This window comes from Carcharhinus amblyrhynchos, chromosome 5 (assembly GCF_965287045.1).
Source record: "Carcharhinus amblyrhynchos chromosome 5, sCarAmb.v2.hapA, whole genome shotgun sequence".
NCBI lineage: Eukaryota > Metazoa > Chordata > Chondrichthyes > Carcharhiniformes > Carcharhinidae > Carcharhinus > Carcharhinus amblyrhynchos.
Genome location: NC_137328.1, coordinates 57,879,618 through 58,023,796, shown reverse-complemented (window position 1 = coordinate 58,023,796; position 144,179 = coordinate 57,879,618).

Here is a 144,179-nt window from a genome sequence, read left to right as displayed (position 1 = left end):
ACTTTAACTCTGCCCACATGCCAGGAACACTGCGGGGGTGGGGAGGGAGGGTTTTTTGGGGTGGGGGGTTAAAATGGCAGCTGGCAACTACCCATCAATTTTCCCACAGTGTTTACATTCTCCTGTCATCTTAGCCCCCAGCTACTTTGGACCCTCAGCCTTATGCATCAATATTTAAATGTCATGTTATGATGATATAATTTGGAACCAATGTCAATTTAAATCTGAGATGTATTAATCTTGAACAGTCCCCCAAAGCTTGATTGAGATGGAAAAGGACCAGGTAAGTCTCATCGCTATTAATCATATTTAAAAGGGAACATTAGAGTAGAACTTTGACATCATATTAAAATAAAAAATGAATATTTTCCAAATCTCATACAAATGGCTCAGACATGCATATCCAATTTCCCCCTTTCCTTATTTTTTCTTGCATAAATTCATTGCACCAGTTAGATCTAATTTACCGTGTGTCTGCCCTTTGGTAAAATATGGCTGTATCCTTGGTCCATTATGAGTAAATTGTGAATGTTTAGAAGTTGCCAAAGTGTATCATGACTCATAGTTCTTCACATATTGCTATGAGGTTATCCTCATGTTATTTACTTCTGCATTTTGTTTCCTGTTTCTGTGTTGATACTTTTGATTATGTATAGAACTAAACATGAAATTCCACATGTAATTAAACTTTAATATATAAAACAGATATTTGTCTCCAATTGTAATCAGATTTCACATGGACCATAAATGGGAGCTGCGGTAACATGAGTAACTCAAACCAAATGTGCAGAGATGCATCCAAATTAGATTTACAAGGCCTGGACCTCATTAGTCTAGTAACTTCATTCAAATTAATAGAGAAGGTCAGTTCTTTTGAGAATGTGATGTAACTCATCTGTAAAAGTTTAAATTAATAATACTTAATGCATTGGAAATGTTTACCGCATACTGTATTTAAATATAACATGAAGCAGCAGATTATAAGATTAGGCTAAAAGGTTGCCCATAATTGTTCTTGTTTTGCAATAGTGTGAAGCGAACATTTTGCTTTTACCATTACACTTAGCCTTCCTTAATACTCCCCATTATTTCAGAATGTTGGCTTCTTCTTCTCTTTAAAAACAATAGCTACCATAGTGAAAAAGCTTTGACAAGGGCGAAACATTGGGCAGAAATTTCTCATCCCACCTGCCACAGGAATTGGTCCATTGATCTTGGGTGGGAATTTCCAGCCTTTGGGCAAGCGCGACCGGAAAAGTTCAATGTTGTTGATTCAGTCTTAAATTCCAATTTTTCTGTGGGCATCCCGGAGCATTTGTTGATAATCCCTGATTGCCTTTGAACAAGAGGACAGTTAAGAATCAATCACATTGCTGTGCATCTGGAGTCACCCGTCGATCTGACCAATTAAAGGTGGCAGATTTCTTCTCCTAAAGGACATTAGTGAACCAGATGGGTTTTTAAATAACAATGACTGATTGTTTCATGGTCATCATTATGAAGGCAAGCTTTATATTCACATTTATTAATGCATTTAAATCCCACCACTGTAATGGTGGGATTTGAACCCCCCCACCCCCCCGCCGAGGATTAAGCTGGGCTTCAGGATCACTAGTGCAGTGATATTACCTCTTTGCCACCATATCCTCATTAAAAGAGTAAAAGAACTAGTATAAATATTGAAAATTGTGATAAGAAAACAAAAAAATTGTGAATATACTGTTAAATGTGTTATCAACCTTTTATAGAAACATTGGCAGCAGTTCAGTACTGTAGATTGAACTCAGTGATGCACAATATTAGACAGAGATATTCTACCCATTCCAGTTAAAATGAATGCTGTGGTACTGGAGTGTGATCACAACTTTTCACTGAACAGAAAAAAAACATCTGTTTAAACAAATACAACAATACAAAAGTCAAGCTCAGTTTCATCTGTTGATTGAAGAATGTGGAAGGGGAAGGAAAGAGAGATGGTTCAGTAAAATCTGGAAATGCAATTATGAGCAAATGGGGAGAGAGAAAGAGAGAGAGGAAGAAAGAGACAACCACTTGCACCTGACTAAATCCAAGCTCTCTTCTGGAGTAAGTGCATTTGTGAAAACCTAAACAGTGTTGCACTATGTAATGTATTGTGGGGAAAAGAAGAGATGTGTTATGGACTCATTTACCCGTAAAAATAAGTTGGGTGCTGTTTGTGAATGCAATAAATTGAACAATTTCAGAACATGAATGGGGGAAAAAGAGTTTCATTCTCAAGTCATCCATTCTCAAATTCCATTGAGTCCCATAGGCAAAGGAACTGTATGTATGAAAGGCAGCTGGAATGATCATGTTCTATATAAAATCATGAAGAGGAAAATGACCGGCCCTACTCTTGACCTAACAAGTGAACTTCTGGCTACATTGCTTTATGTTCCACTATTTGTTGATATTCATTCCTCTGTACAGAATGTTCTTACAATATTTCCAAAGGATTGCTCCAAATTGTGGCTAATGGCAAATTTATCACTGATGCATTTATTGTTCTGTGCAGGTAACACAACTAGTCCACATATCCACTTTTGTCTAATTCCAACTCGCTTTATGTTAACTAACTCAACACAGGTTGAGAATCAAAACTGGGACCATTCTACTTTGCATGGGTCAGCTGGTCATTGTGTATAATCTCATGGGAGCGCATCACGAAGCTTTTTGACCAAAATAGCCAGAACGAATCAAGTAAAAGGTACTTTTCAAAACCTGTCTGATATTTCCTAACCTATATACCAATGCTGTTATTTCTTTAATGGAAGTAACATAGAATAAGCCAATGTTACACAATATCTTGGCCAATATATCTCCTGACCAACATCATTTAAACAGATTATCTGATCATGATCACATTGTTGTCTGTGGGACACTGTTGTGCATAAATTGGCTGTGCATGCCCTCTGCTACAACAGTACTTGGAGAGTGCTTCTTTCATTGTAAACTACCTTAGGATGCCCTTGTTACGAAAGGTGCTATATAAGTGCAAATTCTTCCTTTTTTAGCTACTTTCAGATAGGCTTGTGAGTGAGATTTAGGGTCTTTGTCTTCCATGAGGAGGTTGATATATTCAGTGTCTGACTGTATAAAAAACCGTTCTGTGATATAGGGTATTTACTTTTGAAGTAGGAGAAAATCTTTTAAGAATATGCATACAGCAATGATTTTAAATGACACATATGCATTTAACATGTATTGAGGTAGATGAAAGACAGGTGAAGATACAAATGATACTTCCATTGGGTGGTTAGCTACACCTCTGACGCTAATTACGACAAATTTTGTTTTAAAAACTTCAAAGGAGTTTGATTAAGAAATCTTGATTTTCAATTGATTGAGATACAATTTTCTTTTGGCTTCCTTTTCTCTTGATCCATAGGAGAAACGAAAGGAATTTTCCATGGATTTTGTGGTTTTTGTATGAAAAAAAAGCTGTTTTGGGTGTGTTTAATCATTTGCCAGGGCAGCAGCTGGTGCAGTAGCGATCTGCAACAAATTACAGGGCAGTTAAACCTAGATTTTCCACAATCAAGAACAAAGCAGAACCAGTTAGCAACAGAACAGCTTGTTCTGGTTGCTAATGTGCTTAAAAAGTTGCTGCATATAATCTAAAACAGCTTTGGAGTGGGGATATTGAGCCTGGCTTCCGAGGTCTTTAAACTAAATTATAACCACATGTAAGGATTAAACAAGAGAATGACAAATTGCACATCAGCTTGCTCATGCTCTGGCTGCACAAGCAGGGAGTTTTTTGCGTTTCTTCTATTACTAAATATCAATAAATATTAATTGTCTAAAACAGTGCCTTGTACAACTGTCATTAATCAATATAATAAAAACAATGGTTATTATGATAGAACTGTGCTTTTACATATCAATGTTCATTAACAGGCCATCCCATCCGTTCTGAAGTTTTTGCTGATCTAGGTGGACATTTTTTTAAAGTAGCAATAGGCACAGAGGAATACAGTGGGGTTAGTGGGTTATAATCGAGGAGGTTTGAAGAACCAGACCACAGCTGAAGTGGTTTAATCGTACAACTGCTGTCCTCAATTACAGCTCACTGCTATCCCCAAAACACGGTATTTTAATCCAATTTAAATATGCAACAAGTATTTCCTAGCCTTTTGCTTTTATGTTCCCTTGATGCCTGTGGGCTTTGATGGAATTTGAGTGTACTCAGTGGAGGCCAATGCTGTAGGAAGAATATTGGCTGGTACCTTTATTAATGCAACTCTCATATTATTATTGGATATTTGGGCTATGGTAAAAAAATGACATATTTTGCCATCAGTGTAGATCATATTGCAGTTAGGTATACTATACCTTTTAATCTGCAAAGTGGAAATCAGAGACATTTACGTTCTCTTGGAGTTATGAAAGCGGTTGAGAATTGGAAATACTTTATTTGTTTCACAACAACTTCCCGCATAAAAACGGGTCCAAGCAATCTTCCCATCGGTACAAAGATATTTGGGTTAGGGTCAGGTCATGATGTCTAGTTTGCAATTAAAAATCCTACAGGAAATTTGTATTTCTTGTACCCCATTATTTTTATCAGGTTGGAAGGGTTTTGGAAAGCAAAAATTAATTTTCTCCTGAGTTTGGGAACTTTGGGAAACGGCTGCTGAAGATCCCAGCACATTTTGATAGATTAAATGATCTGACAATCTCATTGTTAAATGTTACGACTTAAGGTAAATGTGTTTTGTACTGCAGTGATTCTTCATGGGGCTCTGTCCCGCAAAGTTAAGTTGACCATTGCATTGACCAGCGTTGTTTAAATGTTGAAATGTATTGGAGTACTTTTCCAAATGTAAACTGCTATAATGCATTCAAAATTGTAGAATAACATGCTTGGGAAACCTTTTGTCATGATCTAGACAAGAATTTAAATGTCCAAACTTTTTTAACTTAGAAAAATTATCCTACAGCTGAAATTTAGAAAGAAAATAGAACTTCTTGAATTCCTTTCATTGATAGGGCAGCACTCACCTGATGAAGGAGCAGCACTCTGAAAGCTTGTGACTTGTGTTACCAAATTAGCCTGTTGGACTTTAACCAGATGTTGTGAGACTTCTTACAGTGCTTACCCCAGTTTGCCGCTGGCACCTCCACATCATTTTTCTGGGCTGACAGGGGTCTAGCCTTATAGGTTTTAAGTGGCTACCATTGGGCCTTCTCTGTGATTGACGTCCCTGGTGGCAAAAGTTCCACTCGCCAAGAGCTGCCGATCAGAGTCTGGCAACTCCTCATTCCACCAGCATCAATGGGATTGGCGGCAGCTATTGACCTGAGGCCACAGGTGGGTGAGGGTGGGATGGGGATCACTGGTGGAAGGTCATGGGAGAGTTGACCAGGGTGCTTGGAGGCAAGGAGAGGGATGGGTGACTTTTAAAGGTCGTCCCTTGCACAATGCAAGGTCCCTTAAATAGACATAGAGTGCCAGATAGCAAGGAACGCCCCCAACCACCGCCCCCCCCACCAACCGCCGCCCCCCCCCCCCCCCCCCCCCGCTCCCCTCACCCACCCTCCATCTACTAGACAGGCTATTGGAAATCTCAATGGGGTTTTTTGGGTAGCCTTTCAAGGGCATTGCAGTGGGCTCAGGCATGTATCATTAATGACCCCAATTGACATCCTGCAGGCAGTCGCTGGGAATTCCACATCAGCCCCTTCTGCTCACCAGTTTAATCTGGGAAAGTTTTGCCATTACTGGGAGACTGATGAGGGGCCTCTTCCCACAATTATGTGGGTCCAGCTGCCATGTTTACCACCATAACTCACCATCTCATCTCTCAGTTTTAATTGGCTCCATTGTCTGAAATTGCAAGGGTTTGTTTTAACAAACTGAATTCGTTATGGATGCTTGGCTGAGTTTCAAAAGGATAGAATCACTTAGCTCAGCAGAAAGTTAGGTACACAGTCTTCTAACAGTTTTAAGAAGTTATTAAAGGATTTTTTTTGATGTGGTTACTGACTAGAGATTTTTTTGGTTTTGCAATTGAAATACCACTTCAGGGGAGTGAAATCCTTTTATACGAAATATTTTTCAATGGGACTGACATTTTTTCTGTGAGTTTAGATAGTTTGTCCTTGATTGGTACATTTATTCGATTGTTAGAGGTTTATTTTTTAAGTCCATTTCGAAGGGCTCTCATTCTGAATGCATGGCTCCTGAGGATCGTACATAGTGTAAACTGTGTCAGTGGCTGTAGAAGATACATGACTGCATGAAGGGTATGGAAATATGAGGAGACGTTGAGGATTCATAGTGTTATGAGGGTCATGAAGAGAGCATGGAATGAGAATGGGGATATGAGGAGCATGGAAAGAGTATGAGGATTATGAACTAGCACGGAGGGAGCATGAGGTTAAGGCGGCATAGACAGGGCATGGGTATGATGGGACATGGAGGGAGAATGGGGTGGGTAGTGCTCTGTGGAGAGAGGGTTAGGGGACATAAGAGTGATGTGTAGAGTTGAGTTATGGTCCAGTGAATTGACATGGGCCCTCTAACCAGTCCACCTTATGAACCCACACGCCGCCCATGCTGCCTGGAGTATTGAAAAACCTGAACACTGATCACTCAGAGATGAAAATACTCAAGGGGTGGGTATGAGCAAAGGTGATGGGCAAGATTTTCCAAAGTTGGAAAATATTGGATTTGACTTAGGTTTTCCAAGCCCAATTCAAAAATCCAGCCCTTTGAACAACAGTCATCCAGAGAAAATTAAGAACTTTTTTCATTAAGTACCAAACATATTCAAATAAGCGAACTTGTGTACTGTTATTTATGTGCCTACAATTAATTTATGCATTGGTATGTTTCCCACATACACAAATCAAGGAGTTTTGATCATGGACATGCTTCCTCCCCCGTACTTTGCAATCAGTTGTAATAACTCATTATTCCATCAAAGATATAAATGAAATGCACTCAAAATGTAAAGTGTTAAACCTCTGAATGAGAAGCATAAAGATAAAATGCACCCTATTTTCATTATTCCTCAGTATATAAAGCTCCAAAAAAGTCTTGAAGATTGCATAAGTACCAGGAGTGATTTAAAATTGTAAAATGCTTCTAAAAATCAAGATAGTGAGACAGGGTTCAAATTAATGTCTGCAATTTGGAAATTTGCAAAGGGCGCTTGGTACAATTTATACTTCAGACTTTGTGTGAACACTGGTATTTATTGATACATTGGTACAACTTTAAGATAAATTTGCATAATTTTGCACTTCAATTGTAGTGTAAAGGTTCCAAGGCAAATTAGTAAATAGTTTTTTGAAATTTACATTGACAGTTCTGTCATAAGTCATAAAAGAGATGGGCTTCAGTCAACTTCAAGTGAATTTATGATCAAAGTCATTCAAGGAAGAGTGTGTCGCTGAATACAGAGTTTCCTGGACTTGACATTTAGGTTTCACGGATTTTAGTACTCTGCTGCTCTTTTGCCATCTATTTGAGGTTCTGGTAACATTTGCGACAATAGGGATGATTCTCCCAGCCTTCCCGCTGGGTGCCACGGCCTCCACAAGTCTCCCAAATTATGATTTCCAGAGCAGTCGATTCAGTGCCAGAAGTCGGCACAAAGCTGATTACAATATGGAAATCAGTATTTCCATTTTATTAGCGAGCCTGGGACAGGAATCTCTGGGCTCACTAGTGTCTCCACCCTCACCCACACACCAGGAGTGGTTCACTCCAACAGGGTTTACTCTTTCCCCACGAATGGGGAACATTACCTGCTAGAGAGAAGAGAGGCTATTGAGAGCCCCCCTACAGAAAGTCAGGGTTAAGGGGCGTACCTCTTGGGCAGTGCCAGCCCGGTAGTGCCAGCCTGGCATTGCCCACGGAGCAAGATTGTACTGCCCACCGAGCATTGGGCAGTGCCAAGGGTGAGAGGGGGCATGGCCTACTGGGGAGTGAGCAGTGGGCATGGTTGTCCCACTGCCACTCTGCACTGGGATCACTGGAAGGGAGGGAAGAGGTGATCAGGGCTGGCCATCTGATTGATGGGGGTGAGGAGGAGGCAGCGGGCTGCTCGGGGGTGGGAGTGTTGGGAGGGGTTTGGGAGATTGGGGCTGCCTGGGACGGCCGGGATCAAGTGATCAGGGTTAGCTGGGTGGGGGTTCGGGGGGAGGGCGGTATCAGGGCTTGCCTGGAGATGTCTGGGAGACTAGTGATCAGGGAGTTGGGGGGCTCAGAAGGCTGGTGATGGGGGGTTGCAAGTGATCTGGAGGCAAGCCATGCAGAATCACTGTGCATGCATTGATCTGCATGCTGACAGATTGACGTACGTGCAGTGACCTGCTCAGCACTATGCTGCTGGCCTCTTGGGTGGAATAGGCCCTGGCCACTGTGAACCCCGCTAGGATACTCTGTGTTACACAGAAGCCCTGATTTTACCAGCACGACCGCTCCAGGCTTGTAAGATCGCTCCCTAGGCCAATGGGGAATACCATTCTGCAAGCCTCACACACTACAAATTTAGGGCGGCCATGCTGGTAAAATCAGGATGTGGAGATGCTGGTGTTGGACTGCGGTAAACACAGTAAGAAGTCTTACAATATTAGGTTTAAAGTCCAACAGATTTATTTGGTAGCAAAAGTCACTAGCTTTTGGAGCGCTGCTCCTTTATCAGGTGAGTGGGAGACACAAACTTAATTTACAAAATAATGGTTGGAATGGAAGACTTTACAGGTAGTCAGTTCTTAAAGGTACAGACAATATGAATGGAGAGAAGATTAAGCAAAGGTTAAAGAGATGTGTGTTGTCTCCAACCAGGACAGTTAGTGAGATTTTGCAAGCCAAGGCAAGTCATGGGGGTTATAGATAGTGTGACATGAAGCCAAGATCCCGGTTGACACTGTCCTCACGTGTATGGAATTTGGCTATCAGTCTCTGCTCAGCGACTCTGTGTCGTGAAGGCCGCCTTGGAGAATGCTTACCCGAAGGTCAGAGGCCGGGTGTCCATGATCAACAGTTCCGATGTGCCACACCAAAAAACCGCACCAACCTCCTCAGAAGACAAACACAGGACACGGTGGACAGAGTACCCTTCATCATCCAATACTTCCCCGGGGCAGAGAAACTACAGCATCTTCTCCAGAGCCTTCAACATGATGAAGACGAACATCTCGCCAGGGCCATCCCCACTTCTTGCCTTCAAACAGCCGCACAACCTCAAACAGACCATTGTCCGTGGCAAACTATCCAGCCTTCAGGAAAATAGACCGCAACACCACACAACTCTGCCACAGCAACCTCTGCAAGACGTGCCGGATCATCAACACGGATGCCATCATCTCAAGTGAGAACACCATCCATCAGGTACACGGTACATACACTTGCGACTCGGCCAACGTTGTCTACCTGATACACTGCAGGAAAGGATGTCCTGAGGCCTGGTACACTGGGGAGACCATGCAGATGTTACGACAATGGATGACTGAACATCGCACAACAATCACCAGGCAAGAGTGTTCTCTTCCTGTTGGCGAACACTTCAGCGGTCACGGGCATTCAGCCTCTGATCTTTGTGTAAGTATTCTCCAAGGTGGCCTTCACGACACATGACAGCGCAGAGTCACCACGCAGAAACTGATAGCCAAGTTCCGCACACATGAGGATGGCCTGAACTGGGATCTTGGGTTCATGTCACACTATTTGTAACCTCCACGACCTGCCTGGGCTTGCAAAATCTCACTAACTGTCCTGGCTAGAGACAATACATATCTCTTTAATTTGTGTTTAACCCTCTCTCCACTCACATTGTCTGTACCTTTAAGTCTTGATTACCTGTAAAGATGTGCATTCCAACCATTATTTTGTAAATTGTGTTTGTATCTTTATATGCTCTGCTTGTGAGCTGAAATCACAGTCACCTGACAAAGGGGCAGCAAGTGTTCTGAAAGCTACTGGCTTTTGCTACCAAATAAATCTATTGGATTTTAACCTGGTGTTGTGAGACTTCTTACAGGTTAAAATCAGGGCCAGAGGGCCCGATTTTACCATATTGATTCTAAGTGCTGGGCGGATTTGAATCTGTGAGTGTTTCAGATTTGACTTTCAGACATGTCCTCCTGCACCCCCATATGCACTCTGCCTGAAAAAAAAAATCAGCAATTCTGAATCGTGCTGCACAAGCCCGTGGGCTGGGCTTATTGTGCCCAAAACACTGCAGCTCCGATCAGAGCCTTCAACCCTGCGTGCGCAGGAAAAAAAAGAAAAATGCTCCCCTGCCACATTGGTCCCGGGCTGGATAAGCCTCCCCCTGGCTTCCACAGACATTGCCCCAACCCCATAACATAACTGATCCCCTTATTCCTCCACCCCACTTCTACCTCGACCAATTACGGCCTCCTGCCCCCTTTCCTCTACTGATTGCACGTAGAGGGCAGTGGATCCCCCCTTGCTCCTCACTGATCGCACACAGAATGGCAGCAGACCTCCCCTGTCCCCCACTAGGGAGCCATCTGACCTGCTTCCCTTCCCCCAGCAGAGAGCCATCTGACTCGCCTCTTTCCCCTCCAACCAGAGCACCAACTGTCCCCGCCTCCCTCCCCTCACCAGAGAGCCATCTGTTCCGCCTCTCTCCCCCCACCAAAGAGCCATCTGATCTGCAACCCCCTCCCCCTCACCCCCCACCCTCACCATCAATCTGAGTCAGGAAGCTCTGAACTTACCTTCTCAGAAGCTGAAATGCCCGAATTGGACCTTTGCGGGCCATGTCTGTTGCACACCAAATCTGGACAGGCAAACACGGTGGTAAAGGGGGAAGTGCCAGTAAGTTTGGGTGTGCAGCACATTAAATCAATTTAAATGCACGCAAATGCATTAAATTGACTTTGCTCCCATTTTGGGCATGGTCCAGACCGTGGCCATTTTTGGCGATTGGTAAAGGAGGAACGGGCACAGAGGTGGGCGCGGATCATGCTACTCGCCTCACACCCAAAAATGGGTGCCACGTGATGGTAGAATCAGGCTCAGAGTGTCTGGAAATGACATTACAAAACTAATGAGAATTATTCCCATTTTCCTAGAAACTGGTGGACTTAGAATTTTTTTGGAAGAATCCCAGCCTATAGAATTATCGTTAAATGTGACTGCACAGCCTTTCCTAGATATCAGATGGTAACGGCTACAGAATTGTACGGCTCTCAGCTGTGATCTTTCTCACCATTAGAAGCAGAACTGCTTAACTTAGGCCATGCTGTATATTTGTATTGCCACAGTGATAACCTTACTACAATCTACAGTGCTTTCCTAAATATAGTTATTTGAAATGTTGTATAATTATACAACGTGGAAGAGGCCACTCAGCCCACCGTGGCTGTTCGAGGTCAATGAAAGAGCGACTCAATTCCTTCCACAACCCTGCTCTTTCCCCATAGTTCTGAATGTTTATCCAGGTCCTTTTTGAGGGCAGAATTTTCAGAAAAAATAACAAAGTGTCAGGTGCAGTGAGAAAACCAGTGTGTTTCTCTTCAGAGAAACAGGTTTTTCAATGAGATCTTCTCGCACTTAGCCAGTTTTTTTGAAGGCCGGGGGTGCGTGATTTATGCCGAAATTGAGAGGGTCAGGGCCTAAAATGCAGACAAGCCCAACTCCAAAGAGATTGGAGTCAGGATTGCCGACTCTCAACATCGAATTCAACAACTTCAGATGATATGCTCTACCCCACCTTGACCCCTTTGTTTTTATTCTATTTTACTGAATTTTTTACTGTTCTCTACCTTTTATTTCTTTATCGCTTTTCTTCATTTCTCTTCCACCCCACTCTTTCCCCCTACTGTATCCCCCTTCCCTTACCCTTTCTCCCCCTTTGCTTCTCCTTTTTTAAATCTTATCTCTGTCCCATCCGTTTTCCTGCCCCACCCCCGCAACATCTTCATTTTCACTTCTCTGCCGTTTGACCATTCAGACCCTTTATTCTCCCTGCGGACAGCTGTTAACAGCCTTTTCCCTTGATTTCTGTGGCTATGACTCATCTTCTATTCCCTCACCTTGCAGTATAAATATCTCTCAATTTCTATGCCTTTCTGCTTTGATAAAGGGTCATCTGGACTCGAAGTGTCAGCTCTTTTCTCTCCTTACAAATGCTGTCAGGCCTGCTGAGATTTTCCAGCATTTTGTCTTTTGGTTCCAAAGAGATTGGGCTGCCATGTTTAAAGTATGCCTTGAATTCAAATTGAGATTAAAGAACCTCTCACCCTCCACCCATGGACTTCAGGAGCCTCCCCCCACTCCCCACCCCTCACCATCACTGATGGCATGGTCACCGACCCTCCAAACATGGATCGTTCGCAGGAACCCACTACACTCCCCCACCACCATCAAACGTAGCATGCTGGCATTGCAACCCTCCCAATGGGTTGCTCTTCAGGCCCCTGCTCCCTTCAGGCCTCGACCCCTTCAGGACTCACCTCTTGGCAGTGCCAATCTGGTTCTGCCAGGGGTAGTGTCGGGGCACTGTCCTGCCATATACCCGACCATCCAGGGACCTCCAAGTCCCCTGGCATGGTTATCTTGTCTGGTCTCCACTTATGGAAACCAGCAATGATTCCTGCTGGTGCTACATCACGCCAAGGGGTGAGAACGTTTGACACTCATGGACGATCCAAATGTAAGTCAATTTTGAATAGGTACATTTAAATGTCTGGTAATCAGGGTCATGTTCTTGCTGAGCATGAACCTGATTACATCTGCTGGGAACATTGCAAACTGTTCTGTGCCAGGCACAAGTCTGTTTCAGAAATCTCCCGTGATTTCCTCGACATATTGGGATTTGTGCCGGGCGCAATGCAGTTTGAAAACCAACCCCTGAAAGTTATTATCAAATCTGCTTCTATCACCATTTCAGAAATCATTTACTAGATCTAACGGCTCACTACATCAAAAAACATTCTACCCCTCTATCCTCTGTGTTTTTTGTCAATTGCCTTAAATCTGTGATCTTTGATCACTGATCTTACTGCGAGTGGAAACAGGTTCTCCCTATGTATTCTTTCAAAACCCCTCACAATTTTTAAAATCTTCCCCTCAAAAAGAACAAAGAAAAGTGCAGCATAGGAACAGGCTCTTCAGCCCTCCAAGCCTACGCCAATCATGATACCTGTCTAAACTAAAACTGCATGCACCTACGGAATCCATATCCTTTCATTCCCATCCTATTCATTTACTTATCTAAATGCCCCTTAAGTGCTACTATCGTATCTGCACCCACAACCTCCCCAGGCATCATGTTCCAGACATTCATCATCCTGTGTGTAAAAAAACTTGTCTCGCACATTTCCTCTAAACTTTTCCTCATGCACTTTAAACCTATGTCATCTCTTAACCTTCTCTGCCCTATAGGGAACAACTGCAGCTTCCCTACTCTCTCTACATAACAGATGTCCTTCACCCTTGTACCACTCCTGTCCAGTTTTGTTAAGGGCTCGGCATTCTTCAGAAAAATGGTGCTCGGAATATTCTGACTGGGGTCAGTGATCCATCAAAGTTTGGCATACATGACTAATGTCAGATTTTCTTTTACTGGTTTAGTCCTGTTCTTAATTTCTTTCCCATAATAAATATCTTTTCCCCGAATGGTTGTTCCAACAGCTCCCGGTTTTTCTAGGTATCATTCAGAGGTGAAAGTAGGTTTTTGGAGTTAATGGTGCTACCTGTGGAGCTGTAACAGAAAACTATACAAGTGCTCTGTGAAGCATTGAGCAAGCTGTTGCGTAGGTCGTACTCTCCTGCAGAGTTTAAGATCTGCAAACTTGTTCATCTGATTTACACACGTGTGATTAATGAGATTTTACTGGGAAAGGGAGACTTGTTTCACTGCTAAACAGTGGTTTGTCAGAGAATTAATTAGTACATACCTAGATGGGATTTCAGCCATTGTTTGAATTTGCTCCGTTGTGTTAGATTTGTGAATTGTAGAATTATTGCTGTCAAATACAAAAACTAGTGAAATCAGCATTGGTACTTTTTGTTAAGTCAAACCAGATTTGATCTTATTTTCAGCCTATTTGTTACTAGCAAGGAAGTCAGTAGGTTGAATGAAGAATATAGCAAAACCCCCTTGTGATGGTGAGCAGCACCTGGTGATCAAGAGCTACTGTGCTACTACACTGATAGTCAATGTTTCTGTAGTGTCACTCCTGCCTCAGCTCATCTACTGCTGAAACTCTGTTTCCAAGATAAGGCCTGATTTAATTTTGCCCCAACAGACTTAGGGATCCAACCTTTAAAAGACAAATGCTTCCTATGAATCATTAATTGCAGACCACATTTACCTGCTTCCCTGCAAGCAACTACAATGCATCAAAGAGTGCAGTGGAGTCCACTGTCAATGTCGGTGTGTATTGACACATTCACTCTGCTGTGAAGCATGATGTATAGTCACTTCAATGAAAGATGTAGCCAGGCCATGCAGGGGTCTTGGTAATCATTGGTAGCATTGTCCAGGGATGATCAACCTGAGGACATGTAGGGTTTGGGTGATACCATCTCTTCTATTTTCAATGAGCAGGAAGATTAAATGAAGCAGAGTTTCAATCGCTTGTGTCACTGATCAAGAAGAGCCACAGAGCCATTTTCCAGATATTAATGCAATAGAAATGGAACATGTCTCAGGAGAGTAACATGATTGGATCATCACTAACTCCTCAACCAATGTCTACCTTGGTGTCAGTAATCCAACTGATCCTAACCAGCCCTGTAGATGATGCAGCTTGCATTCGGGTCCTCCTAGGCCTGTGTTACTCCAGAAACATCTAAAGAGCACTTGACTGAGTTACCTGAATCTTTCACCTTTCTTGCTGAAACCACTGGGGGAAGCACCTATTAGAAGTAGCACACTAGTTAAAATAGGACTTAAACAGCCACCACAAATGTTAATTCAGGCACTTGTATATGTCAGTGCATTGATAAATAGAATGCAAAGAGAGCCTTTTTAGTAGCTGGTGATCCTAGAAGAGTAAGTGAGATGAAAATAAATGTTGGTCTATGGTAGATGCAGCTTATTCGAAGATGGACTGATTGGATTAGATGTTGGTCATGATTATTAGTGGAGGAGTAGCGGAAAGACTTGTTAATAAGTTGCTGCTGAAGAGCCCTGGCTGCAGACACGTGTTGAAGTCCTTTTACTCTTCTCCCACTTACTGTGCCATCAGTTTGCTTATCATGCTGAGAGCCTCCGTCCAGTTGTGGCTCCACAAGTTATTCGCATTGTAGAGACAAGTTATGCAGTTTAGGGCCAGCCATAATCATATGGGTCACTTTGTGTAGGCTGCATTGCATGAAGAAATGATGGGAAGGTGGTGGTAGAGGTATTGTCACTCGACTAGTAATCCAAAGACTGAGAGTAATGCTTTAGGAACCTGGGTTCAAATCCCACCACAGCTGATGAATTGAATTCTATAAAAATTTGGAATGAAAAATCTAATGCTGACTATGAAATCATTGTTAAATGTCATAAAATCCATCTGGTTCACCAATGTCAATTTGGGGAGGAAATCTGCCATCCTTACCTGGTCTGGCCCTCATGTGACATAAATGCTGACTGAGTCAGCAGTGCCCTCATCCAATAAATGAAAAAAATGAAGGAAAAAGCCCACCAACCTGACCAGGGATCAGAATTATTTCTGAGCCTGGACACTTCCAGAAATCTATTGAAAGAGGATTTTAGTTGGCTTATGAATCTGATTGTAAAATAACTGGAGGAAGCCATTAAAACTCAGAGCCCTTTCCTGATGCTTCTGCATGTGGAAGTATTTGCTTTAGCAAACATGGCATCTGACACCTCGTAAACACAAACATCTGCCAGGCTGATTGATGTTGCTGATATTTCAGCAGCAGCCTGAAAGGGCAAGGAAGTTGAAGTCTATCGTGACCTTGGCTGTAAAGGCTATGTAATATGTGGCAGTTGCTTGCAGAGTTGACATAATTCTATAACATGTTCCCTAGATAACCCAGCCTCCTTAGGCACTGCTCACCAGTGAACTGCTGCTATTGTAATCCCAAGTTTATAAACTTCAGTGAAAGGATAATAATATCTCAGCTGTTATTTGATCTTGCCGTAACAGCAGTTATGTTTGTTCCTTCCTTCTCTCTCAATCCTAGCCACAGTGGAATAGCCAGAAAGGAACAAGGGCATTAACAGAAGCTCTTAAGAATTCAAGATGTTGTACAGCCATGCAAATCATTTTGAACAATCTGAGGCCTGAATTTCTTCCTGACCCCCACCTTTGTTTTCAGCAAAGGAGCAGGTAAACTATGAGACATGCTCAGCCCACCATCTTAAAAGGTTGGGTGGCTGGGCGTGGAGATCAGCAGCATGCATCCGTTTTAAAATAAATAAAGGTCAATTGAGCTTCTAACCAAGCTAACCGACTGGGCTATAATGCTGCCTGCCTGTGCTGTAGAGCGGTTGGTGTGGGTAGGTGGACAGGACTGGGCAGGCCACTTTTGAACCCGAATTGACTAACGGCAGGGACGAATGGGAGGCACATCATTCTGTGCATGTTTGGGACAATCTCCCCCCCGACCCCTCAATCCTCATGGCCTGCCCTCCAAAATGTAGCCACTCACCCTTCCTGTTTTCTTGGATCCTTTCCCACTCTTAAAGGCTGGAGCTTACTTTACCCAGCAGACATCGTTCTTCTTCCTGCTCCTCCTTGCAGTTCTGGCGATGCCCACTATTGAGCCCTGGCTTTGGCCCACTGCTCAAGCAGTTCTGGCAATCAGATTGGGATTTTCCTCCCACTGAGTGCCAAGTCTCAGTCTGACCAATCTTAGCCCACTGGCTGAGGGGCAAAGTCCTTTCAAATGTGTCAGCTGCCAGCCTGCTCATCTTCCGGGGATTTGAGGAGGAGTGGGGGCTAAGTGAGGGAGGGGAATGAGCAATCTCTCCCAGCCTAAAGAGCCAAATAAACCCGCTATGGCATAAAGCAATAAGTCATGCAAAACGTTTCAATGTTTCATAAAGTGTAGCTAAAACATTTGTTCTGATTAAAGCCGATTGATCTGAAGCATTCTGTGGGACCTTGACTGCATGTAGAAACTACACCCATTCTTTTAGCCTATGAAACTCATAACCTGGAGAGAAAACTAGCCTGTGGAGCTGGAGAGCTTCACATCATTGTTCTGTCAAAGCTGACACTTTGAAGAATTTGGTAAGATTCCATCCATTAACTCTAATTCTCTCTCTATAGAACAATTCTCTTAACTGCCAGAGCTACTGAGTATCTCCAGTATTTTCTGTTTTTATTCTTGATCTTTAAATGATGGGAGCAACAAAGAACAAAGGGAAGTAGAGTACAGGAACAGGTTCCTGAAGCCTGTGCTGATCATGACACCCGAACTAAAAAAAAGCCTTCTGCCCTCACTCAATCCATATCTTTCTTTTTCCTCCCTATTCATGTGCCTATCCAGATGCCTCTTAAATGTTGCTAATGTGTCTGTTTCCACCACATCCTCTGGCAGCGTGTTCAAGGCACCCATCACTCTCTCCGTGAAAATGTTCCCCCACACATCTCCATTAATTTTTCCCCCACACATCTCCATTAATTTTTCCCCCTCTCATCTTGAATCTGTGCTCCTTTGTAATTGACATTTCCACTCTGGGATAAAGCCTCTGACTATCCACCCTGTCTGTGCCTCTCATAATTTTGTAGACCTCTTGTCATTTCTCCCCTCAGCCTCTGTTTTTCCAGTGAAAATAATCCTAGTTTATTCAATCTCTCCTCATTGTTAACACCTTCAAGACCAGGCAACATCCTGGTGAACTTCTTTGCACTCTCTCCAAAGCTTCCATGTTCTTTTGATAATGTGGTGACCAGATCTGTGTACAATACTCCAAATGCGGCCTAACTAAGCTTTTATATAGCTGCAACATGATTTCCCAATTCAATGCCCAACTGATGAAGGTAAGCATGTCATATGCCTTCTTAATCACCTTGGCCATCTATGTTGCCACTTTTAGCAAACTGTGGACCTGTGTGCCCAGTTCTCTCTGTAAGTTAATGTCCCTAAGGGTTCTGCCATTTACAGTATAATTCACACCTAGATTTGATCCTCCAAAATGCATCACCTCATATTTTTCCAGATAAAACTCCATCTGCTATTTCTGTATCCAAGTCTCCAATCTTGGTAGCTGTTTCCTTAGTTGTGACATCCATGGTTTGTAAGTATATTGTGGAACTAGTGGTAGCAACACAGCTAGAGATGACAATAGTACTGGAATGGTAACTGCTTCAGTTGATCTTGAGTTGCTTATATAAAATGAGTCTCCCACCAATTTTTGGTTGGGATTCCCATTGCCTAAGTCTGCCAAAAAAATCAGAATGGACAGTAAACTGGCGGTTCTATCCTCCATGCAACATTGCTCTTGCTTATACTAACCTGTAAATAGTGAGATGTATTTCTTCCCCTCGTTGTTCCTCAGAGACACATAACCATATTTACAAAAATTAGTACTCAGGGTAGTTATAGAAACATACAAGATAAAAGCCGGAGTAGGCCATTCGGCCCTTCGAGCTTTATCTGCTATTCATTATAATCATGGCTGATCATTAAGTTCAATACCACACCTTCCTTCTATATCCTTTCATCCTTTTAGTCCCAAGGGCTTTGAAAAATAAAAGAACTTTGGTGCTCAGAGTTGACTAACTGTCTTATCATCTTCATTCTTAAGTCAACCTTGCATGTGATTGGGCCACCCGGATATAATGTATTTAGCCATTTTAACCTTCAAAGCTGTCTCCAATGTTTCTGAAATTTCTGTTTATTTATTAAAGCACTAATGGAATGCTGACTTGGTCTTATTGAGGCCTTGAGGAGTCCAGAAATTGCATATGCTTTCAGATTCATTACTTTGTCACTAGCAGCCATTCAATAGTGCTTATCCTCTGTGTAGTGATAGCTGGGTAGATGTGTTGTGTCCTATGTCACATTAAATACATAAAGCAACAAATAAATCAGCTCAGTCATGGAGATGTATCTTCTTCTGCACCATAAAAGCTGACAAAATCAACTCAGCAGAGAAAAAGAGAATAGACTTGCATCTCCTTGGGGATATCATAAGTGGTTGGACTCCTTGGTGAGTCAAGCCTGTCATAAGCACTGCATTTTTCTGAAAATGCTCAAATGATTTGTCGAACAAGTCATTTGTGTTTACACTTGTATCAGTGTAAAAGAATATTTAAATGCTTTAAGTATGTTCCCACAGGTCCTTAGATTCTAAATGCAGAACTAAATTACGAAAACAACTTTATTAGAAAGTAAAATCTAACATTAGCTTAATTTAATCCACGTGAGCATGTACTTTCTTTCAGTTAATGGGACCTTTCCTCGTAGTGAAGGAATGCAACAAGCTCCTTCATAAAAAATGTAACATTCTGCCAAGCCTTTTATCCCACAAGGCTAATTTAATTTATGTTATGATGGATGATTTAATGGATTCTACAGAAACAAGTTAAAGACTCAACATCACTCTGGTAACAACCTGACTCATTTTACTTACATGAATAATTAGAAGCACCTTTGGAAAAAAAGCTTTAAGGAGGAGACAATTGCATTCTAAATCTGAACTATTTATAATATGGCATTCTGTGTATAAAATGTTAATCCATTAAGAGTCTTAGAACCTGGGAATAATATCACCAAATGTTAATAGCTTGTCAAAAGAAGAAGAAAAGCAGAAACCAAAAAAACTGATTGTTAAACAGTATGGTCTACATGCTTACAAAACTGCTTTTGGGCTGGAGGATTAATGCATTGCGTTAGTGCGAATATACTGATAAAAAGATCCAAGGTTTATTTATGGATGATCAATCCTAACAATCCCACCCTCTCCCCTAAAATGGCCCCATGATTCTCCACAAAAATTAATAGCCTTCCATTCTAATTTAAAGGATTAAGGTGTTCAGTCTAAAACTATTCAAATTTAAAAAGATATGTTGATAATAAGATTGGAAATAAGGAAGGTTAATTCATGGCTGGAGAAATGGTGCAAAAGGGAATGTTTCAGATTCCTGTGGTATTGGGGTTAGCTGTGCAATAGGAGGAACTGGAGCCAGTCGCACCCAACATGATTGAGACTAATCCACAAGGGAGGTTCACCACTGCTGTGGGGAAGGGTTGAAAGTAATTTTGCAAGGAGAGAGAAACCAAAGTGAGACGTTAAAGAGCAGCTACAACTTGACTGGAAGAGACAACCAGCATCAGAACAAAAAGAAAGAGCAATTTAGAAACAGGAAAGATCAGCGTATATGCCCAATGTGCAGTAAATGAGATTGGTGAGCTGCAGATACAAGTAGCTCCTTGAGATTTTGACATAATGGGATAAATGGAAACCTGTTTCTAAAAAGGGAATGAATGGGCACTCAATATTCTGAGCTTTAATGCATTCCAGATAGATAGGGAAAGAAGGCAAGTAGTTGGAGAAAGGTGGGGTGGTGGCAATGTTGACCAAACAAACAGTTACAGCATGAGAAAATAATGGTATAACCTTCCTTAAACATTCTCAGTTGAGCAGGCATTCAGCTGCACAATGGACCCCAAACAAATGTTACTTACAGACATTACCAAGGGACTTCAACATTGTTGTTTTTGACTTCCTTTTGCTTCTGTATAGTGAGTGTAAGTTCTGTGTATTGTGTTGTTAAAGGATTTCTGAAAGATTGTTGGAGTTGAAAGGGAGTAGTATGAACGCAATGAGTTTGAAGACCAATCAGGTGAAGTCTGTGGTCACTCAGGGAGCTATTGGTCCTGTTGGGTTGGAGCAGAATTGGGATATGGAGCAGAGATAGTAGAGAGGGAAAGGAGGATTCCCAATAGAAGGCCCTAACCACCAGGGGTCTTCAGCAGGATTTCTCAGGTCTTCCCCTCAGCTAGAAGCAGTGTCTGAGGCAGCTGCGACTGTCCAAGAATTTGGTGCCTGAACTGTGCCTTTTTCTCCAACCAGACTTTCAGTTGCAGCTGAGGACAAGGACAGCATTGCCAGTGACCATGAAGACATCTTTCCTTTATGTCTCCATGCCAACAAATCCTTCTAGGCTGGAGTCAGTGACATCGACAATATCTAAGAGTGCACCATGCTTCAGGGAGCTCAGAGAGATATCCTATACCCAAGATGAGGAGATTTGAGATGTTGCAGGGAGTTACCACACATGGCTCTATAAGCACTACATATTAAAGGGGAAATGTATGTGAATTGTAAGGGTGACCACTTCATGAATGCACAGGCAGATGTGCAACAATGCAATGTGTATTACATAGGTGAATGCCTGGTATCCTAGCTGCAGCCACAATGCCTGTCAGATGTGTTCACAATCTACAAACCACCATGTCAAAATAGAAACTGGATCCTTAGTGATAAAGCTTAGATGCTCTTCTTGTTTCTAAGCCACTGACCACATGTGAATATCATATGTACAATGAGAGCCATGCTGTAATATTGTGGAGCAAACTGTCAGCATTCTGAAGTAACAGTTCCACTGCCTGGGTCATTCAGTGAGATTATGTCCTTCAACAATTGCCGGAGCACATTCCTAAACTCATAGTAGTCTCCTGTGTGCTGCACAGCCTGGCTTTCATGGGGGTGCAATCTGCCTTAAGTGAGCACCACAGGATGAGAAGGACAAAGGGAGAAGGCATCCAGGACCCCATTACCCTGGACAGACTAGCTGTAGGCATTTATTAGTCTGATTCCCCTAAAATCATCTCCATTTCACCACTACTCCAAAATTCCTTGCCCTTCGATCCCTCTACTGTGGACCATTAGCATTCTCCAGATAAAAATCCTAAAATAAAAGTCACCCACAAAAAGACATTCTGTAACAACTTTACCCAACTTCCATTGATGTGTAAAAAACCGTTGAACTACTCACCCTTTGTGCCTCTCTTACTGGTACCTCTGCCTAACCTAGTATTGGGGCGACCATGCAGATGCTACAACAACGGATGAATGAACACCGCTCGACAATCACCAGGCAAAACTGTTCCCTTCCTGCTGGCGAATACTTCAGCCGTCACGGGCATTTGGTCTCTGATCTTCAGGTAAGCGTTCTCCAAGGCGGCCTTCGCGACACACAACAGCGCAGAGAGTAAAGGTTAAACAATTGCTTTTCAGACTGGAGTAAAGTGTAGAGTGATATCCCCCGGGGTCAATGTTCAGTCCACTGCACTATTTAATATACATTAACCTCCTGACTTGTATATACAAGACATAAGCTGAAAAGGGGAATTTTAACTCCAAAATTGTCGAGTATGGTGGAAAGTTAAAGTCATGAAAACCTTCATCCAAACCCCAACCTGCCTACTTCCAGTTTGAACAGAGGGACGGGCAGCCAAAACACTTCTAAGAGGCAAATTGATATTTAATTATTGAATTAGATTATTATTCACGATTTGAAATTTGACTGCAGACGTCGGACCCAGAAGATTGGTGCCATTCCATTTATCTTCAAGATTTAGCGTGCCTGTTTGGATAACATTCCGATGATTAAACAGCATTCCCTGACCCTTCTAATCTCCAACAACCTTCCCTATGAGGCCTCCATTTCCCATGCCAGATTTCCAACCTCCCTAGAGTCAAGCTTCCTGAGCTTTCTAATTCCCCTCAGGCCACTGATGCCCCATGCCAAAGCCTCCAACCCAAGCCCAGATCTCCAATTCTCTGAACTACAATGATCATGGCCCTCAATGGGCCTCCGACAATTATCTCCCAAACTGACTCCCAGGATCCTGCGACCTGGAATTTCACTCTTACCCACTCCCTTTCGCCCAGGACTTCCTCCATCAATCCTGAGATTGGTCCTCCTTCTAGATCTCAAATCCTCTCCCAGAACCATGCCCTAATCCTTTCTTTGGGATTGTTGTACATTCCCCTCCCATCCCCACCTTCAAATGGGATCGGCCCACTTCTGTGATCGTCCTCCTGCCTCAGATTACTCCCTCATGAACACTCACTCCCATACCCCTGAATCAACAACATGGAAGGAGAAATTAATTAAAGTGGCAGGAGGGCTAGTGAGCAGATGGCTCAGATTTCAGATAATTGCAAAAGTAAAAGAGGTGCTATCAGGAGGTGCTAGCTCCTTTATGGAGCTAGTTTTCATAATGTTGAATGCATGCCTTGACAATCTGGTGGAAGCACATTCAGTAATAACTTTGAGAAGGGAATTGGATCAATAATTTAAAACAAATACTCTTACTAGACTAAGGGGGAAAGAGTAAGGAAATGGGACTAATTGAACAGCTCCATCACAAAGTTAGTATAATTGCAATTGGCCAAATAGCCTCTTTTTGGATTCCCGGTATTTAAACTGCAAGCAATAGTGGAATGAAAATATGTACCCATATTTTTAACCAACAAGATCTATGAGATTGATTTACATATAGTGCATGTCTATTCTAAACTGATGCAAATCACATTGAAACATAGTTTTCTAATTGCAGTCAATTTTCATTGATTATTTTATGTAACTATTCATTCCTCATTTGGACACTGACTTCTGCTAATGCTGGGAAATGTTAATGGTGAGGAATGGAAAGATACATGTAAATAAATTCTGGGGAATGGGGACAATTAAAGGAGTACGTATCAATCAATATTTGAGTGGCAATGAACCCTGGGTGTCCTTGTATACCGGTCACTGAAGATAAGTATACAGGTGCAAAAAGGCAGTAAAAATGGAAAATGGTATATTGGCCCTCATAGTGAGAGGATTCAAGTAGAGGAGGATATCTTGTTACAGTTATGCAGGGTCTTGGTGAGGCCACACCTAGAATATTGTGTGCAGTTTTTGTACCCTTATCTGAGGAAGGATGTTCTTACTCTGGAGAAAGTGCAGAATAGGTTTACCAGACTGATTCCTGGGATGGCGAGACTGACATGTAGAGACAGATTGAGTCAGTTAGGATTATATTCACTGGAATTCAGACGAATTCATAGAAACCTAAAAAATTCTAACAGGACTAGACAGGGTAGATGCAGGAGCAATGTTCCTGGGAGTCCAGAACCAGGGGTCACAGTCTAAGGATACAAACTTTTAAGGACTGAGATGAGGAGAAATTTCTTCACCCAAAGAGTGGTAAGACCATGAAATTCAATACACAAAGTAGTTAAGGCCAAAACGTTGTCATAGCTATAGCTCTTGGGGTGAAAAGGATCAAAAAATATGGGAAGGGGAGAGATTTTAGAAGCAGCAAATGGGGATGACCTGGAGTCCATTGCATTAAGGAGTAGTGGAAACTGAAACAATTAATGATTTCAAAAGGAAGTTAAAGAATACTGGAGGGGTATAAACTTCCAGGGCAACTGGAAGCGTGCAGGACAAAAGGACTGATTGAATTGCTCTACAGAGAACTAGCATGGATTCGATGGGCTGAATTATCTTCTGTGCCATTATGACTGGATGACTCTTCTGTAGTTTGTAGGAGAAATATAGTCTCAGTGTAACCTTGATTAGTGGTATGCTTTGTACGTGTAACAATTCATTTAAACATTGGTATTTTGAGGTTTGAATTTCCCATGAGGAGCAATGTACAGCTGTGCCATGCATTGGATTTTTCAACAGTCTTATCTGTTTAAAATGCCCTGGAGTCCTTCTTGCTCAGCTGCTTAATGTGCGCTGCAGTAGGCTGTTTGAAAACCCAATCGTAATTCATGGACTGGAGGCTTTGTCTCCAATGGAACTCCTGCTCCCTGTCAGTCGCCTCCCTCCAATGCCAACACTGAACCAGTTAATGTAACAATTGTGAAAAATCCATGCTGAGCAGATGCTCCGCCAAACAGTTTAGCTGCTCCATAATTGAATTAACTCAGTTCGGCAGGTCAGCTTATTCCTACCTGGTTATGTTAATTTTCCCCAGTGGAAAACTGCTACACATTTCTACAGAAACTCATTAACAACACTGGAACAAGAAGCAGTGGCTTTTGGAAAATAAATGTCACCACTTCCACTTTCTTTTTGGGACGCAAAATAGGAATTAGTGGAAAAAACCTGACAATTTTAGTTTATTACTGAATTCTTCACCAGTTTTAGATTCACCACTGCTATTTTTGCCATGATGCAACAGTGAAAATGTCCTTATGTATGTCCTTTCCTGTTTGATTCATTTTGTGTCTGTCCAATTTGCTCCATCTTCCCAATATTTTGAAACTCAGCTGACATACTTCATCAGTAGGACGACATTTGTGCACAAAATGTTTGACAGTAACAAAATAACTTTAATCCCTATTCTGGGTCCTACATTAGCTGGCATTGTATTCCCAGTGAGTGGCAGAAGGAGGCCATCCAGTCAGACAAACTAGTCTTGACTGGAGGAAGTAGAGGCTTTGAATGGACATATGGGGTGGGGAGGCCCTGGATTCAGTGCTGCAATGTTTTATTAATCTTCTGCAGACTGGCAGGGTGAGTGCAGCACTACACACAGACAGCAGGCTACCATACCTGTGCTCACAAACATACTTCGCAAAGACTTTGAGAGGGAATTCCAGGGCTTACCTTGTCATCTCTACAAGGATGCTCAAGAGGCCAGAATTAGATGAGCACAGATATCTCAAGGGCTCGTGGGGCTGGATGAAAGTACAGAGATCAGAACGGATGAGATCATGGAGGGATTTGAATACAAGGTGAGCATTTTAAATTTGAGGTATTGCTTAACAGTCAATGTGGCATTCAGGACAGACTTGATGAGTGATCGTGTCTTGATGCAAGTGAGAAAGTGGGCAGCAAGCTTACAGGAGGAGGCCACCTAGGAGGGTGTTGGAATCATCATCCTTAAAAGTAACAAAGGCATGAATAAGGATTTCAGAAGTGGATGAGCTGAGACGGGGTGAAGTTAGGTGATAATATGGCGGTGGAAAGAAGTGGTCTTTGTGATGATGTAGATATGTGGGTGGAATCTAACCTCAAGATCAAATATAACATCCAGGCTGTGGACAGACCTGGTTTGGCCTCAGATAATTGCCAGAGAGAGAGAAACGTAGTCAGTAGTTAGGGGACGGATTCAGTCACAGGGACTGAAAACAATGGCTTCAGTCTTCCCAATATTTAATTGGAGGAAGTATTCATGCTCACTGTTGACCTTTAAGAATGCTACCCAGAAAGATCTAACAATCTCTGTGGTGTAGATTTCCTCTCAGTTTAAATCTGATGCCAAGTGCAGGATGTGGTCCAATGGTATGCAGCAGCAGTGATGCCAAAAAACTAGTTAACTCTCAGCCGGGGCTGCTGAAAGCCTAAGTGACAAGTTACATTCATGCCACAAAGAGGCAGGCTATAACCAACGCCGGCCAAAGAGAATTTAACTCATTCGCCTTGATATTTAAAATATCATCACTGAATCCCCTACAATCAACATTGTGGGGGTAACCATTGACCAGAAATTTAACTGGACTAGCCATTTAAATACTGTGGCTACAACAGCTGATCAGAGATTGGGAATTCTGTGGTGAATAACTCACCTCCTGACTCCCCAAAACTTGTTCACTGTCTACAAGGCACAAGTCAGGAGTCTGTTAGAACTCTCCATTTGCCTTCGATAGTGCAACTCCCAACAAACTCAAGAAGCTCAACATTATCTAAGACAAATCAGCCCACTTGAATCATTTCACCATTCTGGGTAGGTTTCCTCCAGGTGCTCCCTTTTCCTCCCACAGTCTAAAGATGTGCAGGTTAGGTTGATTGGCTATGCTAAGTTGACCTTTAGTGTCAAAAGGACTAACTAGAGTAAATGCAAGGGGTTATGGGGATAGGGCCTGGGTTGGATTGTGGTCAGTGCAACTTCGATGGGCTGAATGGCCTCCATGTGCGCTGTAGGATTCTATGATCTATGAATCAGACACAGAACAAATGACGATGGTTATGATTGTTGGAGGTCAGGCATCTCAGTCCCAGAATACATTGCAGGCGTTACTCAGGTGAGTGTTCAAGGCTCAACCATCTTCAAGATTTCATCAAGAACCTTCCATAATAAAGGTCCAAAGTGAGATTGTTTACAGTTGATTGCATAACTTTCAGCAGCATTCATTATTCCTCAGATACTGAGGCGATCCAATTCCAAATGTAACAATACCTGATAAGCATTCAGGCTTGGGCTGAGAGGTAGCAATGACATTTATACTGTTACAAATGCCAGGCCATGGCCATTTCCAGTAAGAGAGAATCCATCTCCCCTTGACATTCAATGGCATTACCGTCACTGAAGCCTCCACCATCAACATTTTGAGGTATTACTATTGACCAGAATCTGAGCTGAACCAGCCATATAAATCCTATGGTTATAAGAGTTGGTCAGAGGCTGGGAATTCTATGGGGAATAACTCACCTCTTGACTCCACAAAGCCTGTCCACTAATGGGCGGCACAGTGGTTAGTACTGTTGCCTCACAGCACCAGCGACCTGGGTTCGATTCCAGTCTTGGTGACTGGTGTGGAGTTTGTACATCCTTCCCTTATTTGCATGGATTTTCTCTGAGCGCACTGGTTTCCTCCCACAGTCCAAAAATGTGTAGGTTAGTTCGATTAGCCATGATGAATGCTCAGTGTTATGGAGAGAGGGTGGGATGGTGGGCCTGGATAAGGAGCTTTTTTGGAGATCAGTGCAGATTCAATGAGCTGAATGACCTCCTTCTGCACTGCAGGTATTGTATCTACAAAGCACAACTCAAGAGTGTGTTAGAATACTTATCTGGAATAGTGAAACTCCAACAACACTCAAGAAGCTTGACACTATCCAAAGTAAAGCAGCTTTCTTGACCCCAAACAACCACTTAACATTCACTGCCACCGTCATAGCTGCCATGTGTACCATCTTCCAGACGCACTGCAACACTCAACAAGATCCTTCAACAGTATCTTCAAACTGCAATCCCTACCAGCTTAAAGGACAATGGTGGCAGATACCACCTTCCACAAGTTTCCCCTTCAAGTCACATACCATCCTGACTTGACATTATATCACCATTCCTTTATGTCACTGGGTCAAAATCCTGGATTTTGGGATCCTGGGATTCCCCCACCTGCAGCATTGTTGACGGATCTACACTGCAAGGACTGCCACAATTCAAGAAGGTGGCTCACCATCACTTTTTCAAGGGCAATTAGGGGTGGTCACTAATTACTAGCATTATATATGGCACTGACAATCCCTGACACCAAATAAAAATAAAGTAAACAGCCAATCACAGTTAAGTATTAACAGATATCAAACTAGGAAGATAAAAGCACTTATCAGTAATATTCTATTCCAAAGAAAAGTCATATTGGCTTGAAACATCTGTTTCCCTCTCCACAGATGCGAGCAGCCTTTTGCGTTTCTCTAGCATTTTCTGTTATTCTTTCTAATTTCCAGCATCCGCAAGATTTTTCCTTTGATTATCCTATTATATTCTTCACTTGTAATTTAAATGGATTAGTGAAATAAATGACAATGTTTGGATTATGTCAGAAGCTAAAATAAAAGAAACAAGCTTATCTTAAAAACGTTTTAGAAAAGTTATGTGAAACCATCGTTACATAGAAATTTGATACTCGACAATTACAAAATTATCCTCTCAGGGCCACGGAGGGTGTTGAGTCAGGGTTAGGAAGTCAATTTCCTGTTAAAAACTCAGTTACATGTCATTCAACAAGTTCTAACATTTTCAAAGCTTTCTACAGTGAGACTAACAATGTCATAGAGGATGTTCTCCACAATCCAACTGATTTCCTGAGAGTGCTCAAATCCAGATACTCCACCTTACCCTTATACACCCAACAATGGTGCCAGCTCACACTCAATAATCACTGTCTCCACAAATTAGTCAAACAAAGTCAAACACAATTACTAACATTCTGCCTTATTCTTAAGAGCGTACAAAATTGATGCAGGAGTAGACTATATGGTTCATCAATCTTGGTCCACCATTCAACATGATCATGAGATCAAAGTTGTCCTAGGGCATCCTCTTGGCTCCATAAGAAGATTAGTGAGGCAAAGATGGACATGACACTTTCAGGTGGCAAAGGGAGTAGATATTCAGCATCACGGGGTCAGGAGAGCATGAGGTAGGGTTACCAACCATAACAGGACAGCCACCTGTTGAAAAGGAACTGGCATTTTTGGTCCAATGACAATGAGGTGCTGCACCCTCCACAGAAAGGATGGAATCTTGAGCAGCAGAAGGGCTTGGGAAAAGAAAGAGGCCAAAACTATATATTCTTAATGCAGGACCATTCTTCAGGCAAAGAACAAGAACAGGTGGTAAGAGAGCGAGAGAGGAAGAGTTGAGATCACATATCACTCGACTCAAGAACATCTTCTTCTCTGCTGCCATCAGACTTTTGAATGAACCCATTTCGCACTAAGTTGATCTTTCTCTACACCCTAGCTATGACTGTAACACTACATTCTGCACTCTCTCCTTTCCTTTTCTATGAATAGTATGCATTGTCTGTATAGCATGTTAGAAACAATACATTTCACTATATACCCATACATGTGACAATAGTAAATCAAATCAAAGTCAATCAGGTGAAGGGAAATCAGACTGAACAGAAGACTTCCACCCCCTACAGGGAAGAAGTCCTTGTTCCCTCCTCTTCCTATACAGCCTCTAACATTGGGTGTTCGAAGGGAAAGATCTGTTGATTGCACAGTTATGATGAATATTTATAAGGCACTAGTTCAATTTCAGCTGGAGCAGTGTGTTCAATTCTGGCCAACACACTTTAGGAAGGATGTGAAGGTATGGGAAAGAGTGCAGAAAAGATTTATGAGAATGGTTCCTGGGTTGAAAGAATTTGTGAATAGATTAGACAACCATACAGCTTAAGCATGAATATGTGCTCAGGGCAAGAGACTGACAATTCTGTTCAAAAATATCACCATATATCTGTCATAATACTTCGTATAATTATGATTTTGTTTGTCAATGTGTCAAAGTTTAGTGTACACGCCAAAGAAGTGATTTTATGATTCTTGGCTTTCATTTATTGATAGGTAAAAGTGGCAGAATCAAGAATCTGGAAAATAAAAAAAGAATGTCAAAGGGATTTGAATCATGGTGAGACTGTCAGTCTGCATGGCACACCACAGCACAGGCTATCTTGTGAGTCATAGGAAGCACAATTTATGGCAGAAAAAACTGTAGTTTGATACCATTAGGGTCAACCAAATTGGAGTCAATTTTATGAAAGAGCCATCTTGTTTGCTTTTTATTTCTGTTTGTATTTAATGCAATTTGCCACCTTAGATATATGGATCTATTTTCCAAATTACTATCAGGCACAAACACGCTTTGTGCATTTCTTTTGTGCAAAAGACATTTGAACCATGTTGTATATTCTGATTTGAAAAGTTCAGTGATGCCTCTGTGCCAGATTTGAGTGGAGGACAGCAGGGGAGCTGACTTGCACAAGAGGAGCTGATTGAACTATTTTTGAACAGCTTGGTAACATTTGGACTTTCTATTTTTTCATCATTCACATTCTGTTACTTGGCACAAAAGTGGCAGCAGAAAGAACATTATTATGATGGGAAAAACAATAATGTTCTAGTTGCAGATGGGGCATTGATGAACCTTCCACATTATTTGTGTACAGACACTTAGAGCCTCAGGCAATCCAAGCCTGGGCCACCCAATGCGCATTCCGTTCCTTTCCACCTCACTGAGGATCCTTGGCTGAGGAATAAAGAACAAAGAACAAGACAGCACAGGAACAGGTTCTTCGGCCCTCCAAGCCTGCACTGACCATAAGAACATAAGAACATAAGAAATAGGAGCAGGAGTAGGCCATCTAGCCCCTCGAGCCTGCCCCGCCATTCAATAAGATCATGGCTGATCTGTCGTGGCTCAGTTCCACATTCCCGCCCTCTCCCCATAACCCTTAATCCCCTCTCCTATCAAAAACCCATCAACCCGCGTCTTAAAAATATTTAGCGAGGCAGCCTCCACCACTTCAACGGGCAGAGAATTCCAGAGATTCACCACCCTTTGAGTGAAGAAGTTCCTCCTCAACTCCGTTCTAAACCGCCCCCCCTTTATCTTGAGGCTGTGCCCTCTAGTCCTACTGTCCTTTCTGAGCATGAAGAGTCTCTCCACCTCTATCCTATCCATCCCATTCATCATCTTATACGTCTCAATGAGATCTCCCCTCATTCTTCTAAACTCTAACGAGTACAAGCCTAGTTTATTCAGCCTCTCCTCATAGCTCAACCCCCTCAACTCCGGCATCAGCCTAGTAAACCTCCTCTGCACTCCCTCCAAGGCCAAAATATCCTTGCGTAAGTACGGCGCCCAAAACTGCACACAGTACTCCAGCTGCGGCCTCACCAATGCCCTATACAGCTGCAGCAAGACCTCCCTACTTTTATATTCAATCCCCCTCGCTATGAAGGCCAGCATCCCATTCGCCTTCCTGACCACCTGCTGCACCTGCAGGCTGGGTTTTTGCAACTCATGCACAAGGACCCCGAGGTCCCTCTGCACCGTCGCCTGCTGCAGTTTTTCGCCCCGTAAGTAATAATCCTTCCTACCATTATTCCTATCAAAGTGGACCACTTCGCACTTGCCAACATTAAATTCCATTTGCCAGTTCCTGGCCCATTCACCCAGCCTATCTAGATCCTTCTGCAGACTCTCCATACCCTCCGCGCAACTTGCCGTTCCACCAATCTTGGTGTCATCAGCAAATTTCAACACCATACACTCGGTTCCCTCCTCCAGATCATCTATATAAATGGTAAATAGCTGAGGCCCCAGCACCGACCCCTGGGGCACTCCACTAGTCACCAACCGCCAATCCGAATAGCACCCATTGACCCCCACTCTCTGCCTCCTATTTGACAACCAACCCTCTACCCACGTTAACACCCTACCCCCAACTCCATGTCCCCTGACCTTCTGCAATAACCTCTTGTGAGGTACCTTGTCAAACGCCTTCTGAAAATCCAGAAAGACCACATCCACCGGCTCTCCTTTATCCACCGCCCTAGACACATCCTCATAGAACTCCAGTAAATTTGTCAGACACGACTTCCCTTTAACGAAACCGTGCTGCGTCTGCTCTATCAAGCAATTCCCCTCAAGATGCCTCGCTATTTCCTCCTTGATGACGGATTCTAACATTTTACCTATAACAGACATTAAACTAACCGGCCTATAATTCCCTGCCTTTTGCCTGGCACCCTTCTTAAACAACGGCGTAACATTAGCCGTTTTCCAATCTTCCGACACTTCCCCGGAATCCAGCGATGTCTGGAAAATAACCACCAAGGCATCCACTATCACCTCCGCCAATTCTTTCAGAACCCTCGGATGCATTCCATCCGGTCCTGGGGACTTGTCCACAGTCAGCCCCTCCAGTCTGTCGAGCACCGCCTCTCTAGTAACAGTAACGTCATTGAGACCCTCCAGTCCTACCACCTTTCCATCGCTAACACCCGGCAAATTATTCACGTCCTCCTCCGTGAAGACCGAAACAAAAAAGTTATTCAAGACCTCAGCCATATCCCCATCCCCTACCACTAAGTCCCCCTTCTCATCCTCTAAGGGTCCAACGTTCACCCTAGCCAGCCTCTTCCTTTTTATATATTTATAAAAACTCTTGCTATCCTTTTTTATATTAAGCGCTAGCCCAGCTTCATAGTTTCTCCTACCCTTCTTTATCAACTTCTTTGTCAATCTTTGTTGACATTTAAACCTCTCCCAATCCTCTTCTCGCTCACTACTCTTAGCTACTCTAAACGCCTCCGCTTTTAATTTCACACTTTCCTTCACCTCCTTCGTTATCCACGGCTTATTACCTCTCCTCGTACGGTCCTTTTTAACCATCGGAATAAATTTCTGCTGAGCACCAAGAAAGATCTCCTTAAAGATCCTCCACTGCTCCTCAGCAGACCTACCTTCCAACGCGCTCCCCCAGTCCACTACCATGCTGCCTGACTTAACTAAAACACCCTACCCTTCCAAGGACCATATCTCTTCATTCTACTCACGTATTTGTCAAGATGCCCCTTAAAAGTCACTATCTTATCTGCTTCCACTACTACCCCCGGCAGTGATTTCCAGGCACCCACCACCCTCCATGTAAAAACCTACCTCATAAATCTCCTTTGAACTTTGCCCCTTGCACTTAAAGCTATGCCCCCTTGTAATTGATTCTTCCACCCTGGGAAAAATCTTCTGACTATCCGCTCTGTCCATGCCTCTCATGATCTTGTAGACTTTTATCAAGTTACCCCTCAATCTCCATCGTTCCAGTGAGAATAAACCAAGTTTCTCCAACCTCTCCTCATAGCTAATGCCCTCCATACCAGGCAACATCCCAGTAAATCTTTTCTGTACCCTCTCCAAAGCCTCCACTTCTTTCTGGTAGTGTGGTGACCAGAATTGAACACCATATTCCAAGTGCAGCCTAACTAAGGTTCTGTAAAGTTGCAACATGACTTGCCAAATTTTAAACTTAATTTCCCCGGTTGATGAAGGCAAGCATGCCATATGCTTTCTTGACTACCTTCTTCACCTGTGTTGCCACTTTCAGTGACCTGCATATGTGTACATCCAGGTCTCTCTGCCTATCAATACTTTTAAGGGTTCTGCCATTTACTGTATATTTCCTATCAGTATTAGACCTTCCAAAATGCATTACCTCACATTTGTCCGAATTAAATTCCATCTGTCATCTCTCCGCCCAAGTCTCCAACTGATCTATATCCTGCTGTATCCTCTGACGGTCCTCATCACTATCCACAAATCCACCAAACTTTGTCTTGTCCGCAAACTTACTGATCAAACCAGCTACATTTTCCTCCAAATCATTTATATATATTATAAACAGCAAAGGTCCTAGCAATGATCTCGGAGGAACGCCACTTATCCCAGCCCTCCATTCAGAAATGTACCCTTCCACTGCTACCTTCTGTCTTCTATGACCCAGCGAGTTTTTGTATCCATTTTGCCAGCTCATCTTTGATCCTATGCGACTTCACCTTCTGGACCAGCCTGTCATGAGGGACCTTGTCAAAGGCCTTACTGAAGTCCATGTAGACAATATCCATTGTCCCACTCTCATCAATCATAAACTAGGCTTGTACTCGTTAGAGTTTAGAAGAATGAGGGGAGATCTCATTGAGACGTATAAGATGATGAATGGGATGGATAGGATAGAGGTGGAGAGACTCTTCCCGCTCAAAAAAGACAGTAGGACTAGGGGGCACAGCCTCAAGATAAAGGGGGGTCGGTTTAGAACGGAGTTGAGGAGGAACTTCTTCACTCAAAGGGTGGTGAATCTCTGGAATTCTCTGCCCGTCGAAGTGGTGGAGGCTGCCTCGCTAAATATTTTTAAGACGCGGGTTGATGGGTTTTTGATAGGAGAGGGGATTAAGGGTTATGGGGAGAGGGCGGGAAGGTGGAACTGAGTCACGACAGATCAGCCATGATCTTATTGAATGGCGGGGCATGCTCGAAGGGCTAGATGGCCTACTCCTGCTTCTATTTCTTATGTTCTTATCTCCGTCACTTCTTCAAAAAACTCAATCAAGTTAGTGACACATGACATCCCCTTCACAAAACCATGCTGCTTCTTGCTAATACATCCAAGTGGCAATTTCCTCCCTTGTCTCTCTCAGTATTCTGGGGAATATCCCATCAGGCCCTGGGGACTTTCCACCTTAATGTTTCTCAAGAACCCAAATATCTCCTACTTTTTGATTTCAACATGACTCAAACTTTCCTCGACGCATCATCCACCAAGTCCTTCTCTTTGGCAAATACTGATGCAACATAATCATTTAACACCTCACCCATTTCCTGTGCCTCCACGCATAGATTCCCTCCCATGTGCTTAAGTGGGCCAACTCTCTCCCTGGCTGCTGGCCAATACTTTCTCGTGACCCCTTATATCCCTCCTATCCTTGCTTAAGCTTCTTTCTACTTTCAAAGAACATAGAAAAACTACAGCACAAACAGGCCCTTCGGCCCTCAGGTTGTGCTGATGATATCCATACCTACTAGGCTTACCTGTAACCCTCAATTCTATTAAGTCCCATGTACTCATTCAGAAGTCTCTTGAAAGACCCTATCAAATTTGCCTCCACCACCACCGACAGCAGCCGATTCCACTCACCCACCACCCCCTGAGTGAAAAACTTACCCTTGATATCTCCTCTGTACCTATGCCCCAGCACCTTAAACCTGTGTCTTCTCATAGCGACCATTTCAGCCCTTGGAAAAAGCCTCTGAGAATCCACCCGATCTATACCTCTCCACATCTTAAACACTTCTATCAGGTCACCACTCATCCTTCGTCTCTGTAAGGAGAAAAGACCGAGCTCCCTCAACCTATCCTCATAAGGCATGCCACCCAATCCAGGCAACATCCTTGTAAATCTCCTCTGCACCCTTTCAATAGCGTCCACATCCTTCCTGTAATGAGGTGACCAGAATTGAGCACAGTATTCCAAGAGAGGTCTGACTAGGGTCTTATAAAGCTGCAACATTATCTCCCGACTCCTAAACTCAACCCCTTGATTGATGAAGGCTAGTACACCATACGCCTTCTTAACCACATACTCTACCTGTGAGGCCAATTTAAGAGTCCTATGGACCCAGGCCCTTCTGATCCTCTACACTGCTAAGAGTCTTACCCTTGATATTATACTCCTTCGTCCCATTTGACCTGCCAAAATGGACCACTACATATTTAGCTGGGTTGGAGTCCGTCTGCTACTTCTCTGCCCTGCCTTGCATCCTATCTATTTCACACTGCAACTTATGATATCCCTCCAAACTATCCACAACACCACCAACCTTCATTGGTTCAAACTTACCAACCCATCCCTCCACTTCCTCATCCAGGTCATTTATGAAAATTATAAACAGCAAGGGTCCCAGAACAGATCTCCACTGATGATCGGCCTCCATGCAGAAAAAGACCCATCTACAACCACTCTCTGCCTTCTGTGGGCAAGCCAGTTCTGGATCCACAAGGCAACAGCTCCTTGGATCCCGTGCGCTCTCACTTTCTCAAGAAGTCTTGCATGGGGGACCTTATCGAACGCCTTGCTGAAGTCCATATAAATCACATCTACTGCTCTTCCTTCGTCAATGTATTTAGTCACATTTTTAAAGAACTCAACCAGGCTCGAAAGGCACCACCCGCCCTTGACAAAGCCATGCTGCCTACTATTGAGCATACTAAGCTTCTCTAAATGTTCATAAATCCTGTCCCTCAGAATCCTCTCCATCAACCTACCAACCACTGAGGTTAGACTCACCGGTCGGTAATTTCCTGGGCTATCCCTGTTCCCTTTCTTGAATATAGGAACCACATTCGCAATCCTCCAATCCTCTGGAACCTCTCCCATCTCCATCGACAACGCAAAGATCATCGCCAGGGGCTCTGCAATCTCTTCCCTGGCCTCCCACAGTAACCTGGGGTACCTCCCATCCGGTCCTGGTGATTTATCTATCTTGATGCTATTCAAAACTTCCAACACATCCTCTTTCTTAATGTCCACGTACTCAATCTTTTTAGTCTGCCGCAAACCTGCAGTACAACCACCCAAATTTTTTCAACTGTGAATACCAAGGTTAAGTATTCATTAAACACCTCTGCTATTTCTACTGGTTCTGTACAAACTTTCCCACCTTCACATTTTATAGTTCCTATTCCTTCACATCTCATCCTTTTACTCTTCACATATTTGTAGAACACCTTAGGGTTCTCCTTAACCTTACCTGCCAAGGCCTTCTCATGACACCTTCTGGCTCTCCTAATTTCCTTCTTAAGTTCTTTCCTACAAGCCATATACTTCTCTAGATCCCTAACATCTCCCAGCTCTCTGAACCTTTTGTACACTTTAGAGGTGAGCCCAAGGGGAGGAGCAGAGCCTGAAGGGGAGGCAGGACATGGGGGCTGAATAGACTGCAATTGGGAATCTCCAGGGTGGTGATCCACTATGGGAATAATGGGGGTGGCTATTGACCAGGGTGGATGAATGGGGGTATGAACGGGGGTGATGCCCTGATTGGAAGAGTCTGCAATTGGGGAGTATAATCAGGTAGTGGGGGCAATGTCCAGGGGTGTAGTGGGGGAATGACAATTTCCCAGTGCACCGTGTACTTTTGGCACAGTGAAGTAGGTGATCAGGGCACAAGTCAGCAGCCGGCTTCCTGGAGTGAATAGACTTTGTTCACTCCCCCTACTGGCTAGAATCACATTTTGCTTCATTCTTGTCTCTAAATATCAGGAGATTTAACTTTTTTTTCACACCAAAGAAACAGACCTGAAACATTCCCATTTTCATGCACATTCAGCACGTCAAATATTTTTGGTAAGATCGCCCCCATGGTCTATGAAGGTGGAGTTGATGAAGCAGGTCAGTCATAGTCTCATCATCAGGGTACACTCAAAGGACTGACTAATTAACTCTAGCTTCTGCTTTTTAGATTTGTTGAAGTTGAGTAGTCTGCTGCTCAGTGCATTTTTTGAACCATCTTGATGGTAGAATGCCTTTTAGCGATTTACTTTACCATTGACCTGTGAAAGACATGATTTTACGTCATACGATTAGTATTAAGACAGAGTCCTCATGATGGCTCAGTACAGATTGAGGAAGTCCTCAATTCAATACCCAACTGTGCTAAGTTAGCTGATCACAGCTGGACTAGATGTCTTGCTGTCTTTGGTCTCCGTACCTCTGAGTTATAAGCAAGGCAAAGATAACCCTTTCTTGATCATTAGCTAACAACTCTGATAGGGATATCAGATTTCAAAGAATCAGGTTCTTCTTAATCAATCAATGAATAATCACTGGGATCTGTGCCTTAAAAGTGCATTAATACATTCTCTATACAATTCCAAAAAATATAACAGCAAAGAGGGAGCCTAAGATTCTGAGATTTATTGGCAACACAACCGCAAAATGTACTTGCACCTTAAAAGGAACATCATATGTAGTACTCCCATTTACTGTAGATTGAACACAATTCAGCTCCTAACACGCAATTACAACACCTTTGAAGTAAGGTGATTCATTTCCCCCAAGGAAAGACCATTAACCTGCTGAGTATTTCCAGCATTTTTGGTTTTTATTTTAGATCCCTCACACTTTATCCATCCATCATTTCCTTTTCAAAATTTGTTACACAATTCTTTTAAAATTATTTCACATTTTAAGGGGTAATTGCTGATTTTGTGGTCTCAGCAGGAAATTTGTCGACTGACAGTACATACCAGAAATTCAGGCTTATATGGTGCATGATTTTCCAACTATTAACTTAAAGTGGCTGGAAACCATGGGGTGCACGCTACTGAATTTTTGACATGTTCTCAACAGGTTAGATTCCTCGCCAGATGTAGGAAGTTAGAAAATAATATAAAGTTCCCAACATGAATACATTTGTGTATTTGGTTTCAAATTGATTAAGGTCAAAATTGAAAACTAACAAATGGTTTACAATTCTCTTCCATTATGAAAACAAATTAAAATGACTTGAGAACCTTTATAAGTGTATTGATTTCCTAACTTTTCCTCCAGCAGAACCATTGGGCAGGATTACGCTTGCCCCCAAGTGGTGAGTTGAGAGGGGCTTTAAAATCAGGGAGGGGCGGGTGGGGGGGGAGGTGGGTCACATTGTGATGGCTTCCAGAAATAGGCCAACTACTGGGCATTTTTACTGTGGCAGGATGATGTACAATAGCTATACATTTAAAAGGAGATGGCAGCTAACCTGCATATTTACAGATTCCACTAAGGACCATTTGCAGGTTCATTGGCATTTTGTGGATTTTAAAAAATTAATTTATGAGCTGTGGGCCCAGCATTTATTCCCCATCCCTAACTGCCGTCCATATCAGAGGGCATTTAAGAATCAACCACATTGCTGTGGGTCTGGAGTCACATATAGACTCGACCGAGTAAGGATGACAGATATCCTTCTGTAAATTTCATTAGTGAATTAGATAGATTTTTACGACAATTGACAATGGATTCAAGGTTAGCATTATACTTGCAATTCCAGATTTTTACTGAATTCAAATTTCACCATCTGCCGTGGTGGGATTCAAATCTGGAACCCCAGGCCATTACCCTGGGTCTCTGGATTACTTGTCCAGCGACAGTGCCTCTACATTCCTGCCTCCTGGGGCATACCATTGTCACAGGGGGAGTCAGCCAGCCTGATGGAGGCAGCCTCCTTACAGCAGCCCAGGCAAGTTCAGAGCCTAATGCTCCATGGACCAAAGACTGGACTGTAAACAGGGAAGGTAATTCTTGTAGCCCCAGCTATCCCTCCATGAAGGGGGAAAAGGTTCCCCTCCAACTCTTGACCCCCTGATTTTTTGATTCTGTTTTACTTACCAGTTGAGACTCCAGACAACCTCTCTGCCTCAGCAGTGCTCACTTTTCCTGTTCGGGCTGCCGAGGCTTCAGAGCTGACAGTTCACTAATTAGACCAGAAGCATCAGGATCCTTCCTGCCATCTTTATTTGGACTAGGGGCCTGCAGGCTGCCTATTAGGAGGTCACCTACAGTAAAATTTCCGAGCCTGTCCCCCTGCTGCAAATGTGAGCTCAGTGTTTGCTTTTCACTCCAAAGTCAGACTGCTGAAAGCTGTAGTGAAATTCAATGAAATGAATTCACATTTCCTTGAGGTCATCTGGCTATCCACCATTTGCCTGATATCTGGAGTGATTTTTGGTTTATACAGTACAGTCCAACACATGGACATTTGGACAGGTACATGAGAAGGAAAGATTCAGAGGGATTTGGGTCAAACACAGTCAAATAGGACTAGTTCAACTTATGAAATATGGTCAGCATGGAAGATTTGGGCTGAATGGCCTGTTTCTCTGCTGTAAATTTCTATGAGTTTATGACATGGCATCGACCCACTTGATGGCCATCTCACAGGGGCAAATTAAATATTCAAAACCTACAAGTTCCTGCAATAGCTTAATTAAATGTTGTTGTAATACAATCTATGCCAGTACTAAATGCTATTAATGTTTTGAGACTGGCATGGAGACATGGAACTGGCAAAGGTTCAAGAAGGCATATAGGGATGGTGTAAAGGCATATCAAACTATTCATCATTGTTAAACTAGGCAAAATGTTAAATTTTTCCAAACTGATTTTACTTTTAAAATGGACAACATGTGCTGCAAAAGATGGTCACCAAATGTCATCTGACCTGTGAATTCAAGAACTTCCTGCCTCTATGACAAGGACAAAAAGATACATTCCAGACTAAGAGGTGTCAACCACCCATAACCTGAGACCATCCTGAAGACATTCCTGATTTGAATGGGTCTTAGTGATTGTTTCAACTCCATCCCACCCCCCACCCCCCCCACACCACCACACCCCCCTGACCTCAGGATGAACGTCTTTAACAAAAAACAAGTTTTGGCTCACCAACAAGTGACCAAAATCATGGCTGCGATTCAGCAGCCACTCTAACCATGGATGCAAATTCTGTAATGGCCGCCAAATCTCATGGAGAGGAGATTTGGCCAGTGAGATTTCAGTTCAGGATGCTTCCCCACCACACTCCGGTGATGCAGTCAGCTTTACACCCAGAAGAACATGAGCCTGATTAACATAGATTATAATATTATTAATGGGCTTGATGCCACTACTTATGAATAATGGGGTAGAGTGAGGGGATTGTCATCTTAATAACCAGAGACTGTAACAGCAATAGGTCTCCAAGTCTGTTCCTTTTTGCCTTCACCAATACCTCTATTGCCCTTCAGTTAACAAGACTACAAGCAACCAACATGATGATCTGCAGAAAGTCCGTTCTTCAAGAAAATCCTGAAAACCACTTTGCAATTTATTTTGTCAGTTGAACAGTACTTGAGGAGTGAAGATGTTTCCCACCAGGCTTGCAATGCCAGTTCCAGAACAAGACAATTACAGGAATTATAGAAACATAGAAAATAGGAGTAGGAATAGGCCTTTTGGCCCTTTGAGCCTGCTCCTGTATTCAGTATGAATATCCTGATCTTGCCTTCGCTATATCCTTTGACCCCTTTCACCTCAACAGCTATATCTAACTCTTTCATGAAAACATATAATGTTTTGGCCTCAACTGTTTTCTATGGTAGTAAATCCAGAGGCCCACCATTCTCAGTGTGATGAAATCTTTCCTCATCGCAGTTCTAGAAGGTTTACCTCTTATCCTCAAACTATGACCCCTGATTCTGGACCATTCTCCCACCATTGGGAACATCTTCCTTGCATCTACTCTGTCTAGCCCTTTAGAATTGTTTAGATTTCTATGAGATGAACTATTCATTTTGTTTACAACTTGTAAAAGTGCACTATTCTCTTTAATGTGTTTTTCGTGTGTGCGCGTGTGCGCGCGTGTGCATGAGATGGTTTAAGTGAGTGATATAATGTTAAATTTCAGGGTGAGCAAATGAATAAACAATCCTCTTTATTTAAGCACACACACAAACATATTGCTTCTGGCAATTAAATTTATCCACACACTCAGGGGGAAACACAACAGCTTCCCTAGAAAGGCCTACCGATAACAGACAGCAAGAAGGAAACAGGAACTTCAGCAGTTCTCTTTCACCCTGTGCATAACACATGGGCAATAAATGCTGGCCTTGCCAGCAAGGTCCTCATGCTTTGAATAAATAATGAATATCTTTTACAAAGGGTTGAAGAGAAATCACAGGTGTTAGCTGCCCGCCAGTTTTATTTTTAGTTAACAGTTGGTCTTGTGTGGCATCCCAAGAGGTGCGGGGGCTGGTTTAAGGTTTAGATGCACTAAGGATGGTAGAAGGACAGAGCCCTCCTTCTGCCTACTCACCACCCATGATCACAAATGATTGTGAGGCCAAGCTTTCATTTTCATGTGAGCTGCAGATACCAAACTGACAGATTATTATTTCGGGAAGGTAGGAAATTGGAGCAAAATGACCATTAAAACCTGGATCAGGTGGTTCTGGGCAAACCCTCCACAGATCAGAATACTTTTAGGGACTCAAGTAAAATGTGCCAAATAATTTAAATGTCAGATTATTCCTGCAAATCAGTAATTACTCAGAGCTTCTCAGGTTAACCATATTTTTATTGGTCAACTGTTATTTGCCAGTCACAGTTCTATGTGGTAAATTGTGTCAGGTTCTGAAATCTCTTCCTGTGGAGGAGGATTTTAAAATTAATGTTTATGCATTAGTGTCACAAGTAGGCTTACATTCACAATGCATTGAAGCTGACAATACTCAACACGTCAGCAAAGCTTGGCTGCAATAATATCTGGTCGCCATATTTAAAGAGCACCTCAATCAGAATAAACAATGACCTCTCCCTCTTCCCCAGCCCACCATGGAGGTCTCAAGGGCTCCCCTCCATCCACCACCCACCCCTGACTGGAACCGGCATTCCCCCTGCCCCCGATAAGAGCCAGCATTCACCCTATCCACCTGCTGATCAAAACTGGCATTTACCTCACCCACCAATGACTGTGTCCAGCATTCACTAGCCCACTTCTCCTCCTCCAGCACTCCATGCTGGCAACTCCCACTTCCCTCTAGAATATCAGAACTCTTCTACAACCATCCTAAACAGCCATAGCCCAGTATCCCCAGCTGCCACATCTGCTTCCCCCACCACCATGAATCTTCCCCCTCCCAATAAGGCCCCCATTAGCGTTGCCCCGGCACTGTCGCTTGGCTTAGGTTGGCTTTGCCAGGCTGGTATTACCATGTTTGCACTGCCAGGTTAGCACAGTTAGCATGTACCTCTCCCCCGGGGGCTATTCTTACCTTTACACCCCTGGGGAGGGGGATCCCCTTGATTAAGTTCACCCAGATGTGACTCTTTGTAAACTGCGCTGAAGCAGTTTGAATATACAATGGGGGATCAATATAGAGAGAAGGGAGGTGTTAATGAAATGTTAATATATTAAATTGTGTTTAAACCAGGTTCACACCCATTCAGGGCATGAGACTGATGATGTTGCCAGCGAGACATGGAGAAAATCAGAAGCCATGATGTCACCAGCAAGAACCATGACTTCCGGGATTTCACTGAACATTGAGTCCCTGCCACCATTGCCCCCATCGTCTCTACATTGAAACTAATTAAACTTCCAGAGTCAGCTCAATTATGCGGATTGGTCATGTGACATACTGACCACCTTGGGATTGGATGGTCATTCAAGATCAAGGAGGAAGCTGAGCAGATCTTAGTGGCTTCTGATTAGGATCAGCAGCCAGATGATCTCCAACATTGCAAAACCTTCCCAATCCTAATGGCCAACTATTGCCTATGGAGTAAAAACATGATAAAAAACAGTTCCTCATCTTTATTCTGGTCTCATTTTCAGACCAGGTGATACACATATAAATATCCTAAAAGTCATTAGATGCAAAATTGGGTTCTGCAGTGCCGTTGGTGTTACAAGAGCTTGGAGGGGTTAACAATGGTGGCCAAGTTATTTCTAGAAATTTCTGCTGTGATCTATGTGGATTACTCTACTTGGCAGGGTGACAGCGTGGATGTGCTCTTGCAGGTCCTGTTGAACCCCTCTCCTAAAATTCAAATGGATAGTTGCATGAGGCATGCCTCCCCGCCACCCCACCCTCCCCTGTCCCCGTCACTCTGTCACTCGTGTTATTTAAAGGCAGCAGGAGGCACTTTCAAGTGAGATATTCCTGACTTTCCTTTGATGTTACAGTTAGTGGAAGTACTGCATTAAAAAATTGTTGGAGTCAGAAGGGAATGCTAAAATGTTGCAAGGGGTTTGAGTGACATGTGAATGCCTCTGAGCAGAAAGCTTGCTTTCACTTGTAGGGCTCCAGTTATAGTCCCCTTTGGGCTGCAGCACAACAGGTTCCCTGGTACTACCTGTAAAATGATCGCTTGTTTTAATGCTGGAATTAGACAAGTATGTAACGAAGGTAGAATGGTTGAATTTGGGGATTTTAACTCTCACATGGTTTGAAAGAAGTAGTCTAAGATATTAGATAAACATAGAAACATCGGGCCTGATTTTACCATCAAGTTGCGCCCATTTTCAGGCGCAAAAGCTTGGTAAAGTCGGGCGTGAGGCGAGTAGCGTGATCCGCGGCTGCCTCCTCCTCAGCTCCAGCAGCAACACTGGTTCCTCCTTTATCAAGCGCCTAAAATGGCCGTGATCGGGACAATGCCCGAATCAGGTGCGGTGGCAATTTAAATGCATTTGACTGCACTTAAATTGAATTAATGGGCTGCATACCCAACTTTACCCACACTTCCCCCTTTATCACCGCGTTCGCCAATGGGAAATCAGTGCGAACCAGACATGCTCAATAAAAATCCGATTCGTGTACTCCATCAGTGAAGTTAGTGAGGAGTTAAGTGCATGGCATCCAATGGCTCTCAGCTACACACGGGTATCCTTTCGTTGCAGCCATTTTCTGTCGTGTCAGTGGTGGCTCTGCGAGTGTGGGGGGGCGGGGAGAGTGGGGCAACTATTACTCTGTAGGATCTCCGATGTCCGATTTGCAGCACAGAGCTGGGTCCCAGCACTGATCTTGGGTCTTGTGGAGCTGCTGGGTCCTAATGCACTCAGCTCACTTCCAGCTGAAGGATGTGCACAAAGGGCTTGCAAATAGCACTGTTGCAGTGTCTCAACTTTGCAAACAGCTGTGACTGTGGGAAGCATGTGGCTGGGGGGATTGGGGGGCTGTCACTGGGTGAATGTGGGGGCTGTGATTGTGGGGAGCATGTGGCTGGGGGAATTGGGGGGTATAGACAGTGACTGTTGATGTGCTGGGGCAAGCAGTGTTCCTTAACTTCTATGTGTATTCCTCTCCATCTGCCACCCCCCTGTCTTCAGAATGATGAAAATGGCTTTTGCTGTGCAGCCAATCAATCAATCTTGCTGTTCTTTTGGTTGCTGCTGGAGCTGAGGAGGAGGAGCAGGATAAAGACTGCGGGCACAGGGGCCCAGACCTTATCATTTACAGGACCAGAGGGAGATGACCACTAGAGGCAGGAGGTGGCCCCCATTCACTCAGAGTGGGGGTGCAGGAGAAGGAGGGAGCAGAGACACTGACAGTTCCACGCACCAGTGTCCTTCAACCAGATGTCGGACACCATGCGCTGCCGACGTCTCCGACACCAAAGAGAAACAGTGCGACACCTGTTGCAGGACCTGGCACCTAGGCATGGGATGGGGTGGGGCAGAGGAGGCAGGAGGGTGGGGGTGGCAGAAGGGGGTTGCACCCACTCTAAGCGGCTGTCAAATTGACAGCCATTCTAAACTTCTATGCGACTGGTACTTTCCAGACCCCGATGGGAAATGTCTGTGGCACCTCCCAATCTGCCGTGCACACCTGTGTCAAACAGGTCACAGAAGCCCTGTATATCCGGGCTGGGCAGTACATCAAATTTAACCCAGACCAGGCCCATCAGGAAGCCCAGGCTGCAGCCATTGCGGGGATGCCTAATATGCAGGGGGCAGTTGACTACATCCACGTTTCCCTCAAGGCCCCGCTACAGAATCCATGCAGATTTGTAAATAGGTAGGTGTTCCACTCCGAATGTTCAGCTAGCGCACAGCCATAACATAACCATCGTGCATATCTGCGCCAGATATCCAGGTATTGTGCATGACAGCTTCATGGTCAGGAGCTCAGACATCCCGGAGGCATTGGAGGAGGGGCCCAGGCTGCGGGAGTGGCTCCCAAGTGATCTGGGTTACCCGTTTTGGACATGGCTGATGACGCCTGTGCGGAGGCCTGTGTCCGAGGCAGAGACCTGCTATAATGAGGGCCATTTAGCTACCTGCACGAGAATGGAGAGGTGAATTGGGGCCCTCAAAGATGCGATTCGTGTGTTTAGACCTATCTGGCGGGGCTCTTAAATACAAGACAGCGATCTCTTCCCGCATAATGGTCGTGTGCTGTGCCTTGCACAACCTGGCTCTGCAGAAAGGTGACCTATTGAAGGAGGGAGACGTGGAGGCTGACCAGCTGGGGAGGATGAACAACAGGAGGAGGGGGAAGAGCATGCTGAGGAACACATGGAAGAGGATTCACAATCGAGACAAATTAGTCACAGGTGGGTGGTGAAAAAACCTATTCATTCACTTCTGGCAACTTATAGCATAAAAAAATTGACTTGATGGGTAAAAAAGTCAATGGGGCATATTATTACAATATTTAATAAGACGTTCTAACATAAAAACCTGCAAACAGAAAATGTTAAGGTGCTTACATTTCTTTCTAACTAGTGCACCCTTCACCCATGCCATCTCAATGCAATTACAACTTCCTAATCTTACATGGCCTACGCTATTTCTCACTGTCTCCCGAGGATGTGCATTGAAAGTGGAGGGGACCTACCTTGCCCAGTTGCCTGTGATGCGCCTGGCAGATGTCCTCTGGAGGCCCTGGACCTTGAAGGCACTCGCCGGCTTCCAGGTGTCCGGATGTTTCCATGACACCCTCTTCATGCTGTTGCCCCTGAGATGTCCTGGTGTCAGGAAGGGGGGAGTCAGTAGGTGTAACCACAGTCAGTCTCCTACTGGAAAGCCCTGGCATGGGCTCTAAGCCTTCCTCCTCCCCGAGTGTTCCTTAGGCCCCTGGGTCACTTCAGACGCAGTTCTTCTGCAGTGAAGTCCAGAAGCTCCTGTGTCACCTGGCACTGCCAGTCTTGGAGGACCACCTGTGTCTTACCCATAGCGGTCGAGCCCTATGTGATAGCTTCTTGAGTTAGGGGCCATCTCTCAGTGGCCACAGCAAGTACCCTCTGAGACTGGGGCACGTCCTCAATGGCTGCTGCTAAAGCCCACTGTTTCAGCGCTGTCCCACTGGGTCACTTTCAAACTGTCGAGCTTCTCAGCCACAGATCTCCAAATCTCAAGAAGCCTGTTCAGTCTCTCAGCCGCAGTCCTCTGGGGCTCTGCTGTGGCCTGCTGTGACTTGACCATCGCTTGGAGCCTGCCACTCATGGTGAGGATGCCCTGCCCCAGGCTTTCCAACGCACACGCCACCCTTGCAGTGTTGGCCTGGGAAGCAACACAAGACAGGCAATAGCTGGCCAACCTAAAGCTTTGAGACTCCTCCCAACAGCCTCGCAGTTGGTCCAGTGCGGTCGTCAGCCCCTCTTGCATTCCCTAGCATCTCCGGCAGCTGAGAGAGAAGTGATCTCAGAGGCCCAGCATGTAGCCAGGGGCCAGCTGAGTCCTTGCCTCCTACAGGCCCCCACATACCAAAGACCTTTACATTATCAGATGTGTCTTGCTCATCAGAGAGTGACCCAGAAGCCTCACCACTAACTGGACCCATTGACATATCAGTATCTGGGATGGTGAGTTGTGAGATGCCAAAATTGTGCCACCCTCAGAGGTCCCTTCACCCACATCTTCCAGGGATTCATCCAACTGTCTGGACTGGGAGGGGGCGGGACTTGTACCCAGGGCCTATAGTCCAGAAGGCCCCAGGATGTCCGGATCTATCCCTGCAACACAGAACACAAGGTTAAGTGCATGGGAGGGAAAGGAATCCGGGATGTCAAACACATCATTCACATATCTCCGGTGAACATAGAACAAAGAACCAGGAAAATTACATCACAGGATGAAGTCCTTTGGCCCTCCAATCCTATAGCGACCAGGCTGCCCATCTGATTTGTAACCCCTTACTCTTCCGGAGACCAAATGCCTCTATTCCCATCCCGCTCCCATAGCTGTAAAGATGCACCTTAGATGTTACTATCGTATCTGCACCATAATCTCCTCCAGCAGCGAGTTCCAGGCACCCACTACCCTCTCTGTGCAAATAAACATGCCTCATACATCCCCTTTAAACCTCACCCCTTACACCCGAAACTCGTGCCCTTGAGAAATTGCCTCAAAGTGATTGAAGGAATGACAGGTGCTCACGTCTCGACGGCAGCCCAAAAATACTGTCGCTGACAGTCCTCTTCTCTGGAGAGCTCCAGCACCCACTCCTCAAAGGGGGTGAGGACCTGAGGTCTGACTCACCACCCCCTGTCTTCGCTCCCTCACAGGTGTGGGTCGGTCTTCCCCTGTGGCGACAGGAGGAGCCATGAAAGAAATGATGGCGTGGCTCCTGCAGAGTATCGGATGGTGGCCCAAAGAGGGCACGCGCTGTGGGGCTCACTGGGAGGATCGGGAGGAGGAGCTTAGGGGTCAGGAGCTGGAAGCCTGCAAACTGCTGGGGATGGGCAGATCTGGGGAAGACAAGGGGGAAGGTGCAAGATGGGTTCAGCACTTGCCCTTGCTGCATGGATAAGGTCATTGACTTTTCCCTGGCACTGCTTCCTGGTTCAGGCAAGCCAGTGCCCTGGCACTGACCAAGGCAGCATCTTCCTCCCAGGCCACATTTCTATCATTCCCCTGGGTCTGCATCCTCCTGGGGGGGAAGAGGGTTTCCTGGCTCATCTTTGCTGCATCCAGCAACCTCCCCAGGTCACTCTCAAAGAATCAGGAGGCTGGCCGAGTGCACATTTAGTGCAGGAATGCCTGTCTGCCTGTCCATTCTTGAGTTTTTAATGGAGCTGTCCCGCGTTAGGGTAGATCAGCTACAGGCAGTTTGGAACAGCATTCCAGCAAGTTCCATGCAGTTTGCTTGTTAGCATTGAGGGGAAGGCAAGTGAGCACTTGCAGGATTGCTGATTGGGGGGGGGGGGTGGTTTGGTGGTAGATCAGTACCTCAATGACTGGGGATAGGGGAGAGAGGGGGAGGTGTCACACAGCCACTGGAAACCGGAGGAGATGAGGGCCTTGTACAGGAGGGTCTGGGATGGGGGTGAGATGGATCACCCTGCCTGATACCTGTAGGGTGGAGGGTGGATGTCTGTGCCTGAGATCAGTGGGGGCCGAGATCAGTGGGGTGGGGGGAGGGGGCCGTGATCAGTTGGGGTGGCGGACGGGTGGGGGGATAAGGGGATCAATAATGTTGTGAGGTTGGGGCATTGTCTGTGGGTGCCAGGGGGAGGCATTATCCAGCCCAGACGCGATGTGGTAGGGGAGCAGCATTTTATCATTTTTTTTTGTGAGCATGTGCAGTTGGAGGCGCCAATCAGAGCTACACTGTTTCGGGTGCGATAAGCCCTGCCCCAGGCTTCTGCAGCATGATTCAGAATCTCTGCTACTTTTTCAGGCAGAGTGCGTATGGGACACTGGAGCACAGGTCAAAAAGTCGGGTCTGAAACACTCCCTGCCCAGCATTAGGATCAAAATGGAAAATCAGACCTGTACGGTAGCAAATATAAGTATTTTGCAAATGTCTAGAGTGTGTCTGGGATAGTCCTCTGAAACACTGGCTGGAGTTTCCTGGGCTCTTTGCAGCGGGGAGTCTGATGTGTTCCTGTGCCAAGCCTCATTGCCAGTTGTGGGAAAGATAACAGTTCAGATGCCTTTTGAGAGAGCAATTGTTCATCAGGTGACTAAGAAAAGGTCACTTCCTTTCTCGCTGGGCATTGTGCCCTCATTGGGAGGGCTCGCAACCAAGTGGGTCAACCTCCCACTGAAACTCGACAGCTTTCCAGTGGGATCCAGGGGAGGAGAGCAGTGGAGAACTCCTGCATGTTCACTTCATTCCCAATGGTGAACCGTCCCAGTGCCAATGGTTGACTTCACAGTAACAGTGTTGTTGGCACCTGCTGAATACCTCCCCCACAGATTGCCAGGGCCTGGCTACCTTGCCTCCCTTCTGCCAATTTACTCAATGCTCCTTGTGGAAAAAATCCAGCCTCTGGATCACCCTCTCTCTGAAGCTGAAACCTCAGCATTAGAGTGATGCGGCTGAGGTGCTGGGCCTCAGATGGCAGCCCTTGTGGCAACCGTTGAGTTGGCTGCCAGCAGCAAACAGCTTTTCTAGATCCCACCACCCATCTAAGTGGGGTTGTCTTTCTGCTTTTGGCCAAGGCAGTAGAATTTGCCAGCAATCAGCAAAACCTATAACCAATAAGGGAACATGCCACAATAGATTTAGCAATGACTAATGAGACATATATAACTAACAGCCTAATGGTGTATTTTCAGTCGTATGTCTGTTCTCCAGAAGATTTGGCCCTTAGTTAAGGCTGACATCAGGAGATGAAACAGAGACTGTCCACAGTGCACAGCATGAACATGTTAATGGGTGGAAGCCTGGAAGATCATGGGGGGATGTTCAAGTCAGAGTTTAATGTTATATTGAAGCAAATTATACCCAGAAAGGACAAGAGTTCTACCTGCCAAAAATTAAACAGGAATAGAGAACTAAAAAGATAAGAGAGAACTTAAATTTAAAAGAAAAAGCATAAATAATGCAAAAGAGAGCGCAGATTTTGTTGATTGGGAATGATATAAAGAGCAGCAAAGGGAGAAAAAGCAAACACTAAGAGCTACAAAAAGGAAGTATGAAAAGAAACTTGCAAAGATAAAATCAACTCAAAATATGTTTATAATTTCCCAACATTCAAGGGAAGCCGAAATGACCAGCTGCAATGTAAGCCCCTTGAGAAATGCTAATGCTCATGTTGTCAGTGAAAATAAAGTAATGGTGGACTTCTGAATAATTACTTTGCTCGGTATTTACAGTAGAGGAAGAGATCAGTGTGCCAGACATCCCAAGGAAACTATTATTGAATCAGGGACAGCACTCCACATAATTAATGTCAATGTAATAATAGCAATGGCGAAATTAACGGCACTAAGGAACAACTTAAGTTTCTTAAGGAAGTAGATGAGAACATTACAGGTGCCTCATAGAATCACAAAATTGTTAGGGCACAGAAGGAAGTAATTTGACCCTTTATGTCTTCACTGGCTCTCCAAATGAACATTGTGACTTAGTGCAATTCCCCTGTCTTCTCCCCACATTGTTTCTATTCAAATAATCATCTGATGCCCTCTTGATTGCTTTGCTTGATCCTGCCTCCAGCATACTTCTGTTCAGTGCATGCCTGAACCACTCAATGTGTGAAAGAGCTTTTTCTCACATCACATTTCCTTCTTTTGCAAATTACTTTAAGTCTGTATGCTCTTGTTTTTGATTCCTTTATGAACGAGGACAGTTTTTCCCTATCTAATATGATAGTCAGCCCCATCATGATTTTGAACATCTCTATCAAATATCCTCTTAGCCTTCTACTGAAGAGAACAGTACCAACCTCTCCAATCTATCCTCATAACTGAGGTTTTGCATCCCTGGAACTATTCTTATAGACATTGTCTACATTCTCTCCGATGCGCTCACACCCTACAGGGTTGTATACAGTACTCCAGATGAGTTCTAACTAATGACCTACATAAGTTCAGCATAACCCCAACTATAGCCTTGCAAAGTTCTGTTGATTCAGGAACTGTTCCTTTCAGTTGGAAAGTTGTGCATGCTAGTCTGCTGTTTAAGAAGGGTAAGAAGTCTCACAACACCAGGATAAAGTCCAACCGGTTTATTTGGTAGCACAAGTCGCAAGCTTTTGGAGCACTGCTCCTTTATCGGGTGAGTGGGAGTTCTGTTCACAAACTGGGCATAGAAAGACACAAACTCAATTTACAAAATAATGCTTGGAATGCGAGTTTCTATAGGTAATCAAGTCTTAAGGGACAATGTCTATACCTTTAAGACTTGATTCATTGTAAAAACTCACATTCCAACCATTATTTTGTAAACTGAATTTGTGTCTTTATATGCCCTGTTTGTGAACAGAACTCCCATTCATCTGATGAAGGAACAATGCTCTGAAACCTTGTGGCTTGTGCTAGCAAATAAACCTGTTGGATTTTAACCTGGTGTAATGAGACTTCTTGTTGTGCTTACTTCAGCCTAATGCCAGCATCTCCGTATCTTGTTTAAGAAGGGTGACAGAGGGAAGCATAGATCAGTTTGTCTAACACCTGGTATGTGGAAATCACTAAGGCCTATAATTAAGTATAATGCTAATCAAAGAGAACCAGCATGAATTTGAAAAGGATAGATCATGCCTGGTGATTTTTATTGAATATTTTGAAGAGCTGACTGATGTGTTTGATCGAGGGCTGTCAACGGACATTGTTTGAATGGGCTTCCAGAAGACACTTGGTTAAGTCCCTTATTAGAAATCATTAATCAATGTTGGAGCTTATGGAGTTGGAAGCAAATTATTGACCTAAATAGAAATTGGCCAGACAACAGGAGATAGAGAATGGATAATGGACAGTTGGTCTAATTGGCAGGATGTGACTGGCAGTGTCTGGCAAGGATTCATGTTGAAACCTCAATTATTCACAATAGAAAGCCACATATCCAAATTTGTTGATGACACCTTGGGCCTAAAAAGGATAGAACAGGTTTCTTCTAAATTGTGAAAAGCTATAAACGGTGGAGAGAATTGAAGATCCAGGTAAATAAATCACTCAAATGTCATAAACCAGTGCAAAAAAGAGTGAAAAAATGCTATTGGAATACAGTACTCTATATCCAGAGAAATATAAGAACACAAGAACTAGGAGCAGGAGTAGGCCATCTGGTCCCTCAATTCTTTCCATAAGATCATGGCTGATCTTTTTGTGGACTCAGCTCCACTTACCTGCCGGCTCATCATAACCCTTAATTTCTTTACTGTTCAAAAATTTATCTATCCTTGCCTTAAAAACATTCATTGAGATAGCCTCAACTGTGTCACTGGACAGGGAATTCCACAGATTCACAACCCTTTGTGTGAAGAAGTTCCTCCTCAACTCAGTCCTAATTCTGCTTCCTCTTATTTTGACGCTATGCTCCCAGTTTGAGTTTCACCGACCAGTAGAAACAACTTCCCTGCTTCTATCTTATCTATTCCCTTCATAATCTTATATGTTTCTATAAGATCTCCCCTCATTCTTCTGAATTTCAATGAGTATAATCTCAGTCTACTCAGTTTCTCTTCATAAACCAACCCTCTCAACTCCAGAATCAACCTGGTGAATCTCCTCTGCCGCGCCCCCACCCCCCCTCTCCAATGCCAGTATATCCTTTCTCAAGTAAGGAGACCAAAGCTGTACATAGTACTCCAAGTGTGGCCTCACCAGCGCCTCATACAGCTGCAACATAATCTCATTGTTTTTAATCTCCATCCCTCCAGCAATGAAGAACAAAATTCCATTTGCCTTCTTAATTACCAGCAGAACCTGCAAAAAACTCCTTGAGATTCCTGCACAAGGATACCCAGGTCCCTCTGCACAGCAGCATGCTGCAATTTTTTACCATTTAAATAATAATCTATTTTCTGTTAATCTTACCAAAATGGATGACTTCACATTTACCAACGTTGTACTCCATCAGCCAGACCCTTGCCCACTCACTTAGATTATATATATCCCTTTGCAGACTTTCAGCATCCTCTGCACACTTTGGTCTTCCACCGATCTTAGTGTCATCTGTGAATTTTGACACACTACTGTTTGTCCCCAACTCTAAATCATCTATGTAAATCGTAAACAATTGCAATCCCAACAATGATCCTTGAGGCACACCACTAGTCACTGATTGCCAACCAGAAAAACATCCATTTACCCCCACTCTTTGCCTCCTATTAGTAAACCAATCCCCTATTCACGCTAATACATTACACGTAACACTGTGCATCTTTATCTTATGTAGCAGTCTTTGATGCGGCACTTGTCAAAAGACTTCTGAAAATCCAGGTACACTATATCCACAGGTTCCCCATTGCCCACTGCACATGTAATGTTCTCAAAGAATTCCACTAAATTAGTCAAGCATGACCTGCCCTTCATGAACCCATGCTGCATCCTACCAATGGGACAATTTATATACAGATGTTTTGCCATTTCTTCCTTGATGATAGATTCAAGCATTTTCCCTGCTCCAGAAGTTAAGCTAACCTGCCTTTTGTCCAACTCTTTTTCTAAAAAGTGGCATCACATTTGTTGTTTTTCGATCTGTGGGAACTACCCCAGAGACTAGCGAATTTTGGTAAATTCCCACTAGTGCATTTGCCATTTCTCTGGCCATCTCTTTTAGTACCCTGGGATGCATTCCATCAGGACCAGGAGCAATAACGCAAAGGTAAGTGTTTCATAAACATAGAGACCTGGTTAGAATCACAAGTTGAGCACTGCAAGCAATCTGGGCACTGCAGGTGTGAAGTTAGGAAACACTTCTACACATAAGTTTGGAACACACTTCTGCAAAAGGTTAGCCAATTTGTAAATTTTGAATAAAATCATAGAATGCCTACAGTGCAGAAAAAGGCCATTCAGCCCATCAAGTCTGCACCAATTCTCTGAGTACTTCTCTCAGACCCACTGCCCTGCAATCCCATTTATTTACCATGGAAATTCTATCTAACTTACGCATCTTGGGACACCAAGGGACAAGTTAGCACGGCCAATCGACCAAACCTGCATATCTTTGGACTGTTGGAGGAAAGTGGAGCACCCGGAGGAAACCCACACAAATACAGGGAGAATGTACAAACTCCGCACCGACAATCACTCAAGGCCAGAATTGAACGTGAGTCCCTGGCGCTGTGAGGCAGCAGTGTTAACCACTGTGCCATCATGCCGTCCATCTAAGATTGACAGATTTTTGTTAATCAAGGCTATTAAGGCTTATGAGGCAAATGCAGGTAAACGGTAAGTACAAATCAGCCATGATGGAACAGGCATGAAAGGGTCAATGGCTGCCTCACACTCCTATACTAAGCCACCTTAATAGCTTCTGTTTCAAATAAACCAAGCCACAAGTTAAATGTCTGGATCTAGAATGATCTTTATTCCTCTCTTCAAGGGCAATAATAAGCTCCCCATAATTGTTTAAGCAGAAGTGCATACAACATGCTGGATGGGGCCTGAATAATACATTTCACAGCATCAATGTAACATCGTTTTGGTTATAGTGCGCTTTATATTCTGGTGTGCACTCATAATTTGTCTCATAATGAAATGGATTTGACTAACAGTGGAAGTGCCCAATATTATTTTATTTTAAAACATCTGAAAACTGTTTGAATGAAGAGGTCTTTATCGTACGGACATAAATTTGGATATGAATATGGATATGATTTGACTGCATTTAAAGTCAAGTTTTGCAGCTGAAAATATAGTATTCTAACACATAGTACCTTAAACAGAGATATTTATTGATTAATGAGATTTCTGGGACAAGACTTAACATAGCATTAAACAGTGTCAGAAATAATCTTGGTTCAAAAAGAAACAACATTTAGGGTAAATTAAATCTGTCAACAATCAACAGTTCCCAAAAACAAAAAAACTGTGCTACCGATAACATTTATAAATGAAAATTACTTGTCCAACAGAATCATCGCTTCCAATCTTGAATATATATATTTGGTAATGTGTTCAATAAATGCAACTGCAAGTTTTAAGTGTTGTTACTGATAATTAAGTTCACACGTTGATTGGATTTCCTTAGGGATTTGTACATTGAGACATAGTAACAATATAGAATCACTAACAACATCCTGAATTAGGAATGCCAAATGATCTGAATAGGGCCGCTTCAAGCCAATTCTCAGATTTTGTCCAATTTGATTTAACCCTTTTCGTAAAAATGTCCCTCTAAATATTCACAACGTCTTCCCCCATCACCATCCCACTACTAAGCTACCTACATGTCCATATATATGCTTATGATCATGGCCTGTGAGCTACAACCAATAGCTACACCGACTGTGGCGAAGGTCAGATCTGGAATCTTACTACGTAGAAGTCCATTATAGTATAACTGAGTGGTTGTTCTATGTTCCATGTTATCTATTTAATATTTTGTTCTGATTAAATCAAAATTTATGAAAGTGATTTAAAATGTTCTCTACTTTCCAGGTTCCTCCATGGCTGCATATTTCCACTCAGCCTCTCTCCTAGTCAGTTTTTATACAGCAGACACCCTTCATGCTGTGTCTGCTGCCATTGTTTAACAACCATGGTAATTACACTAATTAGTGTAGTACAACCTAGGATATAATTATCCCGTCATGAATAGCAGACAGGTAATAATAATAGATACACACATCCACTACTGATCTTCAGCTGATTTTGGATTGGTTTTGGTGGGCTGTTATTTCCACTAGTTCTTGTTTCACACACTAAGGAACAACTCCAGAACAAACTCCCTGAGTTCTGACAAAAGGTCAACTCTTGGTTCTCCTTCAACACATGCTGGGTTTTTCCAACATTTTCTGTTTTAATTCCAAAGTAAACTCGTGGGATTTGATAAGCCACCAGGAGATAATGTAAGAATTATTTATTACAGTCTCCTTGCTTAGGGATTCTGACCTACCAGGGCCTGCTTATAAAAGGATTATTTACAGAAGTGCATACAAGATGCCCTGAAAAGTCAATTGGTAGCATGGCCCCTTTAAGAGGAGTAATCCCAGAGGACAATGTGATTGGGCCAGACCAAATAGAGTGTTGAGGCTGGAAGCTGAGCCAATCAGGTGTCCCAGGTCGGGGAGCACCCTCAATTGGAGCCAAGTGGAGAATAGTTGCATATTTAGTTCTGTCAGACCCTTCTTTATAAATAATTATTTATTGTTAATAATAAACCTTTTCATACTTTGAGCTACGACGAGTCATCTACAATTTATTACATTGGCAATGAGGAAAATCTTTCAATAGTCACTGGGGATTGCAGTGTGCAGCCAGAGGGGGAGGATTGGTGAATGTCAAAACTATGAAGAAGCAAGATACATATGCACGTTAAAATGCCCTTGATTGGAAAGATTGAACCATTTGACCCAGAAGTGGAAAACTGGGTAAGCATATTAAAAGGCTGCATTACTTTTTTGTAGCTAATTAGATCATAGCAGAGGAAAAACGAAAGGTTATTCTGCTCAAATCTGTAGCTCACAAATTTACAGCTTAGTGAAGAGTCTAACATTGGCTGGTGCTCCAGGCACAAGTTTATTGACCAGATAGCTGAATTGATCAAACATTATTTTAACCCCCAACGCTCAATCACTACATTACAAATTTCATTCAGCATAGTCTCAGGCTTTGTGGCCAGACTGGGAGGGTTAGCAGGGCATTGCAAATTTGGCCCAGTTCTAAGAGAAATGTTAAAAGAGACCGTTTGGTTTGTGGTATAAACAACCTGATGAAACAAAATAAGTTATTGGCTGAAACCAAAACCTCTTAAGAAAAAGCTGTGGAGATGGCCCACATGACTAAATGTGCTGAGTAGGGCATAAGCGAGTTACAAGGCGTGCCCAATGAGGTGAACCATTTATGGCTGGACACAGCTGTTGCGAAGAACAGCCCAGTGCAAATTTGCCCAGCTGAAGGCAGGAGTGAAGATATTGATCAGAAATCACCATGCCAGGGATAATCTTCTGGTGTGCCAAGGCTAGAAGGGACAGTCCAGCATGACACTCCAATCCCAGTAGAGAGTGGCAAGGTTAATCCCTTGTCCCCAGCCCGAGCCCACCCAATTCGAGGGTCTTTGATGGAGGCTACTTTTAGCAACAGCAGAGGGGCAAATGGCCATTGAACCTACCACCACGAGCCCTCTTGGGGCCCAGGGCACCGGACCTGGGGTGTCAGTGGAGGAAGCCAGCAGGCAGTGCAGTGTTGGGTCTGCCAAGGCACGTGACTGGAGGGAGACTGAATGGGGGTCAGAGGAGGAAAGGTGGTTCAGGGGTTAGGTCACCCTCATGCCTGCGTGGCGTGTGGGTGTTGGCACATGATTTTAGTGGTGGATGGAGGATGCCACTCTTTTCTGAGGAGTTGGTGGTACTCCCCTGGACCCTTGGGATCCAGCACACCATGTCCCCATTTTTGGGTAGGATATATAAAGTCTGCCTGGTGCCGATCCCACTGGCAGGTCAGGCGAATGGCAAGAGGCTGGTGAATGTCCTGTCAAACCCGCTAATGATATTCAAATTAGTGGGTTTGCATAATTATCGGATTGTCACCCACTCCTGGTGGGAACCCAATCAGGGGATGGTGGGGTGGGTCAGGTGAATTTTGAGAGTACTCACGCCCGTCCAGAAACCCAATTTTTGATCAATGCCACATTCACCATGGCATTGGGATTCTCGCCGGCTGTCTAAAGGGGACAGAAAATCGAGCCCATTATCTGTACCAAATTTTAAGATTTGCCTCAATTTTAATGAGGTAAAAAGTTTCAAGTGCCACATACATTTGCAGGGAAGATGGAAAATCTTTGCATCTGACTTTCCAGCTTTACAGCTTAGTGAATAGTCTAACATTGCCTGGCGCTCCAGGCACAAGTTTATTGACCAGATAGCTGAAATGATCAAACACTATTTTAACCTCCAACCCTCAATCATTACGTTAGTGTACAAATTTCATTCAGCATAGTCTCAGGCTTTGTGGCCAGGTTGGGAGGGTTAGCAGAGCATTGCAAATTTGACCCAGTTTTAGGAGAAATGTTAAAAGAGACTGTTTGGTTTGTGGTATAAACAACCTCATCAAACAAAATAAGTTATTGGCTGAAACCAAAACCTCTTAAGAAAAAGCTGTGGAGGTGGCCCACATGACTAAATGTGCTGAGTAGGGCATAAGCGAGTTACAAGGCGTGCCCAATGAGGTGAACCATTTATGGCAAGACACAGCTGTTGCGAATTTAAGTGAGAAAACTGAAATCTATCAGGCCACAGATCCATCAGAGTCATATCAGGGAGCGGAACTTAACCAGGGACTCAATGAGTATATCAAAACCACATTCAAATCCTGGAGTGTAAGCAGATACAAGGCATTCAGCAACGCATTTGATAAGGTCCCTCATGCAAGACTTATTGAGAAAGTGAGGGGGCATGGAATCCAAGGGGACGTTGCTTTGTGGATCCAGAACTGGATTGCCCACAGAAGACAAAGAGTGGTTGTAGATGGGTATTTTTCTACATGGAGGTCGGTCACCAGTGAGTGCCCCAGGGATCTGTTCTGGGACCCTTGCTCTTTGTGATCTTTATAAATGACCTGGATGAGGAAGTGGAGAGATGGGTTGGTAAGTTTGCCGATGACAAGAAGGTTGAAGGTGTTGTGGATGGTTTGGAGGGATGTCAGAAGTAGCAGTGTGACGTAGACAGGATGCAAGACTGGGCAGGGAAGTGGCAGATGGACTTCAACCCGGATAAATGTGTGGTTGTTCATTTTGGCAGGTCAAATGGGATGACGGAATATAATATTAAGGGTAAGACTCTTAGCAGTGTGGAAAATCAGAAGGATCTTGGGGTCCGGGTAGAGGATATGGTTAAGAAGGTGTGTGGTGTACTGGCCTTCATCAATCGAGGAACTGAGTTTAGGAGTTGGGAGATAATGCTGCAGCTTTATAAGACCCTGGTCAGGCCCCACTTGGAATACTGTGCTCAGTTCTGGTCGCCTCATTACAGGAAGGATATGGAAACCATTGAAAAGGTGCAGAGGAGATTTACAAGGATGTTGCCTGGATTGGGTGGCATGCCCCATGAGGATAGATTGAGCGAGCTCGGTCTTTTCCCCTTAGAGAGATGAAGGATGAGAGGTGACCTGATAGAGGTGAATAAGATGTTGAGAGGTATTGATTGGGTGGACTGTCAGAGGCTTCTTCCCAGAGCTGAAATGGCTGCCACAAGAGGAGACAGGTTTAGGGTGCTGGGGAATAGGCACAGAGATGATGTCAGGGGTACATTTTTCACTCAGAAGGCATGGAATTGGCTGCCGGCAGTGGTGGTGGAGGCAGATTCGACAGGGTCTTTTAAGAGTCTTCAGGATGAGTACATGGGACTTAGTAGGATTGAGGGTAATAGGTAAGCCTAGTAGGTAGAGATATCTACAGTGCAACTTGTGGGCCGAAGGGCCTGTTTGTGCTGTAGTTTTTCTATGCTCTGTGTTTTATGTTCTATAATAGGAGATGATGTTTCTACAAGTAGGAATTTTGCCATACAGAAGGTCACATGATATGTCATGGGATGTCATGCACCTGGCCTCACATGAGGCATTGGAAAGCTACAATTACCACTGAAAGGAAGAAAACAGTTGCTTTTTAATAATAATGAACACACCTCTCAGAATATTCCCAAACTGCTTGACTTTTTGAATTGTTCCCAGAAAATAAGTCACCTCTGGAGAGAAAGAAGAAAGTAATTGGTTGGATAAAAGTTGCACTCCTTATTTTTCAAATAACAATGAGTACCTTTCTGACTCCACACTTTCTCACTGGCACTGTATATTCCTAAACACCATCATGCAGACGATGCACTGGAACGCACATATGCAATGGGCAGAGCTCCCTGATAGAAGCAAGACTTTTGAAATTGACTCTTGTTTTTTTCTCATTTAATATTAATAGATCCTGTTGCACAATGGAAACCTCCGTGAGTGTAAGGATGGGCCAGCAGACTCCTCTGAGGGCATTGGGACTGGTCACTGTGAAGTACTTGGGAATGCAATTTGTCTGCAGAATTTTCCTCACAAAACTTTGTTACATCTGTGCTGTCTCTCCCATGAGGCACCTAAATGTCTGGAGAATTACGGAGCCAAATCAATGTTCAGCTCCACTATGGCTAAATATGTTTGACTCCCAGCTTACTGTGCCAGCAGGGTGTTATACTTCTTAACACTATCACAAAAAGCATTAAAGCGTCTGGCTAGGATTTTGATCATGACATACAGGGAGGGGAAGGAAGAATTTAAATGATGGAGTGAGTCAGCTTATTTACACTGCAAAGTCTGATTTTTATACATATATATTCACCATTCTCATTTCCAGTCATTTTGTTTTCTGAATGATGATGAATTATTCATTGGCAGGACAACCTGAGAGAACAAATTCGTCAGAGGGAGAGAAAGAAAAGATCTTTTTCTGAAAGTCTGAGAAGTAGTAATTTTTATGTTATACATAGAAAACCAACACGATCTTCAAATTGTGAATTAGACTCTTTGAATCAGAACTCAAAGTAAGGAGGACAACATTCAGAGCCTAGTGATTAAATCTATTTCATTAATAGGAATAAAGCAAAAAATTGTAAATGCTGGAAATCTGAAATAAAAACAGAACATTCTGGAAATACTCAGCAGGTCAGACAGCATCTGTGGAGAAAAACCAAGTGGATTTTATAGGGCTGCGTGAAACAATCCAAGGAGAAGGGTTAAGGAGGATGGTGGGGGAGGGAATGACCTTGGGAGGGGTTATATCCAATGAAACAAGGAAGCCAACAAAGTAGGATCTCTTCCCCTTGTCAAATGTCAATAATACAATATAATTGTAATTAATATAACTGAAGCTGATAGGCTTCCTGCATGGGCCTTCCGCCTCCATCGCCTTGCCACCACGAAAACATCCTGGGGGATACCATTGACCAGAATGGAACTGGACCAGCCATTTAAATACTGCAGCTCCAAGAGCAGGTCAGAGGCTGGGATGCCTGCAGAGAGTCACTCACTCCCGACTCCCCAAAACCTACCCATAAGACAAGTCATGTGTTCCATGGACTGCTCTCCACTCGCCTAAGTGAAAGCAGCACCAACAACACTCAAGAAGCCAGGCACCATCCAGAACAAAGCAGCCCATTTGATTGGCACCCCATCCACCACCTAAAACATTCAGAACTTCCGTCACTGAGGAGCAGTGGCAGCAATGTGTACCATCTACAAGATGTACTGCAGCAGCTCTCCACAGCTCCTTCAACAGCACCTTCCAAATCCGTGACTTTTACTGCCTGAAATACAAAGGGCAGCAGATGCATAGGAATACCAACATCTGCAAATCATCTCCAACTCACACACCATTCCAGTGTGGAACTGTATCACTGTTCCTTCACTGTTGCTGGGTCACAATCCTGAAACTAGCTTCTTCCTAACAGCATTGTAAGTGTACCTGCACCAGATGGTTCACAAAGCAGCTCCCCTCCACCTTCTCAGCGGAAGTTGGGGATGAGTAATGAGTTCTGGCTGAGCCAGCAATGACCACATGCCAGGAATGTATGAAAAAAAGCAAAACAGTGTGAAAGCTGGGAATCTGATAGAAAAACAGAAAAACTCAGCAGGTCAGCATCTGTGGAGAAAGGAACTGAGCTATGAGTCCAATATAACTCTTCCTTGAAACAGAACAAATGAAGAAATATGATGTGTTTTATGGCATTGAACACATGGAGAAGGGAAATCAGATAAAACCAGGGAAGTTCAGGGATAGGTTAGAGGGGGAGAGAGATTAACTAACAAAGATATTATGGAACAAAAAACAAAGGCCGGAATTCTCTCAAAAAAACTCGAGTGTCGAATTCATGTGAAAACTGGAGTAATTCACGTTGGTTTTTCAGTGGGAGTTCAGAAAAGAATCTCCCACTCTATGCAATACAGAGGTCACTCGTGCGCACATCATTAAAAATCAGTGGGCAGGCCCTATTCCTGCCCAGAAGGCCTGCAACATAGCGCTGAGCAGGCCACTGTGCATGTACCAATCTGTCAGTGCTGAGATCAGTGCATACGCAGCGGCCCCTGACTGCTGCCCTCCTGATTGCTGCCAGTTCGATCACTGGTCACCCCCATGACTCTCTCATCGACTCATCGACAGCCTTCTACCCCCTTACGACCTGATTGCTGGCCTCCCGACTGTTCCCTAGACAGCCCCAAACACCCCCTCCTGGCCCACCCCAATCTCCAGACATATACACATTCCCACCCACTAACAGTCCCAACATGCACCCCCCTCTGCCCCTGCCGCCCCTGCCACCCCCCCCCCAATCCCCTGGCAGTCCCAACCCTCGCAGCGGGCTAACACCCTTCACCACACAACCAGCCTGACACAATCACTGGCCTCCTTCTTTCCCCCACCAATCCTGACTGCAGAGTGGCAGTGGGATCCCCCTACCCCATCGATTACCCCACCAAGCCCCGTCCCCATCAGGCCCTGCTCCAGGCCCTGCCCCAAAAGCACCCCCCCCCGGCACTGTCCAATACCTGATGGCAGTGCCAAGGTGTCCCCTGGATATTTGCATTTTGCCCTTTGGGCAGTGCTAGGGTGCTCAGGTTGGCACTGTCAGGAACCAATACTGAGGGGGCACCTCCCTGTCACCCAACAGTCTGGGAGCCCTGGTTGCCTCCCCTTCACTCCAGCAGGGTCAGGCTGCTAGTTCCCCATTAGAAGAGAGCTAGTGTAATCCCCACTGGAGTGAACCTGACAGCTGGAGAGAAATGTAAGCCGCCTGGGAGACTTCAGTCCCAGGCTCACTAATGAGCTTTAAATTATATTTAAATCACCATTTAACTGTTCTTGGTGCCTCCCCTCCAATTTCCAGCATGGAACTGACACTGCCGGAAATCCAGCACTGGGAGATGCTATTGGGGCGGGAACTTGCACCCGCACCCCATGATTCGGCTGGTGTGAGGATCTCTCAGCCCACTGCACTAAAACATTAGTGCACCGGGATGGGAGAGTCGCAGCCAAAGACAGTGGCAATGGTTGTAGTAAAAAGGCAAAGCATGGGCCCAGGGGAAATGTTAATGCCAGAATAAAGGACAAAATCACCTCCCAATTTTATGTTGGTCTTTATGCTATCTATCTCTCTCTCTCTCTCATTCACTGTGTATTGCACCTCATGAAGAAACAGCGCTCCAAAAGATTGTGATTTCAAATAAATCTGTTGGACCATAACCTGGTGCCGTCTGACCTCTCATCTTATTCATTCTGAAGCCTCATTATATTCAGATCACTATTACTGGGATGACCTCCCAAGCTTCTTTCTATTACCTTCTCCAGCTCACAACTCATCGTTAAGCTCAACAGTAATTCTTCCATTATTAGGCTTCTTACATAGTAGGGCAGGAAAGGAGTACACACTGTTAAATATACCCCATTTCAAACCAATCTGCCAGACTCCTGCTGAAATAATGGAATGGCCCAAGGAATTCAGTTCCCAAGTGTTATAATCAGAGAAGCCTTCAAAATATCTCCACAAGAATACTTAAAAACAGTAGGAATATCTAAACGACATAGTGGGTATGTGTCTTGCTTCACCAATTGTAACTTTCTTTTCAAGACAGCTTGTGCAATGGGACTGAAAAGAACTTAATTACAGGAAGATAATCAGAAATTTGAGAAGGCATCGGAACATTTCGACTTCCCAACTCTTCCAAAATTGGTGGGAGGATCTCGTGGAGATTCTAATCTCACATCCTTCTGACCTAATCAGTGTACACTGTTAGTCATGCACTGATACAAGATCTTACTTTGTGCCAGTAATTCCTAGCATTTCTTTGCTATCTTGCGGTAAATCTCCAGTAAAGTTGAAACCTTAATATCATCGCTATTTCTGGCTTTCATTTGTTCTCCGACCAAAATAAAAAGCATTGGCAAAACCAATAGCCAAGTGGATTGTGAAGACAGAAGTGGTGATTTTGAGCCCGTGTTAGACATCAGAGAGAATGGCAAGGCAGGCGAAAAATCTGACAAGAATCATGCACTTGTGACATCACGATTTCCAATTTCTCTAGCCCCTTGCAGGCAGCCTAATAAAAATCCACCCTGAAAAGTGGACTTCTTGCCTCACTGAATATTCATCTGCTGCAAATGTGACATCATGCCTATGTGATTTACAACATATGTATAAAAATGAGAACCTGGTGACCTGACCTCCAAAGGGGATAAGCGCGCAGGTCGCCATCAGCATCCTGGTTGCCAATCGCAGAGTGGATAGCAGAGAGAATGCAGGGCACCCAGATAAGTTCAACTGAGGGCCACGGGCAGGGGACAGGGGAAGGTTCAACATTGGCATCTTGGGAGGGTGGGATCACTTGTCGACTTGTAGATTTAAAGGGGTCTGCTAGTTGATGTGCAGGCAGTGCTTCCCATATTCTCCTTGCTGGGCTTGTGGCAGTACAGCCATTGAGTGACTGCCCTTCCAGAATGACAGCTGGAAAGTGAATGGGAGGAGCTGAGTCTATTGGGTCAGCAGTGGGCAATTGTGAAGTTCCTTGGTGAGGTCCCATGAGTTACCAGGCTTCATGGGTGGAGTGGGGGGCTCTGACAAGGGCTGTTTTCCAGCCTCATGATCTCACACAGGGGGAGGGGCAACTGCAGTGAGAATGAATCCCCACATTCAGGCTGTACTATGAAGCCAGAGGGCATGAACTGTCGAGAAGTTCAAGGCCACTGGTTATGGAAGCCAGGCTGTCAGGATTAGTGTCTTGGTGGCTGACTGTTCAACTTGGAAGATTTGTTTAATCTGCAGCCCATGAGAGTGACGGGAATGAGGGTGCCTTCCAAAGATGAAGTTGACATACTAATTGCAATCTTTACATGCAAACATTATGCTTCACCTGCCACAAGGGAAATCAGTTGCCTGATCAACTTCCTCACCCTTCCTTCCCTTTCTTGATGAGTCAATTGTGCCGATTTAGTCAGCATTGCAATGCATGAGTGTGCAACTGATTGGTGCCCAATTTTTAACACTTCAGAAGCCTAGCAACCCCTCCTTTTAGTTTTTTTAAAAATTTCTATTACTCTTTTGTTTGCACTTTAAACCCACTCTCCTGATCTACAAGCACCCAGTGCAGAGGGGGCAGCAAAGGAGGAAGATCTCCTTGTCGACCTGCTCCTGGGCCTGGCCAAATTTGCCATGGTGTAGAGGTGCCAGCGATGGACTAGGGTAAACACGGTAAGAAGTCTCACAACACCAGGTTAGAGTTTATTTGATAGTAATCTTACAAGCTTTTGGAAACAGTGTTCCTTCATCAGGTGTGTGGAAGGTTCTGATCAGAGAAGGGCATATAAAGTCACACACAGTTTACAGAATACTGATTAGAATGCAAGTCTTTGCAGCTAATCTGCTATTCAAGTCTTAAAGATGCAGACAATGTGAGTGGAGATAGCATTAGCATAGGTTAAAGAGATGTGTATTGTCTCCAGACAGGAAAGTAAGTGAGATTTTACAAGCCCAGGCAAGTCATGGGGGTTACAGATAGTGCGACCTAGTGTCACACAGCTCCAGGCTGTTGATTGAGGGGATTGTCCGACCTGATTGTCTGTCCCTGTACCGCAGCTATATTCATGACCAGGTATCCCTGGAGAGGGGGCATGCAATGTCCATGAGTGCCGTCGAGGCCTTCCACATACATTGGGCACTGCATAGACTGGAATGTGTTTTTGACCCCTTTAATTAGGTGATGGTTTGATGTTTTGAGTTTCAGCTGTGCTTTGATTTTGTTTAGGGTTGTTCTCCTATGTCCCCCAGTTTATTTAATTTTGTTTAAGAGTTGGAAGCCAAGCAACCCCCCAACCCCTTTTATAGTTTTTAAAACTATCTTTTGTTACTCTTTTGTTTGCACTTCAGCCCCACATTCCTGATCTATAGGCACCCAGTGCAGAGAGAGGTGGGGAAGGAGGAGGACTTCCTCATGAACTTGCTCTTAGGCCTGGCCAAACTTTCCATGAACAGGCAGTGGGTGGCTGACGGGATCATCTGACCTGATTGTCTGCTCCTGCACCATGGCTACATTCGCAGATGGGTATCCCTGGAAAGCAGCATGCAGTGCTCATACGCACCATCAAAGTCTTCCATGTCCATTGGGCACTGTAAGGTTTGGCGTGACTTTTTCAACTCTTCCAAACACATTTTGGTTTAATATTTTGAGTTTTATTGTGCTTTGATTTTGTTTAGAGTGCCTCCCCTTTAGGGGGCTGCCCTTCTTGCTTTGTCGCCCTAATTTAGTTTAATTGGTTTTTCAGCAAACAAGTTGGAGGTCTAGCCCCCAAGCTTTGAACTCCAAGACTCATACTCATGCCTATGTAACAGAAAGGTGACATAAGAACATAAGAAATAGGAGCAGGAGTGGGCCATCTGGCCCTTCGAGCCTGCCCTGCCATTCAATAAGATCATGGCTGATCTGTCGTGGCTCAGTTCCACTTTCCCGCCCTCTCCCCATAACCCTTAATCCCCTCTCTTATCAAAAACCCATCAACCCGCTTCTTGAAAATATTTAGTGAGGCAGCCTCCACCACTTCAACGGGTAGAGAATTCCAGAGATTCACCACCCTTTGAGTGAAGAAGTTCCTCCTCAACTCCGTTCTAAAACGCCCCCCCTTTATCTTGAGGCTGTGCCCCCTAGTCCTACTGTCTTTTTTGAGCGGGAAGAGTCTCTCCACCTCTATCCTATCCATCCCATTCATCATCTTATACATCTCAATGAGATCTCCCCTCATTCTTCTGAACTCCAATGAGCACAAGCCTAGTTTATTCAGCCTCTCCTCATAGCTCAATCCCCTCAACTCCGGCATCAGCCTAGTAAACCTCCTCTGCACTCCCTCCAAGGCCAAAATATCTTTGCGCAGGTGCGGCGCCCACAACTGCACACAGTACTCCAGCTGCGGCCTCACCAATGCCCTATACAGCTGCAGCAAGACCTCCCTACTTTTATATTCAATCCCCTTCGCTATGAAGGCCAGCATCCCATTCGCCTTCCTGACCACCTGCTGCACCTGCAGGCTGGGTTTTTGCGACTCATGCACAAGGATCCCGAGGTCCCTCTGCACCGTCGCCTGCTGCAGTTTTTCGCCACGTAAGTAATAGTCCTTCCTACCATTCTTCCTACCAAAGTGGACCACCTCACACTTGCCAACATTAAATTCCATTTGCCATTTCCTGGCCCATTCGCCCAGCCTATCTAGATCCTTCTGCAGACTCTCCACACCCTCCGCACAATTTGCCAAGGACCCACATAAATGTGGGTCCCAGTGCAAAGCATTATGGTGAGATCTCTCATCAATCATTCTGTCCAAGGAATGACAGTGGGCAGCATCTTGTTCCTCCATGAGGTTAGAATACAGATCCATTGAAATGCATTCAACTGCACTGACCCCTCACCCCTAGTGGGTATATGGACTGCTGAGGTTCTCAAGGGTTAAAGTGCTTCATTTAGTGGAGTTGAGAGGGACAGCTGTGGGGAAGTGATGCTATGTGAAAAGAGGAGGAGGGAGGCTTAGTGGAGAGATGCTCACATAGGGGGAAACACATGGGTGACTGTCCCAGAAATGAGAGAGCTGAGGGTCACAGCGCTGTGAGGAATACTCAGCACTCACCTTGATGTTCTCTCCTTTCTGGAGAAGCATGGAACTTGCGGAGTTGGCTATTCTACTGATTCTGATTAACCAGAAGCAGCAACCTTGACATGCTGCTGCATGAGGCCAGGACCAGTGCCCCACAGAGAAGGAGACAGGACCCATTGATCATCTGAGAACGGGGGTACAGATGATGGACCCTTAAAAGTGACATTAAGGGGCAGGAGATTCAGAGGGGATTTGAGTAAAAACTGTTTCACTCAGAAGGTGGTGGGAATCTGGGATGCACTGTCTGGGAAGATAGTGGAGGCTGGAAACGTTACAACCTTTAAAAGTATTTGGCTGAGCATTTTGAAATATTGCAATATTCAAGGATATGGGACAAGTGCAGGAAAACAGAATCAGTTCACCTTTAGTGTTAGTTATTGTCGGTGTAGTCTCGATGGACTGAATGGCCTTTACTACACTGTATAACTTGATGATTCTATTCCCCTATGACTACTGGCCAAGGGTATTCTGATTTCGAACTTCCTACCCCCAGATGTCAGAGGTCCAATGCTGCAGAACATTGTGCCAGGGGATGGTGGACCACCTGTGCCAGGTGATGCATGAGTTGGCACCACGTGGATGGGAGGGCAGACATTGCCTGTAGCCATGAAATTGCTGCCACTCTGAACTCCTATGTCAGTGGCTCATTTCAGGCGGTCTGTGCGGCATATCCCAGTCAGCAGCACACACATGCATAAGGGAGGTCCCAGATTTTTTTTTGTTTTTTGTTTACTTTATTCCAATCCAATCAAGTCAAATTAAAGCCAATTCAGAGTCCCAACAAGTTGGGACATTCCTGATCCAAGCTGACAAGACAGGGCTCTCACCTCCTGTGGTCCCAGGTATGCTATTTATAAGGGCCCACCTGTAAATCAACTTGGGCTGGGGATAGGCGAGCCAGGATGCCAAGGTCATTGCCTTCGCCTGCATAGTAAGTATGGCCCAGGTCGAAGGTGTCATCGACTGCACCCACATAGCTTTGCGCTCCCCATTGCAGCATGGGGCACCATTTCCCTCAATATCCAGATCATCTGTGACTACACAATGCACATTATGCAGGTGTGTGCCCATTTCCCAGGTAGCACTGTGATCGTTACATCTTGGGGTGCTTATAGATCCCAATTATTTTTGAGGGAGAGCAGCGGCTGGAGGGTGACTCCTCAGGGACAAAGGGTACACCCTCAGGAGATGGCTTTTGATGCCAGTGCGTAGCCAGAAAAACCCACTGAGACTTACTACAATGAGATTCATATGCGACACATGCACTGGTCAAGCGGGTGATTGGACTGCACAAGGCACAGTTCCAGTGCTTGGACTGGTCAAGTAAAGCCCTGCAATACAACTCCCAGAAAGTGTCCCGCATTAAAGTAGCATGCTTCACATTGCACAATGTGGCACTGCAGCAGAGACAGTAGCTGCATCAGGTGGAGATGGAGGAGCGTCACATCTCCTTAGATGAGGAGGGTGTTGAAGAGAGCAGCAAGGAAAAACCTTGCGAAGGATCTCGGGCATATCCTTCCTGTAATGTGGTGACCAGAATTGAAGTAACCTTGTATTATGGTTACTAAGTGGTTGGGAACTAGAGAACAGAGACTATGGATAAATTGTTTGATTTCTTATTGGTGAGATGTGACGTGTGATGTTCCCTAGAGTATTAGTATCAGATTTTCACAATAAATATTGATGACTTGGATAAAGGACTATAAAGTTTTATATCCCAGCTTACTGACAGCACAAGCTTGAAACTAGGAGACAAAAATTTTAAAGGTACATAGATCAAATGATTGGGTGAAATTATAATAGATGGAGTTCAATGTGGAGGAGTGTAAGGTTATCCACTTTGGATCTGAGAAAGCAAGCAAATTAGATTTTCTTTTGTAATGATGAGAGACTAGACAATATAGAGGAGCAAAGGGAGTGTGGCATTCAGATATACAAATCACTAAAAGCTAGTGGGCAGGTACAAATATGCAATCAAAAAGGCGAATGGGATGTTGGCCTTTATCACAAGGAATTTGGAATGCAAAAGCAAGGAAACAACTCGGCAACTGTACAAAGCCTTATGCAAACCCCATTTGGAATAATGTTTTTGATCATTGAAGAATTGCCCTTGGAGGGTACAATGCTGATTCACCAGAATTATACCAGAGTTTAAAAAAGATAAAATATGAGGACAGATTGCATAAACTTAAGTAAGGCATTTAAAAGTATAAAGGGCAGATGTTCAGAAAATACTTCCTCTGGTGAAAGAATCCAGGACAAAAGGGCGCAATCATGAAGGTAGAGCCATCTCATTTAGGAGTGAAATCAGGAAGTACTTTCTCTTACAAAGAGAAGTTAAATTCTGCAACTTCCTTCCCCAAATTGATATTGGATCAAGTGAAATTTTCAAGTCTAAGATCATTTTTTTTTGTTTGGTAAAACTGTCAAGTGGTTTAGACAATGGTGTGTGAATAGAGTTGAAATATAAATCAACCATGATCTAACTGAGTAGCAGGACAGATTCATGGGAATGGTTGACCTATTGCTGTTCCTAAGACTTATCTAAATTTATTCAATATTGGCAATTCTGGAAATGATCTGTAAAATAGGAAAAAGTTGTCATTGTTAGGATTACTTATAATTTGAGAAGCCTGCTCTCCTGGTTATGCGTATCATTTTGAATAAGTTGGTTGACATGGATGAGACTAAAGTGGTTGAAAGTATAAGTCTCATACAATGATTAAACATTCATCTGAAGACTAAGATTTTGGTAGCCAATTGCAAAAAGATTGAACCAATTGTCATCCTGAATTTATGGTTAATCAGAACCCTCCAGTGTTGGAATAGCTCCGCTTCTGTAAGATTATAAAGTTTGTAACTAGCACGAAGCTGCTTAAAATGCTTTGAGTCAAGTATAATCTCTTATGATCTCTTATATCTGTCATCATTTTGAAGCACTGTATTTTATCACCTGAAAGGGCAAAATGTTGGTGCTTTTGTTTAGCTCCATCTTTTAGATATCACATTACATTTTTTTTCAAATCACAAATACAGCAGAAACAGCTAGTTTTTGCCAAGTGAGTCTAATTCACACTCCAGGCTAGAAATGACTGCTGGTCATACTTGAGAACAAATGCAGAAAGCGTTCTTCTGATGTTCTATCCATTATTTTAACAGATTCAGTAACAATTCCACAACAGTGAAGAAAGGAATGTTATTGCAATACTTTGAACATTTGTCCACAAGTATCACCAACAAATCCTGGAACTCCCTCTCTAATAGCACTGTGAGTGTACCTATGCTACATGGATAGCAGCAGGTCAGGACGACAGCTCACCACCATCTTCTCAAGGGCGATTAGGTGTTGGCAATAAATGCTGGCCTAATCAACAATGCCCACTTCACACGAAGGAAAATAAATAGTCATTTTTAGGCTGTTATCTGTGTTCACTCTTTATATTACAAATAAATATTTTCAAAGTAAAATATACTGAGAAGTATTTTTGTTCATTTTGTTTAAACAATGGCAAATAGTTGCTCCCGTAGATTGTGCTTTAATGAGAACAGGAGGAGCAGGATTTAACTGATGGGAAACTGCTGGAATTTATTAGTAGAAACTTTTTGGTTCCTGTAAAGGACAATCAGGATGTAATATTTTAGGCAGCAACAGACTCCATCCTGTATAACATCATTCTCTGACTTGCAAACACTCAGGGAAAATCCATTTGGTTAAATGGTTCTAATTGCTTCCAATATTGTTTAACAGAAATGCGTCCATTGTTGTCAGAACATGGAAATAACTATACACGACACCCTTTTTCAACTATTCTTCACACTACAGGAGCTACATTTTGTATTGAGATTCCCACAGCTTTGGATTCTTGATTTATATTCACATGTACTCTAATGATATACGGTTCCAATGATAAATATGAGGCTGTGCACCAAGGTGACAGAATATTACATGAGACAGTCATTTCAAGTCATCCAAATCTGGATATGTTAATTTGCTACATCTTTATAAAAGAAATAATCTATCCTTAACATTCAGGCAGATACTTCATTTTTCTTTTTATCTTGTCAGTGAAGCTCTATTATCTCCCCCATCCTCATCAATGCCTTTGCCAAGAAGCGTGATCACAATCTCCTATTGATAAAGTAGGTTACCTCTGGGCTAGCTCATCATTGTATATGAATAAAACTTATGAAATGTAACAGCTTTCTTTTGAAAATGCATTCAGGGTCTCAATCAGACTGACATTCAGCTGTGCACTAAGGGGTCCTGAGGGGAAAAAACGAAGTCATCTAAAAATAATGAATCTGTTCCAGCATGCAAAGCACTCATGCGAGTCGCGGAGATCTGTTCACTGAAGCCAGCTCTGTTTTCATACTGATCATTTAGCGATAGCTGAGAGCAAATTACTTTGACAAGGCTGTTCCTATTGTAAAATTGAAGAGTTTGGCCAAGAGCTCTTGGACTGTTAATAACTGACTGAAAGCAGGCAATAAATAATTGACGGTTGTTTTCTGGCTCCTTTTTTTTCCTTCATTCACGTTTTCTAATATAGTTCCTACTTTTGTAAACCTCTCTCACCCTGTGACCAATGCATTTATTTGTTTCAACTGACCATGTAGCCTACTTCAGGTCACAATGCTCTCAATCTCAAATTCCATAAGGATCGTCACAAGTGACTCAAATGAAATTAAACAGAATTCTACAAAAATGAGAGATCGTGGGAGTGGTGAAGAAAGCTGCCCTCTTTATGCGTGTGTTTATTGTTTTTCTTCTTTTGAATAGATATATTGCTAGTGTTCCTAATGAATCTGCTAAGGGCTACTAGAGTAGCATGATTTATGGTGCTTTGGCTCACTCTATTACAGCATTTCATTAGATGGATGGGAAGCTGGTAATAATGAGGTTAGGGATGAGAAAACATCCATCAACTGCTGCTACATCTTCTAGGGAAAGACAACACACTATCTCATGTGTCATAGAGTGATCTAGGTCATGATGATATAAAATCCGTGATTAAAACCAAACACTTGACATTAATAAGTGTCTACTCCCTAGCTTAAAAATAGCTAGTATTTGTGTCCTTTAATTAAAGCATATGCTCAAACACATATTACTCTGCTAAATAAACTGGTTTGTATATTAGAGTTTAATAACTGTATAAAATATGGTCACCTTTAAGCATCTAACTTAGATGCAAATCACTGATCTCCAGGCTGTGACATCCAGTTCAGCATCCTTGACCACAGTACACACTGAACTGTTTTCTAACATACAGGACTCATTACTCTTACCATCAATAGAGTGATTCTGTGGAGTATTAAGTTGGAATCTTGCATGTATTGCTGGTAACAAACACTACAGTGAGTTGTATTTTCTAACATCTGCTTTACATGAGTGCAACATGTACATGAGTGTATGATTTGACATCTGCAAGCCTGTGTTGTATTTCTCGTCCCCTTCTCTTTGCCACTGATCATGAAAAACATCTCTGAAGATACATTTTTATATTCTATTGGGTTTATTAGCTATTGAAGATTACAGGCAATGGGCAAAGAAACTGTCCCTACTTTTATTCATTCACGGGACATGGTCATTGCTGATTGGCCAGCATTTATTGCCCATCCCTAGTTGCCCTTGGAGGGCAGTTGAGAGTCAACCACACTGCTGTGGCTCTGGAATCACATGTCAACCAGAGCAGGTAAAGATGGCAAATTTGCTTCTCTAAAGGACATTGGTGAACTAGATGGGTTTTTCTGACAATCAACAATGGTTTCATGGTCATCAGTAGATACTTAATTCCAGATTTTTTTTTATTGAATTCGAATTCTACCATCTGCCATGGTGGGAGTCGAACCCAGGCCCCCAGAATATTAGTTGAGTTTCTGGATTAATAGTCCAGTGGTGATATCACTAGGCCATTGCAATCCCTATCTCATTAATCACCATAAATGGGAAAACAGCGGATTAAAATTCTGGGGAGGGTGGGAGGGAGGTAGTGCAGTGATTGGGAGTCTGTTGTGAAGGTTAGAGGTCTGGGAGGGAGTGGAATCAGAGACCTGAAAGTGTATTGAGAGTGGACGTCCAAGGCCTGGGGAGGTTATCAGAGAATATGGGGTTGATTGAGGAGAAAGCCTGGGGAGAGGAATGGGGTTATTAGGGATCTCAAGGTTGATTGGGAGTACAAGTCAGAGGCCTAAGGATGTCATTGATTATTGGAGATCTTAGAGATAGCTGGGGGGGGGGGGTGGAGAGGAACAGGGGACAGGGGATAACGGGGGAGGTGTGAGGAGGGGGTGTGGGGTGGGGGGTGAAGGTGGGAGGAGTCAGAGGCCTCATGGTGTCTTGGACCATGGGGTGGTGGTAGCTCAGACTGGCAGCCTTGTCAGTGGAAGGCACTATTCTAAATCCTCACCTGAATACAGCTTCCTGAGGCTTAAGATAAGTTTCTGAGGCTTGAGATACACAGCAGGCCACAATTACACTCAAAACATTGAATGACAATAAGGTTTGCAGTCTTATTTTAATATAGTGCCAGCCTGCCTCCTTGCAGTTGGTGGGTCACCTGCTTATCATCCCACATCAATTAAAGCCAAAAGTGGCCAAGCTGGAAGCGAGATTGGGTCGGGAGGCTGCTTTTTAAGACTTAACAAGCCACTTTACCCAAAGCAGCCCTTTTTAGGAATTAAAATTCCCACTTCTGTTTCAGAGGCCTTAAATGATTTTTAGCAATCATCTGACTGCTGACAAAGCTTATGAAGCTTTCGCTATTACTACCCCATTTTGTGTGCTGGCTTCTTTGCCAGAGATTTCTAACTACTCTAGTGGTTCATTTTCTCTCTCTCTCTCAGTTGTTGGTGTGATTAGCCCTGTTCCTGCAAGTTAAACTCCTTAAGCTTGTAAAATAATTTCTGTTCAATCTAATTTCTCTATGCACATTTCTAATTAACAACAATGCTTTATTTTGCCACGAGTACTTAATTTAACCATTGGGACATATGTGGATTTATTCTGTTTTAGAATGAAAGTTCCGAGCTTGCAGATTTTGAGAGGGTAGATAAATTATGGAGAGAAGCTGGTAGCCTGTGTGACTTACAAGATAAGAACAAAGCAGTCAGTGAGTTCAAAAGGAAACTATGTTGCCTTAAAATTGAAATATACATATATATATTATGATATAGAGAAGCATTTTCTTGATAGAGGGAGAGAGGTGAAGGGTAAAACTCTAGGAGTAAATAAGTGACTGTCCTATTGGCACTGGTAAAATTACAAACTGAGACTGGATGGAGTAGTTTTGATAATCCACACACAATTTCATAATATACGCTCTTGGCAAACAAGACTCCCCACTGGGAATATGATTGCATAAAATCATCCCTTTGATGCACTCGTATGACAGTTCTCAGTCTGTTAGTCTAACAGACGCATTCACCCATTTAAAATTTAAATTTAAATTAACATTCAAATTTAAAATAACTGGGCTAATGCCTACATTAAAATATCACAGAGGAATGAGCATGTTAAGCATTCGTCCATTGATATCACTGACAATAATATCTAAGCTATAGAGATTACAGGAGTGCATCTCATTCCAGAAGATGTGAATTAATTCAAATTCCTGGAATATGGTATGTTCTGGAAGGATAAAACAGACAGACAAGGAGGAAAGATCATTTTATACGTTCAGCAAAATCCATGAATTAAGGAAGATGAACTGATGCCTCAGGGGAAGACACAAACTGAAACAGTGTATCTTGAGTTTACAAGTAGGCAGCGTATGGGATTAATAATAGCACTGTGGCACCCCCTGGGCAGAGTAAGCTTGATCTGCCTCATTATATGTTGATAGACAATAACAACAGTAATAATGGGAGACTTCAATCAACACAATCTGAGATGAGAATTTCTCAACAGGAATGATGCAACAGATTCGGACGAGTAATGAGATACAAGGTTGCTCTCTGACTCCACGGGAGATTTCAATACTGCTGTAAATCAGTAGTTTAGAAATGGCACAAAGCTGGCTAGAATGTCAATGCATAAATAGCACTGTGTCCATGGGTCAGTGCTTTTGTATAATTTTTGTTAGCTCCAAGCATAGATTTGTGTGGGTGTAGGAACACATTAGTAGGAGCAACAAAAAGTGTTCTTAAGGGAAGAAAATTTGCTGCCCTTGCCTAATCTGGGATATGTGTGACTCCAACCCACTGCAATTTAACTGACTCTCAATGGCCCACAGGAGTAGTCCAACAAGCCACTCAACCGTATCAGTGAAGTGCTATGAAAAGCAATAAAAATACAATCAAATGGACATTGTCTTTGAAGCTGCATATAATAAAAGTACAACCAGCCCACATGGCTCTTCTACAAGCCCTTACCAACATCAGCATGCTAGTGTCAAAATTGGAGATCTATCCAACTGACTATTCAAAAGTAGTCATTCTCACAGAGAGATGTCATAGTCATGCTCACTAAATCGACCTCTCAGCAAATGTCCAGACTCCTCCAGCGTCCACCAGCCGGACAGGCCCACCAGAGTAGGCAGCATAGGTTGGAGGAAGGAAGTGGTCTTGGAAGCCATCAACATTGATTCTAGATATCAAGAAGTCTCCTTGTGTCAAGTCACATTTGGGCAAGGCATCAACCGGCTGATTACCATCTACTTCTCATATACAAGGCATATACAAGGCTGGTAAATGGGATTTCTCATGTGTTGGTGCAGACACGATGGGTTGAAGGGCCTCTTCTGCCCCGTGTATGATTCTATGATCCTATGATAATGTCCTCACTCAGCTGATGAATCAGGACTTGGAAGGACAGTCTAAGGCTGCCAAGTGTAAGAATATACTTAGGGTGGGACACCTCAATGTCAATTATCAAGATTGGTTTGGTAGCACCAATAATGACCAAGCTGCTCACCAAGGATCAGTTTCAGTTTCACCAGCACTATTCAATTCCAGGCCTCATTACAGCTTTGGTGCAAACTTGATCAATATGATGGGAAGATCATAAGGAGGAGTAGTCCATATGGCCCCTTTAACCTGCTCTACAATTCAATAAGATCATGTCTGAGCAATGCAGCCTGGTGGCATAGTGGTGAACACTGTTACCTCACAGCACCCAGGGACCAGTTTTACTTCTGGCCTTGGGTGATTGCAAAAATGGAGTTTGCATATTCTCACCATGTCTGCATAGGTTTCCTTCTACAGTCCAAAGATGTGCATGTTGGGTGGGTTAGTCATGCTCAATTGTCCCTTAGTGTCCAAGGGTGTGTAAGTTATCATGATAAATGTGTAGGGTTACAAGGATAGGGTGGGTGGGTGGGCCTGGCTGGGTAAGATGCTGCTTTGGAAAGTTGCTGCAGACTCGATGGGCCAAGTAGCCTTGTTTTGCACTGTAGAGATTCTACTCCATGAATGTGGCTTGCACCTCATTTTCCTGATTGCCACTGCCACTACCACCGCTCCCCCCCTCCACCCCCCACCTCCCCACATATAAGCTGAATTGCAAAGGTGAGTTGGAAGTGATTGACCTTGATATCAGGGCAACACATGATCAACTGTGTTCCAAAGAATCCTTATAAAATTGTCAAACTGGACTAGGAGCAGGTAGTGACAGAACCAGCAAGAGGGAAAAACTTGCTTTACATCACTCTCATCACTAAGAGTGTCACAGATGAATCTATCCATGATAGAATTGATAGGAGTGACAACCGCATAATCTTCGTAGAATTCCATCTTCACACTGAGGCATCCATTGTAATGTATGGCACTATTTCTGTACTAAATGGGATAGATAGAAGCTCAAAACTAGGTATCCATCAGGTGCTGCAGGCCATCACAGCAGCAGGAGAATTGTATTCCTGTACAATCTGTTACCTCATGGCCTGATGTAATCTTCATCCTGCCACTATCATCAAGCCGGGGGATAAACACTGGTCCAATTAGGAATGCAGGAGAGCATGCCAGAATTGCCCCAGGTATACCATAAATGAGGCATCAATTTGGCAAAGTTACAACATGGAATTATCTACATGCTAAATATTAGAAGCGAGACACGATAGACAGAGCTACGCAATTCCACAACCAACAGATCAGATCAAACCTCTGCAATCTTGTCACATCCAGTCATGAATGGTGATGGATAATTAAATAAAAACTGTAGGAACAGAAAGCTCAATGAATATCCCAGTATTCAATGATGGTGAGCCCAGTTAGTGGGTGAAAAAGGAAAAGCTAAAACAATCTTCAGCCAGAAAGGATGAGTGGATGGATGGTCCAACTCAGCCTCCTGAGATCCCCAACAGTTCAAATGCCAGTATTCAGGCAATTACCATTCACTCCATGTAACATTAAGGTAACAGCTGAGTGCATTACATGGAGATTGGCTCTGGGCCTCAAAAACATCCTTTCTGTTGTGCTGAACACTTGTACTCCAGATCTAGCTGTGTTTCACGCCAAACTCTTCCAGAGCAACTATTCAATTGACACCTACCCAACTAAATAAAAAATGGCCAGGTTTGCCCCATCAGTCAACTTTAACATACCAATAAAGTAATGGAGGACGTCATTGACAATGCTATTAAAGGCATTAAATCACCAATAACCTGCTCACCAAGGTTCAATTTCAGAATCTCCAGGACCTTCAGTTCCAGACCACATTACAGCTTTGGTGCAAACATGGACAGTATAATCACAAGATCATAAGGTAGGGATAGGAGCAGGAGTAGACCATCTGGCCCTCAAGCCTGCTCCACCAGTCAATAAGATCATGACTGAGCTGACTTTGGCTTATACTCCACTTACCTGATTCAGCACCATTCTGGACAAAACACCTTGTTTAATTGCCATCTGATCCAATATATTAAGCATTCACTTCTTCCACAGCTAGTGCAGCATGGTAGTAGGGATTACCATCTGCAAGATACAGAGCAGCAACTTGTCAATACTTCTTTGATGACACGCCCCAAACCTGCAACCTCCACAAACTAGAAGAACAAGGATAACAGACTCTTTAAAACGCCACCATTTGCAAGTTCTCCTCTGAGTCACACACTATTCTGATGTGGAAACATGTCGCTTTTCCTTTAGCTTGACTGATCAAAATGCTGGAACTCCTTGCTTAACAGTACCTCCAACAAACAGATTGCAGTGCTTCAGGTAGGCAGATTCTTGACGCTTGCAGGTTCAGAAGAGGTCACAAAAGTGATGGAATTCCTTGTCATGCAATGCAACTATAAGTAAACAGCGTCCATAAAGAGATCCAAACTGGCTGGAGGTGGCAGCTAACAGCTCCTTCACTGACTATCCCTGTGCTGCATATTAGTAAGTGCCCCTCTGTCCCATCAATATTGGTTGGTGGACACAGATCATCTGTGGTACAATTTGACCTTCAAGGAACCCTTTTGTTGACTTAGTATTTTCTTCCTCCAAAAAGCTTGCATAGATTGGTGGCATTAATGGACCTGTAAGGAAAAGAAAAACAACGGCAATGCATGTATCACAAAGATTCATACAAATCTAAGTGGCAGTTGAAAAAAAACAGAAAACATAATAGAAAAATGGCCCAGAAATGCCTTTGAAATTACAAGCTACAACTTAACAGGCCCTATAAATGAATCTACCTACAGCTGATGTCCTACCAACCCTGATGCTTATTAAATATCAGAATGATTTGCTGTCAACCCATGTATGTTTGAATGGCAGAAAAATATGTGCAGGATGAAATGAAATAATCCTGTCCTTACTTTAATATAATGAAACTGGAACCTCTTTCCCATGGGAGATGCCTGCTATCATATCAAATGCTTTTGGAAGAGGCCTGAGAGAAACAGGTCTCTGCTCCTTTCCTGAGTCTGCCATGCCCGAAGTAAACAAACTTACAGATTATAATCACTTCATAAATTAGGATTTATTATAATTCCAGGATCTAACTAAATGTAACTCACAAGGGCAAAGTCTTTGAACATTAACACTTTTTAGCTTGGGTCATCTTTGAAACTGATTCTATATTTAGCACTAACATGTCTGACTAGGTTGAGATACTGGTTGACCCATTGATGGCTGTGGATGTCAATCACCCGTCTAGTTAGGGATCGATGCCTGTATGATTGAAGATCTGTGTGTTTATTTTACATTTTTGAGGTAGCTTCCATTCTTCCATGCAGGACCTGGCACTGTATTGTTTCAACATGGATCTCCTGAGCATTTCTGGAGCTTGGTGTCCTAGTGATTGAGTTAAAATCACCGCTTCTGTACAAATGACAGAACTTTCTCCATAGCAAACAAATTTTGACAGAGTCAGCTCTAAAGGTCCAAACTGGATCATTCTCAGTGATTTACACAAAGATCAAGAGATGTATAGTTTAATCTACATTTACAACTAAAACTTGTACTTATATAGCATCTTTAAAGTAATAAATTGTCACAGGTCACTTCAAAGAAGCATTAAAATGCAAAACTTGACACTGACCTACATAATAACCATAAACTTGATCAAAGAGATAGGACTTACAGAAGGGAAGCAAAGTAGGGAGGCAGAGAAGTTTAGAAACCTTAAGGCCTAGGCAGCTGATCAGAAGTCAGAAATTTGCCACGGACCAGAATTAGACGAGTGCTGATGTGTCGGGGGCTGCAGGAAATTACAGAAATAATAAGGGGAAAAGCCATGAATAGATTTGAAAACAAAGATGAGAATTTTAAAATTGAAGTGCTGCTTAGGAGCCAATGTCTGTCAGCCAGCAGAGATGTGATGGCTAAATAGGTGCAAGTAAAGACAGGGGCAGCAGATTTTTGGAAGATTTTTAAGTGATGGAAGGTAGAAAGTGGAAGTTCTGCTGGGATGAGTTGAAATAGTCTTAGCCAGGTAAAAAAGAGGCATAGATAAGTGTTTCAGCAGCAGGCAGGGCAAAGTCAGGTGAGGTTATGGAAGTGTAAATAGATCTTCCTAGTAATGGTGTGAATATATGTCAGAAGCTCATCTCAAGGCCAAGGATGACTTGAAGTTTGCAAACAATCTGATTGAGCCTCATTGTTATTAAGGAGAGTGATGGCGTTAATGGAGAGGAATAATGATGGATCCTTGGACAAGATTAGAATGAATGATCCAGGAGCAGGAAGAGAAGCCATTGCATGAGATACTCTGCCTACAATTGGATCGATAAGAATGGAACCAGACAAATGCAATCCCTCCCAGTTGGATAACAGTCTAAAGGCAATTGGGGGGATAGGGCGGAGGCAGTTGTCAAAAGCAACAGAGAGGCCGAGAAGAAAGATAGGCTTTGCCACGGTCAGATGGGAAGCCATATGTGATTTTGCTAAGAGCTGTTTCAGAATTGTGGCAGGGCAGAAAGCAGACTGGAAAGATTTGAATGTGGTCTTTTGTGGAAGGTGGACAGGGATTTGGGAGGTGAGAACATGTTTAAGGACTTTGGAGAGGACAGGGAGGCTGTGCTTGTGTTTTTTAAGTAGCAGGTGGCACAATGGCACAGTGGTTAGCATTGCTGCCTCACAGTGCCAGGGACCTGGGTTCACTTCCGGCCTCCACACTGACTGTGTGGAGTTTGCACGTTCTCCCCGTGTCATTGTCCCCGTGAGTTTCCCCCGGATGCCCTGGTTTCCTCCCACAACCAGAAAGACATGTCGGTTGGATGCATTGACCTGAACAGGCACCAGAGTGTAGCGACCAGGGGAATTTCACTTCATTGCAGTGTTAATGTAAGCCTTATTTGTGACTAATGAATATACTTTAGGAGTAGTGATTTAAAGAAGAGAGGGACTACAACTAAAGAGGGAGAAAACTGTTAACAATGTTAGCTAGCGGGCGTGGGTGGGTGCAGGGAAGTTGCTTTAATGCGTTTATTGGAAAACGAGCAGTCTATTTAGTTGGTAAATAATTAAATGGGTTGCCATCAGTATTTCACCTTACCCATTATTTCTAGTATATGTATCTTTTGCAATCATAGAGGTTCCAGGCTGGGTGTCCCTGTCAGTATCACTGTCACTGACTTCTTGGATGAAATTCCTGTAAAAATTAGCGATGACCGGAATATATTCACAAGTGTTAAAATTTTGAAAGGATAATTATAGAACTTAGTGGACTGTATAACACAACAGCATATATTCAATTCTTGTTAATAATGCAGTACATGTTATCGAATATGAATGCAGATTTTCCCTTACCATCAAGAATAAATCAATTTAATTACCCCACCCAAAAAGCCTATGTGATATTCTATTGTCCGTTAACTAAATATCAAGGCTAGAGATAGATGCAGTGTAAGACTACTGCATGTAGATCTTATTGATACAATAACTGCTATTCATTGTGATCATCTTACATCAATAATGTGTATCCTGTATTGCCAAAACAAAAATATTGAATAATATTGCTTGACCTTTGATCAACAATGGGACGAAGTAGAAAGGATCGAGAGCTTCATGTTTTTAGGTGTCCAGATCACCAACAACCTGTCCTGGTCCCCTCATGCCGACACTATAGTTAAGAAAGCCCACCAACTAAGGAAATTTGGCACGTCAGGTACGACTCTGACAACTTTTACAGATGCACCATAGAAAACATTCTTTATGGTTATACCACAGCTTGTTATGCCTCCTGCTCTGCCCAAGAATGCAAGGAACTACAAAAGATCGTGAATGTAGCCCAATCCACCACACAAACCAGCCTCTATCCATCGACTCTGTCTACACTTCCTGCTGCCTCGGCAAAGCAGCCGGCATAATTAAGGATCCCACGTACCCCAGATATTCTCTCTTCCACCTTCTTCCTTCGGGAAAAAGATACAAAAGCCTGATGTCACATACCAACTGACTCAAGCACAGCTTCTTCACTGCTGCTGTCAGACTTTTGAATGAACTTACCTTGCATTAGGTTGATCTTTCTCTACACCCTAGTTATTACTGTAACATAGCATTCTGCACTCTCTCATTTTCTTCTCTATAAATGGCATGTTTTGTCTCTATAACACGCAAGAAACAATACTTTTCACTGAAAGTTAATGTGTGACAATAATAAATCAAACCAAATCAAATCAACTCAAATTAATCATGTCAGAGTTACAAAAACTGTTGCTATACTTGCGTTTGATCATAAGCTATATTCCACATTTGGAAGTTGTTTCTTTCGGGAGGGAATATCTGCCATCATATCGAGGGGCTTGGGAATGGCAAAGGGAGCTAAAACTTGAGCTGGAGACCCAAAATGGCTTTTGCTTCGACAAGATTTCCCTGCTCGATTGTCCCTGCCCTCTCCCAATGATGTAACATTTAAATCTAATTTATAACATAGATCAGGCATTTACACCTAACATTGCCCGCATGTTTGACTGTGCATTCACGTTTGCATGAGAGCATGTAAAGGTGGGTCACGGCAGGACCCCCAACGACAGTTCTTGCAATTCTGACATAATCAAAGGTCAAGCAATATTTTTCAATATTTTTGTTTCGGCGATACAGGATATACATCAGTCTATTGATGTAAGACAATTACAATGGATGGCAGTTATTGGATCAATAAAATCTATATTAGCAGCCTAATAATGCATGCAGCTTTGGCTTTGAATAACTGCTAATGCATAGCAGTTATTGGTCAATAGAACCCACTGGAGGCCCTCCAAGGGGGAGAGGGTCATGCCTGGAAGATGCACTGGCGATGCCTGGGCACTGCCTCCTGACATTACTCTCCAGGGGGGAGTGAGCGGCAGTGCCAGGGGTTCCATGGGGAAGGTTCAAGAATTCCTTGTGGAGGGAGGGGGGTGCTGTGTTTAGGGTGGAGGATTCCATTTCTGCGGCATCTTTGTTTTTCTTCCAAACAAATTCTGTGGGCATGATCCTGCCGGCCATTCATGCCACATTGCCACTGCAGCAAAGCCAGACCATTGGCACCCAGCCAAATGGGCAAATTCTGCCAGCGTGTATGGTCATACCAATCCAGTCTCTGCTGGGAAACATGGTGTGATTCCCATCGACTGGGTCACTGCGATTCTAGATTGTATTCCATCTTAACTTAGATATATGTTTGGAGCTTGGGGTGATTTACTCCAGGAAGGACATCAGCGGGACTTTAAGACAGTAGCAACACTGGCTCCTCAGAGATAGGGGTGTCCTTTTTAAATGTGTACTATATACAAAATGCACTTCAACAACACAGCAAGGCTCTTTCGATAACACTTTCCAAACCCGCAACCAGTACCACCTAGGAGGACAAGGACAGCAGGAACATGGAAATACCATCAGCTGCATGCTCCCATCCAAGTCACACATGTTCCTAACTTGGAACTATTTCACCATTCCTTCACTGTCTCTGCTTCAAAATTCTGGAACTCCTTTCCTAACATCCTAATGTCATTGTGAGTGCATCTACAGAAGTGAACTACAGCATCATTGTGTGTATACCTCTGGAGGTGTACTGCAGCATCATTGTGAGTATACCTCTGGAGGTGTACTGCAGCATCATTGTGAGTGTACCAATGGAAGTGTACTGCAGCATCACTGTGAGTGTAGCTATGGAGCTGGACTGCAGCAGTTTAAGGAGGTGGCTGATCATCAGCTTCTCAACAGCAATTAGGGGTGAGCAATAAATGCTGAGCTTGCCAATGACACTCACATCTCATTAAAAAAAACTCTTCATTTCCCTGTCCTCTTTTAAGCCTCAGTTCAAAACCCATTTCTTTAACATCTCCTTAGCTTGATGTTCATGTTTTGAATATGTTAGTGATACACTGTAGGATATGTTTCTCACTAAAGGTATTGCATAAATGGTATATAATTGAAGTGCTGGGTTCCTAAAAGCTGGTGACCAAGGATTTATAGCAAACATTATTTTATTCCCAAGCTGAGCAGCTACTCCATGCTTATATTCTCCTGCTTCGGGGAGAATGCCTGCGCTTTGTCACATGACCCCTTAAATAACTATCATCATGTCATCGTGTGACCGCTTGGTTATGATCAAATTAATTGGTTTAAATTATTTTCAATTACTTGCTATCCTTTGCTGTAAAGGTGGAGATGGATCCCATTGAAAAGAACCCTGTCCCTTAAAGAATATGATTATTTGGAATCTATTGTTCTCCACACCCAAGTTCATCCTAATTGTGTGTATTCACAACTGTGCAAAATAGAAAGGGTTGACCCATTTTTGTATTTTGACAGCTTTTTTGTACCTTTATTCCTTTTCCTTTCCCTGTCAATTTTTCTGGCTGACGAACTGTCTGATCGCTTCCACCATTACCCCTCTTGAATTTTTAATTGGGATAAGCTTTTAATCACATTCAGAATCCATTACTTACAAAGAGTTAAAATTGTAGGTGAGAAGGTCTTGAATCATTAAGTTTCTGATTTGCTTTGCTTTCCTGCAGTCACACACTTTGCCATGTCCATTTCCCCACAGTAGCATGGCTACGATGGAAAAAAAGGAGAGACTATGCCATAAAATATTTTATTGTTCCATAGGAAACCGTACATATACATGAGGGGTGATGGCCTCGTGGCATTATTACTAGACTCTTAATCCAGAAATTCAGCTAATGTTCTGGGGACTTGGGTTCAAATCCCACCACAGCAGATGGTGGAATTTGAATTCAAATATCTGAAATTAAGAATCTATCAATGACCATGAAACCATTGTCAATTGTTGGAAAAATCAATTTGGTTCACTAACGTCCTTTAGGGAAGGAAATCTGCCATCCTTACTTGATCTGGCCTACACATGCCTTTAGAGCCACTGCAATGTGGTTGACTCTCAACTGCCCTCAGGCAACGAGGGATGGGCAACAAATGCTGGCTAAATGAATAAAAAAACACATTATCATTTTCACACTCACTGACATGCCAATTACTCTTTGGATGGTTTTATCTGTTCTTTTTGCATTAACTATATCTCATTTGTGAGCTTTTTTTTTACTTTTTAATGCACTCACTAGAAAGCTGACCTTTTCTCATTGTGCATTCTTGGAGCTCGGATTTGTTATAACTAAGACACAACTGAGCTGTGAATCAGGAAAAATCTTTAATAATGGTTCAGAATCACATCATAAGCCTTTAATAGGTGCATAAGCACTTCAAATAATACTCAGTGCATGAATCCAGCTGTAGAATGCTGAAGAAATTATAACGCTAATGGAGAGAATAAGCATAAAAAAGCCCACTTCACAATTAAAGCTCTTCAGATTTCTGTGGAGGGTCTAACTATAAGGGTGGCAATTATGCTCCAGTCTCCACCACCAGACAAATAAGGAAGAATATGGCTACATTTGCAATGAGGATCTCTGTAAATTATATTATATGAAAGGCTATAAATGACATTGATGTATATGGCCACGAATGCCTATTCCACTACATTTGTAAAAATACCACCCAATGTGGTTACAGTGCCAGCCATGATTACCCGAATGATTTCAACAAAGAATATTGTTAACCTGAATTTATTCTGTGTTTTTCTCTAATCAGTGCATAAAAAATAAAATAATAAGGATATATTGAAATGTCTATAACAAGCTTGAAAAGACAGAGCTGCTTACCAGCAGCATGTTAACTCTCCCTCACACAAATGCAACTAACAACACAAAAGTATTTGTTCACCTTTTTTATCTTCACATTTCATTTTATTGCATGTGATCATTTGTGCAATATTGGGTATGCTCTGGGACTGTTCTTCGACTTTGTCCAGAAATGGTATGCTTGATGTAGTCATGTCACCCACCTAAATCCAACATTCGGAGATTTGAACTATTGTGAGATTGAACCGCAATTAATTGACTGTCAGTTATAGGTTCTCTCCGCAGTTTGTGGCACGAGGGAGGGCAGGAAGTTGGTCAATTGCTCAGCTAAATCCGCTCTTGGGTCAGGCCTGGGGTAAAAATGTGGTGATCCTGGATGGCCTCATACTTGGGTTCTTGTGTGCCTCTGATTGGAATGCGCTAGCTTCTCCTGAGGTGTGGAGAGGTGGGGGCATGAATTTTGATCTGGTTTGCAGATACAAAGTGGGAAATTTTGCAAGGTGTATCAATTGTGACCAATCCACTCTTAGTGTACCTGCAGAAGTTGAATTTCAATCCCGTGTTCCTAAAATTAAAGCAATAATTTCACTGGCTGCTTTTCAAGTGATGAATCAATAGCTCTTTAAGGATTGCTGAGCAAATCGCTCGCTATCTTGTATAAAAGGATATGAGTGCGCACACTACACTCATTTCTACTTGAAACCACACTCACGTTCCCACAATTTGTGTAGGGTCCTTACTTACATATTTAAGCCACTCTGTGTTGAAAACAAACAGGCAGGCATATTGCCCACATTCTATTAGATAGGCCCCTGTGGATTCAGTTGGACAACTTGGATGCTACTCTTCCCCAATTTTGAACTGTTGGCTGCCAATTTTTTATCCAAGTAATGGGTAGACAGCAGTTGAAAATCATCCCTTTCACTTCACTCAGTATATTTGCATATAAATACTGCAGACTGGTATTTGCCGAAAAAAATGATATCCTTCAATGGTTACTATTGTATTGAAACTAATGATAGAAGATCAAATCCCATTTCCACTATGGACTGCGCTGTTGTGGATTGGGAGATTGTATCCCTGCAGGGGGCTGAGTTTTGTGGAGAAGATGATACTCGTGGTTTTCGCAATAATAACTGCATACTATTATGGTAGCAATAATTCTCGGGCTCAAATTAATAAGCGTTTGTGTTTGTTCCCCATCACTAAACATAGCACTCATTGTTACTTCAACATGTGTAGCACATTGTCCCAAAGGATGAAATTGGTTTTGTAGTATTATAGAGTTCAGTACTATGGAGGAGCTGCTCTTGGTGCTGATATCAGCATTCCTGATTCACAGAATTTCTGGCTTCTATCAGTAATTTCAAATGCCAGAAAATTAGAAGGACTGAAAATCCCAAGTCAGAATTCGTGCCAAAAAGGTTCAAGATGGTGGTTTAAACCATATTTTTCAGTGACAGGTTAATTCCTATCAGTTTTATTTTATTTTCCTTGCTACTTATCTTTGATTTGTTGCTTGTTGTTAATCCTTCCTTTTATGTGGTTTCTAGCTGCTTTGTAAGTTTCCTACTCACTGGGTTCTGATTTGATGCAAATCTGAAGCATCAAAATATATGATGCAAAGCATCACACATCAATTCTGACCTGCAAAGTTTGACGTTGTGGTGAATAGACCAAAGGCACGGTTGCTAAATTTGCTGATGACAGAACGTAAACTGTGAAGAGGACATAAGGAAGCTACAATGGGATATTGATAGGTTAAGTGAGTGGGCAAAGATCTGGGGCAAGATTCTCTGGCCACATGCGCCCCAAGATCGGAAATTCACACCCACACTCAACAGATTTTTGAATGGCCTGCTGAACTTTCTATTTTGTCTGCTACGGTTCCTGCAGTGGACGAGATTGGAGAATTTCAGCCCTGGCAAATCAAATATAATGTGGGCAAATGTGGAATTGTCCATTTTGACTGGAAGAATAAAAAGAAGTATATTATCTAAATGGCGAGAACAGTTCAAAGAAGGTTTACCAGCCTAATGCCTGGAATGGAAGAGTTTTCTGATGAGAATAAATTGGACAGATTAGGTTTGCATCCGTTGGAGGTTAGAATAGTAAAAAGTGACTTGGTTCCCTGCCCCTTGAAGAAAACATATCCCACCAATGCTGGCTGTCGAGAAGCCGTTTTAATTGTCAAAGTCAAGACTGTCACTCCCATTTGGGGAAGGACATCCTGCCTTAGAGAGCTATTAGATGATAGGATGCCTGGCAGCTCTGTAGTCCCAGCAGCGCAAGATTCCAGCAGTGGCCAGTGCTGGAACTGCAGCCAGTCCCCAAAGATGAGGAGGATATGGAGGCCAGAATGAAGGCAAGTCTGGGTCATGGGTGGAAACTAACTGGCAGGCCCCAATGAGGGAAGTGAAGGGTTTGGGGAGCCATGTTTGAGATGTCAGTAGTGTTATTGGGTTGTTACAATGTCATGGAGTGGTTTCATTACTATAGCTACAGGAACATGATTAAACCTTTAAGACCAACCAGAGTCTAGAATTCGGAAATACACAAGCAATTATAGTTTCAACCAATTAGCATATACCAATAAAGTATTGTAGCATTATAGTGACAACCAATTAGCATATACCAATAAAGTATTATAATTGTCTCTATCCACTCACAGTTGTTGATTAAGCTAACACAATGCATACATGAGGGTATAGTGTCCAATTATAACTTCTGTATGTTCTTTTATCAAGCAAACATAGCTATCATTGACCAATGGTATATCCCTTTCCATTGTTCCTTGTTCTGATGGGCAAGTATGTGCACATCGTTCAATTAAATGGTTCTTTACTCTTACCTAGGTCTCTTTAATCAAGACTTGTGGTTTTCACATAGTTTTCCCCCTGTGTGACTGAAATATAGCTTGCAGCTTATGTGATTTATAAACTTGTGTGATTATTAATACTTTTAAGTAATGGGAGGGTTAAAGAGAGGGTATGATCTTGAGGGGTGTTTCTGATGGGCACAGGGGATTTCCAAAGGAGGTAAACCTCCCCTTTGCCTGACACCAACCTGAACAGTTAAAATCACTGGGCTATTTTCTTGCTATGGGCCTCCTCCTGCAGCAGGTAAGATAGCAGGGAGTGCTGGTGAACAAAGGATTAAACATCAAAAGCACACATGAAGCTGATTTAATAATGATGTCAGATCACATGACTGAAAAATAGGAGCCATCTGGAAGGAGGAGAAGCTCCAACTCTACCTAGAGGTCCAAATGTGTAAGCACTTGTTGCAAGTAAAAAGTGATGGTTTTCAAAAATTACAGACTCCGGCAGCATACTCTGATGGAGTAGGTAATCTCATCATGGGAGCAGTAGATTGAAGTGGAGACACAGACCTGGAAGACCAGACAGCAATGGACACAGGCCTGAAGCAGCAAGCAGCTGCACAAAAGCAGGAACAATTCTAGATCACATTGCCACTGAAATTACAATTGAGCCACAACAAATGAAAGTAATCAGAGGATCCCCACAACTCAGGATCATTACTCAGCTTCAAAGATTCCTTGGGATGGTCAACTAAGTAGGCAAGTTTACATTATGGGATTGCATTTCCAAATCAACAGACTATAAGCCACTAGAGACCATGAAATTATGAAGATGCCATCCAGAATCCAACAGGCCAGACTAGGATTGGTGGGCTATGACTCCATCACAGTGTATGGCAAGTGAAGTGTCAAACAATTGCAGCTACACTGTCATGAATAGCATCAATACAAGAGGATTTACACTTTATCCAGGAGGTATATATATCATTAATCCCCTGGCACTTGCCAATCCTACAAAAAAAAATTGAAGGAAAAAAAACAAGTCCAGCAACAAGATGAGAATGTCTCCATGTCAGAGAATATTGCACGAAAGGATGTCCACACTATATCCCCACTAAACCAATACTATGACAGTATCTTGAATAGCACTAGCACCTCACCATTATTGATGACTTACTCATCTTCAATAAAAAAATTGTCATATTAAGAGTACTTTGACATGATATTCTTCAAAGACTTCACCAAAGTCATCTAGGAATAGCAAAGTGTTGTGCGTGAGCACAACAATCAGTCTGGCAGCCAATCATTACTTGATCTCTAGAAGGGACTATTTCTGTTTTGTGCCATAAGCAGTCAGGAACAAAAACCCAATCCCAATATCACCATGAATGACCATGATGGTGAAACAGAATAAGGAAGAAAAGAGAAGCAACCAGGCTTGGAATTTTAATCATAGGCTAGAGCATGTGAGTTACCAGTGCTGAAGTCTGGGGAGAGAGGATGAGTCTAAAACCAACAGGAGGAAGGCACAATTATTTAAATAATTTTACAGCCAAGATTGTAAAGGATTGAGTCAGACCAGGGTATCATAAGGAGAAACTGCAGCTCCTTAATATCCTTGGCAAGAAAGCCAATAGAAACTTGGACTGACTACACATATTCTGATGAAGAAGAGGAAAGACTTATAAGAAGCTTTACAGCCACCCAGGAGAAGAACATTCACACCAACAGAAAGAAGTGTACACAATATCCTTAATCTCAAAAATAGGTCAGAACAAGGTCAGGGAGATTGACCAAAGTACATCAGAGATTAGTCTTGTGAAGTCTAAGACTTTAGGGGGAGATGTGCAAGGATGTAAGTATGATGGGGATAAAGGGAAGATGTAGAGGATTAACATCAGAAGGATATGTGATGCTGATGTAATAATGTCAGGTCATATGACTGAGAAGTAGATGAGCTCTAGAAGGAGGATAAGTTCCAAACTCATGTTGAGGTCCAAATGTGTAAATGTTTGCTGTAAATAAAGTGTAACGATTTTGAGAAACTACAGATTCAAGCAGAATACTTCGGGAGAATAGACAATTCCCCAAATCCCCATCTAGACTCTGACCACTCAATGAAACAAAGGCAAGATGAGGCACTTTAGTGGCCATTAAGTAGGTCCAAGGGTTAGTGGATCTACCTCCCATAAAATGGGAGCTAGGTCAGAGATGTGGGAGTGGACAGACAGTGGGGCAGGCAGTGGGCAGGCCCTTCCCACATTTTAAGCATCCAGCAGGGGAATGTAAAGCTCCATCCTTAGTTTGCAGTGGACAATAATTGAAAGATTCATGTAAAATGTGTCATGTATCACCAGACAGTGCCCTACAACTAGAGGGCTTCTCAGTCCATCAAATGGATTGCACAGCGACCTCAGGCAAGGCTAGGAAAGATGGGGTCTGCTTCCTAATCAGCACCTTGTGGTGCCTAGATGTAACAATACTGGCAACTTTCTGCTTCCCAGACCTAGAATGCCTGACACTAAAATGTTGCCCCTACTACCTTCCACGGAATTCACCTCCATTATCCTGACAGCAGTTTACATCCCACCCCATGCAGAGGTGAAGATCATGCTGGACAAAATATACACCATGACGAGTAGCTTTGAGACAAAACATCCTGAGAGCTTGTTCATCATGGCCAGGACTTCAATCAGGCCAAGCTCAAAAGCGTACTACCCAGTTACCACTAACACATCTCCTGTTCCACCAGAGGCCCAAACATCCTGGACCGTGCTAAACTACCGCTCTATCACCCACCCACACTTGGCAAATCAGACCACAAGGCTGTGCTCTTGCTCCTGACTTACAAGCAAAAACTGAAGTGGCAGAATCCATCAAAGAAAGTTGTGCAATGTTGGTCTGAGGAATCGGATGATCGCCTATGGGACTGCTTGGAGTCAGTGGACTGGTCAGTATTTAAAAACTCTGTGACCAGCCTGGATGAGTATCCCACTACAGTAACTGACTTCGTTAGTAAGTGTGGAGAAGACTGTGTGCCAAAGAAGGAAACCTGTGTGCTCCCCAACCGGAAACCATGGATGAACAGGGATATCCACTGCTTGCTGAAGTCCAGGTCTAAGGCGTTCAAGTCAGATGACACTGACCTGTACAAGGAAGCCAGATGCGATCGAAGGAGATCCAAGAAAAATGCCAAAAGACAGTGCCGGGCCAAGCTAGAATCCAAAGCCAACCACATTGACCTCCGCCAACCATGGCAAGGTCTGCAAGACATAACAGGCTACAAGATGAAGGCATGTAAAATCACCGGCTCCAACACACTTCTCTCTGATGAGCTCAATGCATTCTATGCATGTTTTGTGCAAGAGGTCAGCAAGAGCATGCCCTCCACCTTGGAAGCCCTGGATGAATCTGTATCCGGGGTCAACATTGCAGATGTCAAAGCAGCTTTCTCGAAGGTCAACCCACAGAGAGTGACTGGCCTTATGGGGTATCTGGATGAGCACTCAGATCCGGTACAGATCAACTGGCGGGAGTATTTGCAGAAATCTCCAGCCTTTCTTTACAACGATCTGAGGTCCCTATCTGCTTCAAGAAGACAGCCATTATCCCAGAACCTAACAAAAACTAAGCAGCGCGCCTAAATGAATATCAGCTGCTGGCTCTGACATTCATCATTATGAAGTGCCTTGAAAGGCTAGAACATAGAACATAGAACAGTACTGCACAGTACAGGCCCTTTAGCCCTTGATGTTGTGCCAAGCTATGTCAAAACCCAAGATCAAGCTATCCCACTCCCTATCATTCTGGTGTGCTCCATGTGCCTATCCAATAACCGTTTGAAAGTTCCTAAAGTGTCCGACTCCACTATCACAGCAGGCAGTGCATTCCACACCCCAACCACTCTCTGAGTAAAGAATCTACTTCGGACATCCCTCCTATATCTCCCTCCATGAACCTTAAAATTATGCCCCCTAGTAACAGCTACATCCACCCAAGGAAATAGTCTCTGCATGCCCACTCTATCTATCTCCCTCATCATCTTATAAATCTCTATTAAGTCGCCTCTCATCCTCCTTCGCTCTAAAGAGAAAAGCTCCCTCAACCTTTCCCAGTTATGGCATGAATCAATTCCACCTCCTGGACTACCTGATCCACTACAGTTTGCCTACCACTGCTACAGGCTCATAGCAGATGCCAACTCCCTGGCCCTGCACTCAACCCTGAAACACCTAGATAACAAGGACATCTATGTCAGACTCCTACTTATTGACTACAGCTCAGCCTTCAACACCATTATTCCCACAAAACTCATCTCCAAACTCCATGGCCTGGGCCTTGGCACCTCCCTCTGTGACTGGATCCTGAACTTCCTAACTCACACACCACAATCAGTAAGGATAGGCAACAACATCTCCTCCATGATCATCCCCAACACCAGTGCCCAAAAGACTGTGTTCTCAACCCCCCATTATACTCCTTATACACCTATGACTGTGTGGCCAAATTCCCCTCCAATTTGATTTTCAAATTTGCTGACGGCACCACTGTGGTGGTTCAGATCTCAAACAATGACGAGACAGAGTACAGGAATGAGTCAGAGAATCTGGTGAACTGGTGCAGCAACAATAATGTCTCCGTCAATGTCAACAAAATAAGGAGATTGTCACCGACTTCAGGAAGTGTAAAGGAGAACATGTCCCTGTCTATATCAATGGGAATGAAATAGAAAGGGTTGAAAGCTTCAAGTTTCTAGGTGTCCAGATCACTAACAACCTGTCCTGGTCCACCCATGCCAACACGATAGTCCAGAAAGCCCATCAATGCCACTTTCTCAGAAAACTAAGGAAATTTGGCATGTCAGCTACAACTCTCATCAACTTTTACAGATGCACCATAGAAAGCATTCTTTCTGGTTGTATCACAGCTTGTTATGGTTCCTGCTTTGCCCAAAATCACAAGGAATTAAAAAAGGTCATGAATACAGCCCAAACAATCACACAAACCAGCCTCCCATTCATTGGCTCTGTTTGCACTGTTTGCCTCCTTGGCAAAACAGCCAACATAATTAAGGACCCCATGCACCCCGGATCTTCTTTCTTTCATCTTCTTCCATCAGGAAAAAAATACAGAAGTCTGAGGTCACGTACCAACCGACTCAAGAACAGCTTCTTCCCTGCTGTTGTCAGACTTCTGAATGGACTTACCTTGCATTAAGTTGATCTTTCTCTATACCCTAACTATGACTGTGACACTACATTCTGCACTCTCTCGTGTCCTTCTCTATGAATGGTGTGCTTTGTCTGTATAGCGTGCAAGAATCAATACTTTTTACTGTATGTTAATACATGTGACAATAATAAAATCAAATCAATGTCTGTTCTGTAGTACATGTTACTGCAGGCTCATCCCAATGCTATACCTTGATGAGAAATAGATTCAACAAGGTAACCATTGGAAAACTGGGCTTTGTAGTTCCATTGGAAGGCTGCCCATCAAGTAAAATAACTTCCTTGCAAGCAGCAATTTACTCATTTGCAAACTGAACATTGTTCAGGGTTGGACATGTAAATTATTGATGGAGAAAAATGGAAATTATTGACCTTTTAAAATTTGAAATGTTTTTGAAAAACCAGTTACTGCAATCTTTCCATCAAAACTTTGTACATAAAAATGCAGTTTTGAACTTGAAAACCTTATTCTGCTACATAAATAAACCTATATAGTTGCATTTCTGTGGCCACCTTTGAATGTTATTAATCAAACTTCATAACCATGGTAATAGCTTACACTGTTCGAAGCTGCCTCCTTAATCCCAATGCCTCCTCAATTGTATGACATACACAGCTCTTTGATTGCAGTCTTTTAAAACATTTCTGTTTCACTCCCAAGACTGTGCTTGCTGATTCAACACTGCGGGAAGCATCACTTTGTATCATGGAACTTAGTTGTAGCTTTTGAATAGATGAAGACTGAGTGAGCCAAATTCCTATGCTATGGTAGGTACCTCACAAATTGAGATTAAAGCCAGAAGAATCACTTAATTTTTCCAAAATGAATATGTTGTAATTAATATCCCAATAGCCCACACGAGCCCTGCCACCTGGCACTGCACAGTGGGCATTGCCATGATGCCAGGCTGGCAGTCCCAAAGTGCCAAGGTGGGACCCCAGACTGGCACTGCCCATGGAACATCCCACCTTTGCCCGCAGTCTCCCTGGAGGCCTCAATGGCTTCTGATTCCATCGGCAAGGCCAACATAAATGTACTCCATTCATGGGGACCAGGAGTTTTCTGCGCCAAAGAGAACCTCTTGCCATTGTCACTCAAAGGCTTGTTAGGTTGCACAATGAAATTGAATGAAAGCAAAGGTTTTCAAAGGAAAGCAAAGGACCTCAAAGGATTTCCAAAGGGACCCTATCTCTACAGCCTGACAATAGCAGAGGAGCATATTGGCACAGCACTTACCGCTTTGACCTCCCTCCAAGTATAAGATACCCAGGTCAAGGCATCACTACCAAGACATCACTCCACATAGAGCTAATTCAGGAGAATCTTGGCCAAAATATCAGTGCATGATTATAGTTCTCCAAATCTGAACATTATAACCAGTGGAAAGATAGAGTTGATTTGTGGACACAGGCCACAGATGAGAAAGGAAGATAGCACCTGGGCATTGTCACTTCCTGACAAAAGCAAAATCAGCAGTAAAGAATTTTGTAAACTGGATTCCTGCCAGTTGGACACTGATGAAGGTTTGAATATTCTATTAAACTTCATGACTAAAATTTATAAGAAAGATGATCTATTAAATGCCTACAAGGCATGGTGAAACTTTGATAGATTTTGAAAGAATGATGGTTATGCCGCAGAGGAATATATCATGGACTTTAATAGACTATATAAATGATTGCAGAAGTTCAATTTGAAGATTTCTTGTTCGGTGTTCACCTTCAAATTGTTGGATTATGCATATAGATAGGCTCCTTGTCTTAACTGGATCAAACGTCTGATGCTTTAAAAAAGTTCCTGGGAAAGCAATTATTTCCTTCATGGTAAAATGGGACATTGGGCCAGTATCACAGAGGGCGGAGGACTCAATAATCACAGCCTTTCAAGATCGTATTGCAGGCATCAGTACAAGATAAGAATTTCAGACAAGAAAAATGAGGATGAAGGCAGTTTTAGCAGATCTGGGTGAAAGCAGGATTGGAGTAATAATTCCAGACAATGAACCCCAGGGAACTATTAAGGGGTGTTTCAGATGTAACTCAAAATATCATTATACAGTAATTTGCCCAAAGCTGAACAGTATGGTTTTCAAAGTGATGCATGACACAGAAAATTCAGGAGTCGAAGATGATGATATCGATCGGTCTGAAGGAATTGTACTGATTACATGAAGTTGAAGTCCCGTAATGAGGGTACTAGTTGCAGGTTCATTTAATGAGCTGTGCTGGAGAGCTTGGTTGCATCTCGACAGTATGTGGAACTGATTGGTAAAAATGCTTTTTAGATTTATTTAGATTCATCCAGTAGTAAGGATCAAAGTAAGTTCAGGGAAAATGAAAGCTCCACTTGTTCCAGGTTCTGACTGACAACACATTGAGGTCACTGAAAACAGTGAGGATTCCACGCAGGATAACTGGAGCAAGCTACTTTATTAGTACAGATGTGGTATCTAGTGAGATTGTACTACTGGCTGCTGAGCAAGCCTTCCATGAAAAAGGTACAGTTGAGATGGGACATAGAATGTGACAAAGCAATTGTCTTTGGAGCATCAGTAGCTCTGAATGTTACCCAATCAGAACAACATTACACCCTTTAAACAAAACCTAGCATTTCTAATCAAAATGTTAATGAAAAAGATGATGTGAGTTTTAGAGGAAAACAATCAAATTGTTTTCATATTGCGTTATCAATTTGCTCATCCCTCTTGTCACAGATTATAGATCTTACTAAAGGATGGGTGGCACAATGGCACAGTGTTTAGCACTGCTGTCTCGCAGCGCCAGGAACCGGGTTCGCCTCCCAGCTTGGGTTACTGTCTGTGTGGATTTGCACATTTTCCCCATGTCTGCGTGGGTTTCCTCCCATAGTCCAAAGATGTGCGGGTTAGGTGGATGACCATCTTAAATTGCCCATTAGTGTCAGTGAGACTAGTTAGAGTAAATACATGGGATTATGAGAATAGGGCCTGCGTGGGATTGTAATCGGTGCAGACTCGAAAAGCCAAATGGCCTCCTCCTCAGGAACAATGATTAGCACTGCTGCTTCACAGTGCTAGGGTCCCAGGTTCCCTGGCTTGGGTCACTGTCTATGTGGAGTTTCCACATTCTCCCTGTGTCTATGTGGGTTTCCTCCAGGTGCTCCAGTTTCCTCCCACATTCTGAAAGACATGTTGATTAGGTGCATTGACCTGAACAGGCGCCAGACTGTGGCGACTAGGGAAATTTCACAGTAACTTCATTGCAGTATTAATGTAAGCCTTACTTGTGACTAATAAATAAACTTTACTTTTCTACACTGTATGATTCTAAGATTCTATGAATGCATCTTTGATAAGGAGTATTTAAAACTTACTAAAAAAAAGTTCAAAATGTGATATATGCAAAAAATATCAGGGGACAGCATAATGACCTATTGTAAGTCACTTATAAGCATGAGATTTTAATGAAGCCATAGATTTAAATGTGTGGGACAAGGACAGAAATTCTTCATCATGGATGTTATAGACATGGCAACTAGATTCAGTCTTTCTACAGTAATTCATGGCAAAGACAAAAGACTGATTGTAAAATTATGGAAAAATGGAAAGGGACTGGATTGGGAGCACTGACTAAATCCCTGATTGACAATGGGGGTGAAATGTGCCAATGACAAATTTGAAGACATGTGCGATATTATGACTGTTATAGAGCCAAAAACTGCAACTCAAAATTCCTTCTGCAACTTTGTAAAATAAATCAGGCAGTGATCGATGAAATGCTCCATAAGATCTTAGTTGACCAATTAAATTGCATGCGAACCTTTGCTCTACCATGGGCAGCCCTTGCAAAGAATTTGCTTCAAATTCTTGGAAGCTATAGTCCATATCAATTGATCTATGTGAGGAACGCCTAGAGTATAGTGTGATAATTGCCTGGCCCAAGAACGGACTGCAATAAGTTCCATTTTTTCCATGCAAGTCAAGGCTCTAAATGTAGTAAGAAGAGCACTCTTGAAGGCAGACATCCTAGAGAAATCCAACAAGTCTTATTGCATCACATAAGCCAGAGATAAGCTTTAATCCTGAGTATTTAGAATTCTTAAAAGTGAGCGCCAGAAAGAATAGAAAGGTCCAGGTAAGATGATAGGCGTGAGGGGGAGACAATGATTCTCCAACATGGTAGCCAAACAATTAAAGTCGATTCAGTTTGGTAAATTGGGATTGATTGCAAACATTCCAAATCCGAGCAATTAATAGATATTGAGGTATCCTGCACCTCACATGCTCAAATGGTTGAGAGTAATGTGGGAGATAGAATATGGTAGATAAGAGGCAGGATGATGTTAAACAATGAGATATCAATGCACGGTACAGAACTATTGTATCTAAAGGACAACTGCCTAAAGTTGGTACTAGGGTGACACACACAGCAGAAAGATTCAGTGAATGGAACAATTGTAGGGAGAACAGAGACAGCCATTGGAAAATTTAAACATTTGCTAAATGTTCAAGATGATAGACATAGATATCTATGGCCTGCAAAATGAGGTAAAACAGTAGAAAGCAAGAAAATGCAAGTCCACAGTATGGATCTAGTAGTGAATCTGGCCCAATCAAACTATCGTGTACAAGTGACAGAAACTCTAATTATGGCAGGGAGAGATCCTGTGGATAGTAATAGTCCAGAAAGGCAAGGGAGGGCAGGTAGAGGTCATAGCTTGACTAGACTATACAACAGAACAAGGATTAAAGAACAATCTAGAAATACTGCCATAAATAGTGCATCTTTCCTTATGACAAGCAAATTTTGGTGGGTCTGAACAAAGTAGAAAATAATTAGCAAACGAGGCAACACAAAAGTCATTGGACATGGGAAGGAATTTGGTGCCTACCAATATATCAAAAAGAAACTCGCAGGCATCTTTCTGGTGATTTTCTACAGGGAGATTCTGTAGAATTTGAGCAATTTGACCAAAGGAGAATTTAGGAATGGAAGTCAGGCTTCTGCGGCCTTTAAATGTACAGTCATGGACATTAATCAGTATAGGCCAGGACTAACCTTAAGCTAACAATCATATCTATAAAGTATTATTCCTATCTCAATGAATTCAGCTAGGTCATCGCAGAATAATAAGCTTGCATCCAAAGAAAGAGCAGAGCAGTTCAGAAGCAGGATTAGGCTGTTAAATTGGCTCTGTAATCAAACAAGCCTCAATGCCAGTGTTGACATATTAGAACTTAATTATAATGCAACAAGTTACAGCTGATGAGATTTTGAGGACAAATTAAACATTAAAGAAAGTAAATTCAGAGAAATACACACTCAAGTTTCTAGCCTTGTGTGACTTGAAGGACATGAACTTAGTCCTTTTTAGTAATGATTCCCATGTCAGTATTCTGAAAGGATTTTCAAAGTGGGCTGGTTTTATGACATTCTTGGTGGGTGAAAATGGAAATGTCCCTTATCCTAGGAAGCCAAGAAATTAAAAAAAGATTGTTAGAAGTATACTAGCTGCATTAGCACTGGTTCTAACAGAAGTAATAAAGACATTTTGAGGGAAATATTATACAAGGGGTATTCTGAGAAATAAAATGCCTATTGAATGACATGTGGATCACAATTCTTTGTGGCATAAGGAGTGTGACTGAGAAAAGGTTAAGGATTGACCTTGCTGGTATAAAATAATATCGGTTGAGAGAAAACCGATCTCTGAGATAAGATGGGTCGATGTAAGTCAGCAATTATCAGCCTGCTTTACAAGAAGGAATACTTGAAAAAAGAAATAATTGGAGGTCTGAGAAGAGGAATATCTTGTACAAATTACATGAAATATGGAAAATCATTTTTCCTCTGTGATTTGTTTTGTAATTATTTAAGTGTGTTACAAAACATTTATTTAAAGAAAAGAAAGGAGAATCTGTTAATGATATTTAATTATATTGTTAAGGTAAACAAGTGAAGGCATTGTTTGCCTCATACTTATAAAAGGAGACTTTTGGGAAACTTTGTTGAATGCAGTGGTTTAGTGGTAATGTCCCAGGACTCATCATCTAGAAGGCCAGGCTAATACTTTGGGAACATGAGTTTGTATACCACCATGGCAGCTGGTGAAATTTGAATTCAATGAATAAACCTAGAATTGAAAACTAGACCTGGCAATAGTGTCCATGAAATTGTTGTTGATTGTTGTAAAAACCCATGTGGTTCACTCACATCCTTTAAGGAAGGAAATTTGCTGTCCTTACCTAGTCTGACTTACATGTGACTCCTAATGCCACTGCAATGTGGTTGTCACTTAGCTGCCCACTGAAATGGCCAAGTAAGCCACTGAGTTGTATCAAACCACTAGAAAGTCTGCAAAATGAATGAAACTGGATACATTACCTGGCATTGACCTATGCACTGGAAACAACAATGGCAAATGCAGCCCTGTCAACCCTGCCAAGTCTTCCTTATTAACATCTTGGGACTTGTGCAAGACTGGAAGAGCTGTCCTATAGATGAGTTAAGCAACAGCCTAACATAGTCATACTCACAGAATCATACCTTACATGTAAGTCCCAAACACCATCATCACTATCCCTGAGTATGTCCAATGGTGCCAACAATGTGGTGGCATAGTGATATCCAGTCGGGAGGGAGTTACGCTGGGAGTTTTCAACAACAACTTTGGGCCCCCTGCAGTCTCATGGCGTCAGGTCAAACATAGGCAAAGAAACTTCCCACTCGTTACAATCTACCATCCATCCAACTCTCGCCCCACCATCCTCAGCTGGCGAATCAGTAGTCCTCCATGTTGAACAGCATTTGGAGGGTGGCAAGAGCACATAAAGCATTTTGGTGGTGCACGGGGGGCTGTAGGGTTGGCTTCAAAGTTCATTACAAGAGTGCTTCAGTTGCACCACTACTGATTGAGCTGGTCAAGTCCAAAAGAACATATCTTCTAGATGGGATCTGTAGCCGATCATAGGGGAACCAACAAGAGGTAAAAACCTAATTGAACTGTTCCTTACCAATCTACCTGTCACTAAATGTGTCAATGATGGTATTGGTAGGAGTGTCCACTGCACAGTCCTTATGGAAACAAAATCCTCTCTTCACATTATGTTATGTTGTGTGCTAAATGCATTAGATATCAAACAAGTCTATCAGTTCAAGATTGGACCTTCATGAGGCAATGTGGGTTATCAGAAGCAACATAATTTTACATAACCACAATCAGATACTGAAGCAGTCCTTACTCATATGCAGCAAGAGCTGGACAACATTCAGGCTCGAGCTGAAAAGTAACATTTGCACGACAGAAGTGCCAAGCACTGACCACCTTCAACAAGAGCGAATCCAACCGTCACTTCTTGATGAACTGGACCATCATATAAATACTACAATTGCAAGAGCAGGTCAAAGGCTGGGAATTCTGTGGAGAGTAACTTACCCTTCTGACTCCCCAAAGCTTATCCATCACCTACAAGGCACAAGTCAGGAATGTGATTGCCTTGAATAAGTGCAGCTCCAAAAACAGTCAAAGAGCTCAATGCCTTCCAGGATAAAATAACCCACTTGATTGGCTCCCCACGCACCACCTTCAGTATTCATTCCCTCCACCATATTCGCACAGTGGCAACAATGTGTTTATGATTTACAAGAGGTATTGTGATAACTCACCGAGGCTTCTTTGACAGAACTTTCCAAGCCCCAACCTCTACCATTGAGAAGGATAAGAACAGCAGATATATGGGAACACCACCCCTGCAAGTTCCCCTTCAAGACATACATCACCCTGAACTGGAATTAAATCGCGGTCATTCACTGTCGCTAAATCAAAATCCTGGAACTCCCTCTCCTATAGCATTTGGACTACAGTGATTCAAGAAAACTGCTCACCATCCCCTTCTCAAGAGCATTTGTGTATGGATAATAAAAATGCTGACCTTTCCAGTGATGCCCAGGTCCTGTGGGAAATAAGAAGGAGAAATGTATCACGCTGATTTCTGTAAATAGTCCTGTCATCAGGAAAAGTATTAGTGTCTAGTTTCATACTTCACCATTAGACTTGGGATCAAATTAACCATAAGTGTTGATGGAGCTTGCATATTTGTTTAAGCTGATCTGTCAGTTAATGTTGTGTGTCTTTCACTTACAGAGTTAGGGAGTTCTGACAGTGCATCCAAAGTCCTCTTCCAGATGACAGAACCAACTCCATAGACACAAAGGCCACTGTCAACCTTTTCTTTCCAGTAGAGAGTGTATCCCCCTGGCTATTCCTCCAGCTGCCACCCCCCCATTTCGTATTTCAGTGACATGTCGAACCATGATGACTGGGACCACACCCTCACAGCCTTTCTTCACCTGCTCTGCCATTGAAGGCCTTTTGGACCATACTGTAGCTTACACCTCCCCCTGAACTTGCCACCCAAGGGAAGGCGCTCTTGTGTAGAAACCTGAAATATTTTTGATTTTGTTTGACTTATTTGGAATGAATTGCATGCAACTAAAATCCCTCAGGTTGCATGGGTGCAATTGGACCTCATTGCACTCATTGGCAGTGCAGCGGGCCAGTAGATTCAAGCGGAGGATGTTTTGCAGGCTAGTCACTGGGCACCATGGCCTCTGTGAGTCTCCAGCAGCTGAATTTCCAGTGCTGTCAGCTCCACACCGATCTCTGGCACAGAGCTGTATAAATTGTGCAAAGCAGCATTTTCATGCACTTCCCACATAATTACCGACCCTGCTCGAGTCTCCCCCGCCAGGATTGTTTCACTCCAGCAGGGTTTACAATAGCTTCCCATGAGAAGGCCCCCAGAAGGCCAGGGGTAAGGTGTTGGGTGCCCCTGGGCAGTGCCAGTATGGCTCCTGAAACGGCCCAAGGGGCAAAGCGTCAATGCCCCGAGAACACTTTGGCATTGCTCACTGGGCATCAGGCAGTGCCAAGGGGGCAAGGCATAATGGTGGGCAAGGCCTAATGGGGTGTAGTCCCTCTTGGGGGGGGGTATATTGGTGGGTTGGGGGGGGGGGGTCCACTGCCATTCTGTACTCAGTGACAACGGGAGAGAAGTCACTGATTGGGGCTTGGCAGCGTTGGGGGGGTGGGGAGGGTTTGGAACTGTCAGTGGTGGTGGTGAGGGGGAGATTGGGGCTATTGGGGCGGGGGGGGAAAATCGAGGCAAGCTGGGAGGAGGGGAGGGAATGGTGAGGCTGGCCCGGACACATTTGGTGGGGCCAGTGATCAGAGGAAGGCCAGTAAGGTAGTGATGTGGGGGTCATGGCGCTGGCCAGCAGTGTGGGGCTACTGTGCATGTGCTGAATTTGGCATTGACAGATCGGCACATGCTCAGCGGCCCTCTCAGCGCTAAGCTGCCATCCTCCCCAGTGGGAATAGGCCCTACTCCCAAATTTATAATGAGATTTACGTTAGTGCACTCGAGTGCAAGAGATTAATTTTGAAAATCCTGCTGAAAAAAACAGCAGGATTTACTCCAATTTTTGTGTGAATTTGGCATTTAGAATTCCTTTGGGAGAATCCCACCTATTACCTGTGTGTAAAATGGGGGAACAGGATCATCAGCCAAACACCATTGACAGCGAGTAGTAGTGGAAGGCTCCTTTTCCAATTGGAGGTCTGTCACCAGTGGTGTGCCGCAGGGCTCGGTACTAGGACCTCTTCTGTTTGTGGTATATATTAATGACTTGGAAGAGGGGGTAGGTGGTGTGATCAGCAAATTTGCTGATGACACTAAGATGGTTGGATTGGCAGGTACTGAGGAGCAGTGCCTGGCAATGCAACAGGACATAGACAGGCTGGTAGATTGGGCAGATAGATGGCAAATGGAATTTAATCCGGAGAAATGTGAGGTGATGCACTTTGGCCGGAATAATGTGGAGGGGAGTTATATGATAAAAGGTAGAACTATCCGGAGTATAGATACGCAGAGAGACCTGGGGGTGCAAGTGCACAAGTCCCTGAAGGTGTCGGTGCAGGTGCAGAATGTGATGAGGAAAGCGTATGGTATGTTAGCCTTCATAGGAAGAGGTATAGAATATAAGAGTAGGAGTCTGATGTTGCAGTTGTATAGAACGTTGGTTAGGCCTCACTTGGAGTACTGCGTCCAGTTCTGGTCGCCGTACTACCGGAAGGATGTAGAGATCCTGGAGAGAGTGCAGAGGAGATTTACCAGGATGCTGCCTGGTATGGAAGGGCTGTCTTACGAGGAAAGATTGAATGAACTTGGGCTGTTTTCCCTTGAGAGACGTCGGCTGAGGGGGGATCTAATAGAGGTTTATAAGATTATGAAGGGGATAGATAGAGTAAATGGTGGTAAGCTTTTTCCGTTATTAGAAATGGATAGAACGAGGGGTCACGAGCTTAGGGTGAGGGGGGCTAGGTATAAGACAAATATTAGAGGGCAGTTTTTCACGCAAAGGGTAGTGGGGGTGTGGAATGCACTGCCGAGTAAGGTGGTGGAAGCAGGCACGCTAGGGTTGTTTAAGAGTCACTTAGACAGCCACATGAGCGGGCTACATATAGGGGGATATAGTAGGCCTTACTAAACATTGTAGGCTTGGGAATACGTTTTGCCTCAGGGATGTTACAGTCTGTTTAATAATGAATTTTTTGTCTCCACAGGCATTTAAGTCCAGCAAGGGGCATGCATGCGGCAGGTTGTAGTGGGCTGCTCTTGGACGTTGCTTCGGGAGTTGCCTATTGCTGCATGTCGTTAGTGTGCTTAAACTGGACCATCTCGAGGGCAACATGACAGCTCAGAGACTATCTCTGTTGCTGTGCAGACACATGGATTTGGGCCTGTGTCTGTGGGAGTTTGCACGTTCTCCCCGTGGTTGCGTGGGTTTCCTCCGGGTACTCTGGTTTCCTCCCACATCCCCAAAGATGTGCTTTTAGGCTGATTGATTGGGTACTAAATTGTCCCTAAATTGGACCTCCCTGATCCTGGCACATTAGGCGTAGACTAAAATCATGAATAGGACACTGAGACAGTGGGACGGCGGCGCGGGCTCGTTGGGCCGAAGGGCCTGTTTCCCGTGCTGTGTTGTTCTTTGTTCTTTGAAAACATGTCTAATAACTTATTAGTCCAGGAACTGTGGCTACATCATCATTGCCCTATTGAAAATAAAATTAAGGGTTATAATAAAATATTTTGGACTCCTTTCTACATTCACCCAAAAGCTAGATATAACGTGCCATGCAAATTTTCTATTTCCATTGTAGCTTAATCATTAGTCCCTAAAGGAACCATGGGAGCCTAGCGAAAAGAGATCAATTTATATAGCCTATCTTAATCTGGAGCTTGTCCACATTGGAAACAAAGACAGCAGGGTACTGCTGGTTCCTTGGTCCCCTCTTGATTGCCTCTCCTAACTTCTATGACGTACCTGAGGGCTACTGCTAGCATTGCATTGCCTAAAATGTACCTCTGTTTTGCTGACGAGTAGCTTGGGGGCACATGGTTCCCAACTAAAGCTCACCAGATTGATTGAAATGAAATCTACACCCAATATTGATTGGACCTCTGGCCTACCTGTAAAATTACAGGAACCTGTCTCTGCAGCCTGTCCATTATGGGCTAACCCCATAATTCTTCAGCAAGTAAAAATCGATATTGTCCAGATATTATATATGTTTCATGAGCTGGAAAATGGGGCTTGTTTTTGACCAACACAGACACAATGGGCAGAGTGGCCTCCTTTTGTTATTCTGCATTTTCCTAAGTCTTCTTGAAACCTGAAAGGAAGGAATGTGGGGAGAGGGCAGGGAGTCTCAGCACACAAATGTTAAAGTTTATTTATTAGTCACAAGCAAGGCTTACATTAACACCGCAATGAAGTTACTGTGAAGTTCCCCTATTCGCCACAGTCCAGCACCTATTCAGGTCAATTCACCTAACCAGCATGTCTTTCAGAATGTGGGAGGAAACTGGAGCACCCAGAGGAAACCCACGTCAATATGGGGAGAACATGAAAATTCCAAACAAACAGTGACCCAAGCCAGGAATCAAACCCGGGTCCCTGGCACTGTGAAGCAGCAGTGCTAACCACTGTACTACCGTACCACTCCTTAAGAGAGCTAGCATTGACGCGGTTGGGCCGAATGATCTTCTATCATTACAATTGAGGTTTTAAATTCTCTTTATGAGTTTTTTTTTAAATTGCTAATGGATATTTCTTATTTCCGTTCATTTAAAAAATTTAATGACTGAAAATATCGCAAAATGTTCAGAATAATTTTTATGGAATCTGAAGGTTAAATGGTACAGATATTAAATTATTCCAGCATATAAAAATGAAAAGATCCCTCGTATGTGGATAATCGCCATTAAATGATCCTATTTATGTGCTCTTTGTTCATTGCATAAATTAGATCTTACATGAGAATTCTGCCCATATCTTCAAAGGAGAGGCTGGTGCTGTTGGTTTGTGAGCTTTGATACTAAATAAAGAAGAAAACCCACTTAAAAGGGCTAAGGTATATTTACTTAGCATGATGAGATATTTTAGAGGCTTTTCTTCTATCGGATTTCTAAGGGAAAAGAGAAAAGGTCAAATACAAGCTGAGTTTAAGATTTGTATTAATGGAATCATGAAATATCACATCATAGAAGGAAGCCATTCAGCCTTTTGGGGCTATGTCAACCCACTGAAATTTCCATCTGATAATTCTGTTCCACTGGCTTTTTAACTCCTATTTTTCAAATATTTATTCACTTTCCTTTTTCAAAGATGTTGATTATGCTCCCGATGCTTTCAATTTCATGTCCAACCAATAACCTGCATAAAACATTTCTGCGTATCTCATCTGCCTATCTTAATGACCTTAATATATCAACTCTAGTTACAAAGTTGCCAACCGATGGAAATGGTTTTCCCATATTCATCTCACCAACACCCCACTTAATGGTGTAAATCTTCACTTTTTCTTTGCTCTAATGAAAGAAGTCAACGTTTCTATTGCCTCCTCTCATACCAGGAGGTTTCCATTCTTGTTTTATATATTTATTTCGTACCATCTTAATTGTCTTCACACGCTCCTTAAAACAGAATACTCAAAACTTGATGTACCTGGTGAAACTGCTAGCCATACATTTGCCCCTTGAAAAATGGGAAGTTGGCAGGTTAAAATGTTGAGAGAGGAGAAGGAGCACATTGACTTCCTCTTTGATGTCCAAGATCCACCTGATCCAATCTTTGGTCAGGCCTGTAAATGGCCAAGCAGCTTTGATTGCTAGCAGCGGTTCATTACTATTTCCTCAAGGGCAATTAGGCTGGACAACAAATACTAGACACTCACATCCCATAACCTAATAGAAAATATACAGCCCTCTAAGACACTCAGGTATGTAATTTAGGATCAGTTGTGAGAAATAAAGACCAAAAGTGCTGAAAACTCTCAACAAACAAAACAGCATCAGTGGAGAGGGGAAGAGTTATGTTTCAGGTAAGCAAGCTTTTATCAAAACTGAAAAAGTTAGAGATTTAACTTGTGTTAAGTGAGTACGGAATCTGGGGAATGGGAAGGGACTGCTGGGGAGAATGGTTTAATGGTGCAATGGGGTGAAGTAAAGAACAAAAAAAGCTCTATAATAGGTTTGAAGGCAGCAGTGGAAGCAATTGTGAATTTCAGGAGCGCTCGACCTGAATTTTGAAAAGCATCCGGGACCATTATCCTTCCTGGGAACAGCTCTCATCTGACCTGACATCCACTCACAGCCAGAAGGCTGCAGTGCTGTTGATTCATACTAGAGGCTTACCAGCAGCATTTAAGTGAATTCCAAAACCAAATATAAGTTAGAGACTCCCAAAGGCGGCTTTAGACAGGCAGCACAGCTAATCCACTAACTTCATACCCTTTCCAGGCAGAAGTCAAATTTTTCCCCACTATTCTAACTTGCCATGAAGAATAATTTGTATATTGCATTACATTTTAATTTTCTCCTGAAGTTTCACTCTTTCAAAAATTTTATCATATAGTGTCTTCTCTTTCTCCAAAAGTGTTTTGCCTGATTTACTAACTCTTTTATGTCATTTAATGATGCTTGTTTCTATTGTAAGTTAATCATTCTCTCTACCTTGGTGTTATACGTGCATTTTAATGTTGTGTCCTTTAAACCCAGGTTCAGATCATTTATATCAACTGAGGAAAGCAATGTGGCACACTGGGGAAACAGCTCTGTCTATAACCTTACAGTCCAAAAAAATCCAGGCTTAGATTTTCATGGAAGAGGCAGCAATATCCAGTTGGGAAAAATTTAGTCTCATCTTTAAAGGTTCAGAGAGCGCACACTGACAATGACTGGAATGAGTAACGCTCGCTCTTTACATTGTGGAAGACATCCTCGTTCCTGATGAGAAACAGGCATGACTGATGTGTTCAGTCACTGTGAAGGGATGCCACCAATGTGCTGAAAACCTTGCAGAAAGCACATGGAAGACCCTTTGGACTGAGCACCTGCATTTCCCGGGTGCAGGGACCCAGTTTTTAGGTCACTACTGTAGGAACACAACTCATCAGAATAAGGAACTATAGAAGGGGTGCAACTGAGGGCCGCGCTCACCTCAAGACTGGAAAATCCCACCCAAGGTCAATAGACCTTTGCATGGTCCTCCCCTCACCCGCTACGATTCCCGTTGTGGTGGGATGGCAAAATTCCACCCATGGACTTTGGAACTTGTAATGAAAAAAAGTTGAGACAAAAGTTATCAAAAACAAAGTAATAACATGGTTTACAGAGAGGAAGCATACAGAGGTTGAAGTCCTTAAGAAGTGATAGCAGTAGGTAAGGTAGGTAAATAGGTGGATAGATTTGAGCGTTGTTAGGTAGATGGATAGAGAAAGGGATGGTGGCTGGATAGACATCGGTCGGTAGTTTGGCAATTTAGTCAGTAGATTGATAGGTTGATAGGTAGATGGGTAGGTTGATAGGGAGGTAGATAAGTGACTGGCCAACTAAAAATGTCATTTGATAATAATATTTAGCAGATATGTCTCTGTTGTGCTAATAATTTCTGTTACTCTCCATCAGAGTGGGTCTATATTTATGCATATAAATATAAGATCATTTTCAACTATTCTGAATTAGTAAGAGGCAAAACCTTGCATTCAGATATCCACATCACTTGCAAAAATCACAACGTTCATTTGTTTAAATTCATGAACAAGTATTTTCACTTTAATTACTGGTTTAGAATTGCCCTCTCTTAGTCAAATAATAAAATCGCAGGTTGCATTTCAGCAGTTTATTTACATTACCTGATCAACCAATAATGTTGGAATAGTCCTTTGAAATGGGTTAGAAATATTAGATACTGTAAGGCTTTCAACTTTTTAACACCAAATTCCACAAAGCAACAATTAGCTTTCAAAATACAAAAAATGGAGCCCGGAATTCTCTACCCTCATTTCCAGTGGCTGAGCAAGCTGAAGGGGGATGGAGAATCCGATGGGAAAGGTTGGGAACCCCACTTACATATAATTAGTGGGCTTCCCCATGCTGTTATTCCCACATTAGATAATACCCCTCCCTCACATGATCACATCAGTGGGGTTTACAACAGATCCTGACTAATGGAGACCTGATTAATGGAAACTAATGGAAACCCAGCTTGCAGGTGCAGCAGGTGGTCAGGAAGGCGAATGGGATGCTGGCCTTCATAGCGAGGGGGATTGAATATAAAAGTAGGGAGGTCTTGCTGTGGCTGTATAGGGCATTGGTGAGGCCGCAGCTGGAGTACTGTGTGCAGTTTTGGGCGCCGTACTTACGCAAGGATATTTTGGCCTTGGAGGGAGTGCAGAGGAGGTTTACTAGGCTGATGCCGGAGTTGAGGGGGTTGAGCTATGAGGAGAAGCTGAATAAATTAGGCTTGTACTCGTTAGAGTTTAGAAGAATGAGGGGAGATCTCATTGAGACGTATAAGATGATGAATGGGATGGATAGGATAGAGGTGGAGAGACTCTTCCCACTCAGAAAGGATAGTAGGACTAGGGGGCACAGCCTCAAGATAAAGGGGGGACGGTTTAGAACGGAGTTGAGGAGGAACTTCTTCACTCAAAGGGTGGTGAATCTCTGGAATTCTCTGCCTGTTGAAGTGGTGGAGGCTACCTCGCTAAATATTTTTAAGACGCGGGTTGATGGGTTTTTGATAAGAGAGGGGATTAAGGGTTATGGGGAGAGGGCGGGAATGTGGAACTGAGCCACGACAGATCAGCCATGATCTTATTGAATGGCGGGGCAGGCTCGAAGGGCTAGTTGGCCTACTCCTGCTCCTATTTCTTATGTTCTTATGTTCTTATGATGCAGAGAACCTGTAAGTACAGCTCCCCAGGGGGAGAGGATCATGGGTAGTACGTGGTACTTCCCAGGGGTCTGCACCAGGGAGCAGTGACAATTGCAGTGCCAGGAAAGGATCTTCTATTGAGGAGATCGGTTGGGGGGCTGGGAGTTCCTGAGTTCATGGGGTGGAAGCTCCTTATGTCCATGGTGGTGGGCAGGGCGGGGTGGCTGCTCGGGTCTGAAGAGGAATGGTCTCCATGTCTATGGAGAGGCGTGGTCTTTTTTTTATATCAGGGTAACCCTTGAACGCTGACATTGCTGGAATGAGCCTGCCCTGCCAGCCTGTGGGACCCACTTCCTGAATATTTTTAAGCTGTTTCAATACATATGGCAGGAAAAGCCAACAGTGGAGCTGAAGGATGGCATGCTGCTTTACCTGCCTGAGTTAACACTTAGTTAACAAATAAAAAACTCTGCCCACAATGTACAGTCTACTGAAATAAAAACAAAATGAATTATACATGACTCTGCAATGAGTACTTTTATGGATCAGATGTCAAGATGAAGGCTATGATAGAATTAGTTGAATTGAGTAGATCTGTAATGACAGAATGGTATACAGAATGGTATATGCTCAGGTCATTCTACTGCTAACCTGTTGCAATTCCCTCCCATGGTCCTCTGTTACTATGAGGACCAGTTTGGAACAATAATGCCAATTGTTAATAAGTTCCAGTCACTGGGATGAAGGCAACTTCAGTTGTGGCATAAAGGCTGCGGAAGTTACAAAGCAATATCACTTTCCTGAAAGAATAACTGAAAAAACAGCAGCCTCCAAGACGAAGCAACTGCAAGGGCTCCCAGATATACGTCCTCTTGGTGGTAGGGAGAGTTAGAAGACCAACCTTGAGTGTCGGCTAAGAAGTGGTACAGACCATTTGAAAGGAGATAACAGAGGGAATCTGTGCTACATCCACCATCCCATACAGAAACTATCATGCAGGATTAGGAGAGATTTAAAGATCTCACAAAGGTAAATAAGATAGGTCTTGGGCAGTTGATGGTTAAAATTACAGGCAGGCCTTTGACACAAATTGGGGAAAATAGATTGGAGAGGTTAAATGTCTACCCTTGACAACATTTAGAGGATTCCCTGGTGGCTTTAAAGGGGATGAGGATAATTTCTGGAGGATAATTCACATGCATGATTTTAGAAGACTATTTGTGCCAGTAGTCATGAAGAATTCATTTTATCCTGCTTCGCACCCTCAGAATAGATTCCAGTACTGAGCAGAATTGGTCATTGACTTCAATAAAAACATTAAGAAAACTCTTCCTAGAAACAATTTAAGATAGTTATTGCCTCAGTGCAAATGCATTTGGATATTTTGTTTTGTTAACGGGGTCTAACAGATGTAGAAAGCAACAGCAATGTCAGGAAGTTTCCAAACCCAGTATGGGAAAATCAACCAGAGTAAAATTTCTGTTTCCTGCACGGAATATTAGCACCTCATGCAACACATGCATCACCCTCTGAAAGAGATTCCAATGCCATTTCCCCATTTTCCAAATCTAGAGAGCTGCGGTTTAACAAGAATCAAAGCTTTGGGAATTGTCAAATGTGTATAGAAATACAGCTGCAATTTAACCAGCCAAATTCCATTGTATATGAACACAAGGCACAAATCAGTTTCCCATAGTTTGTCATAACTACATCTACACTTTAAATTGTTCTTCAGTATGTTGAAACCCATGTTTTCAGGCATGCAGACCATAATTCTAGCCTGTGCCCCACTGACAGTGTGGAATATTCCTCTCTTGGATCTACAGTAGATTATTCTGAGGGCCTGAGATGTTGAAACACTTATTTTAGGGAGTTTCTGGTCCTGGGCCCAGCTGCTGACCTCTCCTTCTCTGATGCAAGTGGCCTTATTTGAGCTTGGCGGAGAATTCACTCCCAAGGGAAATAGTAGAATCTCCAACAATAAGCAGGAATCTGGGCGCAGCCTAATGTCTGGCCCTTCCAGTAGAATTATGAGGTCTCCTGAAGTGCCACAGATATTCAGACCTAGTTGATGTTAACACCTTATCGACCTGCAAGTGACAAGTGTACTTATACAGAATTGACACTGACTTCTTCTATCCAATCAAATGGAATTGAAGTTTGTTTTATTATCAAAATCCTAAATCAATTCCAACCTCCACTGGCATTGAAATCATGCAAGTTATTCTAGTTCTCATGGACATGCTAGATAGACCAGGACAAACTAGCAGCTGTCTGTCATCTGGATCACAGCCATGGAGAGATCAATAGGTAAGATTCTGGCTTTTGAGCTAAACAAAGGCACGTGATTACAGAAGGAAGAACTATGCTAGATAAAGAAAAAGGAGCTAGCTGTAATTTAGGTGCATTTTTCTCCTCTGCCTCAGTGATTAACTACACCGAATGCTGTGGTATTTTATTAATATGATATCTTAGTGAGTCATACAGACAAGCAAGGTCCCTCATTTGTACTTGGAAGTGGCAAATTATGACACAGTTTTATATCTATGGCAAACAGGATACCACATTAATACATGCTGATTAACAGGGGGATTATTAACAAAAGATAAGAGATTATAAAAAGTTGTCTTTGCATTTGAACAGAAACTGACAGATAATAGCAGAAAACATTGCATGGGGCATTCTGGGTAATTCCTTCTGTGCATTTGCGGTCTTTGACCAAGTACCTGTCAATGTTAATGACCCGGAACAATAAAGAGCAACCGAGTGCAGCAATCACACATCTTGCTTTAAGTGTTTCCTTTTCCCTGTGGTAAGCATTCACATTGCAAGTACCATCATAAACATGAGGGACTCTGAACATTTATTAAATACTAGAGATTAATATTTAAATACATGCGGGACTGGGATTCGCAACTCAATCATTCAAGTTGTTTTACGGACAGTGGAGGACAATTTCACTACATCTTCCATTAATATTTTATTACACCTTTTATTGTGTTTACTTTCATGGTGAATTTATAATTTAAAACATCCACAGATGCCACAGTGCTGAAGTTAGTTCAGCTTTTAACAAACCTCTCATGTAATCTCCTCAATCAGATAAAGTGCACTGAAGGAAAAATGTAGTCTATGCTGGTTATTTAAAGAAAAGATGCATGCGGGTTCACTTGCAAGCAACCATATTCTTCGTAAGTTAATGTTGTGTGACTGGTACACTTACCTTTTATCGTCCTTTTGTAACATTCTTCTTCATTTGGCTGCTTGGCATCTGTTGGCTTAGATGGAAGGTCTTGCTCGACTATATAAAACACACAGTTGGAAAAATGTACCTCATAACGTATTAAATAATTGATGTAATGAAGCAGTAGAAGGGTGTTGCAGTTGAACAAAGCACTCCTGCATTAGTGCAGTAGCCCACTGAGCATTGCATGTAAAGTTACCACGGAGTAACCACATTTGTGGCAGTGCAGTGGGGGTTTGTGGGTGAGGGAGAGGTGGGTTATGGTGAGAGTACAGTGGGGCCTTGACTGTGTTGGTTACAGCAATGACTGTTTTTATATAAGGATGAGAAAACTGTCTGGTTTTGATTTAGCCCATGAAGGACCATGCTGTTTGATGTGGTTGCTTTGATTTTTTTTAACTGAATTTATTATGTTTGTAAAATACAGATGTATGACCACACTTGTGTAAAAGTAACAATATTTCAAGTATTTTTTACATTTTTATGGTGTCTTCACATGAATATCAGCATGATGTGAAAATACAAAAGGGCCTTTTTTTAAAGAAACATTTCTTTTCTCTTAGATTGCAAATTGTCTGTGGATTACTAATAGTTTTCACTCAGATTATGGAATTCAATTGACTTCCGCGGTTAGATGTTGCGCTGATAGCGGGAGCCTGACATAAGAACATAAGAACATAAGAAATAGGAGCAGGAGTAGGCCATCGAGCCCTTCGAGCCTGCCCCGCCATTCAATAAGATCATGGCTGATCTGTTGTGGCTCAGTTCCACTTTCCCGCCCTCTCCCCATAACCCTTAATCCCCTCTCTTATCAAGAACCCATCAACCCGCTTCTTAAAAATATTTAGCGAGGCAGCCTCCACCACTTCAACGGGCAGAGAATTCCAGAGATTCACCACCCTTTGAGTGAAGAAGTTCCTCCTCAACTCCGTTCTAAACCGCCTCCCCTTTATCTTGAGGCTGTGCCCCCTAGTCCTACTGTCTTTTTTGAGCGGGAAGAGTCTCTCCACCTCTATCCTATCCATCCCATTCATCATCTTATACGTCTCAATGAGATCTCCCCTCATTCTTCTAAACTCTAACGAGTACAAGCCTAGTTTATTCAGCCTCTCCTCATAGCTCAATCCCCTCAACTCCGGTATCAGCCTAGTAAACCTCCTCTGCACTCCCTCCAGGGCCAAAATATCCTTGCGCAGGTGCGGCGCCCAAAACTGCACACAGTACTCCAGCTGCCATTGTGTCTATTTGGGGATCACAAGTCTGCCCTTGTTGTCAGTATGGACAGCAGACGGCTTCCCACAGCCAGAGGCTCACTCAGAGGTCCTGCAGCAACGGTAGGCTGGTAGCCTCACCAGGCGAGGTGAGTGCAGCCAAGGCAGGCAAGCATTGGGACCCTGACTATGGAGGAGTCGTCAAATAAGAAGGCCCCAAGCCATTAAAGCCGTCAAGGGTGAGGGGAAACCCCTCCCCAGGAGTAGCAGCGGATGCAGTTGTGGCCTGAAGCTGCATCACTGGAGGTCTTAGGTCTGACAGTCATCTAGCCTGCTGCTGGGAAGGCTCCAGAGATGGTGATCCCTGCACATGGTGATACATACGGGGTGGGGTTGGGGAGGCGGTGGGGGGGGGGTGGTGGTTGCACACTGCAATGGTGTGAAATTAGTCACACTGTCATACAATGGACCCTAAATGCATTCCTTAAATGCCTTAATTCAATGTCTTCTTTCAGGGAGGGGGTCAGTATTTCAGTTCCCAGCCCATCCTGGGTAAGTGCCCCCGGAGCCACAAGGGATTTTGCAAGCTCTCACATTATGACCCCCCCACTCCCACTATTTTGCCGGTCATCTCGGCCTCCCACTCCTTCTCCACAGGGTTGGTAAAATTTAGCCCAAAACCATAAGTGTACTGATGGAGATTATTTACTCTGAAGATGACAACTAGTCCTTTTCTTTTTTTTCATAAGCAGAGTCAACACAGGTAAGACTTATCTCTTTTGAGGGGCTCAAACTAAACTAGGAGAGTGGATGACTACAAAGCCGGTTTAACCTGTTCAAGGGTTTCCTTCTGATGGCCTTTCCAATAGTAAGAAGTCTGACAACACCAGATTTGAGTCCAACCAATTTATTTGATAGTAAACTCACAAGCTTTTGGGGTTTCTCCCTTTGTCAGGTGAATGGAGAGTTCTGTTCTCAGACAGAGCGTATAGCAGCACAGACAGTTTACAGATTACTGATTATAATGCAAGTCTTTACACCTAACCTGCTACTCAAGTCTTAAAGATGTCGACAATGTGAGCGGAAAGAGCACTAGGCATAGTTTAAAGAGATGTGTCTTACTGTACTGTCTCCAGACAGTACAGTAAGTGAGGTTTTGCAAACCCAGGCAAGTCATGGGGGTTACAGATAGTGCGACATGAACCCAAGATCCCGGTTGAGACCGTTATCATGTGTGCGGACGGACTTCTTACTGTGTTTACCCCAGTCCAACGTCGGCATCTCCACATCATGGCCTTTCCAATGCCAGGTCTGGTTTTTCTTAAGCAGTGTGAGTAGGGGTGCGAACACTGTAGAAAGACTACAAATAAATTTTTCATAATATTTCATTATTCATAAAAAAGATTTCAATTCTGATGCATTTTTGGGGGTAGTACTTCCTTAAAGGGCAGCTGGGTATATTGGTACAAGCCATTGTGGGCATTTATTATAATGAATAGTCTAGATGTCTCACCTAACTAGTACACACGTTTAGTGTAAATCAAGCCCCCTGCTAATTTGGCATACAGATCTTCAATCCTTGGTCTTGGGCATCAATCCAATTTTGCTGCTTGATTCAAGGTTAATTTGTAGTCCCCACATATCCTGATAGTTCTATCTGGCTTAACCACTGACATGATGGGAGCCGCCCACACTGAAAACTTTAGAGGCTCGATGACGCCTAATCCTTCCAGATGCTTAAGTTCAGACTCAAATTTCCCATGTTAAGCTATATGGTCAAGGTCTGGCTCTGTAAAACTCAGGACTGGCCTCAGGGTCCACATAAATTTCTGCTTTTAGGCCCTGTATTTTGCCGAATTCACCTCGGAACACCTCCTGGTATTTTCTAAAGGCATAATGGAAGTTAGCATCATTGACTTTGAAGATTTCTAGCCAATTTAATCTAATTTGGCAAAGCCAATTTTGGCCCATCAAACTTGGTCCTTGGCCCCCTACTACTGTTAGGGACAGTTGAGTTGACTAGCCGTTAGCTGATAAGCATCCTTGTTGTTCCTAATATCATTAAAGCTTCCCCAGTTTATGTTGCTAGCCACACTGGTTCTTAACTTCAGGAGCTGAACCCCTCTTTATAAATAATGATATGTTTGTTCTCCTACAACTCTGGTAGACAAACGCCTATCCACTTTTGTTCTGAGTGGCTGACCATTTACCATCAACACAATCGCAATTGGGGCTGTCTTGTCCACCTTAATGTTGTTGAAACCATTAACTTCAGAAGCATTTTCGGAGTTATTCTCAATACTGTTTACTGGAGTCGGTAGTTTTTTCCTGCTGGCCCCTGGTAGGCTCCGCTTAGTCTTGCATTTGCTCCTAATGTACCTCCTCCTATTGCAGCCATTACATGTAGCTTCCCTGAATTTACATCTCTCCAGGAGTTATCTCCCCCACACTGGTAGAATTATTCATAACTCCAGATCTGTGGAGCAAATTCCCTATACTTTTGCACTCTCTTTTGCTCCAGGCTTCATTACCTTTTGCACCATCCTCCATGACACCTTTGAGTACCAAAGGCCTCCCATCAAACTTGGTGGACCTTTCCTAATTGCACATTCCAGATTTGAAACTCCCCATTTTCAGCACTTTCCCTACTGTGGGCGACTTCTAATGCTTTCTTTAAAGTAGGAAGTTTGGGGCAGCACAGTGACACAGTGGATAGTACTACTGCCTCACAGTGGCAGTGGTTTCAATTCCAGCTTTGGGTAACTGTCTGTGTGGAGTTTGCATATTCTCCCTGTGTCTGTGTGGTTTTCCTCCAGGAGCTCCGGTTTCCTCCCACACTCCAAAGATGTGCAGGTTAGATTGATGGGACATGCTAAATTACCCCTTAGTGTCAGGGGGTTTGTAGAGTAGTGTTGTTACGGGGATGGGGCCTGGGTGGGATTGTGACTGGTGCAGAACCAATGGGCCAAATGGTCTCCTTCTGCACTGTAGGATCCTATGAAGGCTGATGTGGAAAAAATCTCCCACACAGGACTTCAGTGCAAATTCCACTGGGCAAATGGATGGGAATTATTGACATGACAAACAAATACCTGGTCTTGAGCCCAACTCACTAATGACTGGTTTCAACCTTCCAAGGAAAGAGTGGTCCACACCCAATAGGTTCAGGACTGGCCATGATCCCTGCTTAACCAACTCCACAGATGGGGCAAGTGTGCCAGCCCCCTTTATGCCTGTGGAAGATGGCAAACTATGCACCACATCATAGGGGGGTGTCCAACCAACAGATTCAGCGGGGGGCCTATCCACGTTCATCGCAACAGGTCTGGAAGAAACTGCTTAGCTTAAGGACTTTGCATTCACTAAGTAAATAAATATTGTATCCACAACTTCAAACTCTGAGCCAGAAAGGAAAGCCTACACCCAGCTCCAGGATTTGTGTGCTGTGGGCTGATTGGCCAAGTGGGTCACATGACCCTCCAAGCGCTTGCCCCTTAAATGGGCACTGACATGAAAAGTCATAAACCACTACTGTGACTGCAGTACTAAAAATAAAGATTAAACTCAATTCTCATTGAAGTCATTTTTTTATTATATCCTTTTGCCCTGTGGAGTTATAATGCTAAATACAAGAACTCTTTCAGTAATATTCTTTTGATATTCCAAACAATGTATCCTTCTTTTTAGAGCTATTTGTTATCCCTGCTGCAACTGAATAAATAGTTTATTTATTTTTCTTTTTAAGTTGCTTTGGAGGGAATTAAACTAGGCCAGAGGAACTAGTAGAGTACCATAAAAACTAACTAAAGTTAATATGGTATTGTCACAGAGAATTGAGCTGGATTGATCTTACAAACTTTGATTTGGTGATGGGATAAACTGCTATGTGAGGTCCATAGGCAATTTAGAGTTAGCTTTTGAGAAAAAGTTTGTACGGAGCTAAGATGCATAACTGTAGACTGGAAATAGCCTCATTAAATGGCCCACAGGTATCGAGGACAATTTATTATGTTTTATATAATCAGGATTGGTGTTGCAGTGAAGTCGGGCAAAACTAAATACTATGGGTTACTTAGTTCAGTTATATAATTTAGCTGAGACAGTTCAAATCTTGTAACTGTTCCTAAATCTGTGTATAAACAAGGCAACACAAGTGTACAAAAATAATAGATGATTAAAAATATAAGTTTACCTTTCAAATCAGAACACTTCAACAATTATAATTACAACATGCTCCCGCAGAGTTTTTATTTTTAATTAGTTTTAACCTGGTCACAAATATCATGATAGGCAAAAGAGAACTCTAAAGGTAAAGGCCACAGTTTTGATAGATAAATGTTAGTCAAACATTTTGTGTTAGACTATGCAGCACACTGAGGCAATTTACTGCAAAACATATACCTGCAATGTAAAAATGCCATTGCCCTACTGTATATCAGCTGGAAAATTTTGTTTGACTGTTTGACTTCATTTCTTCCACAGACATGTGTTCTCTTAAGTGCATGAAATATAAGACTAAAGCAATACAAGCATCAAACAAACCTCTCTCTTTCTCTCATCTGTAACGTTTTCTTCGATGTGTATCTGTCATGCAAAAAATCATGGACCTGAAACGTGATTGTATCTCTCCCCAGATGCTGCCAGAACTGCTGAGTGTTTCCAGCATTTTCTGTTTAATATTTGTCTAACCTTCTGCACAGGTACAATATTTTTACAATATTTTCCCTGCAAATTACTTCTATCATCATTGATGTCAATATTTCGCAACAGTAACAGTGGTTTTGTACAACTGGAAAGGGGGACTTCTAGGCACAAGGAAATCTGCAGACTTTGTTTCATAAATTTAATAACATTGGGATATAAATGCTTGTTGGGAGGTAAGGCAGAGTGGGAGATAGTGATTTGTCAATCTGATTTACTTTCTAGCTGATTTTATCCATTGAAGGCAACGTAACATTTCAGTAATTTTGGTGGGTGTTGTATCAAGGTGGAAGAGAAATTAATGATAATTTCTCCAAATATGCAGTTTTCATTCACACAAATAACTGCTGTGAGTATAAGAGATTATGAGCATTCTTAATGAACAAGGATGATTTTTAATATTTTATTTGAGGAAACAACAGTTGCTTTATATTTTCTTACATTTTTCTTTTTGGGTTTCCCAACTTGCACGCATAGTTGATAGGTAGGTTGTCCAAGGACCCTAAAATAGGATGTAAAATAAGTAACCATGGACCAAAGGAATTTGCATGTAGTCATTAAGTAAGATAGTAGCATGGGCAAAAAACAATGGATAAAATGAAATGCATAAAGTGAAGTGGTATATTTTCAAAATATAATGTTAAATTGAAAATTACACTTTTAAACTGGGGAATTAGGATTATATGAGGTTTGTCAGTTCAGGTTCGCAAGGCTTTAAAATCTGCAATGATGAAATTTGGTGCAGGAAAGGAGGATAAAGGGATATGGGAAGAGGGCGGATATGTCGGATTAAGTCTACTGTGGTGGATAAATAGCAATATAGACTGGATGGGCTTATCAGACTCTCTCGGCATAATTTCAATGTAATTCTACATTAATGCCATTCTTATGCAGCTGTTAAAAAATGCATAAGACTCCCAGAGTATGACTGCTTCTCTGATTTTCTCTCTCTCACTGCAATGATACATCTGGCAAATTTATTTGAAAAATCAGTGTGGGGGATTGGATTCTATTGCTCCAAGACCCAATGACTGATATTCCATGGTGCTGTGTCCAGATACTACCTAATTTTCATTGTTTTGTTAGTTTATGGTCAATGTTGTAAACCTCAGCACTTTATCGAAAGTGAGACGGAACACAGTTTCTGTGATTGAAGCCAAACATCAAATTTGTTATCAAATTAAGTACCATTGGCAAGATGAGGAATGCTGAACAACACAAAAACTGCTAAGCGTAGAGATCCAGCACACAGCACTCTTACACTCATTCAGTAATGCCTTATTCAGTACTAGAAAAGAATGATTTCAGGTAATGAGCCCTAAAAATAAGGCACATCACATTTGAGCCAATGGAAAATTGGACCTAGAATCCATTTAACATTATAGAAATCAGTTTTACAATCCCTGCATGTCATTAGTTTAATCTTACTTCCTAAATCCAACAGCACCCTTGTGTGTTTTATTATGTATTTTTAATAAAATCCTACATGCTTTTCCTGTAGAAAGCAAGACACCCATTGAATGTTGATCTTATTTATCTCTGTGACTAAGAGGTTTATTATTTATCCCCTCCTCTTACAGTGATGTGCAGGACTATTGATATTGAGCAGCTGAAGATATTATGCCCTGGAGCCGAGTCTGTTACTGTAAATATCGACACAGGGTTCCATTACTCGCATTGCTTTGGAAGTTTATCTCCAGTAAATGCAATTTACTGTCAGCTGTATGGATTTTCTGAAGATTGTAATTCTGTTATCTTTCACCATACTTCCCAGCTGGTTTCTGATTGTCCTTAGGACATTTATTTTCATTAAAAGCCTGCATTTGCTGCACTGGAATTTCCTCTTGCTTTTTTGTTTCGCTTAATTCTGAAGCCAGATGCAGAGTTAAATGAAACCAATAATCAAGATTGGATTTGAATATACACTTTCATTTTTGTTTGTCCATATTGTCTGGATTTGAATATAAAAAATAACCAATGCTCCACTAATCTTTTGTCTTGCCGTTTGATTACCTAATTGATTGTATTAAATATAGTTCCAAATGTTAAGTGAAGGCAGAGCCAGGATGGGTATAGTAGGCTTGGGGGATAATGCTGTTGTCCCTCAGGCTGCAGAAGGAAATTTACTTTGCCAATTATACTGTAACGTTAACATTTTTAACTGACAATAGTTGTGAAATATTAATGAGAGTTACACAGAAATCATTAAGTCAAGCGTTCCTGATGGTATTCTAAAATATTTACATGACTTATGGGCCACAAAAGAACCTCGGGATTGAACTAAAATATCTAGGCCACGATTTTCCTGAACTGGGGCTAAATGCCTACTCCAGCAGGAAACTTGGAGGATTATGCACTGATGTTACCAGCATTTATCAGCTGGAAGTCTGCAGTCTGATAGATGATAATTATTTATATGGGGTAATCCACTAGGTAGCCCCACTGTTCCAAGACTGGGCCACAATTTTTAAATAGTGCCCTAGTTTTGGCGCTCGGCAACAGGCCTCGCCTCCCACCAAAACATAAATGGTGCCCCCAAACTGAAAACGGGAACACTACCAACCCCTCACCAAAGAGGGGCATCCTCCTCCCATACACAAATAATGGTTAACCACCCCCCCACACCACACCACACCACCATGCAGGCATGACGGTGACTTGACCGACCACCCCGCTTCCTCAGACCCTCTTTCCCATCAAAGCCCCACTCAGGCCCCCTCCCCCTCAGACTCCCACTCAGCTGCCCTTTAGGTCACAGGCCTTGGCAGTGCCAATAGTGCACTGACCCTGGCACCATGTGACCAACATCTTGGCCTGGTGCCTTGGGCTTGAAGAGGTAGGTTCAGTGGCCATTTGCCCTTTTGCTACAGCCAGACTGCAAAGGAAGGCTCTCTCAAGGATCCTGGAGGTTGGGTGGGCTCGGGTTGGGAGCAAGGGGTTGACCTTACCACCCTCCCCTTAAATAGGAGTGTTGAGGCTGGAGTGCCCCTTGTAGTCCTGTCAGACCTGAAGATCACCCCGGCATAGTGATTTCAGGCAGCCCTATGATCAACATCTGCATCACTGCCTATCAGCTGGGCAGATTCTGAAGTGGCCGGATCACTTTAATCTCTGTGCTCCCCGGTGACCTGGCAGAATTTTAAGTCATTGCTGCACTCCATTCTGCAGCAGAGATTTTCCTTTCTCCCTGTCAGAAGCTGCAGGTGAGAGCAGGCCCCTTTAAAATCCTCTGACAGAGAGGAGATGTCAATTTTACCAATAACTGGTTGTCCTGTGGCAGGCAAAACCAATGTCTCCATGCAAACTGAAAAGGCACCTGCCATTGTGGTTTTCACCAATAGCAATTCTGTGGAAGTACCCTAAACAGAGGAGTTACATTGCTCCATAAGGATTCAGAAACCCCCTAAAAGACTTGATTCATGAGTGACCAAATGTAATTATTTGGGACAGTATAAACAGAGTATTGACATTTGTATATAAGGTCTTAGAGTGGGGGGGATGTGGTGATTGTCCTTTTAAGGATCAATCAGTATAGTAAGGGTCACAAAAGGGAGCAAGTTGAGGGAGGATCCTGGTGACTGTGTGCTTTTGTACTCAGAGTCATCTTGGGAGCTGATTGCAGTCATGAGGCTGCAAGCTTCTGTACAATTTTAATCTGAAAATAAACAAGTTGGGGGCTCGTCATGCCAGTCGATGGGTGTGGGGAACTGGCAAGATTGTGAGAGGGGCAATAAACTGGGTTCAGACTTAGTTTCTCACCTCTAGCAAATTTACTGATGCTCGATTACCAGTATAGTCAGCCTTGTGCCCTGGAAGGGCACGAGGTTAATTTAAAATTTCATTTCCATAATATTAGTGAGTCCTGGCCGTTCCCCTGGGCTCACTTATCTTAATGGCCTCGCCAATGGAGATCCTCACAGGAGAGAATCAGTTATGGTCCCCACAACGGGGACCAGACCTGGTGGTCTCACCGGTGAGATTGGAACCATTGAGACCCCCCCGGATAGTTCGGGGCAGGGTAGAGCAGTGAGGTTTCAAGGTGGCAATCAGCTGGTGTTGGTGGTGTATTGGGGTGTAATCCAGGTGGGGTGGGGTATTGGGGTGATATCCAGGGAGATGGTAGATCTCTCTGTATTGTTGCACAGATCACTGAGCGATCCTCTCTCATGCAGTAGTGTCCTCTAGCCATGATCAGCTGACTTTCATAGAAATCATAGAAACCCTACACTGCCGAAAGAGGCCATTTGGCCCATCGAGTCTGCACCGACCACAATCCCACCCAGGCCCTACCCCCATATCCTTACACATTTACCCGCTAATCCCTCTAACCTACACATCTCAGGACACTAAGGGGCAATTTCAGCATGGCCAATGAACCTAACCCGCACATCTTTGGCAAGAATAGACTCCATCCATTCCCCCTACTGGCGTGAATTACAATTTGCCTCTTTTTTATACTAAACTAGCATAAGATTTGGGGGCGGCACAGTGGCACAGCGGTTAGCACTGCTGCCTCACATTGCCAGGGATCTGGGTTCAATTCCGGCCTTGGGTCACTGTCTACATGGAGTTTGCATATTCTCCCCACACCTGCATGGGTTTCCTCTGTGTGCTCCGGTTTCTACCCCCGCCACAGTCCAAAGATGTGCAGGTTAGGTTGATTGGCCATGTTAAGTTAACCTCAGTGTCAGGGGGATTTAGCAGAGTAAATATGAGAGGTTATGGGAATAAGGCCTGGCTGAGACTGTGGTTGGTGCAGACCCGATGGGCTAAATGGCCTCCTTCTGTTCTGTAGGGATTCTATGAATTGTGTCTGAAAGTTCGCTGAAAAAATGAGCACGATTCTCTTTAATTTTCACACTCATGCAGCATTTAGAATTTTTATAGTAAGATCATCCTTGTTGTGTTTTCCCTAAACTGGTGAATGAACACTTTCCACCCTGTTACAATGTTGAAGAAGAAAAGGTGAGTTAACTCCTTTCCTTCTGGTATCCTTGCCAATGTTCATCCCTCCATAAACACCAAGAAAACATATTATCTGCTGATTGCCATAATACTGTTAGTGGGAGATTTTCTATATTCAAAACTAAACATCGTCAAAAGTCAACTCAGAACCTGAATCAGGAGTTAATAACAGTGCAGTGCATTGATGTCCCGAGTTGTCAGGGTAGGAATTCATCATGTCTGGTAACACAAAAGGACAGTATGGCACTGGCTGCTGGTTATATTTCACCCTCGGTGCCGAATTCCATTTATTTAAATAATACCAAATATAAAGCAGTGTATACAACAGGCAAACAATACGATAATGTTTGGTTAGTTCTACCTCCAAGATAAATATCGACTTTGTTGTTTCTCTATGGTGACAATAACTTTTATGTTAAATCTTACATTTGTACTAGAACAATCACAACAGAATGCAACTTAGAAATATAAAAACAAAGTTGAAAGGAGCAGGAGGAGGCCACTTGGCCCTTCGAGCCTGCTCCACCATTCATTATGATCATTCAACTCAATAGCCTAATCCTGCTTTTTCCCCATAACCTTTGATCCCATTCGCCCCAAGTGCTACATCCAGTCTTCTCTTGAATAAATTCAATGTTTTGGCATCAACTATTTCTGGTGGTAATGAATTCCACAGGCTCACCACTCTTTGGATAAAGAAATGTTTCCTCATCTCTGTCCTAAATCGTCTACTCCGAATCCTCCGACTGTGACCCCTGGTTCTGAACTCCCCCGTTGTTGGGAATCTCCTCCCTGCATCTACCCTGTCTAGTCCTGTTAGAATTTTATAAGTCTTTATGAGACTACCCCCCCCCATTCGTCTGAACTCCAGCAAAAACAATCCTAACCTAGTCAATCTCTCCTCATGCATCAGTCTTGCCATCCCCAGCATCAGCCTGGTAAACCTTTGCTGCACCCCATCGAGAGCAAGAAAAGGAGACCAAAACTGCACACAATAGACAAAAACTGCACACAATCAAGATGTTGGGTTCTCGAGAACCAGTATCACATTGAGGACACAGTGCACTCCTACGATAAGCAGCCAGTAATTTATGCCTCTTAATAATTTGAGGTTTGATGGCATGCCTAAAAATGTAACAAAATTAATAGCTACATTATTTATGGCAATGTTTCTTTCATTAGGCTGTTATAAACAGTAGTAACCCTGGGATATGCGCAAGATTTGTTTTGACTTAACTGCAATGTTAATAATTAACAACTTTGTAATGAATCTAAACATTAAATTAGACACATATCACCATTCAAACACTGTTTGCATTGAAGTCAAAATTAATGCAAATTACATCATAAATATTTGAAGAAGTTGGAAGTGCTCTAATTGCTAGTCATAGTTTTTTTTCCAAATTACTCATTAGTAATTATTACTGTTTAGCTTATGCAGACTCACAAGGAATAATTGTGATTTATTCCATGGGAAAATTATTTCTCATTCTAGTACATGATATTGCATTGGCTGGAAATACACATGCTTGTCTTTGTGTAACCTTAATTCCAGTAACAAAAAAGGTGTTTAGAGTTTGACTTTGAGAGCATCCCAAAAATATTTTGAAGTCTACATTATGAATCGTGTGCCAAAATGTATCTTCACTCAAACATTCAGTGTGAACAGCAACACTGATATCAGATCTTAGTGAGGCACCGTTCAAAGCTTTGCAGTTTAGATTTGACAAATTTGTATTGCCTCGTGGGTTTTTGCAAGAAGGAAGACATTGGAAAAGTAGGTTAGAGATCAGCAGCCCCAATAAGGTTTCCAGACAGTACACTTAATGAATATAAAATCCTGCACATAAGCCACAGAACCCAAATCTCTAATAGGCCAACCTAGTATAAAACAGCACTGGAACAAGTCTCTAAACCGTACTTTTCACTTTGTGAGAAGGTCTGTAATTAAGCCCATCATTGATTTTTTTTGTACCAATTTTTTTCTCCCCTCTCTTGCTGAAGGTATTGGTGAAAGCTGTGATAAAGTTCCACGAACAACACCTGCCTTCTTTTCCCTTGACCATTGCTAATGTATGAGTTTAATTGCCTTTAAGGGGTAGTACGGTGGGGCAGTGGTTAGCATTGCTGCCTCATAGCTCCAGGGACAATGGTTCAATTCCAGCCTCGGGTGTTTGTGTGGAGTTTGCACATTCTCCACAGTCCATAGATGTGCAGGTTAGTTGGATTGGCCATTCAAAATTGCCCATTAGTTTCCCAAGATGTGTAGGTTAGATGGATTAGCCATGGTGATAGGGCAGGGAAGGGGTCTGGATAAGCTACTCTGTCAGAGTCGGTGCAAATTCGATGGGCCAACTGGTCGCTTCTACACTGTAGGGATTCTATGACTCTATGATACTGCAGCCGTCATGCTTACCACAAGAACATAAGAACCAGCAGCAGGAGTAGGCCATCTGTCCCCTCGAACCTCCTCCACCATTCAATAAGATCATGGCTGATCTTTTCATGGACTCAGCTCCACTTACCCACCCATTCACCATAACCCTTAATTCCTTTACTGTTCAAAAATCTATCTATCCTTGCCTTAAAAGCATTCAGTGGGGTAACCGCCACTGCTTCACTGGGCAAGGAATTCCACAGCTTGAGATCCATGCTGTCCTCATCTGACATCAACATACAAGCAGTTCCAGCAGAATAGTGATCAGAATCAGAAGCCATGATCTAATTCTGTCTCCCTAAACCAGACACTCCAACATCAAATATTGCAGCTCTAATCCTACCCTGGTTGATATCAGATAGCACAAGAAAGAGCAGGGATTAAAGAAAGGACCTTCTTGGCCTACGTGGCTTAGATAATCATTACACATAGACTGTCAGGAACTAAAGTAACCATATTGTCTGATTGCGAAAAGTACAAAAAACAGAGTGGAAGGGGATATTAATTCCAACTTTCCATTCAGGGTTAATGGATTTTGCCACCTTAACTCTGTAATCAAGAGACAACACCCTCTTGCTACATCCACAATGCTGCTGCTGATGCCATTCAATGCAAATCATGCACCACTGAAATGTCCACAAAATATGCTCCCAATTACATGCTACTTTACAGTGAAGTTCTCTGACTCCAGTCCCTCTCCAGTGATGTGTTTTGGAAATCCTAGGAGATTGAAAGATGTTCCATTGCTAAATAGCTGTATCTGTTGAAAATAAAATGTCATGTGATGAGTTTGGTGCAGGAGGGCATGAAAAGCAACATTGTGTAGAACTGATAGTGTTGACTGTAGTGTACAGTATTAGTTTAACTGAATTTTTTCCATTCCAAGAACTTGAGGGACAATCACCCCTTGCAGCAAATTTAAAAGCTGCCAAGTTCGAAAGAAATTTCAGTCCACAGCCTCAAATATCACCTGTAATCGTATAGAACTACTTAAAGTTAAAGTTCATTTATTAGTCACAAGTGAAGCTTACATTAACACTGCAATGAAGCTACTGTGAAATTTCCCTCATCACCACAGTCTAGTGCCTGTTCAGGTCAATGCACCTAACCAGCACGTCATTGAGACTGTGGAAGGAAACCAGAGCACCCGGAAGAAAGCCGCGCAGACATGGGGAAAACGTGCAAATTCCAAACAGATAGTGACCCAAGCCAGGAATTGAATCTGAGTCCCTGACGATGTGAAGCAGCAATGCTAACCACTGCGCTACCGTGCCACCACATTCTAGATAGAATCAATCCTGTAAATTCCCACACTCCTGAAATTCTGAAATCCAGTCTATCTACATTGTGGACAAACCTAGACAGAGTGAGGACACCGATAGAAAATATTGCTTCTCATCTCCTGATCAGCCCTAGTAGCTGAAGATTGTTTGCACAGGCGCAGGTTTGGGAAACTTATTTTGCTAACTTGTACAGTCTAAAAATGAAGGGAATCCTGAATGTGATACAGCTCTGAAATATAAGGGAGCCATTAAAAACATATTTCAATGTCATATTTATCAACCGGAAAGAAATATACAACATTAGCTTTAAAATAACAAGCTCCACTGAATTTACTTTTTACACGGATTAAACCATATTTTGCTCTGCCAAATTCAGTGAAAAGATAAATATAAGTTAAGAATGGCAATAACCTGGTAAAAAGAATGAACAGGCTTCTCTGTGATGTTTAGTACTACAGTAAGGATTCCAACGCTTCTAAAAACATATCTGTAAAGTTGTAAAAAGATTGCTTTTTCTGCTCTAATGTCATTATTAGAAGTCAACCGTAGAATCCTTGCAATAAAGAAGGGGCCATTTGACCCATTGAGTTTGCACTGATTCTCTGATAGAGCATCTTTTCCGGGTCCACTCCCATCCCTATATCTGTAACCCATGCATTTACCCCATTAATCCCCCTAACCTGCACATCTTGGGGCATTAAAGAGCAATTTACATAGACAATCCATCTAACCTGCACTTGTTGGACTGTGGGAGGAAACTGGAGTGCCCAAAGGAAACCCACATAGACCTGGGGAGAGTGTGCAAACTCTACCCAAGGCTGGAACTGAACCCAGGTCCTGGTGCTGTGAAGCAGCAGTGCTAACCACAGTGTCACTTATGGGAAATATGCTGTTATTGAGGAATAATTAAGTGAATATTAGAGTCCATGGCAGACAAACATTATTGAATTTAACTAGGGGAAGCATTTCAAAAAATTAATGCAATGATTGCAAAAGGCATTAGCATAGAAAAGTTTTCCCCGAAGACTGAGTTGACATTTTTGATAGTTTCTTTGCAGCAACTGGAGGAAGGGAAATGACCATGCTCAAGGGAAATTGAATTGAGATCAATGTAAAATGGGAAGCTGACTTTCTATTCCCCAATTTATACATTAGTACAAAGTTAAGTTCTACCTCAAACAGAGCTAAGTTGTGAGGTGCTCCTCGACCGACTTCTTTCCTGGACTGTCCTTACCCCTCCACATGTTCAAACTCACTTGTGAGTTGCTCAGAGAGGTCCCATCCCATCTAAGTCACCCTGGTGGCCTGCTGAATTCTGTCCTGATGCTTGAGAGGATGTGGGGAAAAGGCAAAAAAAGTGATAAGATTTAATCAATATTTTCAGGAAGTCATCATGGGGGCACCTTTAAAACATTCTGTTGGGTGAATTTTAACATTTTTACTAGTACACAAAAAGGGAGGCCGGCAGTAAGCAGGGAATCTGGAATTTTCTGCAGCCTGGTTGTCAGTGCCATTTTATCTATTTACCTCTGACAACCAGCTTATCTGAGTAATTGATGTGGGTGGGCCTGATGACAACGACAGTTAGGTTGTTATAATCCAGGTCCAAAACTCCAAAGTGTTGATGAAGTCTGCCTAGATCATAAGTTTTGCACTTTGAATTTTGGTACAGGTAAACACAAGATGTTTCACTCCAGGTATCATAGAATCCTAAAATCCCTACAGTGCAGAAGGATGCCAGTCGGCCCATCAAGTCTGAGCTGACCACAATCCCACCCAGGCCCTATTCCCATACCCTACATATTTACCCTGCCAATCTCCTGATACTAAGGTCAATTTAGCATGACTAATCAACCTGCATTTCTTTGGACTGATGATGATTCAAGTGACCCACTAGGGAGCTTTCATCAAAAAAAGTTTATTTAAGAATACAGCTAACACATAGAAGGAAAATTAGCAAGAACTTTTACCAATTATAAATGAGAAAAAAACAATCATGATACTGTATAAAATTTAACAACTCAATATACTGTTCCACCAAAATAAACGTTTTTTACAAACATACATCTGTCCCAGTTAAGCACAGTAAATAAGAATGCTCACATGATATTGGATCTTGCAGCTTTCCAATCCCCTCTGTAGTTTACTCATCTGGAGGGAGAATTAGAACTTTGACTTCCCCGTTCTGGAGCTAGAGCTACTGCTGCAATTTAGCTTTTAGCCTTTAGCCTGCAAACCACTGACATCAAAAGTTTCAGTTCAGAGTGGCAAGAAAGACTGCTTCCAACTAGCCAGCAGAATTTCCAATACCAGGGAGTCTGGACTCTAACGGCTTCTAATTAAATTTGGAAGTAACTCCGGATTTCTCTATGAAGGAAAAAAAAACTGTCCAAAGCACATGACCTGTCAAACAATTATAAATTCAACAATTCAAAAAGGTGGTAATCTCCAGTGGAGTGCATTAGGCCCAAATTAAAAATAAACAAAAACCCTATTATGTGAGTCTAATAACAATAAAAAGGCATTGGCTTAGGCACCTCAGCAACCAAAACTGAAGGCCCTTTTTAAAAAACTGCAGGGAAGTATGATTAAAATACATTTCTTAACTGTACAGTAGTGTCTCAGTATGTATCAGTCCCACTATTTGAATGGACCCTGTGAGCATCAGAATGGAGCCTCTCTGAAATCATTAGAACTGAGACAAAACTGGATAAGTAAAGGATCATTTTCAAAGGCTATTCCATGGATTTCATATACATAATGTGACGAGCCGTTAGGTCTCACAGGGTGGTTCCATTCCCTGAGGACAGGAGTGAGAAGGGAGCTGCCAAGAACAAGGAGGTGAGGCCGGAGGTGGCAGAGGGGATCAGCAGTGGGAGTGTGGTGCCTTATTCCAGAATACAGTGCTGGGGGATGTGTGATAAACTGACCAGGGGAGGAAAGATGAGTGGCATTCCACATTCAAGTATAAACTCATTCACTCTGCCTAGCTGAACCTTCGCCTCAGAGCATCATTCCTCAAACTAGCACATCTCGCGGGTGAACCCATCAGTCTCCGAACCCGATTTTACCATTGCATTGCACCCATTTTGGGGCGCAAACACTTGGCAAAGTCAAACCTGAGGTGAATAGCGTCATCCGTGCACGCATCCAGATCATTCTGTGGTGGGGGGAGAGGGGCTGAGAGGACGAGGAGGCCAGATTATCCCTGGTGGTGAGAGCGAGGGAGGGAGAGTCTGGTCATTGTCTGGTGGGGAGGAGGGGAGAAAGGAGGCCCAATCATTCTCTGGTGGAGTTTGTGAGGAGGAGCGAGGAGGGCAGCCCGATCGTTCTCTGGTGGGGGTGGTGGGGGGGGGGGGGGGGAGGAGGGAAGCCCGTACGTTCTCTGGTGGGCAGGGGTGAGGAGGAGGGACAGATAGATCCCTAGTGGGGGGAGCGGGGCGGGTCAGGGGCATGGTGGGTCCGCTGCCACTCTGTGGGCAATCAGTGGGAGGGAGAGGGGGCAGAGAGGTCACGATCGGTCTGGGTAGCGGGGGGCTGGGTGGATAAGGGGGAGAGTTATGTTGTGGGGGTGGGGCGATATCTGTGGGGGTGATTGATCCCGGGCCGTTTTATCCACTTTTTGCGGAACAATGTGATAAGGGGGTGTTTTTCAAATTGTTTTTTCGCTGCACATGCGCAGTTGAAGCCTCCAATTGGAGCAGCAGTGCGATAAGCCCCGCTCAAAGCGAGATTCAGATTTGCAATTTTTTTTCAGGCTATGTGCGTATGGGGGTGCCTGAGAGCAGATTTCCAAGTCGAATTTGAATTGCATCCAGATTCAGCATTTAGAATTAAAATGACTAAAATCACCCTCTCTGTATAGATGTCTCTTTACACCTCCATGTGACCAGCCAAGACTAATACCCACCCTCTTTTTGTTACAATGTTTTGATTTTGACATTGAATATCTCACCCACCCCACAATAAAGTCCTAGGGGATTTCCTACATGCTACAAAACATACTTAAAAACAAAAGTAAGTGTGTACCTGCTGCCTTCCCAACACATCAGCATTTGCTGATCCTTTAACCTGCTGCCCATGCAAACTTCCAGCCACCCTTCCTGGCAAGTTCATATTCCCCACAGCGATTTATATTACAATTTGTGTGCTTCCTCCAGTCTTGATGGACCCCCTGCCCTCCAAACTTGCCTTCCCAAAGAGATTAATCACAGCTTTCTCAAAAGTAATGAACTGTTTTGTGCATAGGGATCAGCAACCTGTTTCAGATTACCACCTCTGATTAAATGTTGGTTCAGCCCTTAAATGTTATAGCTTACAAATTGCTGTAATGGTATGAATCTATGAGCTTAATTCTATTAACCATCATTTTAAATTGATTAACGCCTCTGTTAAAAAGCAAAGTAGTTTGACATGAATGTGGAAACTGTTTGCACAATAACACCAACTTGCATTTATGTAGCGTCTTTAACATTACAAAATATTCCAAGGTGTTTTGTAGCTGGCATCACAAAGCAAAATTTGATAAAGAGCCACATAAGACTTGGTCAGACAGATAAGTTTTAAGAAGTATCTTCAAGGAAGAAAGAGTTCCAGGGTGGCAGAGTGGCACAGTGGTTAGCACTGCTGCCTCACAGCACCAGGGACCTGGTTTCAATTCTGGCCTTGGGTTACTACCTGTGCGGATTTTGCATGTTCTCCCTGTGTCTGTGTGGGTTTCATCCGGGTGCTCCAGTTTCCTCCCACGGTCCAAAAATGTGCTGGTTAGGTTGATTGGTTGTGCAAAATTGTCCCTTAGTGTCAAGGGGGCTAGCAGAGTAAATACATTGGGTTCCAGGGATAGGACATGGGTGCGATTGTTATCCATGCAGGCTCGATGGGCCAAAGGGCCTTCTTCTGCACTGCAGGGATTCAATGATTCTCTGAAATTCATTGATAAAGATAGAAGCTTAGAGCCTGAGCAGCTGAATGCATGACATATGAACATACATACAAATATACATATAAACTTATGAATTAGGAGCAGGAATAGGCCACTCAGTCCTTCAAGCTAACTTAGTTACTCAATAAAATCATGTCTGATCTGATTGTAACCTCTACCCCACATTCCTGCCTACTCCTGATAACTTTTTACCCCCTTGTTAATCAAGAAATCTATCTGGCTCGTCCTTAAAAATATTGAAAGAATCTTCTTCTACTGCCATTTGAGGAAGAGATTTCCAGAGATTTCAGATGCACTGTGAGAAAAAGTGTCTCCTCATCTCTTAAATGATCAACCTCTTATTTTTAAACAGTGACTTCTAGTTCTAAATTCTCCCACAAGAAGAAACACCCTCCCCATATCCACAAGACACCTCATGATCGTAAACATTTTCATCACGTCGCTTCTTATTCTTCTAATCTCTAGTGGATACAAAGTTATTCTGTCCAATTTTTCCTCACAACACCAGGTTCAATACCAACAGGTTTATTTGGTCGCACAAGCTTTCAGAGCGCTCCTCCTTCATCAGAGCACCTGATAAAGGAGCAGCACTCTGAAAGCTCGTACTACCAAATAAACCTGTTGGAGTTTAACCTGGTGTTGTGAGACTTCTTACTGTGCCCAGCCCAGTCCAACGCCAGCATCTCAACGTTTCATCATAAGACATCCTGCCCATTCTTGGTTTTAGTCAGCAAACCTTCACTGAACTGCTTTTAATGCATTTATATCTCTTAAATAAGAACATCAATGCTGTACACAATAGGCCTGATGTGATCTCACCATTGCCCTGTACGATAGAAGCATATGCTCCCTGCTTTTATAACAAATTCTCCTCACAATAAACAGTAACATTCTTTTAGCTCTCCTAATGATTTGCTGTACCTGTATACTAACATTTTGTGATCCATACACAAGGACACCCTGATCCCTCTGCACCTCAGAGCTCTCAATCTCTTGGCATTTAGATAACAAACCCATTTTTCATTTTTCCCACCAAAATGGACAATTTCACATCTGCCCACATCATGCTCCATTTGTCAGATCTTTGCCAATCATTTAACCTATCTATGTCCCTTTACGACCTCCTTACATCCTCCTCACAATTTACTTTCCTACCTATCCTTGTAACATCAGCAAATTTAGTGACTATACTTTCAGTGTCTGCATCCTAATCATTTATATAAATTGTAAAAGGTTGAGATCCCAGCACTGATTCCTGTGGCACACCATTAGTTGCATTCTGCCAAACAAAAGAAATGTCCATTTATGCCAACTCTCTGTTTTCTGTCAATCCATGCCAATATATTACCCCCTACACCATGAGCTTTCACTTCCACAATAACATTTGATGTGGCATTTTATCAAATGCCTTCTGGAAATCTGAGTACAGCACATCCTCTGATTCTTCTTTATCTGAAGCACATGTGGCTCCTTCAAAGAACAACAATAAATTTCCCTTCCACCAAACCACATTGACTCTGCCAGATTGCCCTGATATAATATCTTTAATAATGGCTTTTAACATTTTACCTATGACAGATGTTAAGTGAATTGGCCTGTAGTTTCCTACTTTCAGTCTCCTTCCCTTTCTGAATAAAGGAGTTACATTTTCTATCTTCCAATCAATTGGAATCATCACCGAATCCAGGAAACTTTGGAAAATTAAAATCAATGTATCAGCTATCTCACTAATCCCTTAATTGCCCTTATTTAAATTTAGAATACTAGTCTTGGATGCACTGTTCTCTCTTCAAACTGAATGGAAAATTCAATCATATGATAATTGCTGCTACAAGGGGTGCATTCACAATGAGATTATCGATTAATCCCATCTCATTACACAAAATCCAGTGGCTTGGTGACATAGTGGTTAGCACTGCTGCCTTACAGCACCAGGGACCTGGGTTCAATCCCGGCTTGGGTCGCTGTCTTGCGGATCTGCACGATCTTCTCATGTCTGCATGGATTTCTTCTGAGTGCTCCGGTTTCCTCTCACAGTCCAAAGATGTGTGGGTTTGGTTGATCGGCCCTTGGTGTCAGGGGTCTAGCAGGGTGAAAATATGGGGATAGGGATTGGGTGGGATTATGGTCAGTGTACACTTGATGGGCTGAATGGCCTCCTTCTGCACTGAAGGGATTCTATGATTCAATGAAAACCAGGTCAAGGATAGCCTCCCCATTGGTTGACTCCAGAATATGCTGTTTAAGAAACTATTTCAAACATATTCCATGAAGCTTTCATCTACACTGCTTTTGCCATCTGATTTTCCCACGCCATATATAGGTTAAAATGACCCATGAGTATACCTTTCTGACAAGCTCCCATTATCTCTTCCTTTATCCTCTGTCCTACCATGTAATTACAATTAGGGGGCTTGTACACCATTCCCACAAGTGACTTACGTCTTTATAATTTATCATCTCAACCCAAACTGCTTCTACATCCTGGTTTCCTGAACAGAAGTCATCCCTCTCTAATGCACCAATACCATCATTAACTAAGTGAATCACCCACCCATCTTTTCTCAACTTCCTCCCCTTCCGAAATGTCACATTCCCATCAGAAACCAACAACAACTTACATTTATATAGCACCTTTAGTATAATGAAACATTCCAAGGCACTTCACAGGATTGTTATAAAATGAAATAGGACACCAAGCCACACAAGGAGAAGAACGCCTAGAGTGAAATAGTTAAAATCAGAGACTCTGAAGAGACAAAAATTAGATGAGCACAGATTGTGGTGTTCGGAAAGATTACAGAGATGGGCATGGCAGGGGACAATCACAGAGGGATTGGAAAACAAGGATGGCATTTTCAAAATCAAGGTACTGTAACAAGACTTTCCACATCACTTTCCAAGCTAAGAGCAGTTGGGGATTGGCAATGGTCATCCGTTCCATGAAAATTCATTGTCCAGCTTATTCTCTTCCTCATTATGCCAAGATATTTACATAACCCTACAATTCTCAATGATGATGCATTAACTGCTACATCCTTCTCAGAGTTCTCCATTTGTACAGATAGCTTTAACAGTTACTTTGTATTGTGTCCATATATGTTCTGTGCTTCTACTTCATAATAATACTTACGTCTTATCCTTGTGCTTTTTAAATCATAAAACTTCTTTGAGCTTTCAGTTAGTCCTCCAACATGTTGACACTAAGTTGGTTCTATCTGCAACATGCTGCTAGGCTCCATGCCTCACTTCAATAGTGGAGCTTGTCCTTCCTCAGCACAAATCTAATTATACTTCATTACATTGCTGGCCACCTGCCTCCAGGAGTTGATTCATAAAATTTGCCTTTTTGCTCTAATGACATTTCACAGCTGCATTAACAAAGTTGTCTACATTTACTTCAGAAGTGTCTTTGAAATGTTTGAGAGTTGTTGAAAAATCATTAGGTGAGTCACGATCAGTAGCTTTTATTGTTCCCAGTAATCAAATAAATTGCATTCTGAGGAACTGTGCATTGCTAAATCAAACATTATCATGATTTGTTTAGTGTCTCATACATTTCAAATCAAAGTTTGTATTTTTCCTGGTTTTCTCAGACATGGCAGAATATAATGCCATGTTAGTTTCAAAATATCTTATAGAACAATTTGATTCTTTGATTGGGTACGTAAACCTAAAAGCCACAAAATTTGGCTCCATACTGTCACTGATTTAAAGACCAAGGGAGTTTGGAGATTAAGTAAAATCACAGATATTTTGCTCTTTTGCCATAGCACATGCAAATAGCCATGACATAAAGGATAATTGTGCAGGAAACCCATCCATGCAGAGTGGGAAGATCCTGATGTCAGTCCACTTCTAACACCCATATGGTACCTAGCTGTCATTTTGGGTTTGGAACTTGTGGGTGCTGGAAATGCTTTCTTTCAAACAGATGGTTGAACTTGCATTCTCACACGGTCAAGAGATCTCCACTCATCAAACACATTTCAGTGGGGTGCTTTGGACTTTCTTTTTCCTCTGCAGGATTAATTGAACATCAACTGTGTTGGTTTTTGAGTTCCCATAAATTCTTTCAATCAAGAAGGAGTGGCTAGACCTTTTGAAGAAACCATGTAGATTTGGAAGGCCTCTGAGCAGAAAACCAGTTCTTAGTTACTGGGGTTGTGGGTGCCCTCTGGGGCTGCACACAGTGGGGGAATAAAACAGAGAGGAGAAGCTATGTGCAGAGAGAGGGGGAGGGGGGCTCTAAACTGAAAGCCCTATCTATCTATGGACTTCAGAGATTACTTTACCACCTCAGCCAGCAATAGTGTCTGTGGTGGCGACACTTCAGCAAGGTGGTGCTCACTGAAATGTGCCGTTGCCTTGAATGAGGCCTGCAGCTGTTGAGTGAGGATGGTGCTACCATTGACCATCAATGCCATTGCCAATCTTAGTTTCTACATCCCACAATCCCTTCATACTGTTGCCGGCCACATTGCCAGCATGTCATGTTTTGCCATGCATCGCTGCATCAGGTCATTATGTCCCAATACACAAGGAGAGGGGACTTCATGTGTCCATGTGGATGTTTGTCTTTGCCAGGATGCAATAGTGCAGGCTATCATCAACTGCAAGCATGTGGGCACCACTATATAGGGAGATGTTTAAGAAATGTAAGTAGTTTCACTCTCTGAATGTGCAGTTGGTATGTGATGATGGACAGACCAACATTTTAGTGATTGCCTGCTATCAAGGGAGCTTTCCCAATGCGTCCATCCTGCACCAGTCAGCTGGTTCTGCCATCTTCATGAGAGGAATGCTGCTTGGCAACAAGGGCTATCCACTCCACGCGTAGCTAATGTGCCTACTGCCATCCAATCACATGGTGTTACCCATTATTTACAGCATGGCTGGCTCAGAGAAGTGGTAGCATGACTTGGGGGGAGATATGGTATTATAGAGCTCAGGACTAAAGGATTAACATGGGACTGGGAAACAGTGTTGTCCATATGATGATGGAAAGAGAGTCACATGATTAGCGATAGTTTGGTTGTAATCTGAATGAAGATAGCTCACGGCTTGGACTGAAGAAGTCTTGTGTGTACACACGTGGTAATATTCTATAATGAATAGTTACAGTTAGTACCCTCTAAACTTCTTCCTTAGAGAGCCACAATAACATACAACAATTCTCCATATCACTATACTAAAATGTCAGGCTTTGATATTTGGAACTATTAGGTCAGTCTCTTAATTTTAGGACTTTGTGATTGTAGCTGACTGATGCATTGTATATCACTTTCACAGCCTCCCATATAACCTAAAAGAGTAGAGGCTTCCTTGTTTTTTCTTAACTTTCATTCTTCCACCTACTTATGTAGCTTCAGAAGCAGGAGGCTGGAGTTTCAATTTCAGGTGGGGTAGGAGCAGTTGCAGCCGTAATCTGAAGTAACCTTCCTGGAGAGCAGTGACTCAGCCCGTGCTTCTGGAATGTGACACAAGTTTAAAAGTGGGGGTGGGATGTGAGGAGAACAGGAAACCCACTTGCTTCCAATTAATGGCCTGTTAAGCTCCTTGAGGAACCTGTTAAGGGGCCAGAGAGGGGGAGAAGGCAATTTTCAACTTGTAAACCACCAACCCAAACAGTCTGGTAGACGTTAGTGCAGAACTGTCGGGTTCAATGTGGGAAAAAGTTAAAGGTCATTTTTATTTATACTGAAACACTTGAGACCTGGGTGATCTAATTCCAGATCATGTGTTCTACATTTCATTTGGTCATGTGGCCATTTTTGAATGCTTTAATGCTTCTAGCTCTCTGAGGTGATGCCTCCTCCTCTCTTCAGCAAAGCAGTGTCAACCTCCATCATGGCAGCCATCTGCCCTTGCTGTTTTGTAACTTACGCCTCCTGGTAACACGTTGCACCAAGTTTTGAGCTCCTCTCCAGCCCAACTAAGACACAAATTGAATTCCATGAGCCACATAAATGCGGCATGGAATCGACTTGGAAATGATCTGGGCATTGGGTTTCCAATCCCAGATTTAAAATGAAGCTCTACTTGTTTGCTCGACATTTTCTTATCAATGAAACCTGATAAAATATTGTGTGATCAACTGAGTTTGTCCTTGGTGCAAGCATTGTCATCCAGGTACATATTCACAGCAAACTGCCTATACAATCTGAAGCTGATGTAGAAGCATACTCAGTGAGCAAGATAGACAGCACTAACCTTTGAAAAAGAAATGGAAGGCTTTATTTTCCTCAAATTTTTGCACAAGCATAAAACATCAAAAGTCTAAATGTCATCGGCAGAGAGCTATATGGAGCGTAGAGTAGTGAAAAAGAGTCGCAATTTATCCTATCTGCCACATCTGTCAGGACCTGCACAGCATTAAGCAGTTCCTGAAATGTATTACAATAGTCCTTTTAAAGTAAATATGGGGTAGCAAATGACTATAAGACGTTTCCTTCAACTTTCAAACATACAGCTTTCTGTGCCAAGCAATCACATAACACTTTAAATATCCTTTCAGAATTAAATCAATTTAGCAGTTTTTTTAATAAGAATGCTGTGTTGAGTGGTCAGGTAACTCAATTACTTTCTTATTCATTGCTGAACTGGCACATCAGTATTTGGAGTGACGGGGGCACCTGTCACTCTAATCCCTGCTGCTCTACCAGATGGAATTTATTCGTTCACAGCTGGGGTAAGTTCCATCTTTTGAGAAGTTCTGTGGAGGCATATAATAAAAGTAACTCTTTGTCTTACTCTGTATGAGAAACGTCTCCTGTCATTTCAGTGAAGAGCACAGTTAAATGCGCTATTGAAAAATGCCTCTGGCTGTTTCTATTTCCTGGCTGGAGGAGAAAGTCTGTTGATAGTGAATAAAGAGGGTAAACCAACAAAGTAAATTCCATTCTAAACAAATCAGTGATTTGAACTTCATCATAAATGGGCTTCATTAACTCTGAGTGAATGAATCTTTAAATCTCCCTGGACAATTTGTTCCATATATTCATCGCCATCTGCGAAGTGCTTAAATCTAAATTGTCTCTTCACTTGCCTTCTTTTGAGCTTGAATATGTGCATCCTAGTTACAGAGTTTGTTGTTTTTGTCAAATAATTTATCATGGTTCTATTCATCACATCCCTCCACATCCTGAATGCTTCAATACACTGTCCCGACAGCCCCTTTTCTTCAAAACTTTGCATTCATATTGACATTCATAAGGCTCATGGTGATACCATATGAAGAGTCCACATATTCAACCCCAGCGTAAAAAATCAATTTTTCCACTGAAGGAAGATGATTTTGTTCCTGGGCATGCTTGCAAGTGACAACTTAGGCTATCTAAAGTCTTTCATACAGAATGTTACTTGGATATCTATTTGAGTTCTTCTGAAAACATACGTGCCCTAATTTTCTAATGTATGTGGCCAACTCCAATAACTCCCCCCAAGAAGTAGCCAGGGGCCAGTCATTAAACTTTAAAAAACAGAAAACAAATAAATCCAACTTGAATCATACTACATGTTATTCACCCACAAGCACAGATATTATCTAAGTAAAAGAATGACCATGCAAGTTATTTTGGTAATCTGATTAGCTAAAAAAGCTAAATTCAATGTCAAAGATGGTGAGCTATTTTCATCTGATTGGCATTTGATGAGAATCACAGGCGTACTATACATCTGTCTCCATGGTAACAGATATTGCCCGTGTGAGGCTTCAACTCAAGTAATCGAGGAGCATTTGAAAAGTAGCCCGTGACATCTAGTATGTGTATTATGAGGTGTGTGTGCAGTAGTCAAAACACTTCACATTTTCAAAAGCCAAATGCCGTGGATGTTGGTAATCTGAAAAGAAAGTGCTGGAAATATTCAGTAGGTCAGACAGCAACTATGGAAAGAAATAGAGTTCATAAAAGTTCACGTCAACCTGAAACATTCATCCGGACATTCCGAGCACCTGATTGTCGAAAAATATCCCCCCCAACCCCGATAAAGATGTGCTTCGGAACATCATGGAAATTCCAATGAAATGACTCTGTGGCTTTGGCGGGCTTACACGGGGGGACCCCTGCGCTCACCTTCACTTCTCGGTCCACCCCCATGATGTCATGCCCTTGTGATGCAATGCCCCACCCTCCCAGTGATGTCATGGTCTTCCTGACACTGTCCACCCTCCTCTCACAGAATGCAATGACACCAGCCAGAAAAATACACAAATTGATCACTCCTTAACTGCTTTAGTGCTTTTTAAGTTGCAAAATCATGCCTGCAATTCCTGAATTGAAATCCAATCTTACCTCTTGTCAGAGTGACAGCAAAGATGGTCAATATTGTGATCTGTGTGCCTTGAGGTGAGCAAACCTGGAACTGCTAACAAGAAACAAGATGGGAAAATCAGCTGACGACATGCTTGCAGCACAGGCCAGTGCAGGACAGAATAAACCAGAAAAAGTCCAGTGCAGGAGCAAATTATCCAGTCAAGTGGAGGCCAGTAATCCAAGTTCAATATCAGTGATGTGGCTTTGTCTCTAGCAGGATTCCATTTTTGTCCTGGAAGAGACTTTCTGAAGACCAGCCTTGAAAGTGATGGGGGAAGACAGAATTACCTGCAATGTGACCAGCAGCCATTATATCAGACCAGCAAATGGTGGCTCCTTTTGAGAAACAGACGAGAGAACATTTTAAATTATTTGCTTCATCCTTTGTTGGCATGGCAATTTAGATAGCTCTTTTTCTACTCTTTTTCTTTACAAAATCATCAATTACATCATCGTGAGTAAAATCTTGTAAATTGTCAACTGTCAATAGAATCATAGAATCCCTACAGTGCAGAACGAGACCGTTCAGCCCATCGAGTCCGCACTGACCACAATCCCACCCAGGCCCTATTCCCTAGCCTCTTATATTTACTCTGCTAATCCCCCGACACGAGGGTTAATATTGCTGAACATGTCTAATGTTCCTGACTCATCGTGCTTTGCAAATAATTCTCAATTCTTTTCAGTGTAGAGAAAGAACGTTCACCAAATTTGTGACAGGTATTGTTAAAAGTATTTTCAGAATGGTTTCCCCATTTGGAAAGGTTGCCTGCAAACCATCACATTCACGTCAGTACAAACCAGCTGATGATCTGGAAGCACAGAGCTCATCATTATTGATTAAATTAATGAATTGTTTCACTTCATCTTCAAAAGATTTCTTTCCATTTCCCCCTGGTTGAATTCACTTCATTTCTTACTGCAGTAGCTTTTAGTGTTCTCATCCAAACTTCTGTCAGAAAACACACAAAGTAACTCTTCAGTACAGTTACATCAACATTTTGCAGGGATTTGTTGAAGGCATTAACTATTTGAAGTGAAGGGTTTCAGTAAACAGTTAGAACAGTATTATCATGCTTGTCAAATTTCAGCGCTAAGGATCTTGCTTCAGCTTTCATGTATAGGGTGGAATTCTCCCAAAACAATTCACAGTGTCAAATTCATGTAAATACTGGAGTAAATCTCACTGTCTTTTTCAGCTGGATTTTCAAAATGAATCTCCCACACACTGTGCACTGCAGCATGCACAAGCATGCATCTCATTAAAAAGCTGGGGACAGGACCTATTCCTGTTGGAGAGGCCAGGAGCATAGCGTTGAGCAGGCCACTGTGCATACGGTAATCTTTCAGCACCGAGATCAGCATGTGCACATTAGCCCTGCACTGCCATTCTCCCGATCGCTGGCCAGCCCCATGACCCCGTATCGCTGTCCATCTGATTCCCCCACCCATCAATTGCTGGACTCCCAGGCCAACCCCGACTCTATCTCCCTCTGGCTGATTCGATTCCCCTACCCACTCCCAGGGCAGTTTTGGTCTCCCAATCACTCCAGCCCCTACTGGCAGCCCTGGCTTCCATCCCGTCCCAATATGTCCATTCCCCCAACAATCCTGACCCCGCCTGACCAGCCCTGATCTCTGCCCCCCCTCTATCTGTCTCCTCAGAGTGGCAATAGGACCCCGCCCATCGATCTTACCCCAGAGGCCGCACACCATAGGCCCTGCCCCTATTAGGCCCTGCCCTCTTGACACTACCTGATGCTTGGTGGGCAGTGCCAAGGTGCCTCATGGGCAAGCAATGCCAGGATACCAGGCTGGCACTGCCAAGCTGGCAATGCCCAGAGGACACCCCCTTACCCCTGACTCTCTGAGGGGTCTGCATGTCCCCCTCCACTCCAGCAGGGTCAGGTCACCAGCTCCCCATTAGTGGGGAACTGTTGTAAACCTCACTGGCGGGGATGAGGGGGTAAGAAATTATTAATTATGTGAAAATGAGCATTTAAATAATTTATGCAACTCTGTGCCTATTTCTGGCATCGAGTTGACAGTGCCAGAAATCTGGCAGCTGGAGACACACGGTGGCAGTGGCACCCAGTGAGAAGCCCACTACATGGCCTCCGCTCGAGACTCCTGGCACAGTACACTGCTCAAGGAGCACAGTGGGCTGGGAGAATCACCCCATAGTTTTTCTGAATTTAACATGGCTATGTTTGATAAGGTT